Below are 120388 nucleotides of genomic sequence, written 5' to 3'. Positions count from 1 at the left end.
ACACCCTTCTCCCTTCTCAGAGCTCTACTTGATAGCAAGAAGTGGAACAATCTTGTTAATGAAAAATAAACAAATGATACATTTACAATCTACTGTTTGTCCCTGCTCACCTTTATACTGCATAACGATCACTCGAGGAGTCCTTGCACAAGAGCTGGGGTCTCCAAACTCAAGCTGCTGACCACTGGGATCAGGTTAAGAAGATGGAAGCCCCATTACAGCACAGTTCATTCGGCAGCTCATTGTGCATGCACTCAGCCCCAGACTCTGCTCTCTGTGAGGGAGGCAGCCTACCAGCACACAGGCAGATGCGAGCCTTGCCCTTGAGATGTGTCTAGGGTGGCCAAGCAGAACTGGGGAAGAAGGGGCAGACCAGCTGGGATCTTGAGGAAAAGGCAGAGAGTAAAGAACCCTTGGAGGAGGAAGAGAGGTAAGCAGAGGAGAAAGAGTCTCCTGGACACCGAGAATCCCACTCGGTTCCAGCCTAAGGTCTTCAACTTGTTTACTTTGAAAGTCTGGGTCAACAGCTCTACACTTCTTGTGAAGGGTCTGGGGATATGATGAATTGAATTAGGAGAGTCAGCTGGCAAAGGTGTTCCTCAGTGAATCCTGAATTATCTAAACTCAGCCTTTCTCTCCCCCGACCTCACTCTCAGTCTCCGAGTTGAGTGCCTTTGCCCTGGTGTGTTGTCATGGCCCCTAGGTTTTGGTTTCTGTCCCATTGCTGTGGTAAAAACACCATGACCAAAAGCAACTCAGGGAGACAAGGACTTTTTAGCTTCCAGTTTATGTCCACCATGACGGGAAGTCTGGACAGGAACCTGGAGGCAGGAACTGAAGCAGATGCCAAAGAGGAAGTCTGCTTACTGGCCGGCTCTTTTTATAGCTTGCTCAGCCTGGTTTATTTTTTTTCATTTGTTTTTGGATTTTATTCGTTTTTGGTTTTTTTGAGACAGGGTTTCTCTGCAAAGCCCTAGTTGTCCTGGAACCCACTCTGTAGACCAGGCTGTCCTCGAACTTAGAGATCCGCCTGCCTCTGCCTCCTGAGTGCTGGGATTAAAGGTGCGCGCCACCACCCAACTCTCAGCCTACTTTCTCACACAACCTAGGATCACCCGCCCAGGGGTGACACTGCCCCCAGTGGCCTGGGCCCCCACACATCAATCATTCATCAAGAAAATGTCTCACAGACTTGTCTTTAGGACAGACTATTGGAGGCATTTTCTCAGTTGAGGTTACCTCTTCCCAGAAGATCCTAGTTTGTGACAAGTTGACAAAACAATTAAAGCAACAACAAACACACAAGCAAAAACAACCGCCACCAACAACAACAAAAGAAAAAAAACATAACCAGCAGTTTCACTGTCTGGTACGTCTGGACACACCCTTGGATACTCTCCAAGGGGGCCCTGGAGTGCAGTCCCCGGAGATGGTGGGCTGTGTGCTGCTTGCTGGCATGTGTCATTCCCTCGCTTCACAGTTGAGGGACCTGAGGCTATGGGAGGAAAAAGGCTCAAGGAGATGGTTGTGATCCCCTGGAGTTGGCTAACGAAAGAGCTGCTTCCCTAAGCTGGGGGAACACAAGCCATGAGCTGGGCCTCCCGGGCCGGACCGCAGAGCACACCGCAGCTGTGAGGGCAGTGTCTGGTGGGGAAGGCCTGGGTGGCAGAGCCTGAGAGACGACTTCTGTCTTCACAGACATGCCTGCAGCCTGCCATCCCCAGCTCTCCGGGAAACCAGCACGGTGATTATCCGTGGGAGCCGTGGGAAATGACAGTCTTTATGGCGGAACAGTGCCTATTAGAACTTAAAGGGCTGAAATGATCCATTAGCCACCAAGTCCAGCCCTGGAATAGTGGAACAGGATGGGTACCACACAGTCCTACACGCTCACTGTCCAGAAAGTGGGACCTCCCATCCCACATGACCACTGTGGGTCTAGTCTAGGAGGGAACTCTTGAGTTGATGTCACAGATGAGAGGGGACCTTGGCAAGCAGACAGGCTGGTCTTGGAAAACACCCTTCAGACTGCAGGCCAGACAATGGATCCCTTTCAGGATTTATCTGACTCAGGGTGACTGACTGTGGGGTGGATGTTTAGGCTCTCTGAGCCCCGTATTTCTCTTGTGTGGATTGAGGATAGGAACATCCTCCTCATAGGATTCTTATGAGGATCAGGTGACTGACTCTGAGCAAGAGCTTCTCAAAGGGTCTTCAAAGCTCAGGATTGGACAGGGCCTTACAGGGGAGCAGCACCCCCCCCCCCCGTTTCCTAATTCACCTCCCCAGTCAGTCTGCCCTAGGCTCCCCGCATCTATGCTGTTCTCCAAGGACCAAGACCATCACCCCCAGTCCCGTAGGAGAGCGATTCCACAGAAGCATCCTTGGCCCTGTCCCTCGGGGCTACTCTACCCCCGTGGTACTCAGTCGCTGATGTGAGATGCTGTCCCTTCCTGTCACCCTGCGCCTACTCTGTTTTCATAGGATCAGCCTAAAATGTCTTTGCAAACCGAGGCATGTGCACATGGAACACAGCCAGCCAGGGGTCCTGGGGGGAGGGAAGCCAAGTACCCCTCTCACCACAGCCATCGTGGATGCACTGGTAAGCAGACTTCCCAGGATACAGGAGAGTCCTGAGTGGATCCTCAGAGACACAAGGAGACCACACGGAAATCAACAAGGATTTTCATCTGGAACACCTTAGGGGCAAGGGCAGTCCAAGTGAACAGCTTAGCTTTCCTAAGTACTCAAGAAGCTCAGAGGGAGGACTGGGCTTCCAGGAGGGGAGACTCCTCAGGCACAGGAGAGGGAACAGCATCTCAGGACAGGGAACAGCACATGCCAGTGCATGGAAGCTTGAGGAGCACGCTGTGTCCAGGAGTCGGAAAGAGGGCTGGGTGATGAGGCGGACGTATACTCGGTGACGTCAGAGAGGCAAAGGTAAGTTGGAAGGATGGGGAAGACACCAAGATGGCCCCTCAGAACAGCGTCAGCAATGCTTCCTGTGTTACGGGCTTCCGAAAGAAACTGACTATGGACCAAGGCAGGCAAGTGAATAATACAGCTCACCATGTTGTATGTTCTCCATTGATTGGCCCCACATATGCTTCTTGAGAGTAAACTAGTTAGCCCAGGGATCTGAGCCCTGGGTTCCAGCTGCCTTGGCCACCATGTGACCTTGGTTTTTCTGTCCACCACCAAGAGGCCCTTCCTAGCATCCCCAGGACCTAGGCCAGGCTGACTGGGCACAAGGATCCAGTCACAGGGATGCAGGCCAGAAGAGACAAACACTGGGAGGCAGCCCTGTGACTGGTCCTAGATCGTTCTGTGGCTCACTGAGGAAGCTCTCTGAGCCTCCGCTTCCACGTCTGTGAGTTGGAAACAATAGCAGGAACATCTTGAAATATACTACATGCCAGACATGTTCCTAGATTTCTTTCCCATTCACTTACTCGTTTTAATTTTCTAACCACTAACCCCTCCGAGTCTTTCTTTAAAAACAAACCCAGGTAGAGCCAGTGAAGGTTAGTGAGTGAAGGCCAATGGGATGGATCAATGCTACCAAGTCTGGAAAAGACCAGTTTCATTCCCAGAACACACGTGGTGGAGGAAAAGAGCCACTTCCTGAGAGTGGGTCTCTGACCTGCACACTTATACCGTGGCATGTGCATGCACATGCGCCCGCGCTCGTGTGCATGCGTGCGCGCACACACATACAGTGAATAAATAAATAAACAAGTAAATAAAGTGTGAAAAAAGACAAAACCATCCAGGCAACAAGTCAGTTAGCAGAGCCCAGACCTCAGCTGCTCCAGAAGAGCAAGCAAGGAAGCCGAAGGGACAGGCGGATCCAGGCTGCAACTCCTACAAGCTTCATGCTTGACACGCTCAGATTTGAAGGGTTCGCCACTATTTAGTTCAGTTCATTTGCCGCTCTTGATAACACTGTGAAGTGAAGTGAGCCCTGTGGAGTCCCATTTCTCCAGTGAGCCAACAAGACACTGAATGTGTCCCTTGTTTCAGGTCACAGGTAACAGCGCCCACAGGTGAAGCCCTGAGACCCAGGGTCCTGCACATCTCCCTGGTTTACTTTTACCTTGAGACAGGGTTTCCCTAGGTAGCCTTCCTTGTTCTGGAGCTTGGTATATAGTCCAGGCAGGTCTCAAACTCACAGAGATCTGCCTGTTTCTGCCTCCCGAGTGCTGGGATTAAAGTGCACCACCATGCCCAGTTTAGGCACTTTGTATAATTTAACTGGTTAAGCCTCACTGCAGAGGGATTTATGGAACAGCGGGGTAGGAGTTCACCCACACCACATGGCAAATAGGGGGAGCAGCTAGGCCTCGTGACCCCATTAGCCCTTGCTCAGACTTGAAGACTTTCTCTTGGCGCAGGGCTCTGTGCAGACTGTAGGGTTCCAAGTGTTGCCCTGTCTCTCCCAGACCCACTCAGAGGCTGAGGAACGGATCTGACCCCCAAGCTTCCAGGGGAGCCTTAACAAACGTCCCTGGTACCTTGTCAAAATCAAGGCTATTTCCATGTACTCAGGGTGCCCTGGGCTACCTGGTTCCCATGCAGGCCACCGGAATACCTGGGCCTACCAGGGCCATCTGTATCCTTTCCTCGGTCTGTGATGCTCGTGGGCCTCCCCCCTAGAAAACAACCCTAACTCCTAGTGCCTCCAGGGGCTGCAGAACCTAAGGTAGGGCCTCCATCTTCTCAGCACACTCCCCACTCCACCCTAGACCATGACTCAGTGGCTCACTGTGCCCGTGGCCACAGCTTCCCAGAGTGCATTTAGCAAAAGCCCTGAGTGTGGCTGCTGGCAGCCCTGGAGGTGTCCCGCTGGCTCAACACTGGGACACACAAGCAGTTTACCCCTGAGTCTTTATAGCCACCATGTTCTGCAGGTAAGGATTTTAAGACTTAGAAGGCTAATGAAGACCACCCGTTTGATCTTACAGTAGAAGGAAGGAGGGAGCAGGGACTAAGTTCACATCTAATATGGGGAGGCTCTTTTCATGAAACCCAGGGGGTCTCCGCAGTGCGATCTCCCACACACTGAAGGCCACTTCAGTAATACTTGCTCATGCCTGAGGTGCGCCAAGCCCCGAACCCAGTGGATAGTCAGCAGGCAGTCACATATATAAGTCTTGGGGAGACGTACCCATAACAGTGACACAAAGCAAATTAGCACTGTGACCAGAAAGGAGGCCTCCTAACGCCTCTGAGGAGAGGGAGGATCCCCCAAGAAGAGGGGATGCCTATGCAGGGTCCTGAGAGAAAATGCTGGGCAGGAGAAAGGGAGAGGGTGAGAAAGGAAGGGGTATCTTAGCTAGGCTGTGTTAGAGACTGGAAACCAGAACGTTCTGGAACTCTAGGTTTGCTGGTGGTTCAGTATATGGTAGGAGGTACCAGAGGCACTGTTGCCAGAAAGGCTCATGGGGCAGGGAGATTTCCCTAAGAGACCTGGGGTGGTTATGCCAGCCCCTGATCTCCATGTGATGCCCCCTGAGGCATAGGGACCCCCAAGTCATGAATCGTGCACCCAGACTTACAGTGGAAGCCCCCGAAAGTAGTCTGGTTGCCTGGAGGCATTGGACTCATACCCAGGTCACCTGACTGCCAGAGTCACCCTGTCCTTGAGGCAATCTCACTGCCCTTTCTCCCTGTTGGGGGGTGAGTGTGCACCTGAGCACTGTGGGGGGTGATCAGGGCCCCCCAGTCCTTGGAATTCCCCTGGCAACTCTGTTGACTAGGCTCCACCCACCTCACCTGGCCCAGGGAGTTTCCCTGCCTATGAAGTCAAACACAAACAAACCCCAAACAGAAACTGGGCCACCCTTGAGCTTCAGGTAAGCACAGCCCAAGCCTGTGGGGCCTATGTACCTTTCCGTTGGCCTCCAGGACGCAGAAGGGGGCTGTTAGAATAAAACCCTCTCTTCCTGGCAAGCAGGTAAGGCCTGAAAGTTTGCAGCTGTGGAAACCCTCCCCAGGCGTCCTTCCCTTTGGTTCTCTCACAAGCCTGGAGAAGGGAGGGGGCCGCTGAGGCTGGAGCAGTGACGTCATGGGCTCGAGGTTACACAGCAGGAGTTTATGGATTTAGGGTCAGAATATGAGGCCTCAGGAGGGAGCAGGCACTGCCAGTGCATTGGTTAGATGGCTCCGTCTGACCGGTGTCATGGCCAAAGCTGACGAGACACAAGTCTCAGTGGCTTGAAGAAGGCACCAGAGGATGGCCTCTCGGACAGACAGCAGACACAGGCAGGCAGGGGTGCAGTGTAAACAGAGACCTGGAAGCAGCGAGGCAGGTGGACAGTTGGGGACAAGGAGAGCTTTACTGGGGCTGTAGCCAGGACGTCTTCAACTTCGCTCCATCTCCCAGCAGCCTCTGCTTCATTGTCAGCGTTCAGCTCTGTCTAAACACCCCCCCCCCCCCCGGGAACCACAGAAAGGGAAGGGCCAGGTGCAATTCACTTTCATGTCCTTGGGCCCCAGCACAGCGCTGGGAGACAGCACAGGAGGGAACGGAGCCGGGGAGATGGCTCAGCCGGCAACGCGTTTGCCACATAAGCTGAGTCTGATCCCCTAGAACCCATCTTAAAAAGCCGACTAGGGCGATGTGTTCCTGTAATCCCCATGCTCTGACGGCAGAGACAGGATGATCCCTGGGATTTGCTGGACAACTAATCGAGCTGAATCAGTGAGCTCTGGGTTCATCAGGAGACCTCGTCTGGAAAAATGCAGCGGAGGAAGATTGAGGAAGACACCCAGTGTCAACCTCTCCACATGCGCACGCACACGCATGTACATGCCTGCGCATACATGAAGGTGAATGTGTGCATGAGGATGCAGCGCCAGGGAGATACACAGAACAGCAGTTCAAGATTCATCGGGGTGCTCAGACGTCAGTGGCGGAGAGGGAGTTCTGAGTTAAACGTGTCCTCCCCTGCATGCCCCTCACTGCCCAAGTCTCTCCAGTATTCTCCTGCCCCTCTGAAGTGATGGGGACAGGAGAAGCTATCTTTAGGGAGCAGACACAGCAAGGCTTGCCCTTGTCATACAGCCAGGAGAGAGGGAGCTGGAACCAGGATGAGGGTTCAGCGAATTCAAAAGCACACTCCAGCACCAGTGGAGGGAGCTTAGAGCTGCTGGGTGCCTGTGTGATGACTTGGGGTTCCCTATCCAGAACCAACCTTCTTCTTTAGCTCGGCTGCGGAGCGGTAGGGACCCTGGGCAGGAGGCCCACTGGGTGGCAGGTGTCCAGATCAGCCTTGTAGTCCTAAATAGATGTATGGATGTGTGCCTCTCTACTGGTGTTCACAAGCATGGCCAGATAGTGTGGGGCAGGGCATAGATGTCAGGGTTGAGTGTTTGTTAGGATGTGTTTGTATGTGTTCATGTGTCCAGTGCTAGTCTCAATGCACCCTTCTGCAGGTCTGGCCTGTTTCTGTCTAGGAAAGTCCATCTCCCAAATACCTCATTTGAGGCCCTCCATGGGAGTTCAGAGAGAAAGAGAGATTGCACAAATGTGTGTGCATCATAGTTATATGTAGGGTTTTCCTGTGCTTGTGTGTGTGCTGCCGCATGCATGCATGCATGTGCGCACTATTGCGCGTGCGTGTATGTGGGGTGTGTATGTGTATGTGTGTATACTTGCTTTTTTTTTCTAGATGAGGCTGAGCTCAATCTCCCTCTGGCCCCTCTGGCCCTGCCCAGCATGCTGTCGGGGTACCTAGAGTCTGGGAGGAAGGAGCGCGGGTCTGAGAGAGGAAGGGCAAGCATGTCCTTGACTGTGTTCCTATGCCCCTGAGCCAGCCCCTGAGCCAGTGCCTGAGCCAGCTGGGGGGTCAAGCTCTGACGACTGAGCAGCTAGCTCCAATCCTACCTGGCAGAGGCCTGGGTTAGGGGTGGACACAGCGCCACCTTGTGGGCCACAGGGAGAGGTAAACAGCACCACCGGAAAGCAGCCCGCTGCCCTCTGGAGAAGGGATGGGAGGATGTCCTAGGGAACCCACCCGGAAGCCAACCTTGCTAGTCCAGGTGTCATGTGTCACTCCTGCTGTCTTTGCTGTTGGCTCCTTTCCCTCCATCCCCACTTAATCAGCCTTCCTCAGCCTCGCCCCCTTCAGTCGCTCTTCTGAGTTCTTCTAGGCTGGGCAACAGTAGCGCTGTGGAGAGAGCCAGGGGCCCAGTGACGGGAGAAGCAACAAGGACTTCCCAGGGAGGATGGTTCCTAAGTATAACTTTAAACTAAGGACTTCCCAGGGAGGACAGTCCTTAAGCATAACTTTAAACTAAGGACTTCCCAGAGAGGACGGTCCTTAAGCATAACTTTAAACTAAGGACTTCCCAGGAAGGACGGTCCTTAAGCATAACTTTAAACTAAGGACTTCCCAGGGAGGACGGTCCTAAGCATAACTTTAAAGGCTGAAACATGAGCTTGGACAAGTGGGAAATGCCCTAGATAGAGGCAACAGCATGTTCAAAGGTCCGGAAGCATTAGAGATGATTGACAGGTATGTTGAGCCGGCAGTACTTGAGACTGTGTGGAGTGAAGACCGCATGGAGAGCAGCAAGGGTGAGCCTGAGACCTGGCGGGGCTCAGCCACAGAAGGCCTGCAGTGCAGGTTCGTGGAGCTGGATCCAATGCAGCCATCACAGGGAACTGGGACGGAATGGCCAAGATCACAGTAGCTGGTTGGGTTGAAACTCACATGACATATAATTTTATTTGTTATTTATTTACAATCTATTCTATTTATTTAGTATTGAGGCAGAGTTTTGTTATGTAACCCAGGATAGCCTCGAACTCCAGATCCTCCTGCCTCGGTCTCTCAAGTGCTGGGACTGCTGGTGTGTGACACCATCCCCTCTAACTGTTTTACAGTGCTCAGTTCAGTGGCATTGAGCACATTTAGTACACTGTGTTCCAAGCAACATCTCTGTCTAGTTACACAGCACCTAGATCATATTATATCATATCATCTCCTCATATCATATCATATCCTCATATATCACATTATAGTACATCATTTCATATCTTATCATATCATATCCTCATATATCACACCACATCATATATCATATCATATCATATTCCCATATCATATCATCATATCATATCATATCTTATCCTCATATCATATCACATCATATCAAAACCCTTTGCTCATTAGGCAGTCTCTCCCCACTCTCTTGGAACTATCAATTTGCATTCCGTCTCTATGGTTTTATGAATTCTGGGTATTTTACATAATTAGAACTATACAATATGCAGCCTTTTGTGCCTGGCATATTTTGAGGAAATGTGTTTGAGGTTCATGAACATTGTAGTATTATCATTACTTTATTCCAGACAGAAGAGGACTTCTGTCTAGAGTTTACAGGTAATTGTGAGCCACCCAACATGGGTGCCTGGGAACCGAACTCAGGTCTAGTGCAAGAACAGTAGATTGCAAATTGTTCATCCATTCATTTAGGCTGCACAGGTTCATTCTTTATCCCTCCTGAGTCCCTGTAGCAGTATTTCATGTTATGGAGGCAAGAGCCTCTGTCAAGGGGTGTGGTAGGTGATGGAGGGGCTGGAAGCTGGGACAAGAGAGAAGCTCTGAGCCATGCTGGGGATCTGGGACCTAGGTGAACTGATGGGCGCTAATCCAGAGGCTGGAGGCAGAGAGATAGAGGGGGTGCCACCTGCTACCCCAGTGGTACCAACCTACTGTCCCAGGCAATTCTCAGAGGGTGGCTCAGGGATCGCAATTAAATCTGACTTCCTCTCCTGAATCCCCAACGTAAGTCTGGAACAGACTAGGAAGCGTGGCTCGAAATGTTAGTCAGATACCCAGAATGGCACAGCAGTGGGGTGGTTTGAGAGCGTTACAGAAGAACTGAGAGAGAGAGAGAGAAAGAGAGAGAGAGAGAGAGAGAGAGAGAGAGAGAGAGAGAGAGAGAGAAGATGGCTTTGAGCAGCTGGACCATGATGGGAGGCCCAGGTATGGCTGAGTGGTTTTGCCTGAGTTCTCTCTCCTCTCAGGCATTTATTTGAGCAGCCAGTTTCTTGGAGGCTGTAATCTCCCCACCGCCCTACATAGGTCCAGCCTCCTATTTACTGCTGTGACCCAGAGCCTGGGGGTTTGTAGAGGGAAAGCTCCCCCCTCAGGAAGTGCGGACGAGAAGAACCCCTCCCCAAGCCCATGTTACGTGCCTCTGGGAAGTAGGTAGGTGGAGAAGGATGACTCGAAGCTTCCAGCTGCTCTGCCAGAGCTGTTAGGATTCCAAAATAATTTTCCTTCCCCCTCCTAAGCTGAGGCTTTTTTTTTCATAAGCCCCAGATGCACCAGATGGGAGGGAGCAGACAAGTGAGAGAAGCCGAGAGACACTGGAGAATGTGAGATCTAGGGCTGGCCCTGCATCCAGACAGCTCAAAGGATAGTCTGGGAGACACGAGAGAAGCCTTGATCCCACCTGGTCTTGGACTCAAACCCAAGAATGCATGAGACCAGACCTCTCTCTTCTCGGGCTCTGCTGAGCACAGAATGCTGGGCTTGTCCTCAGAGCGTCTGACTTTCTGGGTCTCTTTTCCAAAGATCCCCTTTTCTGTAAGCACCGAGTAATCTTGTCTTTGGTGACTGAATATCCTTTGCTCTCAAAGAGAGAGTGCACAGGACTCTCTGCCCCCCTCCACTGAGATAATGCTTCAAGGCTCAGGTGGGAAAGCCAGCGTGTAAGGAACTTCCGATAGCCAGGTGGACTCCCTGCTTGCCAGGAGAGGAAAGCTGCCAGAAGTGGCACCGTCTAAGGTCACATGGTCAATGCGAAGGTAAGAGTTTGGGCAGATCCCAAGCAATCTCTGTACTGCTCTCTCTTCCTCAGCCCATAGAGATACTTCCAGCGTCTTATCTTTCAGGTGACATGACGCTTTTTGTTTGTGGGCCAGAGGCTGGGAGTCCCTGCTGGGTCCCTCAGGGTGTGCCATTTCCCTGCAAAGTTCTCTGACAGCTTCCGTGTGCCAACCCTGCCTTTCCCTGAAGGCTTCCTATGGCTCTCAGAACCCTGTGCACATAGGAAAAATAGTGGGGAGCTAACATCCATCCTCCTGCAGTAGACCCTAGGCAATGAATAGTGGCTGCATGGCCCAGCTTCTTCTCCCCCTGACAGGGACAGCTTTGAGGCGTGTCCTGTGCTGTGACCCAGAATTCCTCTGTGAGGCTGAGGCCAACTGGTGACAGCAGAAACTTCCTGGAGAGGTAGCCCTTGTGACCTCTGTGAAGACTCTTGTAGTCACCTTTCCCATAAGCCACTGGTTTCAGCCTCACACCACATCGTGGTGATTGCCGACAATGGTGGCTGTGTTCACCAAGCACCTACTGCCTGCCGGGCATTGTGTTCATATGACCCCCAGTGGGCATCATCACCCCACATTACTGTCACATCGGATGCCCCGATTCAGAGAGGAAAGGCAGCCTGAGAGAGCGCTCACTGATAAGTGTTTGGTCCACAGCGGGTAGGACTTCAGAGTCAAGGAACCCAGTCCAGCTTCCTGTGGCTCCTCCACAGTCCAGCCTGGGGAAGAGGCGGTTTGGGATCCCAGGATGTGTCGGTGGTTTTCCTCTGACTGGCGGAGCTGATGGAGGCAGCCACATGGCACCACCCACCAGTCCTGTTGACTGAGAATCTGGTGAGAATGACTTAAGATGCCTGCAACTGCAGGGCTGTGAAGAGAGACTCCCCTGGAGACTCTCAGGAGACCTCTGACAAGGAAAAGTTCCTACTTGGGGCAACAGCAGGATTCCATTTTGTAATTACAGACAGCTGAAGCTGTGACTTCGCATTCGGGCTGTGCCAGAGCCTCGCTAAAGTGTCTGTGTTACAGAACGTGGTCTTTGTCGGTGGAAGGCAGGGTTTTACTTTCAACTTCAGCCTCAAAGCATGGTCCGAGGCAAACATTCTCACCACAAAAAGAAGCCTATGTTGGTAATAATGAAGTCATAACTCATGGGCTGTACAGCAAATGCCTTTGATGGCACAAAGGCCCACATTAGACGCCTGACTGGCCTTGCTTTCCGGGCAGAGGTTCCAGAACTGCCTCCCCTGCTTGACCTCGGTTTCCTCATGTGTGACAAGGAGGGTGGTCTGAACATAGAATCACAGCCCTGTGGCCCTGTGCTCTCTGGGGGTTCCAGTTTGACAGGACCTGTGGCTCCCCCTTGGGCCCACTTGGCAAATCCAGACAGGTCCCTGGCCCAGATTACAGATCTGTAATTGAGCCTGCAGGGCTGTGGTGATAGGCTCAGCTGTAAATCCCAGTTGAAATACATTATTCTGCAGAAGGCTCTTCCTGAGATTGGGGACAGCCTGTCTGGGGGTTCGTGTGGAGAGCAAGGGGAGCTGACAAAGGTATCCCCTGGGGTTGAGACGCTCAGTGGAGGGCAGAAGTGGCAGTGCTTCGCGAGACAGAGACTGCATCAGTTCAGCTTGTAGGGCCCAGTGCAGATGCTGACACGGACCACGGGATACAAGTCATGCCTATTGCGTTCCAGGCTCCAGCTAAGTGTCCTCCATGTCAGTGATTCCTTCTTCTAGAAAGTGCTCTCTGGAAAAGGCTGAGAAAGTATCTCTGCAGACATGTGAAGAAAGAAGATGGCGGAGCTGTGCATGGTGGCATGCCTGTAATCCCAGCACTTGAGAGGCATAGACAGAAGGGTCCAAGTTTGAGCTCGGTCTGGGCTACATAAAGGATTTCAGGTTAGCCTGCACTTTTTTTTTCTTTTTCTTTTAGGCTGGTGTGTGGGAGGGACAGAAGGGACAGATGGGAGGTGAGAATGAGGCCAGATGCTTTACTAAGGACTGTGTGATTTACTCTGGGCATTAAAATTAAAGTGACACAACCAGGCTTTGCTACTAATCATGGGCCCTGCTCACCTCACTCAAAGGCCCTGGAACCTGTTGAGTCAGGCAATTTCCCTCCACACAGACACCATGACCCCGGGAGGCCTGGGTGGAGGAGGGGGCAAAGGGAAAGAGCCACAGAGCTACTGCCCCCCCTTCTTTTTGAGACAGGGTTTCTCTGTGTAACAGCCCTAGCCACCCTGGAACTCACTTTGTAGAGCAAGCAGGCTGGCCTCGAACTCACAGAGATCCTGAGTGCTGGAATTAAAGGCGCGTGCCACCAGCATCTGGCTTCAGAGCTCTGTCTTCCTGCTGGACTGCGTCACCTTGTTCACCCCAGGCTTCTGTGGCTAGCCATAGAAATAAAGAAGCCAGAAGACACATGGACTTTAGAGGGTGGGGGCAGTGTCCATATCTCAGCACTGTGGAGCCTCAGGTAAACAACTTCCTGTCTGATTTCTGGATTTGTATGTAATACAGCCTACCTCAAAAGACTTTGAAAGGATTAAATGAGATACTGTAACTCCGATTGTGCAGGCTATGCAAGAGATCCTTACTGGTGTCCAGGGAGGAGACACAAGAGTGCAAAGGAGAATGGGAGGGAGGGACTATTTTTGGTAGTCTTTAAGAAGTTTATAGGATATTCTTTATTCAGAGAAGTTAGTCAAATGCCAGAAACCAAGATACTGTGTAACAAGTGCTTAGCACAACTTAACCAGGGCGTAAATTTAGTCTTTTTACTATACATTGTTGCAAACCAATTCTTCCAGACATGTTTCTTTGCCAGAGAGACAGCTCTTCAGAAAGACTGACGGCTCCTCTTCCGAGCTGGAGAGAACACAGAACTAGCCCTACTTGGTTCCAACTGACTAGGTCGAGCAGCTAGCACCTCGCTGGCTTTGTGGGAGATGGAAACTGGTCCCTTAAGTGTATGAAGGGCCCTCCAGTCAGTCCCACAGTCACCTTTGAACCCTTCTCTGCGGCCTCCTGCTGTGCTACCTTGGTCAAGTCGCTCTGTTCTGAGCCATCAACTTTCCTTTTCTCAAAGGACGATAATGCCGCTTAATTGCTGGACTTTGACCTGGTATGGGACAGCTGGCTAGAGGGTTCGCACAGCCATTCTGGAGGTCAAAGTGGAGAAGAACCCTTCTCACCCTACCCTGTGCTGTCTCTGCAGCTGTATCTAAACTGAGAACTGGACTAGCCAGCCACCGGAGGAGGGCTGTGGATTGTGGGATTGTGGCAAGAACAAAATCCGAGTGTAACTAAGGGAGTTTTGCCTTATCCACTTGCCCCAGGGTGCTTATGCTAATCCCATTCCCACCAAAGCCACTCAGACTAATGAAGCTTCTTCCACTCGGGCTCCACACCATCTGTCAGTAGATCCGCTGGGTCCTCCAGGACAGGCTGTGTCTGTGTCTGGAACCTCGTGAGCCACCTGGAGGCAGTCTGAGCCACCAGTGTTTCATCTAGACTTCATTTGGTGCAGCGGGGTCTGCTCAGCCACACCGAGGCTATCACTGGTGATCTGGGGAAGAGAGATGCTCAAGGTCTCTTGTCACACACACACACACACACACACACACACACACACACACACACACACACACATGCCCATCCATAAGGAAGAATAAATAAGTTACTCTGGGGAGTTCAAATGGTTTTCCGTTCCAGGACAGATAATGAAGCCTGGACTGAAGAAGGGTGTGGACTGAGCCCTGACTGGCTTCCTAATCCACGGCAGGTGTGTGGCACTCCTGCCCTGTTCCAGATTCTACTGTAGTATGCAAGTAAATTAGCCCCTGCCTGGAGAGCTTCACACTCAGGGGCAGGGCAGGTAAATGCTGAGGTATTACAAGTGTCTTGTTTTTGTCATCAGCCCATGGTCTGTTACTAAGAGTTTCCTAATATCTATCCATCTAGTTATCTACCCATCTCTCCATCCATCCATCATCCATCCATCTATCTTCTATCTATCATCTGTTAGTCTCTGGATGCGTGCATGTGCCATGGTATGTGTATAGAAGTCAAAGAAAAACTTTGTGGAGTTGGTTTTCACTTTCCATCTTTCTGTGGGCTCTAGACATTGAACTCAGGTCAACAGGCCTCTGTGGTAAACACCTGTGCAGTGGAGCAATGGTCTGTGCCCTGTCACTTGTATTTTAAATACACACTGATTGGCCACTAGCCAGGCAGGAAGAATAGACGGGACAATGAGAATTCTGGGAAAAGGGAAGTTTCAGTCTGCAGTGTAAGCCAGACACAGAGCAAGCAAGATGTGACTGCCTTGCCGAAAAAGGTACCAAGCCACATGACTCACACAGTCAAGAATAATGGGTTAATGTAAGATGTAAGAATTAATTAATAAGAAGCCTGAGCTACTAGACTAATCAGTTGATGATTAATGTAGGCCTCCGTGTGTTTCTTTGGGACTGAATGGCTGCAGGACCTGGTGGGACAGAAACCTCAGTCAGCACGCCTGTACCCACTGAGCCATCTTGTCAGACCAAATGTCATAATTTTTTAGATTTGTTTCATTTTTGTATGTATGAGTGTTTTGCCTCACACACACACACACACACACACACACGTGCACATACACACCCCATATATGTGCCAGGTGTCTACAGAGGTCAGAAGATATCAGATCTCTTGGAACTGAAGCTACAGATGTTTGTGAGCCACCAGCGGGTGCTAGAAACTGAGTGCTCAGCAGTTAAGGCCTTTGCTGTCCAGACCGACCAAGCCCTTCACTTAGCGAAGCCACCCCTCCACCCAGCACCCAACCCTCTTGTCATCTTTAGTGCCCTCAGACTGTGTGTTGCAATGACTTGGGTCCCCATCTGGTTCATCTCTGAGGGCTGTGGCTGTCATACGGATGATGTAGAGGAAGGAGTTGTCCCATGAACACTGTCACTTGTGAGAGGATGTATTTATCTCAGCAGGGTTGCTATGGTGCACTGTTGGCTGTTTTTTTATTTTAATTTTGTTTTTATTTTTGTGTGTGATATATATGTACATACGCATTCATGTATGGGTGTGGGACTGCGGTGGGCATGTGTGTGAACTTAGTGGCATATATGTACATATGCATTCATGTATGGGTTTGGGGCTGGGATGGGCGTGTGTGTGAACGTGAGTGGTAGAGGTCATTGATTGTCTTCCTCTATAACTGTTTTTCCAGACAGGCTTTCTCTGTGTAGCCCTGGCTGTCCTGGAACTCTCTGCATAGACCAGGCTGGCCTCGGATTCACAGAGATCTGCCAGTTCTGCCTCTCTAGTGCTGGAATTAAAGGCCTGAACTAATCACCCCCCCCTCAATTAATTCTCTTATATTTTTAGATAAGACTCTCACTGAACCTTGAGTTCATTGACTCAGCTATACTGGCTGGCTAGTGAGCTCCTGTGATCCCCCTGTCTCTGCTTCCCCGTCACTGAGATTAGGACAGGACCTTTCCTATTTTTTTTTAAGATGTGGGTGCCAGGAACTAATGTCCTTGTGTTTGTGTGGCAAACACTTGACTAGTGACTGAACCATCTCTCCAGCCCCCACACTGTTGACTTAAATGAAAGAAATAATTTCCCTGGAGACTGATTCCAAGGTCAGGGTATTGAGCTGGGACGTGGTGGCACACACCTTTAATCAGGAGGCAGAGGCAGTGGATCTCTGAGTTCAAGGCCAACGTGGTCTACCAAGCAAGTTCCAGGACGGACAACCAGGAATACACAGAGAAACCCTGTCTCAAAAATCCCTCCCTGCTCCAAAAGCTCAGGGTGTTGGCAGGTCCTTCTCAGGCCTCTCTCTGCACTGCACACAGCCATGCCTTGCTATTTCCACGGGGGTCTCTGTGTAGTCCGTGTCCCCGAGGCCTCTCCTGCTAACACCATCATCGTATAGGAGTAGGGCGTTTGCATAAGACCTCAGCCTGCCTTAGTGATCGATCCTTTCCCTGGCCTTAATTCTGAAGTACAGAAGGGTGAGGCAGAGGATGGGATCTCAGTGCGTGAATTCAGGAGGACACAATCAGTTTATAGAGGTGTGGTAAGATAAACAGCAAAAGGTCCGACGTGGACACTGGGTAGGGCAGCAGGCACTTGGCCAACAAGGGTCTTGATTTCTGGGCCTGGGGTTAGAGTCTAGCCACTGGAGAAAAAGGTGAGGAAGAGGAGGAGAACTAAATCCTACTTGGAGAGGGTGGAAGAACAGGGAAGGAATACCAGCTGGGGCTGTGGGATGGGGAATAAACGTAAAGCATAGGATGTTCTCAGGGGCTAGTAGCACTGGGTCATTCTCTAGCATAAGTAAGGAAGATAGCCATTGAAGACATAAGGCCTCTTACAGGCAATGAAATGCCCAGATGTAAGGAGCCGTCCGGATATCGCCATCACAAGATGGCGCTGACAGTCCTGCAGCTTGGAGGTAAACAAAGTCCTTCTTTGGTATTGCTGAGCGCCCTTTGCTTGTACATGCGCAATTGAGCCTTGTCCCTGGCCAATCCCGAGGCTTCGAACATCAGCAGACTGGTATTCACCAATCAGGGCAGTACCCGAGTCCCTTTAACCTATATAAGCAGATGCCGCTTGGCCTTCGCTCTCTCTCGCTTCCCGCTCTCCCTTCAACCAAGAGGCTCCAATGAAGTGTGATTTGAGAAGAATCCTCGACTTCATGGTAGTTCTTCCTTGCTGGTCAAGGGGCGCGCCACACCCAGACATTTAGAAACATGCAAATACCAGCCCTTCTTTTCCTCTAGAACATTTCATGAAATGACCTCTGCAGTTGGGGGCCGGTGGCCTGAGAGTGGAAATAGCTTCTGTGGGGTTGCTGGGTGAGGAGTAGTGAACCCGTGAGCAGCCTTCTCAAAGGGAGTTCCAGGGAGCTGGGAAAAGGCCTGCCCAGAGCTTGGCCTACATGGTCACTGAAGAATACATGCTACACAAGCTAGCGAGCTTAGCCTCGCCATGAAGAACAAGTAGACGGAGTACAGTCCGATGTACAAAATAAATAACCACGAGCCCATGTTGATGGAAACAGACAAGTGGGGGAAGGGACAGGTCTTCCTCAGAGGAGATTCAGACAAACAGGCAGATGCTGAGCGCTCCAGGAGGTGAGGTTCGGGATGGCAGTGTGGCTTTAGTGAATTGCCTCTAAGTCAGAGAGGAAAACAGTCACCCAGGGGGACCACTCTTCAGGCAGGGAGGCTCCTACCCCCAGGGATGTCGCATGCTACTGCATGCCCCTCATGAGCTATGACCAAAGGGAACTTCGTCATGGTGGCATTCTGACTCCCAATAATCCCAACCTAGAGAGGAACTAATCCTCACACAAATCCAAACCGAGGAGCCGTCTGCGAAGAGCCCAGCTCATGCTGCTCAAGCCTATGAAGGAGGCTGCAGAGACACCAGGACTGCGTACAGGACATGGTCCAAATCCTGGATTAGGGAAGAAACATGAACAGCAAAGCGACGACTTCAGTTAATAGTGATGTACCAACGGTGGACTTTTCTTCTTGACAAATGCCCCACATGTAGGATGCAGACCAGGAGATGCTCATGGGTAAAGAGGCTCGCCATCAAACCCAGTGACCTGAGCTGTCCCTGGGATCCACATGGTGGATGGAGAGAACTGGCTACTAAAAGTTGCACTCTGACCTAAATACACAGACACACACACACTGTAATTTTGCTCCTATCTATTTATCTATCTATCTATCTATCTATCTATCTATCTATCCATCCATCTATCATCTATCTATCCATCCATCCATCCATCCATCCATCCACCCACCCATCCACCCACCCACCCACCGACCCATCTATCTATCTATCTATCTATCTATCTATCTATCTATCTATCTATCTATCTATCTATCTATCTATCTATCTATCCATTCATCCATCTATCTATCTACCCATCTATCTACCCATCTATCTATCTATCTATCTATCTATCTATCTATCTATCATCTATCTATCTATCTATCCATCCATCATCTATCTATCTACCCATCTATCTATCTATCTACCTACCTACCTACCTATCGTGTGCATTGCTGTTTTGCCTGCATGTATGTCTGTGTGAGGGTGCCAGGTCCCCTGGGACTGGAGTTACAGACAGTTGTGAGTGGCCATGTGGGTACTGGGAATTGAATCCGTTCTGTAGACCAGGCCGGCCTCGAACTCACAGAGATCCACTTGCCTCTGCCTCCTGAGTGTCACCACCACCCAGCTAAATTCTTTATAGTGACTTATTTTACACACAGGGAGAAATAGTTCCTAGAGCAGGGGTTGGCAGAGTAAAGCCATCTCCCAAATGCAGCCCAGCCTTTGTTTCTGTAAATAAAGTTGTTGGATGCCGCTGTATACACCCATTCACGTGTTCTCTATGGCTGCCTTGGTGCCTCAGCAGCAGAGGACAGTAGGCGTGACAGGGTGTAAAAGATTTACTACTTGTCTCTTAACAAAGGCTTGCTGAGCCCTTCTCTAGAGCTGTCACTAGGTTCAGTTCTCGGGAGAGTAACCTCAGACAGAGAACAGCATGCAGGAAGTTCTGGGGGGTTGCTCTCAGGAAGGGCTGCTGTGGGATGGCAACACAGTAAAGAGGCCTCAGTCGGTCCTGTGGGCCCTGAAGCTGCAGGGTCCTTCTAAGGCATCCTGAGAGGGGCAGTGGGGCAGGCTGCTGCAAGTCTGAGTGACCTGTCTTGGAAAATGGGTGTGTTCTCGGGTGAGATAGCTCCCTGCACAGAGGACATACCCAGGACAGACTGGCTGAGGGGGCGCCCATGAGGCCTTGCTGGGCTGTGATAGTTGCAGCTACAGCCTGAGGGGTTCTCTTCTGCTCTTTGCATTGTATGGGTTGAACCAGGGCCTGTGTGTATCACAGAGCTACAGCCCAGGCCCCCACCATTGTCTGGTTTCGTTTCTCTTGGGCCTCTTCCTGGGGGAGGAGTATCACGAATTCTAATTGATCTTCATAAATAAAACCTGGAGTCAGATATTAGTGGGTGAAAGCTGAAAGGTCAGAGAAGCAGAGCAGCCAGCCGTTAGAGACCTTTTTCCTCTACCACTGTTCAGACTGAAGGGGTGATCTTGTCCTCAGACTGCAAGGGTCTCCACCAAACCTCAGACTGCCCCAGCGCCTGCCTCCTCCTGCCTTATAGTCCTCTCTCCGCCCAGCTATATCCTTTCCTGTCTCCAACTCCCCTAGTGCTGGGATTAAAGGCATGGGACTCCCAAGTACTGGAATTAAAGGTGTGACCACTAACTCTGGTGACTTAGTTCTGCACTCTGATCTTCAGACAAGCTTTATTTGTTAAAACACGAACGAAACACCACTACAGAGAGGTACCAGCGAGAGGGTCGGACCACAGCCTCCATCCTTGTGGCCACCCTTGAGGTCACAGCAGGCATTCATCATTACCCTGTTTTAGCTATTCCCCCTTGCTAACCCTTCTTTGGGCCTCCAGGGAGGTGTGGCCTAGAGACTCTCAGTCCTGGGGTAATCAGAGCCTGGATCACCAACTACATCCTGTTCAGGTCATGCGTCTTAACTTGTCTATTAGGATTTATTTTTATTTTTAATTTATTTGTGTGTGTGTCTGTATGTCTGTGTGAGTATATGCTGTGTGTGTCTGTGTATCTGTGTGAATGTGTGCTATGTGTCTGTATCTCTGTGTGTGTATATCTGTATGAATGTATGTTGTGTGTGTGTCTGCGTCTGTGTAATGTATGCTGTGTATGACTGTGTGTCTATATGTCTGTGTGAATGTATGCTGTGTGACTGTGTGTGTGGCTGTGTGTCTATGTGTTTGTATGCTATATGTGTGTGTGTGTCTGTGTGAATGTGTGCCGTGTGTGTGTTGTGCTCACGGAGACCAGAAGAGGATATTGGCTCCCCTGGAGCTGGAGTTACAGGTGGTTGTGAGTCGCCTAATGTGTGTGCTGGGAACCAAGCACAGGTACTTTGGAAGAGCAGTAAACACTCTGACAGCTGAGCCATCCTTCCAGCTCTTGTCTACTTATTAAACTGCAGAAGGTGTACCAAGAGGCCGCCAAGTAGACCAACTGGGCACCAAAGATGAAGTTTCCTGCTGCCAGAGTTTCCATCAGGGATAAGCATGGCTGGCAGCTTTGGCATACAGTAAACCTGATGGTCCACGGTCCGATGCTGTCTCCTCCAGAATCCTTGAGCAGTCAGAAGCTGTTTTTGTTTTGTTTTGTTTTGTTTTTGAGACAGAGTCTCTCTACATAACATTGATTGTCCTAGAACAACTATGTAGACCAGGCTGGACTCTAACTCACAGACATCCTTAAGCCTCTGACTCCAGAGTGCTGGGATTAAAGTTGTGTGCCACCACACCCATAATCCTTGGCTGAACATGGAGTGATCCTTCTCTGCATCCCCAGGGACTACATTGTGACTTTCCTGTGGGGCTTCACTATATTCTCTGTAGATCATTTTTTTCTCACCCCACCAGATACCTCAGACAACATGGGTTCCACCAGCTCATACGACCTGCTCAGCCTGGCTGCTCGCAGTTTGGTCTGTACCGGCTTCTAAGCTCTTTCCTCTTCTGGGCCCCTATGACAGCTGGTGGCTCTGTGTCAGCCCAACCTGACAGGCTACTGGTCTGGGGTTGCTTTTCTAATACTAGACGTGACTGGTGGCTGAGTCGGACCCCTGAACCATCAGAGTTCCTGTTCCCTGCAATGCATGCTTCCAATGTACTTGTGTCTTGCTCACCTGGCTCAGTGTGCTGACGTCTGTTTACTGGGTCACCATGTTGTCGAGGTGGAACCATTCACTGCAAACTATATGAGAAGGCTAGAGCTAGTCACCCTGGGGCAAGCCAGTAAATGTATCCTCTTAACTGTTGAAAGGGATGTGAACCATTTCTGTTTGTCCTTTCCAATAGAGAAGGAAGGGAAAACACAGCTCACGGCTGCATACCTGGTACCCGAGAACGTGCTGATGTGCACATCTGGCCCAGGCGCAGATGCAGACGGAACCACTTCTCTGTGGGTTTGGCTGTTGTCATCTGGTTTGGGCAAGGGCTAGAGCTGTGGATTAAGTAGCCATGTGGTGACCTCCAGTCTTTTGGCCTCTAAGAATGGCGTCCACCATTGTCATCCTAACCGAGGGCAAGGCTGAGCGTCTTCTAAAGCTTTTGTTGCCTGGACCATGTGAGATGGTTCGACAGGTAGAGGTGCCTGCTGCCAGGCCTGACAAGCCGAGTTCAGTCTCCAGAGTAGATAGGAGAGAACCAACTCCCCTAGGTTGTCCCCTGACTTCCACACGTGCGCACACCCACCCGATAAATAAATATAGGAAATATTTTTGTTGGCTATGATACTGCCTTTTCTTTGAATTCCCATACACCACAGTCATTTCCCCTGAAAGAAGTGGTCTGTTTAGGGCCACTGAAATGGCTCAGAGTACAGTAAGGACAGTTGTCGCCAAGCTCGATGACCTGTTTCATCACTGGTACCTATACAGTAGGAGAGAACCGACTCAGGTTGTCCTCTGGCTTCCACACACAGACCACAGCAAGCACAGCTACACCCACCTGCATCCACCTACACTCCACCTACACCCCACCTGCATCCACCTACACTCCACCTACACCCCACCTGCATCCACCTACAGCCACCTATACCCACCTACATCCAACTATACCCCCACCTACATCCACCTACATCTACCTACACCTCACCTACATCCACCTACATCTAACTATACCCCCACCTACACCTACCTACACCTCACCTACACCCCATCTACATCCCAAATCAGTGTGATTTAAACATCCTTTAAAAGAAGGTCTGCTTGCCTGACAGTGGTGGTAAACACCTTTAAACCAAGCATTGGGGAGGCAGAGGCAGGCGGATCTCTGTGAGTTCGAGGCCAGCCTGGTCTACAAGAGCTAGTTCCAGGACAGGCTCCAAAACTACAGAGAAACCCTGTCTTGAAAAACCAAAATAAACAAATAAAAAAATAAAAAGGTCTGCTTATCATCTATCTACTCCATCAGAGACCGAGCTTGAGACTAGAGACTGTCGTATTTATCCCATGACCTCTGCACCTGGAATGTAAGAACTCAGCAGCCATGCATCAAATGAGTGATTTTTGACAAGATGGGAAGACATCATTGCTTGGACATCATGGTCTTCTTGGATCTGGAAATCAATCTACCCAGTCCAACCCTAACAGCAACTACATCGTCTGGGGGAATTTATAAGGAAACACCATGTCATCCAATCAAACTAGTTCTCCTCTGAAACCAAGGCTGTGTCCCCCCGCCCCAGTGGAAGCTCCTCAGCCTTGTTCTCCTGGATGGACTGATGTTTTCTGATGGCAATAACGAGCAGCAACAGACTGAGCCCTCGTCCCACGTGGCTGCAGTAAACGCATCAGAAACACATTGCCCATCTCAGAGTGAAGCTTGGAGGCCCGAGGCAGCCACAGAAGAAAACCGAGGTTGACAGCTCCCAGTTAAAGAGCCTGATATTCTATAAATGAAAAAAGGCCAGCTGCCTGTCCCGTCACCACTGAACTCGGTAAATGAGTTATCCTGGCCTTCTGTTATTTTTCAGACTGGGAACTCCTAATGATATCTGTTTGGGCAACTCTAAACTTCATTTGTCAAAAAAAAAAAAAAATCTCCAATTTACTGTATCTGAAGTTTTTTTCCTCTCTAGGTCTTAAATTGTTGAGTGTTTTACAAAGCTCGTTTCCCTTTTTCTGTTTCCATAAGAGCCATTTTATCTTGACTAACTCCTTAAAACCACTCAAGTCCCCCACACCTGAGGCCACAGAGGTGTTTTGCCTAGTTTTCCATGAATCTGATGTGGCCCAAGCCTTCGACTCTGCCTGCACTGAAACCAGCCGCTCTCTTCACGCTGCCTGATGGGCTTTCACACTCTGCCAAGACTCCTGCTTGTGCTTCCAGCCTTGCTGCGGAGATGAACTCTTCCGGGACAACTTCCTCCTCTGAGTAGCTAATCTCTCCCTTTCCCACCTCCTCAACATTTCAAACAAATGTCTATAGTAAACACCCGCGATGCCACATTGTAACTATTGACTTATGTGTCCTCACTGGACTAAGAGCCCCTCAAGTGGAAATTACATTTCATTCAAAGCTGTATCCCTGGTGCCACTCTAGTCCTTGGCTTATAGAGGACACACATTTGTTTGTTGACTGAAGAATGAAAATAAGGAGACTTGGTCCCTACCCAAAGGACCAGGACTTAAAACTTTGATTTAACCGCTGGGAAAGGATCAATATGCCTCTGGAGCACGTGTATTTAGACAGAGAGCACCTGGCTCACAGGTAACTCAGGGCTAGGAACTCCCCGTCCATCCCAGGAACAACCCTTTCGTTTTTTAACCATTTGGAGTCCCACAAGTGCTTCTCAGCAGGCGGGAGAGCCACAGGCTCATCGTAGCAGCTCCATTAGCGTCCATGAAAATTCTGCTCATGCCTCAAGGAGAGAACAACACAGCTGCTTCTCCAATCTCTGAGGTACATCTCTAAAATCATCTTACTCTCTGGCTATCACCGCTGAAGCCTTTCAGGCAGAAGGCAGTATGTTCTCAACTCACTCTGGCTCCGAAGTTAGCAGAACTCTTGGTTGTTTATAAATGAGGCCTCCAGCTTCCTTCCATTCTCTCCTTCCCCACTTCTCCGTTGAGCCAGTTACCGCCATGACCGATTCAAATGCTTTAGCCGGCCCTTGCCTCCTTCTCCCTAGCATGTAGTCTCCAGGTTAGTCAGATATCTGCCACTCACCAGTCGCTTCTACGTCTGGGGCTTTCCACACTTGGCTTTCTCTGCAGGGTATGCACCTCAATTACCCAGTGAATGACTCTGTCCTTTAGAGTCCTGTGCAGGTATTCCTTCTTCCAGGAAGCTTTCCCTGATTTGATCAGACGCTGCTCCTGTATGGCCAGAATCAGTCATTCAACTATACAGCCGACAGCTATGGGCGCCTGGCTTGCAGCAGGCTCTGTTCCGGGTGCTGGAGACTCAGCAGGGAAGAAAACACAAACACTACTTCCAGGAACCAGAAGTTCTCCCAGTGGGGGAAAACAATAAACAAACAAAATATCTGAAGGAAAGAGGAACTGTACTTACGGGCACCAGTGAAGGCATTTCCTAAAGGGACTTGGAGACCTGAGTCCCTTGAGGGTAGGAACAAAGATGGTTAGAACTGTAAGTGCAAAGGCCCTGAGGCAGAGACAGACCTGGGATATGTGTGGAAAGTGGGAATGGGGACATGGGAATGGGGACACAATAAGCGCTTGTTTCTCATTCAGGACAATGAAGCCTGAGAAAGGGAATGTGGGAAAGGAGGTCAAAGAGTCATCCAGGAGCAAGGCCCTGCAAGACACGGAAGGGGGTTCGAATTTTACAGCAAACAAAATGGAAGCCACTGGGTTTCAGCACAGAAAGGAGATGCTTTGCTTCATTCCACCCCAGCTCCCGGGGATAACAGACTGTAGGGGACCAGAAAGGGCAGACATCTGACCATACATCTAGCCCACCAATACTGACTGGCCAGACTGTGGACGAGTCTTATTCCAGGCACTGAAGACACCCGGTAAAACAGGATTTCTAGCGGCAAGGAAGACTCAGTACAGGGGCAGACAAAATCATAAGCTCAATCACAGAACCCATGCCTAGTCTAGAACAGAACACGGGATAGGGGCCAGACAAGGAGCCAGGCGGAGGAGCATTCCAGAAGGGCAAAGAGCCTGTGAGGACCTCTGTTGCTTCAAGAAACCTGGCAGGGAGAAGACGAGCAGTCTCCAGCCTGACGTGGGAGGATGGAGCAGAGGAGCTCAAGAGAGGACCAAAGCCAGCCCTGCCAACAGCACAGAGATGCTTTATTCTGTAGGTGACAGTGATCCTGATGGGCGTCACTGGGGAGCAGATGCTGGGATTCCTAACTTTGATATATGAGTTTATTTACTGTAGAGAGGCAAATCTGGAGAGGGCAAGACAGGAGGCTATATAGTCATCCGGGCAAAAAGAGGCCAAAGCCCCGAGGAACGAGCTACGGAGACAGAAGAGTCTAAATATGTTCAGCAGCAAAACTGTCAGGACCGCGAGAAGGAACTGTGCAGCAGACTGGTCCCCAGGTTTGTAGCTGGGGTGGGTGGCTTGCCACGATGCCAACAGAGAGAAGGCATGTTATACCATACGTGTTCAGGGGGGCATGGAGGAGGTATCTGAAACCTGGGGAACAGTTCATGGAGAGCCTGGTCTACACAGCAAGTGGCTGAAGATACGATCTTGGAATGCCACCAGCAGAGAGGTGATGCTTGAAACTGACTCGGTACAATCAAGACACACGCAGGCCATCAGGTGTGGCTTCTGACTCAGACCAGTCATCGCTACCTGTGACCCTGAGGAAGTCAGTGCACCTCTCTGAGATTTGCTTTCCTCACCTTTGGTTGGGGATTTTCTCTTTGTAAAATGTCGCCAGACCTCTGGTATGTGCTCGGGGATCAACTCGAATCAGCAGCCACTGGCAATGGGGAAATGGAACAAGACGCTCCCGCTGTGTGAGTGAGCCCAGGTCTCATCTGTAGCCAGTGCTGGGTATCTACTGGTAGTGACTTAGCGCTTAGTAAACGGGTATCAAATGTGACTAAATCTGGACCACTAAGAAAACAAGAGAAATCACAGGACAGAAGAACTAACTACAAGACCCCATCAATCCTCTCAGACCGAGTAATGCTTGTGAGGCAGATGCCATCAGCCCCTGCCTTCCATCCACCCCACCACCCTTTCCTCTGAGCATTCACGTTCCCTTCCTCCGCTCCTTTCCTTCATCCTGAAAATGTGCTTCCGCACAGTTTAGTTTACAGCCTCTCTTGGGTCCGGCTACCTCCCACTGAGTCTGTGTATGTGTATGTGTGTATATATACATGTTTGTGTGTGCTTGGAGACAGGGTCTCACTATGTAGCCCCGGCTGCCCTGGAACTTACTCAGTAGACTGGCCTGAGCTCACAGAAACACACCTGCCTCTGCTACCAAAGTGCTGGGATAAAAGGCGTGTGCCGCCACACCCCGCCTGTCCCACCACTTACTACCCTCTCCCAGCCAGAATGGCCTTTGCTTTGCCTACCCAAGCTCCTCTTTCTTCCTCTTCCAGTTTTTATTTTGTTTTCGAGACAGTCTTGCTAAGTAGCTCTGGCTGGCTTGGTACTCTGGCCTCAAACTCATGGCGATCCCTCTGCCTCGGGCTCCTGAATGCTGGGATTACAAGCAGAGCCACCATACTCAGCTCTGAAGTGCTCTTCAATAAGAAACTACACTTGTTTTAGTGTATCCGTTTATTATCACCTTTTAAAGAGCAAGTACGCTTTCCATAACTACCCAAGCAGGCTTGTAGAGACATATTTCATTGAAAATCTTCACGTGTGCATCTTTTCCTACCGCAGTAAGTCACTGCAAGAGAAATTTCATTATGCATTTTCTGCAGAGCCTGTATTCAAATAAACCCCGAGGTGCGGGGAAGCTTCAGGCCAGCTCCTCATTAGAAGCCTCAGCATGGGGGCTCAGGAGCCCATCCCCTAAGGTCTTCCAGGGAGAGCTGAAAGGCTCAGATAAGTGCGTGCTGGCAAGCGGGGCTGGTCTCAGGCTCCAGTGGGCTCACCCCTGGGGTTGAGCAAAGAGAAGAGACAGGGGAGTTCTGAGAGGCATCGGAGCTGTCTAAACTCAGGGGGATGGAACTGAGGGAGCAGCAGCGGTAATTGAGTTTCAGTTACCTGCAGGGTGGCGAAATAAAGTGGTAACTTCATCTGCCTGACATGGGGGAGTTTAGAGGTGTCCTTGGCAAGCTCACAGTGAAACCTGTCACCCTTCCATTGTGTTGGGTGATGGCAACTGGATGGCTGCTTCCTAGTGACAGCCGTGTGCATCCAGTCAGGCAGGCCGGCGAAAGGCAGCTAATGAAGCCGCTCCCACAGGCCCGTCTCCCAGGGCTCCCCACATTCTGTCTGAAGGAATGGCACCATGGGAATATCCGGCACAGCCGACACCCGCATCACCCAAACTCAAAGAGTCTTTGAGTGGCGGAGCGAGGCCCAGCGCTGGGCCCGTCGTCGGGTCACTTTTTGTGGGTCTGTACAAACGTGCCGACCGGCAGCACCCCGCTCTTCACCTGCTCCCGGATCTCAGCTCGGTGCTTTAATGTGAAGACCAGAGCTCGCACCGTCCTCCGGTACGGCCCGTTAATGAGCCGGGAGCAGAGATGAAACGTTTCCCGCTCAATATTTTCAACCAGTAGGTGATCCATCTGAAAAACAGCAAAATTATCAAATTAGGGCCTTGCGTTGCATAAGGATTAGAAGCAAGAGAGGCTGGCCGCGCTCTGTTCAGGGGCCTCCATTAATCAACTGAAATTCAAGGACATCTACTTCCTGTCACAAGAGAAACAGGAAGAGCAAATTAATTCCACCCTGGCAATTAAGGAACAAGGCCATGTGCTTTGTGACAGGGACCTCATTCACAACCCCTGCCGGGTGGTAATATTTGCCATTATAACAGGAAACCGGTCTGAACTAAGCAACCGGCACCAGGCCCTGTGCTTTACCAACCAGGAAGCCGGGTCCAAGGATAATAAATCAGAGAAACGGTGCACACTTCCTTATTTCAAAAATGCCTTCTGCCTTTGTATGACAGTCTAGAAACGCTGGTCTGGACGCTGAGATGCATACAATGTAGTTTATAAGTCACAGTCACATTTAATATTCATAACTGACGATCACATTTTATATCTAAGGAGGAGCTTCCGAGGTAAAGGGGTCAAGGTCTGACAAATGAAGGGGCAGGGCTGGACTCAGACCTGATCCCAGAGTTCCTGAGCCTTCCCTTCAGGTCAGAGATACTCTCAGGCGGCTGAGTCTGAAAGCCGGACAGTGATCTGCCTCAGGCCCAGGCCAGCCTGAGGTCCCATAGTCAAAGCAGGACGGGACCTATGTTCTGTGTGGATCCAGGACAGGCTGGGTGACTGTTTTTCCCTAGGAATTGTACTGTGCTGGCTGGTTTATGTGAACTTGACACAAGCTAGTCACCTGAGAAGAGGGAACCTCTACTGAGAAAAATGTCTCCATAAAATCAGGTTGCAGGCAGACCTGTAGGGCGTTTGCTTTCTTGCTTTCTTTCCTTTTTTTTCTTTTCTTTTCTAAAACAGGGTTTCTCTGTGAAGCCCTAGGTGGCCTCAAACTTAGAAATCCACCTACTTCTGCCTCTTGAGTGCTGGGATTAAAGGTGTGTGCACCTGGCTGCAGGGCATTTTCTCATTTTGTGATTAATATGGGAGAGCCCAGTCCACTATGGGTGGTGCCATCCTGGGCTGGTGGTCCTGGGTTCTATAAGCAGGCAGGCTGAGTAAGCATGAAGAGCAAGCCAGGAAGCAGCCTCTCTCTATAGTCTGCACCAGCTCCTGCCTCCAGGTTCCTGCCCTGCTTGAGTCCCTGCCTTGGCTTCCCCTGGTGGACTGGGATTCAGGATACGTAAGACAAATAAACCCTTCCCTCCCCGAGTTGCTTTTGGTCACAGTGTTTCCTCACAGTAACAGTACCCTGACTAAGACACACCACTATGCTGGTATGTCAAGCTTAAGCACCCCCAAACCCAGCCCCCACCCCAGAGAGAAAACCTTAGTACAAAGGACTGAGAGTTCTTCAGGTTACAACAATGTCCTCAGTGTCCCTTGATTACTGTCATAATATATTACAGTTCCCTTAGTAATAAGTTCTTCAAAATAGGAATACTATTTATTTATTTATTTATTTAATTTATCTAGGGTTTGTGTGTGTGTGCATGTGTGTGTGTGTGTGTGTGTGTGTGTGTGTGAGAGAGAGAAACTGAACTTGGGACCTTGCACTTATGCCCCAGCACCAAGCAACGGTCACTACCTAGAACACGTTTCTATTTCTCACTTCTCTGTTCAGTCCTTCGCAGGCACTCGGTGTGGGCCGCTGCGCCTGGATTGGCTAGGGTTTCTATCAGGCACTCGGTGTGGGCCACTGCGCCTGGATTGGCTAGGGTTTCTATCAGGCACTCGGTGTGGGCCACTGCGCCTGGATTGGCTAGGGTTTCTATCAGGCACTCGGTGTGGGCCACTGCGCCTGGATTGGCTAGGGTTTCTATCAGGCACTCGGTGTGGGCCACTGCGCCTGGATTGGCTAGGGTTTCTATCAGGCACTTGGTGTGGGCCACTGCGCCTGAATTGGCTAGTATTTCCACTGCTGTAATAAACACCATGACCAAAGCAACTGGAGGGGAGGAAAGGGTTTTTTGGGTTACACTTCCACATCATTGTTGATCATGGAAGGAGTCAGGGACCTGGTGGGGGAAGCTGATGCAGAGACCGTGGAGGAGTGTCGTTTACTGGCCTGTTCAACTTTCTTTTATTACCCAGGATCACAAGCCCAGGGCCGACACCACCTATGGCGGACTGGACTCTCCCATATCAATCACTAATTAAGAAAATGTCCTACATGCTTGTTCATAGGCCGATCCGTTGGGAACATTTTAGCCAGCAAAGGTAGGTACCGTACTATGCAAAACCCAAAGATCAAGCAGGGAACAGGGTTCAGGTCTCTAACCTCAGCACTCAGGAGGTAGAGGCAGAAAGGCAGTACTTCAAGGAGGTGGGGCTGGGAAGACTGCAAGTCTGAATTCAGCTCAGGTAGCACGGAACCTACCTGTCTAAACCCAAAATCAACCAACCAATAAAAACAAAAATAAACAAGGCCAGGCATGGTGGTATACACCTTTGGTCCCAGTACTTGGGAGGCAGAAGCAGGTAGATCTCTGTGAGTTTGAGGCTAATCTGGTCTACATAACAAATTCTCAACTAGCCAGGTTCACATAGAAGCATCCTGTCTCAAAAATAAAATACAGATAAGAATAAATAAATAAATGAAAGCACACTATGGGGCCGGAAAGATAGCTCAACAGCTAAGAACACCTGCTGCTCTTGCAGAGCACCTGGGTTTGGTTCCCAACACCCACATGGTACCCGTGACCTCGGTTCCAGGGAATCCAATGCCCTCTTCTAGTCACAGTAGGTACCTAAATGCACATGGCACACATGGGTGCACTCAGGCACACACATATACACACAAACAAATAGATCTTTAAAAAAGAAAGAAAAAGCATACCGAAAATGTAAAAGGGGTCCCCTGATGTTTAATAGAATGGCCAACATAGGAGAGGCATGCAGGCCCAAACCGAAGAAAATGAAAACAGAAACTTCCTTAAGGACCCTGAGAAGGAGCAGGATAGGCAGACAGAGGAGGAGGAGGAGCTGAGAGCAGGCACCTGTGCGGGCTTGCCTACAGACGCTCAGGAAACTGTCACTGGCTTCGCGCCTCCTGGGCCAGGCTGGAGTGTGCGCACTGTGTGCCCAGTTCTTTGGAAGCCAACTTCCTCAGGGCTTCCTGGGAAGCACCAAACGTGTCCTGAGGAAGCCCTGGGTCCGAACCACTTAACCAGGCTGTAACGGCAGCCCCTTCCTGGCCCTGCCAGAGAGGTTCTTATCCTGGGTGAGGTAGGTTACTCACCAAATGCTTTGATTTATTTAGCCTAATGTGCAAAGAGTCTTTTTTTTTTCCTTATAAAGGAGGGGTTATCAAAGGAAGAGGGTTTCTCTGTGTTTATTAAGCAAGTCATAGCCATTCCATGGGAATGAAGTTAGAAACACTAGGAAAAATCCTACAAGAACCTTGACATTCACGTAGCTGGATACTCACAATACACACCATTCAGCAGTCACTAATTAGGCCTGACTCTGCCCCTCTGGAAATTCACAGCCTAGAAAGAGATGGCTTGTTGGTGGTGGTGCACACCTTTAACCCCAGCACTTGGGAGGCAGAGGCAGGCGGATCCCCGAGTTCGAGGCTAGCCTGGCCTACAGAGTGAGTTCTAGGACAGCCAGGGATACACAGAGAAACCTTGTCTCAAAACACCAGAGAGAGAGAGAGAGAGAGAGGGAGAGAGAGAGAGAGAGAGAGAGAGAGAGAGAGAACAAGAGAGCGAGCGAGAGCAAGCATATAATACATGGGGCAATAACAGCCAGGCACGGTGGTCTATACCCTAACATTTAGGAGGCTGAGGCAGGAGGAGCTCAAGTTCAAGTCTAGCCTGAGCTTCACGGAAAGTTCATGTCAAAATACAAGCATACAACCAAACAAATCCCAGACAAGGGGCAACATGACTGGTGCTCTGCCAGGGGTGTGATGGAAGGCAGGGAGCAGCTTGTAGTTCTCATGCCTCTTGCTGAAGTCAGGCTAGTCAGGGTAAAGAAATAAAGAAAAACATCCCTGCCGTCTGTAAAGCGCATCACACTGCCCTGTGCGGTGTCACTGCACGAAATGAAGGGTGCTCGTGACTGACCCAGACCCGCTCGACGCCAACCCCAGGCCGGTGGGTCCTAACTTGGGGCCTTAGGTGAAAGATGGGTGCTCCTAGGCGAATGATCCAGAGTCTCTAGACTCTGAGAAAAAAGAGATTTTGTTGTGAGGTGCATATGTTGAATGGAACAGGAAGGAGAGCCCCCCTAAAGTGAGACAGTCACTGTGTGTAGTCACTAGCTTTTGTCTTTGTCTCGTTCACAGTCTCTGTGCGAGCTGGGTTTTTGTCAACTTGACACAGGCTAGAGTCCAGGAGGAGGGAACCTCAGCTGAGAGACCATCTTCATCAAACTGGCCTATAGGCAGGCCGGGGGGAGCATCTTCTTGATTAATGAGTGATGTGGGAGGGCCGGGCCCCATCCTGCTGTGGGTGGTGCCACTCTTGGGCAGGCAGTCCTGGGTTGTTTAAGAAAGCAGGCAGAGCAAGCCAATAAGCAGGGTTCCTCCTAGGTCTCTGCTTCCGTTCCTGCCTCCGGATTCCTGCCCTACTTCCCTTGGGACTGCGCGTGGAATGTGTAAGTCAAATAAACCCTTTCCTTGGCAAGCAGCTTTTCACCACGGTGTTTATCACAGCAACGGAGGGCCAACTAAGAGTCTCTTTCCTGGAGATTCTGTCCCTCCCTGCAGCATGACCAGTACCAACTCTCACTGCTCGGTTCTCTTTCAACTCTACACGTCTCTCTCCAAGCACAACTTGTGCTTCTTTGAACAACCTAATCACAGTCTGGGAAGCAGAAGGCACTTAGCACAGATAACCAAGGGGTGATACGGTCAGGGGTGGTGCTCACCCCCATAACCACCCCTTCTGTTTAACACCTGTGCTGTCTTCTTGGTATTCCTAAGCGCCTATTTCTCAGGGATAGAGACTGATCTGCTGCCCCTATTTGTGACCATGGGTGGAGTGTGTATCATTCAATTATTCAACATCTAGAGTTGTTCAGTTCTGGGTGAACCGACTGTAGCTGGGGTAAGATATAAAACAGCCAAGCAGTGCTCTCAGAGGAATGGGCTTGGTCAGAAAAGGCACCATAATCAGGTGCCGTGTCTGTAAACTCTTTAATTTAGTCTTGTTCCTGAGTTCACCCTCAGTGCAAAGCCTCCACACGTACTGTAACTGTGTGTCTGTTTTCCCCAGCAGACTGTGAGTACCTCTAGGGCTGACCTCATACAAGGATTACTTTCCCAATTTTCTGTGCGCAGCTCAGATGTAGGCCCGCAGTAAGTGCTCAACAAATACCTGCTGAGCGGCTCCTTTCTCCCCACACATAGCACCCTCCTCTCCTGCTCTTTCAATAGGATCATTCCCATAGCAGTCAAAATGTGAATGAGAGTTCCGTGGCTTTTTGTTTTGTTTGTTTGGTTGGTTTTTTGAGACAGGGTTTCTCTGTGCAACAGGTGTAACAGCCCTGGCTGTCCTGGAACTCACGCTGTAGAGCAGGCTGGCCTCGAACTCACAGAGATCCGCCTGCCTCTGCTTCCCAAGTGCTGGGACTAAAGGCGTGCGCCACCACTGCCCAGCTTAGAGCTCCACTTTGTGTTTTCTAGTTCATAAAATTGTACCTCGCTTAAGCAGTGCTCCTGCCATTTCTACCATGAGACCTCGAATTCCCCGGTCATACTGTTGTGTGTGTGTGCAACTGTTCCCAAGGATCACGATCGCTGTCTGCCTTAGAGTTCTGTTAGTCAGTCACATGCACTCTGCTGGTGGGGGGGGGTGAGCTTTTTAGGTCAGGGAGGCAGTTCTTTGTGTTCTCCCTGGCACCTAGCAGATCCTATATTTGCTGAACTGAATATTCACTGGAGAAAAACCATGCGAGGGTTTTCCATAATACAAATGGATTTGTACGCAATTCCCCACACTTCTTTTTGACCATTGGATATGTGTGAGGGAGAGCTGGTCAAAGTCAGGGGTATAGTCTGAATCCATTAAACAAAGAAGAAGAAAAAAACGCCAAAACCCTAACGGTCCCGTGTGAGAACATACCCCTGAGCCGGACCTCATTAGCAACGTCTGACAACCAACTGGGCCACCAGCCAGTGTCCCAACTCTTAATGATACGGGCTTACTTTAGAATCAGGTTCATTTTTTTTAATGACATAATAGGGAAATGATCACAGGCCGTGAGGTAGGAAGGAGAGGTGGATAATGAGGAAGGGGAAGGGAGAGAGTGACACTATGGGGGATGCTCACGAGGGAAGATCTAAGGGACAGAAGAACAAAGACCTGGAAGGGAGAAAGGGAAGGGAATGGGGCCTGGGCTTCGACAGCAGTCATTTGATTCATCTGCTCCATTATTCCAGGAACAAGGAAGCAATCCATGAACATGGAAAGCAAACTCTGCAGCGTGATAAAGAGTGACCCTTTAGTGGCGTGCATCCGTCACACATGACTTTACTGTGAAAGCATGCACTGAGACAGAAATACGGGAGAGCTGGAATTTGCAAAAGCACATGCTAGGATAAATGGAAAAAGTTTCAGTCTTCAGGCCGGGAACTTAGGTTTACTACTGCGTGACAAAGCACACTGATGGAGTCCTGATGTCAGATGCGGATGCAACCAACACTAGTTACTTTCAAAGATTAGGATTAGGTGGGCCATGGATTTACCGCAATAAAGAAATGACAGGCGTAAGGGTTTGCCTATGTAATTATGTAAAAGGATTTGTATCAATTTACAGAAATGCCATCAAAGGCTGTTCACGCAAAGCAGACAGGGTGTTTATCTTTCTTTTTGGTGCAAAGAAGACAGTAAGATACATATTTTAAATTTTTAAAATTTACTCTTTGGGAACAAAACCATTCAGCTATATTGAATCTGATATTTTTTTCCAATTACGTTGGAAAGCACTAACGAATGTATCACTTTTTAAAACTTCGCTTTGTAACACTTGAGTGCTTACCACTTGATGTGCCATTTAAAGGATAATTAATGGATAAACTAAAAGGATAATTATTATGGAGTTTAATATAGCAGGCAAACTGCTCATTAATCCTTACAAGCATGGCTTCGTTATTATCATTTACTTAAAAAGATACCACAGGGAACTGGTATTTACCACCACATTAACTACGTATTACAGACCACACTGTACGTTTCAGCACTAATCCTGGTTTATTTCAAAAATAAGCTTTATTTAAAATAGCAAATCTGTTGGCTAATCGATACTCGGGAAAATTACTCACAACTTTCACACGTGTTCTCTTCATTATTCATACAGAAGCTTCCTTTAGGAAGAGCTAAGGTATCTTACAGCAGAGTGAGTCCGCACTACCAGACAGACATGAAAAATAAAGATGGATAGAATGGGACAGACAAGATGACACTAATTGAGATTGAGCAAGGTTCAAGAGACAACACAAATGTAAATAATTATGTCAATTTTCTGGGGTGTTATTTAAATAATCAATAAAAATATCTTATGGGACATCTGGAAAATAATTTGCCCTTAATAAATTCTGGATAACCACAGCTTGTCTGACATTTTCTGGAAACTATGGTAATGCACCATAAAAGGAAATGCGCCAGAACGCTAACGATATTGAGTCAGGTGACATGTTCAATGGTGACTTTTTTCTTCTATACCTTTTTCATTTACATCTTAAAAAAATCCAAGCCTTGCTGGGTGGTGGTGCACACCTTTAATCCCAGTACTTGGGAGACAGAGGCAGGTGGATCTCTGTGAGTTAGAGTCCAGCCTGGTCTACAGATTGATTTTTTAGGACAGCCAGGACTATTACACAGAGAAACCCCATCTCCAAAAACCAAACAATAACAACAAAACCAAGCCTTTTATCTTTTAAAGGTGTAAATAACACAGCGTAAGTCCATTTATGCTCTTTCATGGCTAAAAAATTAAGACAGAAAAGAAATGCCATACAGGTCTAGCACTTAAGTCTGACTTCTCAATTCCTTCCTTTAATGGTTTCTTGCTGTCATTTGCCTGCATGGAGGGGATGTTCATGATGTATGGATACACATGGCAAGGCATGTATGATGCGGTCAGGGGACAGATTTATGGAGTCAATTCTCTCCTTCCATATTTCAAGGATCCAGTTCTTGGTGTCAGGCTGTGTCATCAGCGCCTTCACCCAAGGAACCGTCTTGTCAGCACCAAACTCCTACGTTTGTTACTTTAATCTTTAAGGATATTTCAAATTACAATAGGAAAAGTATGGATGCTATATATCTGGGTTGTTTTTTTTAAAAAAAAAATAACATTAGGTTATTTTTTTATTTTTTCAAGACAGAGTCTCTCTATGTAGCCTAGGTTGACCTTAAATCTACACATCTGCCTGCTTCTACCTCTCCAGTGCTGGGCTTAAAATCATGCTAGCTTTTTGTTTGTTTGTTTGAGACAGGGTTTCTCTGTTTAGCCTTGGCTGTCTTAGAACCCCCTCTGTAGACATACTGGCCTTGAACTCACTGAGATCCGCCTGCTTCTGCCTCCCAAGTGCTGGGATTAAAGGTGCGTGCCACCTTTATCCTCTGTGTGTTTCTTTGGGACTGAACGGTTGCAGGACTGGGCGGGACAAAAACCTCTGTCAACATATTAAGGTTTCCCCAAATGCTCACAAATCCAGAATCCTTGAAGCATAAGCTATCAGTTTAATTTAATTTATTTAATATCTAAAAATTTTTATGTATGTGTATGTATCTGCATGTATGTATGTGCCTTGCATTATAGTACCTAAAAAGTCAGAAGTGGGAGTCAGATTCCCTGGAGCTATAATTACACAGGTGGTTGTGAGCCACCCAATGGGATGCTAGGAACCAAACTTGAGTCTTCTGTAAGAGCATCAAGTGGTCCTCTTAGCTGCTGACCATCCCCAACTCCAAGAATAACTGCAAAATAGGTCTGCACAAAGATGGGGAGAGCTCATTGTGGGAATACAGGCTCCTTTAGTTAGGAAACCCCATAATCACACTTAAAACCTTACCTCCAATTTCAGATTCCCTAGAGTTGCATTTACCGGTGACAGTAGGCTGCCTTGCATGGGTGCTGGGACCAGAACTCTGTAGCTCTGATGGAGTAGCAAATGCTCTTACTGCCCAGTCATCTCTTCAGATCTCTCTGTTTATTCTAAGAATTCTATAGTTTGACTCTTAAAATCAAGTGCTTGGTCAATCTCAATTTGCCGTTTGTATGCACTGTGAATAAGGGTTCAATTTCATCATTTTGTAAGAGTATATCCAGTAGTACTGGTACCTGGTTGAAAATCAATTGATCCTAGATGTATGATTTTTTGTCTGGACTCTAAATTCTAAGTCATTAACCTCTATGTTTATCTTAATGCCAATTCTGCTTGACTACTGCAGAGGAAAATTTGAAATTTGGAAATATGAACCCTCTAACTTTACTTTTATATTTTACTACTAGTCTATTAAAATTTCACATTTAAAAAAAAACCCAAAAAACAAACAAACAAACAAAAAAAACGTTACCTCCAATTCCAAGGCGTTTGAGAGTAATTTCTGGGCATTTTTTCTAAATGACTCGGTTTTCGGATCACTTCGGACTTCAATAGACGGTCTATCCAAATGTTCTTCAAAGAAAGTTCTCCACTCTGTGTGGACTTCCTTGGCGAGACTCGCCACCTCTGGGTCTGAGTGCTTGCGCATCTTGTTGACAATGTGACCTAGAGCGAGAGAACCAGAAGAAGTACAGCTCTGTCTCTGGGAAGCACCGAGGGGCACCCACTCAAGGATACAAAGACCACTTCTGCGCAAGCATCTGTCCGTCCGCATGAAATGGACGGATGCGGGTGAAACGAGACAATCTCTGCGGGGAGCTGAACTGAACTGGCCAAGGCAGCAGGTCAGAACGAGAACGCCAAGGGTAGTAGAGCACACCTCTACAGTTCCAAAGTTATAATAAAAGAGAATGAATTAAGTGTTTATCTTTTTTGGAATCTTACTATATTTTAAGTAAAAAATTAGTTGAATTTATTAAAAGAATATTCTTGATTGGGTGTGGGTGTTGCACGCATGTGTGTGTAGGTGCTCAATTGTATGGGCATGCATGGAGGCTAGAAGCTGACAGCGGCTGGATGTCAGGGTGTCGTTCTCAACTGCTTCTCATCATCAATTTATTTACATTGTGTGTATGAGTGTTCTGCCTGGACGTGTGTATATGTGTACCATGTGTGTATCTGGTGCCAGTGAAGGTCAGGACGAGTCAGAGCCTTTGGAACTGGAGTTACAGATGGCTGCTAGCTGCCATGTGGGTACTGGGACCAAACGTGGTTTCCTGCAAGAGTAACAAGTGCTCTTAGCCGCCGAGTCAACTCTCCAGGCCCTCTCCATCTTCTTTTTTGAGACAGGCTCTGTTACTGACCCTCAAGCTGACTGCTTCCGCTAGACTTCCCAGGAGGCCTCGGTCTCTGCGGATCCTTCTGTCTCCGCCCTCCAGCTGCCACACCTGGGCTTTGTGGGCTCTAGGGACTCAAGCATAGGTCTTCAGACTTGCACAGCAAACCCTTGGCCCACAGACCATCTCCCCTGACCCTAAGAGAATGCTTTTTATTCAGCTAATATGAAAAGATTGACAGAAAACATTTTGTGGGCCCTGATAAGCGCTGCAGTGCAAAGACAACTACCAGTGGGTGAGCTCTGCAGGACAGCTAACGGGACTTTGTGAGGGTGCGGGATGAACTGCTATGGTCTGCGTCCCGACCCTTGGGTGAGCTCTGCAGGACAGCTAACGGGACTTTGTGAGGGTGCGGGATGAACTGCCATGGTCTGCATCCCGACCCTTGGGTGAGCTCTGCAGGACAGCTAACGGGACTTTGTGAGGGTGCGGGATGAACTGCCACGGTCTGCGTCCCGACCCTTGGGTGAGCTCTGCAGGACAGCTAATGGGACTTTGTGAGGGTGCGGGATGAACTGCTATGGTCTGCGTCCCGACCCTTGGGTGAGCTCTGCAGGACAGCTAACGGGACTTTGTGAGGGTGCGGGATGAACTGCTACGGTCTGCGTCCCGACCCTTGGGTGAGCTCTGCAGGACAGCTAACGGGACTTTGTGAGGGTGCAGGATGAACTGCCACGGTCTGCGTCCCGACCCTTGGGTGAGCTCTGCAGGACAGCTAACGGGACTTTGTGAGGGTGCGGGATGAACTGCTACGGTCTGCGTCCCGACCCTTGGGTGAGCTCTGCAGGACAGCTAACGGGACTTTGTGAGGGTGCGGGATGAACTGCTACGGTCTGCGTCCCGACCCTTGGGTGAGCTCTGCAGGACAGCTAACGGGACTTTGTGAGGGTGCGGGATGAACTGCTATGGTCTGCGTCCCGACCCTTGGGTGAGCTCTGCAGGACAGCTAACGGGACTTTGTGAGGGTGCGGGATGAACTGCCATGGTCTGCATCCTGACCCCTGTGAGTGAGGATATGAGACAAAGTACCTCATGGCTCTGCCTATGACTGTTTCTACACATCTCCCTCAAAGGAAAAGACGAACCACAATCCAACTGGCCATCCAAAGCTAACTCCTAGTCTCTAGACACCTGTGACATAAGGAATACGTTACAATAAGAAGCAAACACATTCAGAACATGGGATGTCCCTCAGGATAACAGATGGGTTTTTTCAAGCCAATGGCACTGTTTACAAAGGTTGGTTTCAGATTCTGAGTCCTGATTATCAACTGGATGTGTGACCTAAATCCTGGCCAGAAACGTAGAAAGGATATTGTGGAATAAACAAGAAATATGGATAAGCACTAAATATTAAATTATACTAGGGGTTATTGTTAATTTGGTTAAGCACGAAAACCATGTTTTGATGACGTACAAAGCTATCTAGAGGTTGCAGAGATGCTCACTAAGTACGGAGCCATGGTGTCTGCTGGGCTCAGGAGCCCTTCCTGCCATCCATCGCAGTAGCTGGAGAGGTTCTGTCTCCCTTAGTATTTCCTTTGTGAGACCAACACACCACCCACTAGGCCAAGTCTCTCTATTTCGTCTTTTTAAATTTTTGAAATTTATTTATTTATTATTTATTGTTTAGTGTATCTATTTAGTGTGTGTGTGTGTGTGTGTGTGTGTGTGTGTGCATTTGTGTGCCATGCTGCACATGTGGAGGTCAGAGGACAATCTATGGGAGTTGGTCTTCTCCTTCCACCATGTGGGTCCCTAGACCAAACTCAGATTGTCAGGCTTGGTGACAAGGACCTTTAATTGCTGAGTCATCGCTCTATCCTGTATTTTCTCTTTTAAATAACTTCCCCCAACACAAATTTGATTATTTCACTCTTCTACTTAAACCCTTAAATCCTACAGCCAAGCTCTTTCACATGGGTCCCTTCCCAACCTGCCACCTTCCCCTACTTCCTAGCTTCATTGCCAGCTGCTTCCGGTCATCCTACACCAGCTGGTTGTAGCTCCTAAAATGCTGGAATATTTTTTTCTTGTTTCTTTACATATATATCCCTATAAGCATTCTGTCCACCTGAAATACTCTCCTTGCTCTTCAGTTGGCTTAGCCCCCAGGAAGCCTTCCAGAGCTACTGCAGATTTGCTGGCACCCTGCCCTGCACCTGTGCTCACCACAAGGCTCCCTAGTGCACACTGTACCTATCTGCCAGTCACCTCTTGCTCACAAGGGAGCTTCTTGAGGTGTATATTCTTCTTTGGGTCTCCATCAGCAAGCACAGGCTGGCTGAGACCCACAGGCACAGCCGTATGTATTTGACTTAAGCACTTAACAGAACACATGAATGAAGGGGACTGTATCACATGAGGCAGTGGAAAGGGCCACACAGAAACACCAGCAGAGACACTGACTTGTAAACTGAGCGTGGCAGCACAAGCTTGTGATATTAACACTCAGGATCGGTGGCAGGACACTGAAGTTTAAGGTATCCTTGGTTACATCTCAGGTTTGAGACCAGCCTGTGCTATGGGAGACATTATCAACAACAACAACAACAAACAAATAAACACAAGCCCCCAAAACCCAAAAGAAAAGCCTATAGATTTAACAGGATCTCAATTAAAAAAATAAATCTCAGTAAGTATTTTTTTATTAGAACACAACCAACTATTTCTAGACTTAACTTTGCAACTATGCTGCACAAGAGTATAAAAGACTATTTTGGAGCAGAGGGGTTAACCTGCTACAGATAGCCTTCTGAGGTATCAGAACACATTATAAAGCAACATTACTTAACATTACACAGATCAGCTCTAAAATGAATGGATAAATTTATGAAATAAAAATAAGGCTCAGAAACACATATTTAAGAATCTAACATAAAGTTGGGTGCAGAGGCACATACATGCCTGTAGTACTAGCTACCCAGGAGGCTGAGGCAGGAGGATGGTCACTTAAGCCCCTGAGTTTAGGGTCAGCTTAGGTAACACAGTCAGATCCCATCTGAAAGAGAGAGAGGGAAGGATGGACTTAATATGTAGTAAAAGAGTTATCACTGAACAATGGGAAACAGATTTAAATTAGGGAAGCCGTCTAACAATTATGCCAAAAGCACAGCCCGACACTGCTTGATTCACCATTCTCTGCCGTAGGTCATGTGTACAAGGTTCTATGCCAGGCACTAGTCATGCTGGGCTCGAAAGAAACTATCCTCACTTCTAAAAAGTTCTGTGAGTAGAATCCTGGAGATGAAAACCAAGTGAGGCCGAAGAGGAGATAATGGTGACGTAACAGTGGTTGTAACTTCCCGCTCTACCCAGTCAGTTATGAAGGGGCCTTCTCATCTGTCTTCCCGCTGACCAGGGAGGAGAGAGCAGACACGTCATACCAGGAGAAGAAACAGCTCTCACTAGCCATGCCTGAAGGAGTTTTCCAGCTAACAAATGCTCAGGAAAGCGCTTCTGAAACCCAATCACTAAAGGCAGAGCTCACTCCCGGACTCTCCTTCTAAAGGTAGGTTCTCGTGTCCTTGAGATTAGCCTCCCAGCAGACAGCTCTTCACACAGTTGGTCGGTGCTGTGGATGCTAAGGACACAAAGATGACGGCTAAGGGTTTGACTAAGTGGGGGTGCATGTGTTTGGAATATTCCAGGCTGTAGCTGTAATTTCCAGCACCAAAATGAGAAATACATAAAAATACAAAGAGAAAGGAGACATTGTGTGACCCAGGCGTCTTAACCGAAGGCGCTGTGACAGCTACAGCGCCTTTTCCAGCCCTGGGGACAGCTGAGCAGGTGACACTCCTCATGGTCAGCCTACACTCACCCTGTCAAAGTGAATGCACCTTGGTACTGTTTGAAGTCGGGAACAGCTAGGAACAACTTATGAGCTCATCATCAAGGGTCCACTTAGGAAAAATTACAGCACGTTCCCACAGTAACAAGCGTACAGTCGCTACAAGCTAGAATAAGTGAACTGTGCACACCGGTACCACCTGCAACCCAGCACTCAGGAGGTAGAGGCAGGCCTGGGCTACACAGTCGAACCCTGTCTCAGAAAAAAAAAATCCACACTACAAAATCCCTAAAGAAAGAAACACAGAAAGCAAACACGTAGAAAGTTCTACACATAGAGTCATTAAGATGCCAGTCAAGTAAAATCAGAAGAAGGGCATGTTCAGTGTGAGCCAATATTTATTTTTAAAACTACATATGTAGATACATACAAACACCATATTTGTTTACATGCAGACAAAAAAGTCTTAAAGAATTTACAATAAAATTATTAACAGAAGTTCTTCTGAGTGGCATCAAGAGGCGGCACACAGCGCCCCTAACGGCAGCAGCGTGTGGAGACGGGGCCTTCCCACCACCTGGTCCTCACCACATTTTCTGCTCTCCTAACAGAGGTGCCACTCTCCAGCTACGAGAGATGATGCCGTCTGGTGTCAAATCCAGGGCCGTCTCAGTCTCTCTGCGGCACCTGAGCCGGGGACCTCCTTCCTTCTGAACTGTCTTCTACCAATCCTTGGACACCATCTGTCTTGTACAGGGAATGTGCTCACTGCAGACGCTGAGTAACCCTTACTAACTTGAGGACCCCAGCTGGGCACTGTCCACGGCTTCCTTTTCTACCTGCTTGCCCCAGATAATCTCATCTGCTCCTGTGGTCTGACCTCCACCCGCAGCAGATGTCTCTCAAGTGTGTGTCTCTAGCCAAAGGCCCCTGGGTATGGGACCGTGAAGGGTCTTACTAGAAGCCTCATTCCAAAGTACCCCATACTCAACACTACGGCTCACACAATAGTAACACATGCTCCCTGTTCTCTCACTCCAAGACACAGGTTCACTGCTTTAACACTTCCTGCACCCCTTCCTCTTCTTCTGCCCCCTCCACTCCTATTGCCCTGACTCACACTCTCATCGCCTCTCCCTGGGCCTACTGCAAGAGTTAAATTAACATATTTGCACTTTAGAGGAGAAAGTAGGTATTTAAATATTCTAGGCAGGGCTGGTGATGCAGCTCAGTGGTAGAGCATTTGCTCAGCATGGGTAAGAACTGGGCAACTGCTGTCTCAGATCTGGTCCTCTGCAATTCATCTTCTACCCTGAGGCCATAAGACTGGCTCAAGGTAGTTTGATGGGGATAGGGTGGAGCTCAGGGGTCAGACACTTGCTTAGTCAGGGGGAGAGAAAGACATAGAGAAAAGGGGGGAGAGGGGAAGAAAGAAGTGAAGGAGAATATGAATCACAAAATGCCCTCAAGTTAGCTTCTAACTATAGCACTAAGGCTCTGGCTATCCTGGGACCACGCTGGCCTTACTTCTCTGTCACCCTCCTCTACTTCCATCTCCAGCTCTTCCACAGAAACTAAAACTGCTGTCTGCTTTGGGGTCACATTGTTTGACCCGAGTTTTAGCTCACATGGCTCCTGCCTCGAATAGTCCTTCTTCTTCTTCTTCTTTTTTTTTTTTAAAACTTTTCCTTTTTTTGGGGGGGGGGCGGGTTTCAAGACAGGGTTTCTCTGTAACTTTAGAGGTTGTCCTGGAACTAGCTCTTGTAGACCAGGCTGGTCTCCAACTCACAGAGATCCACCTACCTCTGCCTCTCAAGTGCTGGGATTAAAGGCGTGCGCCACCACCGCCCGGCTAGTTATTCTTTTAATTTATTCTTCTTATTGTTGTTATTATTATTTGGGAGTGCTCGATATCAAATTCAGGTCCTTACACTTGCTGAACAAACATTCTACCACAGACCTACATCCCCAGTCCTGCCCAGAATAATTAAGCATTGACTTTCTCTCTAAATTGTAAACATCTTGAGGGCAGAACCTACACCTTACTCTAGAAATATCCCAGTCCTCAGCACAGGGTTATCACAGAAGAGACAGCAAGTATTTGCTGAATTGAATCAAACTATAACCAGTTTTGTTTGTTAGGTGTTTGCTGTCTGAGACAAGGTCTCTCTCTCTCTTTTTTTCTCCCACCTTCCCTCCCTCCTTCCCTTCCTCCCTTCTTTCCTCCCTTCCTTTCTGTAGTTCCGGCTGTCCCGGAACTTACTATGTAGACCAAGCCTCCCTCAAACTCACACTCTGCCTGCTGCCTCTGCTTTCCGAGTGCTAGGATTAACCGTGTGTGCCACCATGCTTGGCTCAAACAGTTACATTTGGCTTCCAAATTAGTTTTGTACCAACATTTAGACACAGATGCAATTGATTAAGAAAAGCACACGACTGCAGATAAAAGCTCTGCTGTAACAAAGTGAATTCAAAGGTGTTAAGAAGATGAAGCTTTTGATTCAGCTCTTGCCCCTGTTCAGAATTTCTTCTGCCCATCACCCCAGGCTTAATGCGGATTAGTCCATTTACTTAACAATAAATCAAACCTCTCTACTATATCCCTTTGTAAGCTGTAAGCCGAAGCTCAGTAGAATAATTTGTCAAGCTCTCCCAGCTAGGAAGTCCTGAGGCCAGGATTTGAACTGTGTTACTCTGGGACCACTTACCAAACCTCTAACATCTTGTAGGCGCCATCATTAGGGCCTGACAGTGTTCACCAAAGTTCTACCTAGATAATGCAATGTGCCTTCTTAGTATTCTCCAACCAGAAGAGGACAGACCCTGAGATATAACTAAAGGGCAGAAGCTTGGTACTCATGCCAGGGTAATGAAGTCACTGCCTTTAGCCTTCAGGGTCAGTCTATCCCACAGAGCTCCCACAGTGGGCATGCTCCAAGTGGCAGGGAATCTTCAGGCATCAAGGAGAACACCTGAGGAGTGTAGGGCTAAGAGGGAGGTTAGGGGGAAGGGTACAACCCGGCTGGGAAGAGGCAAGAACCTCATGCTAAGAGCGAGATGGAGAAGGGACAGGAAGGAGAGAGCTCGGGCGACTCCTGGAAGAACAGAGGCAGAACCACACTTGTTAAAACACACAGGGAGTTTCAGTACCCGCAGAACAACACATGTTAAAACACACAGGGAGTTTCAGGTACCCGCAGAATCACACATGTTAAAACACACAGGGAGTTTCAGGTACCCGCAGAACCACACATGTTAAAACACACAGGGAGTTTCAGGTACCCGCAGAACCACACATGTTAAAACACACAGGGAGTTTCAAGTACCCGCAGAACCACACATGTTAAAACACACAGGGAGTTTCAGGTACCCGCAGAACCACACATGTTAAAACACACAGGGAGTTTCAGGTACCCGCAGAACCACACATGTTAAAACACACAGGGAGTTTCAGGTACCCGCAGAACCACACATGTTAAAACACACAGGGAGTTTCAGGTACCCGCAGAACCACACATGTTAAAACACACAGGGAGGTTCAGGTACCCGCAGAACCACACATGTTAAAACACACAGGGAGGTTCAGGTACCCGCAGAACCACACATGTTAAAACACACAGGGAGTTTCAGGTACCCGCAGAACCACACATGTTAAAACACACAGGGAGGTTCAGGTACCCGCAGAACCACACATGTTAAAACACACAGGGAGTTTCAGGTACCCGCAGAACCACACATGTTAAAACGCACAGGGAGGTTCAGGTACCCGCAGAACCACACATGTTAAAACACACAGGGAGGTTCAGGTACCTGCAGAACCACACATGTTAAAACACACAGGGAGGTTCAGGTACCCGCAGAACCACACATGTTAAAACACACAGGGAGGTTCAGGTACCCGCAGAACCACACATGTTAAAACACACAGGGAGGTTCAGGTACCACTTCCGAGCTAGTTTCTTAGCACTGTGCAGTCTGTTGTGGTGAAGCCAGATGTTCCCGAAGGTTCGAGTATTGAAGGCCGGGTGCTCGGCTGGTGGCACTTCTGGGAAATGGTGGAAATTTGGAAGGTGGGGCTAATTGGAAGATCACTGGTGATGCACCTCAGAAGGGGATTTGCTCCTCCTTGTCTCTCTGCTTTCCCACCACAGGAGGTGAGCTGCTTTGCTTCCCCATGATGCTCTGCTCTGCCTGACCATGCACCATGGCTTGGAAACAATGGGGCCAAGGGAACATGGCTGAGACTGACCGTGGTCAGCACTGGTCTTTCCCCCTTTGAATTGACAATCTTAGGTATTGCCATGGCAACGGAGAGCTGCCCAACAGTATCCGACTTAACTCCTGCAAGCCCCGGAACCTTAGTAGATGCTGTGACAATTCCCTATCTCTCAGGTGAAGAGCGTGAGGTCCTGAGGGCTAAATCTTAGGAAGCAAGGTGAAAAGCAGGGCTGGTCGTCAAGACCATACCTAAGCTGCCCGGCTTTTGCCCTAGTCTATCACCTCTGGTGATCAAACAGTCCTACCTTCTCTCATTTCAACGGAAAAAAAGAGGTTCCATGACCTTTCCCCAAGGTTACAAGTTGGTCAGTAGCTATATCAAGGAAGTTAATGATCTGCAAAAAGTCATTATTTGCTCCACGGAGTTTATGTTTTAAAGTAAGCAGTGTTACTGCTGGTCTTATGACCTAGGTCAGGTCCCCTGGGTTTAAGGTTAAGGGTTTCTGCATCCTAACACATTGTTAAAACAAATTCCCCACAGGAAGCTGCCATTTGGTCATTTAGCAAACATTACCAAATATGAGGTGTATCCCAGGCCCAGGCTGGGCACTGGCCAGAACACTGAACAAGGCACACATGTGCACTAAGGACCTCCAGGCAGGGCTAACACACCAAACACACTGATGCGTGAACTATCACAGGCCCTAGGACATCACTGCAAAGGGTCCCTAAGAGTCCTGAAGAACAACTGAGTCAATTCAGCCAACCAGAGAACAGGAAACAGGCCGTCTTCCCTGAGTCTCTATGACCACATATAAGACAGGAGCGAGAACACGGAGGCTTGGAACAGTATGGTGTGCAAGTCAGGACAATGGCAAACCAACGATGTCCCAAGAGATGCTCACCTCACCCTTGTGCCGTTTCTTCACACGGCAAGCGGAACTTTACAGTTATGGTTGAGTTAAGGACCCTGAGATGAGATTAGCCTTGATTTTCCAGAGTGGGTTCATTGTGATCACATGAGTCCCTTGAACTGGGACAGGGAGGGGTGTGTGAAAGGCAGAAGGACGGGTCAGAGAGATGGGTTGTGAGGAGAACTCTACGCATATCACTAATTTTGAGGATGGAGAAAGGGGACTAAAAGCTAAGGAATGCAGGTAGTTATGGGTTTTTTGTTTTTGTTTTTGTTTTGTTTTGTTTTTTTAAGATAGAGTTTCTCTGTAGCTTTGGAGCCTGTCCAGGAATTAGTTCTTGTAAGACCAGAATGGCCTCGAACTCACAAAGATTTGCCTCCCAAGTGCTGGGATTAAAGGCACGTGCCACCGCTCCCTGGCTCTGGTGGCTTTTTTTTGTTTGTTTATTTTTGTTTTTTTTGAGACAGGGTTTCCCTGTGTCACACGCCTAGCTGTCTGGAACTAGCTCGTGTAGACCAGGCTGGCCTCAAACTCACAGGGATTCGCCTGCCTCTGCCTCTGCTGGATTAAAGGCCACCGCCTCACCCTCTGGTGGCTTTAAAAAAGGAACTGAACTGTCCCTTTGAGCCTTCAGGAGGAATGTGACCCTGCCAACATCTTCGCCTTAGCGTTGCAGGAGTACATGAGTCAGGAAGTGGCGGGACACGGTGTATGAACACCTTAGAACTGTGGCTCATCACTTGGCTGCCTGACTTGGAGCAAGTTACTTTAAACTCACGAAGCTTCAATTTTCCCATTTTCAAAATTGAGAAAATAATTATGACTTTACAGGACTTTGACATGGGTCAGCTGGGTCATGGATGTGACAGCACTACATAAATACGAGGAGCTATTTATTGTAGTCACCGGCCATGAGTTAAAGCCGCTAGGATTCTCGGAAACAGATCAGCACAACTGACAGAACCCTTACCCCAGACTCCCAGATGCAGAATCACGGGGGGGGGGGGTGCCTGCTGGCCAACCTTCATCACTGCTTCATCTTCTGTTTGCCTGATGCCCTTTGCCCACTGATTTATGACAAAGGCAGCCACTCACAGAGGTCCAATAACCACAAGGTTCCCTTGCATGGCTGGTCCTCAGCTTCCCTGAGCACTTGAGAATCTTGGGACCACTCATTTTCAATGCCTCTGGAGACACTTGTCCCTGGCCCACGCGCCACTACTGTCCTGCCTTTCCCCTGCTCCCTACCTTCCCTTAGCCTCTCCACAGCTGCTATGCCCCTCTCTTCCCACTCCCTTACCATGAATTTTCTTCCAGGTTCAATCCTTTGTCCTTTTTGGGATCCTTTAACTCAGAGAATCCATTCACTTTTGTGATTCTAAACAGATATTTCCAGAAAATTACTTCCAAATATGTATTTCTAGTCTAAGAATCTCACTTGAGCTGAACATTTTCATTAAAAGAGCTTATGTAAGAATTCAACATGCAAGACTGGATGTGGGGCCGCATGGCTTTAATCCCAGCACTTGGGAGGCAGAGGCAGCCGGATCTCTGTGAGTCTGAGGCCAGTCTGGTTCCAGAACAGCCACGGTTGTTACAGAGAAATCTTGTCTTGAAAACCAAACAAACAAAAACCAAACAAACAAAAATCAAAACGCCAGTGAAACTGACTGAATAGAAATACCAGCAGGAAGCTCCCACATGAGGCACAAAAGAAAACACTACATTCTGTTTCAGAAGTGGCTAAGTTTGAAAAGATGGCAGCACCCACAGGGAAGGGTCATGGGGCCAGTGGCCAGGGCATGGTGCATCACGCTAGCCAGGAAGAAGGTTGGTTTCTCCGTTATCTTTCTAAGGTTAACTCACTCTCTGACCTTGGATAAGTCATTCAGCTCTGTGGGTTTCCTTGTTTATAAACTGAAGCCGCTAAATGGATTTCATGAGAATCAGGAAGAAAAATCCAGGCTAGCAAGATAGCGTAGTAGTTAAAGTGAGGTGCTTGTCACTGAGCCAGCCGACCTGCATTGGCTCTCTAGGTTCCCTACAATGGAAAGAGAGAACAGACTTCCAAAAGTATACCCTGTGGAATGTGTGTAGCCCCACAGATTAACACACACATCATTAATAAAGAAATACACACTTTAAAAGAAAAATGATACTCTTACCAGTAAATGGACAAAACCCACAAATTCCAGCCACCCCCCAAAAAAAAAGAAAGGAAAAAGGACAGGTGGCTGATAAACCTATTACACTTATTCTACTCGGTAAATGAAAATAAGAATCTATTTCTCTGACCTATTTTTTTTTATTTTTTTGGTCTGCTGGATTAGTGATATTTTAAGGAAAATCTAGGCATGCAAATGAGGAAAACTTTCCTAGAGTCTAAGATTCCCAAACAGATCAAGAAAGGAGGTGAACAGGACAGTCGAGATGAAGGCCGGGGTAAGCTGGAGCCATGAGCACTGGCTAAGTGCGCTGGAACGGCAGCTAGAGGTTGAGCTGCCCTTTCTAGAGAAGCATCCTTGCTTGGTGGAGAAAGACAGACCGAACAAGAAAGAGATGGAAGGCGAGCGGAGTCACGGAGAGCCCCTGCCCGATCCTGTCCTTTCCCGCTCGTGCACAAGACTGTTCTGCACTGCGGTTCTGGAGCAGTAAGGCTCGAGACTCACTGGTACAGACTACAGCATGGTCCTGCTGGCAGGGAGTTACTGCCTAGCAAATAGAAAATAAAGAAGTAAATAATTAAATAAGTAATTACAAACTGAGATAAGAGCCTGGAGGGAAACCGTTTAAAAATACAGAAGTGGCAGCCAGTTCGGTGTCATGTACGCCAAGAGAAAGGAAAATATCAGTGGTTTCAAATCACAAGTCTGGGAAGATGAGAACCGAGACAAGACTGTTGGATCTGAGCAGAACAAAACCACTGTGTCCTGAGAGGAGAGTGACTGTGGGAGAAGCCCGCTGGGAAAGCGAGAAGGCCAGAGAAGGGCACTGTGAGTGGTGATCGCTTTGAAGGAAATCTGACTATAAAGGGAGAAAGAGCAACAACACGTATGGGAAAGACGGCAAAGACAGCTAGCGGACGATTTGTGCCTGTGTGCAGCAGGAGAGCCAGTAAGGAGATAGCCCTGGCAACAAAGGAGAGGCGATGGGATATCACACCTCCCCACTTCCACAACTGGCCCTTGTGGAGTCCAGCTACTGGCTCTCCGAGGAGCTGTTTCTCTGCTCCGTTCGCTCAGCCCTGCATGCTTTCATCATGTCTCACCCCAGCGACCAGGGCCACACTCTGTTCCCATGGCCCACTCCCTCACATCTTTTATGTGTTTGTTCAGATGTCACTCGCGATGCGCTCCTGTCTGCACCAACACATTCATTGCCAGGGCCTCTGCATCTGCCCTACTTTTCCATGAACTATCATCATCTACCACTGCACAGATGATTTCTGTCTCTTCTCTGGTGCGCTGCTTCCTTTTGCTATTAACTATTATATTGAGACAAGGTCTCTGTAACTAGGAACTCACTATGTAGTCCAGGATAGCCTCACCCCTATTGCAATCCTTCTGCATTAGTCTCCTGAGCACGGTATGATCCACCAAGCCCAGCTAGGGCAGAGATCTTCATCGGTGTCGATCACAGGCATCTAGTACAGAGTCACGCACAAGGTAGGTGTTCTAGTTTGATTTGTTGATGTAATAAAATACTGTGGCAAAAGGTAATTTAGGGAAGAAGGGTCTACAAGGTTGACAGTCCCAGGTTAGCCCATTACTGCCAGGAAGTCAAGGCCGAACCAGACCTGCACTTGTTGCTCTGGCTGTGCATTTACATCCTCTGTTTGTTGTTTGTTTTTCGAGACAGGGTTGCTCTGTAACTTTGGAGCCTGCCCTGGCACTCGCTCTGTAGACCAGGCTGGTCTCGAACTCAGATCCGCCTGCCTCTGCCTCCCAAGTGCTGGGATTAAAGGCGCGCGCCATCACCCGGTGCATCCGCATGGTAATGTGCCGTTTCAGGCCTTTAGGCTTTCCTTTCCGTCCTCATGCCTCTGCCTGCAACAAACAGGAGCCCGTTCCTATGACAACACTTTCCAATTCAGAGAAGCGAGTGCCGCTGCACCTTCACGGACTAGTATGTGCCCTGATGATCATATTTTCAAAAGTCAACCACAGCTATACACTTACACGCTTACTTTCTAAGCAAGAACTATGAGGATCTTACAAACACAGACTAGGCATTATTCTCTGGCACTCAACATAAGCCACGGTATATCAAGGTCCTTGATATGTGTCAAGTGATGAATTATTCCAGACTGGAAATAAAATACAGATCAAATGATGTAAGGCTCTTGCTGATCTTCACATTGCTCATTAGTTTAACATGGAGAACTCGTCCTGTAAGCTTTCCCGACGCTGACTCCTCTCCTCTCCTGGATCCTTCTCATTCGCGGTCAGCGTGTTGGCACTCTCTATCCTAAAGTCCTGACCTATTCAGTCTACCTCCTTCCCCTTCCCCATCCTGTCACCTCTCTCTTTACTACCAAACGTCTCGAAAGCTTTTCTCTTTTCAGGGTCATTTCCACACCCCACTTTGCTCCTCTAGCTCCTGTCCCCAACCTTGCCTCTGAGATTGTCCTAAAATTATTAATGACTTTATTTTATAAATGAGTGCCATTTTTAGACTAAGCTTATTGGGTCCAGTGAGAACCACGGAGGCTGACCACGCCTCCCTCCAAACCCTGACTCTTTCATTTAAATGACAGCATTCTCTTCTGTCCCTCTGGCCAGCTTTCTCAGTATGGTCCTAAAACCCCTTAAATATTCATGTGCTTCAGGACTGGGGCTTGACTTTGTGCAACGGCTTCTCTGTTTCTGTCGCCACAATTTCTCGCTCTATGCTGATGATGAGTCATTCCCATTGAAATGGTTACAATCTTTCTTTAGATTCAGTTTTATGCACCCAATATATTGGTTTGTTTTTGTTTTTAATTTGGTTCTTTGTTTTCAACACAGGGTTTCTCTGTGTATTCCTGGCTGTCCTGGAACTCGCTCTGTAGACCAGGTTTGCCTCGAATTCAGATCCGCCTGCCTCTGCCTCCCGAATGCTGGGATTAAAGGCTGTATCTAATATTTTTTTAGACATTTCTTTTGAGACGCTCTATGATTCTAGAGAAAATAAGAAACACGAAAAATAAAAACAGTTTTGAAATGAAGAACTCATGAATGAGGTAAGAGTCAGCAGAAGAGAGAATTTGTAGTTTGGAAGACACATATCTGGAGATGATCGAGACTGCTGAGAGAGCCGAGGGGATAAGGGGTACGGCAGATAAAAACATGAAGAAGAGATTTAGCATAGTTTTACCTGTAGAATCTCAGGAGGGGACAGAGAAAATAAAGGCACATTTGAAGAGAGAATGGTTATAAATTTTCAACAAACAAACATGAGCTTGCGGTAGCCAGCACACATGACAACCCTTAGTGAGTCTCATATCCTGGTAACCACACCTTGGGTAGTTGCCATTCAAAACATGCAGCCACTGGCAGAATCCAATGAAAATGGTACTTGTGAGATTAAGCTATAAAAGAAACGATGGAAACCAGGCACAGTGGCTCCTGCCTGTAATCCCATCACTTGAGAGCCTGAGGCAAGATAATTACAAATTAGAGGCTTGGGTGCACAATGAGTTTCAGGCCAACCTGGGCTACACAACAAAACTGTTTCAAAAAAAAAAAAAAAAAACCAACCAAAGAAACAAACAGCAAATTGTGGCGTCTGTATTGACTGTTGTTTCAGTTCTTGACCTTTTTGGGATCATGGGCTCTGGGGAAGTCAGCTGCTATGAGGATCAGCCATGAGGACAGGCTGTGTGATGAGGGACTAAGGGTCTTCTCCAAGTAGTCCTCTAACATGTGCTATCTTAGAAGCCCACCAGAAGACTGCCACTCTAACCAACAGCCAACGCCAAGCTCGTAAAAAGAGGGGACCAGCAGGAGGAGAGGTGTATATCTCCAATCACAGTATTTAGGCAACAGAGATAAGAGAATCCGGAGCTTAAGGTCAATCTAAACTACACGGCCAGCCTGGTTTTAAGAGTCCCTGTCAAACCAAACCAAACTAAACCAAAATAAACCTACCCTGAGCCAGAGCCATTCAGATAAACTGGCTCCTGGTTTGCTGATCCTCAGAGAAACTATGTGAAATAATAATTTCTTAAGCAACTAAATTTTAGGGCAATTTCATACAGTAATAGATAACTAATATATTGCCAAAACCAAACAGTTCTGAATTGCTTACAAAAAGCCTCCTCCATCTGGTCCAGACTGTCTCTCAGTCTCGTTCCTTGCCATACTCTCTCTGGCATATTACATTTTAAATACACCTAACAACTTGGAGCTTTTGGAACACGACCACGTTCTCTCTCCCACCTCCACCCTCTATGCAGCTTCCACGACGCACCCTCTGCCTGACACATTCTTCAACACCTTCTCTTCTACTTCCATCCACTTGGCTAACTTCTCCCTGTGACAGAGCACAGTACTACACCACAGGAAAGATCTTCTCAAACTGCCTGTCTTTCCATCAGATTCAAAGCTCAAAAAGAAGGAGCAACTCCTTTCTCCTTTATACCCCACAGTTCCCAGCACACAGAAGATATTTGTTTCTTACACCCCATAAGGTAGGGCCAGGCAGGAAGGCTAAAAGTTGCAGTATAAACATTTTCAGGAAATGATCCAAGTGAGATTTTCACCTGATATAACTATAAAGGAACCCAGAACTCCCTGCATTCCATGCAATTTCAAGTTTAGGGAAGGCTGGAGTAAGGTCAGGATTCCAAAGTTGGATGGATTCCAGTTCCTGCTAAGTCAAATCTCCTGGTAGATCTATTATAGCCCTTGAGCTGTAACCTCTGAGCATCTGACACACGCATTCTGGAAAGCACTTACAAATGTATTCAAAGGTCAAATAGAAACAGGTTTTAAAATGATCACCTGTTCTGCCTTTTAGGACAATCCTAGCTTATTATGCTGAGATTTAAGATCTGATCACATATAGTATCTGTGATATGTGTCTAAACAGGATCATGCACATACATAAACAAACAGGTCATAAAGTATTAAACACTAGTACCCTCTACTGGTGGAAAGGCCTTACAGGCTCATGTGAATGGTCTTATTGCCCTCTAGTGACCACAACCTAAAAAGACAGCAAATCCTGCCGCAGATGGGAACAGCTCCTTGACTATAATGATAGGGTTTTATGTTCTTTAAGCATCTAATTTCCTCAGACGCTGGTTTATATTACAGGGGTGCAACTCTAAGATTCCTGGGGGCTCCCTGGGGAATCTGCACAGCCCTTCCCAGCTGTTAGCGACAGTGTGACGCTGCTCTCTCCTGCTTCTCAGGAAGAGGAGGTCAAGGGGAGGCAGAGGAGGCGATGGCTGCACCAGGGAGGGCAGAGGCAGCAGCTGTGAAAGACGATCCTGGACTCTCGGGGGAACCGAGAGCAGCTTGAGGAACACATGTTGTTCCTCCCTTGCAGATTAGCCACAGTTGTGGGCTGCCCTTAAACGGTAGCTCAGTGTGGTCCCTCACTTACCTCTGAAGCATCTCCAAAGCTGTGATAAACAGCACGGCGGCAAATGTCGCTACCCGCTTTGTTTTATAAACCAGGCTTTGCCAGTGATTGTTGCCGCTGAGGACAGATTAAGCTGAGTTTCCTTCAAGATTTAACTGAAATGCTACCTCCTCTATGAGATCTCTCCGAAGTCCCCAGATTACAGCAACCGCCTTATCTCTGATGGCACAGTCTCTCCAGGTCGGGAGAGCGGACAGGACAGTGGCAGGTCGCATGTGCCTATTTATAGCACAGCAGGGCACCGCTCCTGTCTGTCTACACCATCCCCTCTCGACAGAACCCTTAGCTCCTCGAGGTCACAACCAAGTCTCAAACACTTTGCACAGTCAGCATCGGGCACACTCAAAGTGTGACCTATATGTCACTGTCACCAGTCTCTAGGGTAAGTACAGAAAGTGAACACAAGCTTTTAAAACCTTATCTAATAGGTGAACAGAGTAGTTCTGCTCATTCTAATCAAAAGGTGGGGGAGGTGCGGCTCAGGGGGTAAAGGTGCTTGCCACCCAACCTTGCCACATGTTAGAGGGAGAGAGCCAATGTCTACTGAGCTGTCCCCTGACCTCCAAATGTGCACTGTGGCAAACACACACCCGACCCCCCTCCCAACATACAGTAAATTGAAAAAAAAAATTCAAAGATTGAGGACTGTGTTTTGTGTATTTTCCCTTCATTTTTTTTCTTGAATTTTTACTATATATTACAGAAGTATTAGCCTGAGGCTAGTAAAATGCTCTAAACAACGGTCCCCTCCAGTGAGTGTGCGAAACCCGGGTGGGTCAGACAAGGCATAGTGTACAGGAAGGAGGGGAGACATGCTGAAGAACTTCCCACAGAGCTCAGAGCATACCTATCCTCGTCGACTTCAACACCTCCCTGGAGGGGATTTTCTTCTTTAATTCTTGTAAGGCTACAACTAGGTTTTCCTTGGTTTGATCGGGAAGCTCCAACGTAGCTTTCCATCTTTTTATGTCTTCCACAACCACAACTCGCTGTGAAAAAGAAAAGTCATTTGGAAAATGGAACATTTTCATTAGAAAGACATCTGCCTTCACCTGAGCTAATGGCTCTCCTATTGACATATGAATTATTGATTATGACCTGAACCAAAGCACAGTGTGTCTGATGGCCCCAAATGATGGGTAATTGCTTAAAAGCAGGTCCTGCTTACTGCAGATCAGGAGGAGAGTTGCATCTATTAAGAAAAGTGCAACTTTTAATCTCACTATGCCAGACACCACTGGGCACTTAGCAGCGAGAGGTACTAAGGAAGAAAGGGGAAGGAAGACGATGCTAAGGTGAATCAACCTCAGAGCTCGCTTAAGTGTCTTAATTTGTATGCATGGAGCAGAGACGTCATAAAACCATGTTTACTTCAGCAATAAAAATCACACAAACAGTTCCCCACTTCCCAGGAGAAAACCCAAATTTTCTTTCTGGAAGACCTTTAAGAAAAAAAAAAAAACTTCAAACACACAGGAAGGTATAGGGAGCAACCCTCTACTTTAAAAGTTTGTCATTCCCCATAAAGTAGAGCATTATAAAATTTAAGTCCATTTACACCCTTCACCAAACTCATTTCCTGTCTTCCTTCCAGAAGAAGCTAGCACCTTACGGCTGAGTTGCAGGCTTCCATTAAGCACAAAACACTAGAGATTAGGAATAAGAGGGAAGGAACTGGGGAAGCTTTTGGACTGTCATGTAGTTTTTCTGTAGTTTTGGAATCATTTAAACTAAGAGCTTTTTAGTAAGCAAAAGTGGCAGACAAAAAGTAGCTTTTATAATTGAAAATTAAATATCTTATCTTGGATCACTACTACCCTGGGCAGGTGGGCAGTTAGGGGTCAAGAACAGCCTTAGGAGGTTTCGGGGTTCTGGTAATGCTAAAGATAAACATGTTCACATCATAAAAGTTCCTCATAATACTTAGCATGTTTGCACTTTTCTAGGTGAAATTTCAAAATAGTTATGATCTATCTATCTATCTATCTATCTATCTATCTATCTATCTATCTATCCTCCTTCTCTTGGAGGGAGAACATGGAGTCTGCTTCCAGTCCAGAAGTCAAGGGTGAAAGGAAGGTACATCCATCTCCCAATTTCCCAGCACCCTCTTTGATTTTTGATTTTGCCTTCTAAGTTCAAAGTTAGGAGAGCAAGGAAAAGATTTGACACTGATCAGGTTTTGGTGTTGTCTGAACCAGCAGGCATTTAAAGATGAATTCTCTGACAGGATGACTTCTGCAGTTCTTTGAAGATTTCCCTACCTGAAGCACCTACTATATTGGTAATGATTCTTACAGCTCTCTCTCTCTCCCTGCCCCCCGTCTCTGTCTCTGTCTCTCTGTCTCTGTCTCTCTCTCTCACACACACACACACACACAGAGAGGACTGAGAGGAGGAGCTCTAAAGGGAGGGGAAGCAGAGAGAATGCTGGGATATATGTAACATGAAAGCAGAGGGGACTGTTTGTGGGGGAAGGCAGTGGGAAGAGAGTAAGAACATATAATGAAGCATGCATGAAAACGCTATAACGAGAGCTGGTAAGACAGCTCAGGAGGCACCGTCAGACCTGAAGTCCTGAGTTCAATCCCCAGAACCTACATGGCAGAACTGCAACTTGTCCTCTGACTGCCACACACCCCAATAAACAAATGTAAAAAGAAAAAGAAGCCATAATGAAACCCGTTATTTTGTACGCTTTCTCTGTAGGTGCCCCAGAGTCTTTCTAAGGCGTCTGCGAACCCAGCCACTCTATTTAAACCCAGGTTATGCAGCATTCTCTCCTATGACCGCCCACATCTTTGCCCTAAAAAACTCCCAAAGATAACAGGCTGGCAAGGGATCCGCTTCTCCCTCTGCCATCAGCCAGCAACTGTCTCTGGACTTTCCCAAGCACAGATCTGGTCTGGGCATTGACCAACTCCAGGAACAGAGTTGATTCTCCAACAGAAACTGCCACAAAGGCGCCCTCACTTTCTACAGAGGATCGCATTCCCCTCTCCCGCTCTGACCCGGACCTTCTCTATGGCCTATGGTAGATGGGGGGTGAGGGGTTCAGGATTCTGAAATGGTCTTCACGCACTGCCTGCATAAGTTCCAGAGAGATTATCTGGAAGGAGTATTTATATCTACTCCTTGTTCTCAGCCCCCAAGAGACTCAATCAAAACTGAGAGGGAAAGGCTTTCCTATGCGCGGTTGCAGTGTACAGTAGTATTAGTGGTCAACAGAACCTAAGCCACACAGGAGATATTTCCTATTGAAAGGAATAAATGTCAAGTTTTTCTTATCCGGTGTATTTTCTTGAGTTATTCAGGTTAACACACACAGTCAGAGCTGAGCCACGCTAGCAGCAGTGAACAGTAACCCTATTATTCTACCCACATCTTAGAAGAGGTTTCCTTCCCACGTTTTCACTGTTACACATACTGCTTCCCTGAACTCTGACTTTTTGTGTACTATCTCCCACCTGTTCACTTTCTCTGTATCTTCATGCTCTGAGTAGTGCGTACTGCTGGTTCCTTCTCCCACCTCTTTGCTTGCCTGGTGTAATGTAAGGATCCACCTTTCCAATACCCTCTTTGTCCATCTGTATTGGTTACTCACTAGAAATATGTTTTCTTTACTTTTTGTCTCTCTTTTTTATTTTTTACTTTTTTTAAAGATTTATTTATTATGTGTAATGTTCTGCCTGCATATGTGCCTACAAGCCAGAAGAGGGCACCATACCTCATTAAGGATGGTTGAGAGCCACCATGTGGTTGCAGGAAATTGAACTCAAGACCTCTGGAAGAGCAGAAAGTGCTCCTGACCTCTGAGCCATCTCTCCAGTCCTTGTCTCCTTTCTTATCTTCTGCTAAACAGACGGAATTTTTTGCTTTGTTTTGAGACAGGTTCTACATACCCTAGGCTGGCCTCAAGTTCCCCATCCTCCTATATTTAAGAGTCATCACCCTTGGCTCTGAGTTTTAACCTTGTATTTTCCTCACAGTTTAAGAATAATTGTTTCTTTCATTTAAATGCTGCCGTTTTAGGACACATGTTCAAAGAGATATTTGTGCCAATCTTCGTACAAGTCTCTTTCAAAAACTCCTATTATGTTTTTAAAATATTCTTTTATTTCTGAGTGATATATTCTAAATTATTTCCTTATTATCAAGCTTCCAATTCACGATTTTTCTCTTAAGCTACATCATGTCTACTTTTAACCTGTTCAATATGTTTCTACTTCAACAAACATGTCGTTTTCACCGGACGAGCTGATTCTTTTTTCATTCTTATTTCTACTCCTTTCCTTTTTAAAATCTTTGTGAACATTCAAAACATATCTAAGATTTCAGATTGTTCTATTATCCCCATTTCTTGGGGTAGATAATTCATCATATCTACCTGTTCACTTACCCGCCTCGTAGTTTACTTTCTCGTGGGGTTTGTCTGAACTATGATTTCTCTAGAGGATTGCTTTCCTTGGGAGTCTGTGTGTTCTAGGATGTGGAGGGCTGAATAGGAAACTCACACGTGCCTCTTCAAGGTTTTGGAGTTTCCTGGTTTTATCCTAGACTTCATGCTAACTTTACAGTTTGTATGCATAGTAATAGGCGTGTGGTTCTAATGTATTAATGTCAACTCTTTTTTATCTAACACCCCAACAACAGGGCAATCTTCATACTCTGTTCTTCAACTGGTAGGCGGAATTTTTCTAGCTCACTTTCCACAAACATGGTAGATCTATTCTAGTTTCAAATTCCACTGGGGGCATGGGTACCAGCTCCAGCTACCAACAGATGAGGCTCGGAGGCCTGTCCCATGCTGACCTTAAGTTCTAGCGTCGAAGCATTACAGCTGCTTTCAATACCTCCAAACAATTCAGCTTCATCTTCTACTGAAGCTCCGGGATTCCATTTCCTGCCTCTTCTTGGTACCTTAGGATTTTCCTTCTGGTAGACCAGGCTGGCCTGGAACCCACTTTATACACCAGGCTGACCTTGAACTCACAGAGATCTACCCACCTCTGACTTCTCAGTGCTGGGATTAAAGGTGTGAGCCACCATGCCTGGCCTATTAAAGATTTTTGATCTAGCCATCTATACATGGTTGGAAATAGGTTAGAAATCCCAAATCAGATCATTTTGACTTATGGAACAAACAAATCCAAACTATTTTGTTGTTGTTGTTGCTTTTTGGAGGCAGGGTTTCTCTGTGTAGTCCTGGCTGTGCTGGAACTCGCTCTGTAGACCAGGCAGGCCTTGAACTCAGAGATGCAACTGCCGCTGCCTCCCCGAGTGCTGGGACCAAAGCTTTGTGCCAATACTGCCTGGCTTAAGTCCAAACTCTTAAGCTTGATATAAAAGCTCTTCCATGACCTGAGATCCTTTAGTGTCATGATATGCTCTTAGATACTATCAGCAGCTGCTAAAACAAGGTTTCATACCCACTTCCTTTGCCTGAAAACCATTTGTCTTTTAAAGACTCTGGAGTATCAGAAGCCTCCCTTCTACTGCCTTTGCCCACATTCCTGTTTGTACACCACTTCCCGGATCCATGCTTCTGCACGCACTCGTTACCATCCTTCCCACCAGACTATAGCCTGAGGATCAGAACTGTTCCTCCTTAATTTATCTCCCCATCCTCAATGTACAGGAGGTGGAATGAAACAAAGTTACATACAATAGTTTCAGGTCTGAAGAGTAAGAGCAGACAGGGAATTCTACAGATATCAAAGAAATATTTGATTGTAACTATTTTCACTTCTTGTTTTGTTTTTTCAAGACAAAGTTTCTCTGTGTAACAGCTCTGGATGTACTAGAATTTGCTTCATAGACCAAATTGGTCTTGAACTCACAGAGATTCTCCTGCCTCTGCCTCCGTTGTACTAGGATTAAAGGTGTGTGCCAGGGCTGGAGAGATGGCTCAGAGGTTAAGAGCACTGGCTCCTCTTCTAGAGGATCCGGGTTCAAATTCCAGCATCCACATGGCAGCTCACAACTGTCTGTTAACTCTAGTCCCAGGGGATCTGATACCTTCACACCAATGCACATGAAATAAAGTTAAATAAATTATTTACCAAAAAAAAAAACACCAAAAAACAAAACAAAAAAACAAACCAGGTGTGTGCCACCATCACCGAGTTTATTTTTACTTTTTTAAAGGGCAGAGTATGGTCGTAGGCAGCCCGGGCTCCTAGCCTTGAACTCGCTAGGTAGCTGAGGATGACCTTCAACTTCCACCGTCTGAGTGTTGGAATTATAGAACTGCAAGCATACACCGCCATCCCTTACGGGCATTACTTGGAACGCAGACACAAGAGAAACGGCTGTGGAGTATAACAGGGAAAGTTAATCTGAATACTGGACGGTTATCACTGGGAATGTGGTCCTTCTGTCTCGTCTTAGAGCTGGGGACAGCTGCCCAGCAGGTTGACAAGAGTGCCTAGGGAAGGCGGCCACTCATATGCAGCAATGTGTGCACCAGTCCACTGGCTGGGGCAAGCACAATACACTGGCTGGTGAGTCCCGCAAAGGAAAGGTTCATAAAGCTTTTCGAAGCGCTAAACCTGAAAGAACTGGCATAGTCTACATCTTTTAATAATAATAATAGTTTTAAAAAAATGTTCTTAGAACTAATCACTTCGTAAAGGAGTAAGATGAGATTAGCCAAATTAACCTTTACCATTTAAATTTGCACTACAAGAGTTCCACTGAGTATCCCTTTTATTGCATGAGATAAGACCATGGTGAAATTACTTGTAATATGCTGATAACAGAAGTAGAATGGTCTTAAGATTGTTATACCTCCCAGCTTGGCATTCAGAAACTTCTACTTCTGTTTAGTTTTAGTGGGCAGACTATAGAGACTCAGATTGCCTGGTTCAAACCCCTGCTCTGCGACTCCATGCTGCACTGGCCTTAGGCAGGCCACCTCACCTCTCTATTCATTGGTTCCTTTCCTTTTTTATGTAATGGGTTTTTGCCTACATGCATGTCTGTTGACAAAGTATATGCCTGACACTTTCACAGGCCAGAAGAGGCATCAAATATCTTGGAACTGGAGTTATAGAGAGTTGTGAGCTGTCATGAATGTTGGGAATAGAATTCAGGTCCTCTGGAAGTGTCTTTTGTTTTGTTTTGTTTTGTTTTATTTTGTTTTGTTAGTTTTTTGAGACAGAGTTTCTCTGTAGCTTTGGGGCCTGTCCTGGAACTAGCTCTTATAGACCAGGCTGGCCTCGAACTCACAGAGATCCGTCTGCCTCTGCCTCCCGAGTGCTGAGATTAAAGACATGCGCCACCACCACCCGGCTTTGGAAGTGCTCCTAACCAGTAAGCCATGTCTCTGGATTCTTCATCTGTGAATGATAAAACCACACCTTTCATAGCTGTTACTAAGACTTAAGAGTCAATATCTGTAAAGCATTAGTTTAATGTCCAACCTATAAAAACAGGCTCGCTGGACAGTGGTGGTACACGCCTTTAATCCCAGCACTCAGGAGGCAGAGGCAGGTGGATCTCTGTTACTTCAAGGCCAGCCTGGTCTACAAGAGCTAGTTCCAGAACAGGCTCCAAAGCTACAGAGAAACCCTGTCTCAAAAAATCAAACAGAACAAAATAAAATAAAACAGACAGACAAACAAACAAACAAAAAACCAGGCTCAACAAATGCCATCATTATTATCACCACAATAACCTTCTCTGGAGCTTTATTCTTACTATACAAGCCTTTACATTTTTATTTTTACATTTTTATTCATTTGTGCATACATAGGTCATAGGGCATATGTGTTGGTCAGAAGACAGCATGTAAGTTGGTTCTCTCCTTCCACCATTTAGGTCCTGGGTCACTAAACCCAGGCCCTTAGTTAGGCTTGCTTTACCCACTGACTTGCACAGGAGAAAAAAAGCTATGGATCTTTACTGCATGCCAGGCATAAATGTCAGTCGGCCCTCTCACCAAGCATTTATTCCTAAATTCTGTGACAACTCTGCAGGTTGAGCTATCCTGATACTGACAAGGAAAACAAGGCTTCAGCCTTCAGCACATTCTTGCACTAAACCAGAAGGCATGTCAGCCACAGTGGCACATGCTGTTGTGGAATAACCTTTTTGTACATTCTGAAGAAGTGTCACTTAGATTGGTTTAGTAAAAAGCTGAACAACCAATATCTAGGCAGGATTCACAGAGAGAATGCTGGGAAGAAGAAAGGGAGAAGCCAACCAGATGCGGAATGAGCTTGACACACAAAACATAGGTTAGTACAAATATGGGTTAATTTAAGTTATAAGAGCTAGTTAGAAACAAGTCTAAGTTACTGGCTGAGCTTTTATAATTAATAGTAAGTCTCCATGTCATGACTTAGGAGCTGATTGGCGGGACAGAAAAATCCATCTACAAATAGCATCCAACATGGGGGCACATATTTCCACATAAGACCTGAGAAAGCTTTAAAAAATTAAAAAAAAAAAAAAGGTTCCAAAAAATGGAGTCAAACGGAGCTTTCTAGTTCCACAGTCTGCCAGGGGCCTGGGGGCAGCGTGCCATGAGTTAAGCTGCATCACGGTAAGGTTTTGCTCATGCAGACAGAAAAGATTACAGATGCACAGTAAAGCAGGTTCAGACAGAATAAACCTCTAAACAGGCTATAGTGTGCTTAACAATGTGTGTTGGCTTAAAAAGAAAAAGATATAAACAGCCATAAAAAACAATAGTTTAAAAACAAAATAAAATTTCTAAAGAGAGAAGTAAAGTAACTAAAAAAAAAGCCACATGGAGATGGGAAATACACAGGGAGTCTGGATCCTGTATGGGGGTGTATTGACTTTAAATATTTTGATTGCTGATGATTAAACAATAGCTGCTAAGAGACACTTGACTATAAAAACTACTAAATTAAACCAAATTATATATTTTTAAAATGTCTTAACTTTGAAGACAAAAATATGTTACATTGGGGAAGAGGTTACACTTTTGTTTCCACAGAAAACCAAAGGCTGTGTTGATAGAGATCAGGTTTGATCAGGGGACACCTCCTGAAAATACTAGCTACAGACATAAAGAAATAAACCTAAAAAAAAAAAAAGACCTACAAGACAGGTGACATATATTTTACCTGCTCAAACATAAAACAAAAAAAATCATCTTTAAATGACTTGTGTACACTGCACATTCCATACTTGTGTTAATGCAGATAACGCAAGTTACCTTTGAAAGTTTGTGTGTTTTCAGAAGGGAAGCAGGCACCAATGAAAACAGGTAGCCCAGGTGATTCACCCTCTCCAAGTGCCTCTGTTGTAGTTTCCTCTGAGTTGTGCATTCAGAACAGCTTCAAAGCTGCTGGCTGAGATGGTCCAGCCTCACAGACTACTCCAGCCAGGACTTTAGATAAGCCTTACATTCTCCCATCATACTGAGACTGGACAACAGCTAGCTCCCTCAGGACTTGACCATTATCTTAATTTTTTCAGGGTCCCTTAAAGATGCCAGAGCCCCCAGACAACAGGAAACAGTTTAGAGAACATAACACCCACATTCCCAAGAGATGGGATGGGTGGTTTTTGATCATTTGATGGATTTTGAATGTTTGTCATTGTTTGGGAGGGATTACAAACTGTTATTGGTCATGGTCAGAAAAAAAAACTGAACAAAGATTAGATTCAGGAATCTTTTTCTTTTCTTTTTTTTTAATTTTTAAAAATGATTTATTTAACTTTATTTTATGTGCATTGGTATGAAGGTGTCAGTTCTCGTGGAACTGCATTTTCAGACAGTTGTGAGCTGCCATGTGGGTGCTGGGAATTAAACCCGGGTCCTCTGGAAGAGCAGTCAGTGCTCTTAACCTCTGAGCCATTTCTCCAGCCCCAGGAATCTTTTTCTGAAGAGAAAAAGCAGGATATAATATAGAAATTATGAGATAAAAGTATGAATTTTTGGGTCTACTTTTGGACAACCACTAGTTGAAAACATATTAGGCATGTTTTCAGGGTTAAACAGATAATATTTTAGATTGATAGATGGTCTTCAAACACTTCAAAGACTTACAGAATATGGTATGTAAAATGTTTTGTTAATATAGAGTTTTTCATGACAGCAAGACATATCTGCTCCTGGCAGTACCAATCTACTCATAAAAGGATGCTGGGCACTGAAGAACCTCCATATGGAGTTTGCTTTCAATGTGGCAAGGCTAGCTATTTGGGCAAGAAATTGCCCTTGCCTTGACTGCTGACAGTATGTTGTACAAACTGGACAAGCAGGACACAACGGAAAAATACTGCTAAACTTTGAGAAAACAAGGCAGGACAGTTCTTCAAAATTCCTGCTTTATAGAAGTCTTCCAGATATTCTCAGCCTGTAGGCTGGAGATGAACACCCCAACATTACAGCAGAAACTTGGGTGAATGCCCAGGCAGCCAGATGTCTCTGTCATTTCTAGAGTTTTGGAAGTGGTTTGCACTGCACTTCCTGTTGACTCAGGTAACAGTATCTCTTCCGGGGTCTTTGATGGAGTTGAGATGAGATAGTTACAGTTACAGTTTTCCTTAGTTATGATAGAAAATAAAAAAGGTACAGCACTTTGGACTCATCAAGACAGACTAAATAATGGAGAATTCTCCTCAAATATGCCAAATACAAATGGACTGAACATGGTAAGTGTAGTTCTTACTTCATAATTGTTCTTATATATAGTTTTACTTTGTTATAGTTACAATCTTTCCTTTTTATTTAGACAAAAGGAGGATATGTTGTGGAATAATCTTTTTGTATATTGTGAAGAAGTGTCACTCTGATTGGTTTAATAAAAAGCTAAAAGGCCAATAGCTAGGCAGGATTTTTGGGGCAGACAGAATGCTGGGAAGAAGGGGGAGAAGCTAGCCAGACATGGAATGAGTTGGACACACAAAGTGGGATAGCAGTAAAAGTCACATGACAGATATAGATTAATGAAAATATGGGTTAATTTATTAAATTAGAACTAGTTAGAACCAGGCAGCGGTGGCACATGCTTTAATCCCAGCATTTGGGAGACAGAGGCCGGTGGATCTCTATGAGTTCAAGGCCAGCCTAGTCTACAAGAGCTAGTTCCAGGACAGGTCCCAAAGCTACAGAGAAACACTGACTTGAAAAAACAAAAACAAAAACAAAACAAAAACAAAAAAAGAGCTAGTTAGAAACAAGCCTAAATTATCGGCCGAGCTTTTATAATTAATATTAAGTCTCCATGCTTTGATTTGGGAGCTGGCTGGCAGAACAGAGAAAGACTAGCTACAACATGCCTCTAATCCCAACACAGGGTGGCCAGGCAGGAAGATCACAAGGCTACACTGTGATGCTGTTTCAAGACAAGTGAAAACTAAAGCTAAGCCATGATGGTGATACGTGGGAATAAGTGACTTGGCAGAGAAATTCTATAAATCATACACAGTTTAACAAGCATGATTTCATAGTTATTATGCTCCCACATCCTTACTGGGAGTCTCATGAGGGCTTACATTTTGATCTCCCAGCAGCGTTCTGGGCATAACGTTTCTTTTTCCTATCAAATCCTTCTAAGTGGGGCTGGAGAGACAGCTCAGCAGTTCCAAGCACTGCTGTTCTTCTTTAGGTTTGTCTCTAGAGCAGATGGAATCCTACTTGAAACTTTAAGCCTCCTTAAAGACTTTGGGGCTGGAGAGATGATGGCTCGGGGGTGGTTGAGAGCATACACTGCTCTTGCAGAGGACCCTAGCTCAGTTTCCAGCAACCACCTCAGGTAACTCACATCACTGTTACTCTAGCGCCAAAGAGCTCCAAAGCTCTAGTGACCATACCCACACACAGACACTGGTATACATCGTAAGAATACATCTAACCCAGGCGTGGTGGTGCAATATAGGGGAGGCAGCCGCAGGCAGATAGATCTCTGACTTTGGGGCTAGCCTGGTCTACAGGGCTAGTTCAAGGACAGCCAGGGCTACACGAAGAAAACAAACAACCTTTTAATCAAGGGGGGCGGTGATCCTATTGGCCAGCAACCATACCCGAAAGCCAGAGTAATTGAATTAATACAGGGTAGCAGAGGTACAGGAATTGATAAAGGTGTGTACAGCGTACGTGAGAAAGGGGAAAAAATGGTCCCTGAAATGGTCCCCACCGTAGAACCCTTTGGCATTGTCTCATTATCACAGTCCTTTGCACGTTTTCTGTGGCCCCAGGTCCCTTCTCACCTTCAAAGATTCGATCGTGGCTTGCTTGTAAACCTTTTCTCCGAGCTGCTTCTTCTGCGGGCTATTCTGGATCCTGGGCGTTCGGATGACAAATTTATCCATTGTTGGGGGCTCCGACTACCTTCAGCTGATGGAGGTGTATTCTGATCAAGAAACAGGGCAAAACTTCATTAAGACTGAGATGTGTCTTCCCAGAAGTGACACGAATGGTTTTTCTAAAACCACTTCTGGATTATGGGGGCTCTTGGGTGGTATCTACAGGAAGTAAGATTTCCTCCCCAGAGAGAAACTCACTTTTCAAAAATTGAAACCATACAATAAGTTTACTTCCTGGGTTAGGTTTCTTGCTTCCAGAAGGGCACGCTAAAGAAGGGAAGAGGATACAACCGCTCCACGGTAGCCCCAATCCCAAGAGTTACTTTAAGACCAACAACCCTCTCCAGACCTCGGCATAATACAGCAGCAGCTCCAGAAACCACGGCTCGGTGGTCAGAGGACCCCAACCAGATCCATGAGCAAGAACCCCATCCTTCCCTTGCCCCCAACACTCGGAAGCTTGGAAAGGGGTTATCGAATCACAGCCCGACGTGAGACCCACCGGAAACCTCAGCCTGCCTACAGCTTAGTCTCTTGATCTCTGCGACCCTCCCAGTCCAGCAACGCTTCGGAATTAATTGGTACACTTCTTGCCGGGCCCTTTTCCTCGGTGGTGACTCCCAAGAACTACACTTCCCAGAACGCACTGCGAGGCGCGCGGCGGCAGTGGCTGCAGGAGGCGAATTACACGCCCCAGTCGGCCTCGCGGAGAAGGAGGCGGGCGCCTCGCCGTGCCCACAACCGAGAGGGTTGGCCGGGTCCTCATGCCCGCCCAGTCCCAGAGGCGGGCCAGGAGGCAGCAGCCTGGGCGGGCCTGGGCGGAGCCGAGGAGCTCGCAGAGTCGGAAGCTCTGGCCGGAGGGGCGGGGAAAGGGGCTGGCCCGGAAGAAGGAGAAACCCTGAAAAGAAAACAGCAACAAGCCGAGCGGCTGTGACAGAGGCGGACAAGATGGCGTCGCCGAAGGGGAAGCTTTGGGTCCAGGCCCAGCTGGGGCTGCCGCCGCTGCTGCTGCTGACCATGGCGCTGGCCGGAGGCTCGGGGACTGCAGCGGCCGAGGCGTTTGACTCGGTCCTGGGGGACACGGCGTCCTGTCACCGGGCCTGTCAGCTGACGTACCCCTTGCACACCTACCCTAAGGTAGGTAGGGCCCATCGATACCGGACTTCCCTCGTCCCCCGCTGCCCTTCTCTCGGATTCTCACAGCAGTGGCAGCTCGGGGACCCTGCGGGGGAACCCGCGCTTCAGCGACTCCCCCAGCCCTCGGTGTAGCTGCAGTTTTCCTCCCGGATCCTGCTTGCACCCAGCTCCTGCTGTAATTGCCGGAAGTTTGTGCTGCAGGACTCGGCGACAGGCTGTGGGGGGGGGGGCACAAAGATGAGAAAAGGGCGAGCCCTTGGGAGCCCACGGGGCCGCCAGGGAGTGCATCGCTTGCCGGGGTAGAATGGAGATGAAGGCGAGGTCCTGACCTACTAGCAGCGCGGGGGTGGGGAGGAAGGCGCGAGTGCACGCGAGCACAAGATGTTGACTTCCCGTCTTGATCGCGCGCCTTTCTGGGTCGGGAGCGCTTTGTGTTCGGGAGTCGGACAGGCTGACAGTCGTCTGCGGTCTGAAGTGTGAAGTCAGCCTCGGGAGTTGTGAGCCGCACTGGGAGGATTTCCTTCCTGTCTGTGTTGAGTGACTGTGTGAGACGCTGACGCAGGGGACTGGATGTCTTCGTGCGACTGCAGTTAGTTATATTTCTGCCTTCAAAAGAAATACAAAGTAAAATCAACCTCGTCACTCGGTGCAGGCAATAAGGAATGCGTGGAAATGGATCGAGAAATGCGACCGTCCTGGGGAAGACTTATGCTGTGTAGCTAGAGGAGGGGCCGATTCCTACCCCTGGCCCCTCCCCGCAGCCGCTGCCTAGCCTTTAATTCTGCCTCCGTGTTTTTCAGCTCCTTCTGAATTCTGTTTACTCAACATTCTAAATTGCTTGGTGACTCTCACCACCCCTTTCCCATATATAATTAGGGCATATACCCCTCCCCACCTTGCTTTGTACACGCTTTTGCTGATGCTGGTGTTTTGGTTTTTTTTTTTTAAATCCTCATTTTTCCTTCGTCTTCTATGTGCTCTTTGCTTAACCATTGTGGCTATCCCTCTTTGCCTCCTTTAGCTACAAAGTGGCCAGGATGACAGATCCAGTGACTTAATGTTCCATATTGACAAGTTCTTTCGGGTCTTTGATATGGAAAATTGTAAATTCTGTACCTTCCAGCATTTTGTTTACCTTTCATATCTAAGGGTCATCTGTTACAATCTAAACAAAAAAAACTCCACAAAATTGTAGGAGATAGTATTAGCCTTAAATTTGCTGTCAGAAATTAATAAATACTTGAGAGAGCCAAAGAGCTAGGCATGGTAAAAAAAAAAAACACCTGTAATTGCAGACTACAGGGAACTGAGACCAGAGGATCATGAGTTCAAGGCCTGCCATGGTCCAACCTTGGGGCGTAGAAGGATTTTGACTTTCAGTAAACCTCATATCATTAAAAGGCTTTACAAGAAAGTTCATCAGTGCTGGTCGGCCTAGAATTAGGCTGATATTTATTCTATACTGTGTTAGTGTTTGGTTCCCTCTATTAAGATGTTTTCCTAGCAAAATTGTAGTGTATGTCAGGATGCTGGGAGCATAAATATGTATTTGAAAGACATGTATACCAGGAACCTCTGAATCTTTCTTGGTTGTGTTTGTTGTTGTTGTTATTTGTTTTGAGACAGGATTTCCCTTTGTGGTCCAGGTTGGTCGTTTAGTCTCAATCTTCCTGACTAAGGTTCCCCGGTGCTGCTGGGATTATAGACGTGCATCACCACGTCAGATGCCTTAGATGTTGTTATAGCATTACACTAGTTTCTAATAGTTGATGTGATATCAGTAAGTCATGTTCACTTATTAATGCTGGGATTTTTGTTTTTGTTTTGAGACAGGGGTTCTCTATGTAACAACCCTGGCAGTCTTGGAACTCGCTCTGTAGACCAGGCTGGCCTTGAACTCAGAGATCCACCTGCCTCTGCCTCCTGAGCACTGGGATTAAAGGTGTCTGCCACCACGCCAGGCTATTAATGCTGTTCTTGACCAGAATTCCAAATCATTGGCCCCTGTCTGTCCTGGACTTAAATTTACTTTGTTTTTGAGACAGGATCTCCTGGAACTCATAACAGTCCTCCTGTCTTACTCTCCGAGTTCTCGGATTGTACACATATTTTGGAGTGTTTGTTTGAGACAGTGTCTTGACATATAGCCCAGGATGGCCTCCAGCTAACTCCTTGTTCTCTTACCTCCATCTCCTAAATGCCCAAACTGAAATCATAGGCTTGCCCACTGCACCCACCTCAAAACTGGTTCTCTCGCTGGTCAAGGAGGCACACACCTTTAATCCCAGCACTTGGGAGGTGGAGACAAGTAAATCTCTTAGTTCAAGGCTAGCCTGGTGAGTTCGGCTACCAGAAACCCTGTCTTGAAAAAAACAAGACAAAACAAACAAACAAAAAGGGAAATAAAAAGTTAAGCTTCTTACCCCGGGTCCTATAACTAAGAAGTAGCAGAGTAGAAATTAAGTCTTCAAGCTGTCTACTGTATGCTGCTGCCAGTTAATAATGTAGCCGAATTACAAATACTTCTGAGTTATTGTGCATTGCAGTACAGGGAAAAAGCTGGGTGTGTTATAAAAAGGAAATGAATCCAAAATCTCTATTGCCTCTCTTGATCTGATACCGTAACTGGCAGATAGAAATCTCATTTTAATGACTTTATAATTATTTATTGTAAGGATATAGAGTTTGTAAGTATATTTTAAATTAGTACGTTTTGCCCTTTGTTCTCAAAGATTCAGTTGTATGATGTCTGGGCTCAAATGTAAGGAACATAAGACATGTTGATAACAAAACTAATTGAGTCAGTGTGGTCAGTTCTTTACAGGGTATGGGCTTCAGAACTATGCAAAACTGTAGTCCTTTCCTGGCTCCCTGTTAACTGTGTTTCCACTGATCGTTTGATTTCTTAGAACTGTAGGAAAACCACATGTGTGCAGAGCCAGTGTGAAGACTGAAGCTAATCTGATGTGTTTAGAACAAGGCCTGCCTAGCACAGCCAGTGGTAGCTGTTTCCTCCTTGTTGTGCAGTGAGGTTTGCACACATTTGTGCTTGTCGCACTGAGTAGGAGAATACTTCAGACCAGGTGTGTAGCTCATGCCGGTAAGCCAGCGCTTGGGAGGCTGAGATAGGAGGATTGCTGTGAGGTAGGCGAGCCTGACTTCCAGGGCGCGACCAGTCGCAAACAGAGTAAGCCCAAATCAAGGGAGAATAGGTAGCTTGACTTAGCTAAGTTTACTAAGGGTAAGAAAATGTACATGAACGCTATTCAGGTAGCACTGTTGTTAATGGCCTAAAATCACTGAGCTGATAGTCATTATGATGGGAAGCACTCTTTCCTTATGCTTTATATTAGAAGATTACATTTTCTATAAGCTTGCTAGTCACTTGGGATACATAGAGCATGAAATATTTACTATATTTAGATTTATATTCTGTAGAATACAAAATACTTTAAATAAAATTATGACTCTTTGCTTTTTTTGTTTGTTTGGTTTTGGTTTTTGGTTTTTCGAGACAGGGTTTCTTTGTGTAGCTTTAGAGCCTGTCCTGGAACTAGCTCTTGTAGACCAGGCTGGCCTCGAACTCACAGAGATCCACCTGCCTCTGCTTCCTGAGTGCTGGGATTAAAGCTGTGTGCCACCACCGCCCGGCTGACTCTTTTCTTTTTAAAAAAGATTATTTTTATTTTATATGTTCAGGTGTTTAGCCTGCATGGCTGTCTATATATCATGTGAACACAGTGCTGGTGAATCAGAAGAGGGTATGGATCCCCTGGGGTTAAAGTTACAGGCAATTGTGAGCTGCCATGTGAGTGTTAGAAGCTGAGCCTGGATCCTTGAAGAGCACCCAATGCTCCTCACCACTGAGCCATCTACCCAGCCTACTCATTATGTGTGTTAACACATTGTGTTAACATAGCTCTTGGTACATTATGGGTGTTTATTGACTATTATTAATGTTATATCTATCAGTGCAAGGTAATACGAATATATAACCCCTCCTAGTGTGCAAGATTAATGTGAGAGTATCCTCATTCTTAACTGAGAGGACCCTGAGAAATCACAGAGGTTAGTAATGTCCCCAAGGTTGTACAGGGTAGGTGGTAAGGCTGAGCTTTCAGGGTTGATTCCAGACCCACTAGACTTCAGCATGCCATATGGTTTTCTGATGTTGGTTCCGGGTGACTTTTGGAGTTGGTTTAACAAAAGAAAGACTGTCTGAGCTGGGCATTTAGTCACATGTGAGCAATCTCAATTCACAAGAGCTGAGTGAGACAGGGGATTAAGAGTTCCAGACCAGTTTATAAAATGTCATCTGGTACAGTTCATGGTAAGAGCTCTGTTTTCTTCCTGCTTCCTGTGTGCAGTAGAAGGAAATATGTGGTGCTCCAGAAACAGAATTCATTTGCTGTTTACAAAGTCTGTAAACTGTACATTCTGATCATATCTGAGGTGTAGTTTTTAACTTAGCAATAAATGCTGCTAGAACCAAGGTCACAAAATGTGCCACCTCCAATGCTGTGTAATAAAACTGACTTTGTGTTGGGCTTGCAGCCATCTCTTCATGTGGGTTATTGCTGCTACATTAGCTTACTAAGTCTTCTGCCAGAAAGAAATGCATGCTGCTGTATTCCATGGTTGCTAACTGAGATGAGCATGTTTCCTCATTAGGTGCCGGCCAGTTGGTACACAGTGGTTCACACAGAAAGTTGCAAGGGCTCCCTCATATACATAGTTTGTTTAAAATACTGTATTCATCAAAGGAAAGAAAAGCTTGTTGGTCTCATTGCTTATAGTCTCATTATGCAATTACTATTTTCTAAGCATAAAAAAACCATCCTAAGTGGGGGCATCCTATTTTGATTTTTTCACACATACTTCTCAATGCTTGTAATTGTTATTTTCTACTTTTAAAAGATATTATTATAAAAATAGAAAACATTATGTTAATGTTACTAATATTTATTAAGACCCTCGTGTCTCACACTCTTTGGTAAGATTAGCAGTCTCCCAGAATTATATTTGGAGATAATAGTGTTGTCTTATTTCTTGTTGAGAAAACTTGAGATTTCAACAGGTAAAGTAACTTGCATTGGTTTTTGTTGTTGTTTGTTTTTTAACCAAAGAAAAATTTGATTCTGGCCTAGCTGATTGCAGTAACTGTTTCTGTATGTCACCCTCTTGTTCTTGTTTGGATTCTCAGTTAAAGGCAGCCAATTAAAAAATAAGATAAAAATCTTTGGAACTGAAGGATGGCTCAGCTGTTAAGAGCACTTTACTGCTCTTGCGAATGACCCACCTTCTGTTCCCTGTAAGTATGTGGCAGCTCACAAACTCCTGTTAACCCTGCGCACACATGGCACACATATACTGACATGGGCGTGCTTGTGTATGCACACACACACACACATACACACAAAATTTTTTTTTTAAAATCTTTTTTCTGTCGTTGTTTTGCCATTCTGCCTTTGTTTTGGCATTTGCTGTATGAAGCTGGTCCTGATACTTTGCTAATAAGCTGATGATTGTGCATTTAGATGTAGCTGACCATGCCAAGAGTGACCCTTGGGTAATTGCTAACTCTTTTCTACCTTGTTCAGAATTCTGATTGTTTGTCATTGCTATTGCTAGTTCTAATTTTCCTAAGTTTTCTAAGTTGTGGCCACGGAACATGCAAAAAGGGTGGTATTTTCAGCTGTTTGACCTTTCTCATAGTATCACTTTAAAAATAAGGAGATAAGGACCGAGTTGTTAGAGTGCTTGCCTAGCATGTACAGAATCTGTGTTCTCCGTCTCTAGCATCACACACACCAGGTATGGTGGCACATGAAATCCCAGCATCAGAAAGGTAGAGACAGGAGTGTTAAAAATACAAGAGCAGGATCTGGAGCGATGACTTAGCAACTCAGAACACTAGCTGCTTTTCCAGAGGACTTGGGTTCCGTTCCCAGCATCCACCTGGCAGCTCACAACTGTGTATAACTCTGGTTCCAGGGAAATCTAATGCCCTCTTGTGGCCTCCCTGGATACCGCATGTAGGTGGTACATACATTCCCATACATGCAATCAAATACTAAAACCAAAAGTACAAGGTCATCATTCATTGTGTAGGGAGTTAGAAACTAGCCTAGTGTATATGAGAGACCCTGTTTATAACCAAATAATTCAAATTAGGAACTAAAACCATCTTTCTCTCATCCCCTTCAGTACAAAACTTAATGTATACTTTAAAACAAGCACTAGCTTTGCTTTCTTCTTGATCTTTTTTTTTTCCAGCAGAAAGAAAAATTTTATTTTTTGGTAATCATCTTTGTTTTTGAACTTCCCAGGAAGAGGAGCTATATGCATGTCAGAGAGGTTGCAGGCTGTTTTCAATTTGCCAATTTGTGGATGATGGAATTGATTTAAATCGGACCAAATTGGAATGTGAATCTGGTAAGATACTATGCTAATGACATCATCTGTGCATAACATTGGGGCTCTCTTTGAGTTATGCCTTTTATGTATTTTTCCTAGAAAATGACAGACATCCTGTTTAAACTAGTCATCTACCATATTGTAATTATAAAATTAAAGTTTTAATAGATGATGCTAAAAATGTCATGGGCTTTAAATCCATCTGTGTTGAGACAGTGTTTATTTTGTGCTATGGATAGGACTCCTTTGTTTAGCCAAGCATTCTGTTTAGACAAATGCAGAGGTAATTATCCAACTCAGAATTCACCACTACCTTTTCATGGTGGTATCATTTACCTAAACCTGTCAGTCAGTTGACACAACTCCAGGGTTCCTACTGAATCAGGCCTTTGACTCTGAAGTGTTTAATAGAGTATTCTTTATCAGTCATGCCAGTAAAAATAACCAGAAACTCTGTCACCAGTTAACCACTATTTTTACCTTTTGGTGAAAGAGATGTGTTTGATAAAAGAAACCTACAATCAGGATACAGTGAATGTTTAACTTTGTAAAGAACTGTAATAGAATCTTGTCCATTTTTTTGCAGTGTGTTCTGTGTAGTGGGACACAGCTCTCCCCTGACATGACTCTCACACTGTATTCTGCGATCCTGTGACCCTATTTTTATGGCTCGTTCTCCTCACTGGCCATCTCTTTGTATCCGTACTGCCACAGTCATGTGATGAGTCTTTTTCTGCTCTGCCAGCCAACTCCCAAATAGACTTCTCATTAATTCTGAAAACTCAGTCTATAGCTTAGACTTGTCCCTAACTAGATCTTATAACTTAAATTACTTAAATTAGCCCATTTATATTAATCTATGTGCTATCACCTCTCTTCCATCTTGCACCTCCTGTTTCCTCTCCATGTCTCCTGGCGTCTCCCACGTACCTAGATTCTGTCTTTTTCTTTCTCTTCCCAGAATTTCCATGTATCTCTTCTGCTTAGCTAGTAGCTGTTAAACTTTTTATTACACCAATCATAGCAATACACTTTCACACAGTGTACAAATATCCCACAACATGTTCATTTTATTTAGAACCCCTGAGAAGTGTTTTACAGGTACATATGAGAGTTGAGAAGAAAAATAAAATTGCTGCAGTAGTGAAATACTAAATCACAAGAAAGAAAGGACCAATGGGGTAAAGGAAGTACGTGTATCTGGTAGAGCCCATTTCAGCTTTTTCCTGCCTTTTAAGCATTGAGGATCGAACCCAGGACCTAGGATATGCCAGGCCACTGTTGTGCCACTGAGCTAAAGCCCAACTCTATTTTTATATTTACAATTCCCTATTGTAGAACATTTTCTAGTTCCATTTTCTTAGAATTTAGAGTTATAGGCTAACTGCTTTCTTTCCCCACCCCATCCCTTGTCATGTTGATATCTTTGTTTCTCAACTGAGTGCTCCTAAATATTTATACAAATAACTAACATACCTTATTGTTCCTCTCTTATATTAGGTAGTGTTTTTTTTTTTCCATTTCAGACTTATAGAAATCCAGCTGGGCCTAGTGGCACAGTTTGTAATCCCAATTATTTGGGGAGGCTGAGGCAAGAAGGGTCAAGACTTGTCTGAACTATAGAGTAAGTTCAGAGCCAATCTGGGCAACTTGGGAAGACCTTGTCTCACTGAGAAATATAAGGGAACTAGAGATAAATAGCTTTGTGGTTGAATACTTACCTCGCCCACACAAGGCCCAGAAAAATCAGTAGTCGAGGTTAGGCCCTCAGCCTGGGTTGAGGGCTACAGCCAACAAATGATTTTAAACTTTCAGTAGCAACTTCAGGACACCAGACCAGTACTTCCCACTCCACAAGCTTCAGCTGTGAGAATCCCTTATGTGAACATGTTGTATAGCCAGAGCCCAGGAATGACATTAATAGACTTGTACATGAGACATTGGGCTTGTAGGAGAGAGATAAAGAAGTTTATTAAAATATTTCCTGTTATTGCCAAATTTGGTAGCTCAAAGATGAAATATTTAAGTATGTCTTTATATCTTTATACCCTTATAATTTGCCAGATCCCTTTTGCAGCCTTTGTCTTTTCCACCCTTCTCCTCTTTCTAAGAATTTGCCTTTTTTCTCTTTCAGCATGCACGGAAGCATATTCCCAACCTGATGAACAATATGCTTGCCATCTTGGCTGCCAGGATCAGTTGCCATTTGCTGAATTGAGACAAGAACAAGTAAGAGACAATACTGCCTTTCCAAACTGCCTTCTTGTGTGCTTTGACTTTTGTTACGTGACATGATTGTTGCCATAGTGGTCTTATTTTATTGTTAGATTTTATATTTAATTTTTGTCCATCAAAATTATGTTTGCAGATGGAAAAGTTAATGGGAATACCTCCTTTTTAAAAAATACTTATTTACTTTTAAATTATGTGTGTATGTGTGTCAGAGGATATGTACATGGGTGTAGTATTTAAACAGGTCAGAGGCAACAGATTCCCTGAAGCTGTTGAGGGCTCAACAGGTGACTTGAGCCCTCTGACGTGGGTGCTAGGAATCTAACTCAGGTCCTGGAAGAGCAGTGCATCCCCTTAACCACTGAGCTATATCTTCAACCCCCTGGAATACTATCTTAAAATGCTTTTCTGCTGAAAATTATGTTTGCACCCATAATCTCATTTTTTCTCACAGTCGTTGGCAAAGAGAAATTGATATTTAAGCTCCTTTTCTATCTCCTTTGCTGCTGCCTTGAGTCAGACCAGCATCATTTGTCATGTGTATTGCTCAGCTAACTTCCAGACTGTTTTTCTATTTTAACCCTTTCTAGTTTGTAGGCAGAGTGTGCTCATTCATTCCCAGACGCTCAGACCCAAAATAATCACACGGAAACTGTATTAATTAAAACATTGCTTGGCCAATCACTTAGACTTATTGCTAGCTAGCTCTTATATCTTAAATTAACCCATTTCCATTATTTTATATTTTACTACAAGGCTCATGGTTTATTGGTAAGGTTTCTGGATATCTGTTTCTGTAGCTACATGGTATCTCCCTGACTCTGCCTACTCTCTCTATATATATCAGATTTCCCACCTGGCTATATTGTGCCCTGCTATAGGCCCAAAGCAACTTCTTTATTAACCAATGGTAATAAAACATATTCACAGCATACAGAGAGAAATCCCACATCACTAGTTCTTTCCTTATCCTGGGCCTAAATATCTTTCTTTCTAAACAGAAATCTTGTCATCCTTCTATCATGTAATTTAGTAGTTCCAAATTACATATAGGGTTAAGTACAAATGGCCTATCTTAGTTTAGCTCCCAAAAATCTTTATAATGGAGACTGGAGAGATGGCTCAGTGGTTAAGAGCATTGCCTGCTCTTCCAAAGGTCCTGAGTTCAATTCCCGGCAACCACATGGTGGCTCACAACCATCTGTAATGAGGTCTGGTGCCCTCTTCTGGCCTGCAGACATACATGTAGATAGAATATTGTATACATAATAAATAAATAAACAGATATTTTTAAAAAAAAATCTTTATAATGTCATCTCTGAAAGTTCCTTACTCCTCATGAACTATATACAAGGAAAAATGTTTCAATTTTTATAAAAATGTTTTTAACTAATTAATTTTTGGACAATTATTTTTCAGTATAACCTGTTGAGTAAGAGGTTCAGGAGACAGTCTGTACATTCCTGAGAGTGTGACTCTGTTTTTGTACTCACCATCTGCGAGAATGCGCCTCTGTGACTGTTGGCTTTGCTCCACTGTGCAGCCAGGGTTACTCATGCTGAAGAATTTTATACATATGCAAGGATATGTCAATGAATTTTTGTTAATATAAGCAAGTAAAGAGCTTCACTTCTTTCACCATATGACATTTCAAATGGATGTACCATGATATCATTAGTCCCTTGTTTTGGGGTTGACTTTGGTAGGCAAGATCTCATGTAGCCCAGGTTGACCTTGAACTTGGTATATACCTGAGGCAGACTTGAAGCTCCTGATCCCCCTCAATTTTAGGATTACAGCTTGAGTTATCACATCCAACCAAAGCAGCCCCTTGTTTGTGAACATCAAGGTTCTTTCTAATATTTTCTGTTATAAGTATTACATATTTTATATATTTGTGAGTATATCTATAAATAAGAACATAAAACTAGAATTGCTGAAGTTTGTGAGGTTTTAATTTTGAGAAATAGAGCAAAATTGCCCTCCATGGAATTTGTACAATTTTTTTTTTAAATCTGGCATGATACTTTGTGTTTCTGCTCCTGTTCCCATGTGCCTAGTGAATCTCTGACTCTGGGGAAGTGTTAGCTTCTTGTAAAATCCTAACTATCCTCACTCCTGTTTACAGTAGCCTCCTTCTTTACATACACACGCTGCCCTATGGTAATCATTTTCCTATATAAATTGTTCTGATTAAACACAGGGGTACATTGATGATTACAAAAGATATATGTAGACATGACATGCTTGTAACCTCAGCTTTCAGGATGCTATTCCTGGAGGATTGCAAGTGTGAGGTTAGCCTAGGCTACATAGCAATTTCCCATCTCGAAATAAAAACAAAACCAGCTAGTCCTCCGATTTCTTTAAATTTGTGGCCTCAATAAATACTTGCTGAGTTAATTTGTGATAGGCTTCATAGCTATTACATGGAAAACTGGGTCCTGGATACAGATCCCATTCTAAAAGCTGGTTTTTGCATTGCAATAGCTCTTGATGATATCTCTCCTGATGTAAGATGAACCAAAGTTATCTCCAGAGCACAACAGTCCATATCCTGAACTTGTGCTCTGGGGTCAATGTTGCTTAATAAGTTAAGTAAGTAGTCACAATTGGAGGTAGATTGAGATACCAGTTAGTGTTAAAATCTTGTCAATCGCACCTGTTACATGTATTAATATCATGAAATACCCCCTCAGCATTCACTGTAAGCAAGTCCCATATTTTCTGCATATATTTTTTTCCTTTGATGTTTATTAAGACATGATTTCTCCTTCTATGGAACTATTAAGGATAAGAATGATGTGATTTGTCCTTTCCATTCAAGTCTGTCATTTAGTGATCCTTATTTAATGAGATCTTAAGAGTCTCAATGTTTGGGGGCTTGGCTCAATGCCTGTTATCCTGATAGATGGAGGTCATGGGTTGTGTATAAAGGTATTTGGTGAATTTAAGTAGCCCGTGATGTTAAGCTTTACTATAGTTAACTTGCAGCAGCGTTTAGTCTAGTGCAGATGACTGTAACTGTTCATGTAATCATCTATAATCTTTCCCAGTAAAATTTGAGTCATATCCAATATGTTGTTCTCTTTCATATGCATATTATAAATTACTTATTTATTACTTAAATGTTTTTGTCTTTTTGTTTGATTAGCTCATGTCCCTAATGCCAAGAATGCATCTCCTTTTCCCTCTAACTCTGGTGAGGTCATTCTGGAGTGACGTGATGGACTCTGCACAGAGCTTCATCACCTCTTCATGGACTTTTTATCTTCAAGCTGATGATGGAAAAATCGTTATATTCCAGGTGACAACTGTATCTCACAAATTGACCTAAATACAGCAATAGTAAAGGAACATGTCTTACATGAGTGTGTCAGCATAGAACTGTGTAATTGGTCACTTAAATACTTTTGTCAAATAGTGCTGCTTAATTGGCCTTCATGGAAACATTGAGCAGCGGGACACAATGTAATTACCTTTCCTTCTGTCTCTTGAAAGCCTGACCTCAAGCACAGTGGTTCTTATTTGGTCTTCTTGGTTTTAGAGTGACTAAATTTATTAAATGAAAAATCTAGATAGGAAGATAATCATATACTTTGAACATAAATAGTGGCATATAAAACAAAGACACTAAAAAGGCATTATGACAAGATAACATTTCTAGAGAGGTAATTTTTCTCTTGTCTAATAATTTCCTGTGTGATGAGATGTTGACAGGTGCTGACCTAGAAAGTTATGTTCAGTTGTCTTAGAGTACCTATTGTTCCAGGATTCTAAGGATACCAATATTTGGGGATGCTTAATTCCCTGATATAAAATTATATTGCATTTGCATATAACCTCCAAGCTCCCTCCCTGTGTAGTTATGGGTTATTTAACAGTAAGTTTTCTTGAACTGAAATGGCTACAGTATTGCTAGGTGATAATATTATTAGTGTTACTGTTGAATATCCGGTCAGTTAGCTGAAAAGCCGTGTACCATATGACTGCATGTTAATTCATCCGAGTTGCTTATGATACCTAACACAGTGTGAAATCTACACAAATAATTGTTATGCTGCCTTTAATAACAGGGAATACATCTATGCATATTTAGTACAGATTTCCCCCTATGATTGGTTTAATCACAGATATGAAATGCAGTGATATAGAGAGCTGACTGTATTATCTGAAATCTTTAAGTAGTTTCACGAAGTTATATTATCCCTGCTTATTGATGAAGAAGCTGAGCATCCAGCTTCCTTAAAGTCATACTGTCAATTACTAATATAAATAGTATTCAGCTCAAACTTGGGGCACTTCAGCTTCTCTACCCATATTGTGGTTAATGTGTTTTATTCTTTTTTTGTGCTATACTTCTGTTACTTTTTTTCTGTTTAAATGTTGATACTATAGATGATGTGTTCTAGAACTTGTTACTGAAAACAGCTTCTGAGGTACAAATGACTTAATTGCTTTCATTATCATTTTAGTCTAAACCAGAAATTCAGTATGCACCTCAGTTGGAGCAGGAACCTACAAACTTGAGAGAATCATCTTTAAGTAAAATGTCCTGTAAGTTTTATTCTAAATAGATGGATAAACCTCAGTTGTCAGATCTGTTGTAATTGCCCCCTCCGACTTTTCTAATGCACTGAATCTGGGAATCCATCTGGGGGTTTGCAGTTCTAACAAGTTTCATATTCTGGTGATGCTGCTCACCTGGGGACCACCTGGAGAAGTGTTCTAAACACTGTTTCAAAGCATGCCTTGAATATGAACTAGCCAAACAGTTTTTTTTCCTAAAAAATAACTGAATAGTGACACTAACTTTAAAATATGAGTTCCCTATTCTCTTTTTATTTCTATGCTAGATGTGACTTTTAAATCATAGGAACATCAAGCATCAGACTAAAACAGAGTTTATCTTTGAAAATGTACTACCTTATTTTACATATTGATATAATTAACTTACTGATTTTATTATTGAGTGGGATGAGTAGATAATGCTAACATAGACTGTTATAATTAGAATAAAACAGATTCTGTTACTCAAGTCCACATGTAATTAAACAGAATACACCAGTATCAAAAACATTTGAGCCTGGAATGGTGATGCATACATTTAATTCCAGCATTCAGAAGGCAGAGGCAGACAGATGGCTGTGAGTCCAAGACCACTGTGGGCTACACAACAAACAACATTTGAAAGTAAGGCAGGAGATTCATAATATGACAAAATACCCATTTGGTTTTTGGGGTGCCAGAGGAATTTTAACATGTAGATGTGTCAGATTATACTCACAAAAATTACCTATAGGTTGTACATATCTAGAAAGAAGTCAGTGCAACTAACATTAGGATATACATTTCATTATACATGTACTTATTATTTCAGATCTGCAAATGAGAAATTCGCAAGCACACAGAAGCTACCTTGAAGATGAAGAAAGTGATGGCTTTTTAAGATGCCTATCTCTGTATGTGTTTCTTACTATATACAAAAGATAAAGCCTGGTTTATGTCAGTCATCCTGTTTTTGTTATTTAAAAAATTTAATTAGATTTAAAAACAAATACAAATTTTATATATATATATATGTATGTATGTATATAGAAATTAATTCTAATTTTTAAATTAGAAGTATAGTAGTTAAATAGAATTTTTTTCAACTTCCCTTCTAAACTTGTATTTTTGAGTAACGAGTCTGATTAGAAGGTATTGTGTGTACTATTTTTAAAATTGACACATATTGCTGGTCAGTGGTGGCACATGCCTTTAATCCCAGCACTTGGAAGGCAGGGGCAGATGAATCTATGTGAGTTCAAGGCCAGCCTGGTCTACAAAGTGAATTCCAGGACAGCCAGGACTGTTTCACAGAGAAACCCTGTCTCAAAAAACAACAGCAACAACAACAAAAAGTGGGCCAGTGAAAGGCTCAGTGGTGAAAGGTATGTGGTGTCAAACCAAAAACCTAAGTTTGATTCCTGGGACCTACATGGTGGAAGGAGAGAACCAACTCCACAAGTTGTCTTCAGATTTCCACACTTATACCAACGCATGCATAAGTTTGTTCCCCACAATTTAAAATATGATAAATTTAAAATATGGTAAAAAATTTAATATTTAAAATATGACAAAATATGCGTGAATAAACATTGCATGATATGTTTGCTCCCCACAATTTAAAATATGATAAAAATTTTAAAAATTGACACATACAAATATATGGAGTATGAAGTGCTATTTTGATGCATGTATGCATCATGTAATGATCAGACAGGATAATTAGCATGTGCATCACCTTAGACATTGGAAATCCTGTCGCAGTCATTTTGAAACAGTACATTACTGTTACCTGCAGTCACGCTGTTGTTGGGTAAGACAGAAGTCACTGTCCTCGCTGTAGCTTTATCTATAGGCCAGCCTCTTCTCTTAACCTCCTCTTCTTGCTACTTAGTAAAACCCAAACAGAACAAATAGTTTTTCACCATACAAGGGCTTTCTTGATTTGTGTTAAGAAATGTCTTTTCTAGAGAGTTAAATTAAGCTGCTCTAGGGCCTGGAGATGACTTCATGGTAACACCAAGCATGACAACCTAAATTCAATCCTGGGACCCACATGATGGAACAAGAGAATCATCACCTACAAGGTGTCCTCTCACCCCCACACACTATGTAAAAAATAAATAAAGTTCAACTTTAAAGTATGTCTGAGTCATTAGGAATTGGATTTTTATCCACATGGACAGATAAGCAGTTAGAAGAGATTGATTGATAAGGACTATAGACTAAGAAGAGCTAGGGCATGTCGACTCTGTGCCAGAACTCCTAGGGGGAACAGGAAGAAAACAGGGAGGTGGGAGTGATGGCTACCTTATGCCCTCCCTCCAAGGAAGGACTGTCAGGCACTCTGAGGATTGGAGAGGATTTTATCAAAGTGTGCCTGCTTCTGCTCGTAGGAGTGCCGACTGAGCCCTCCTCTCCTTACCCCACAAAAGGAAAGGAATCAAAGAAAGGCCATGCATTTTATTTTCTACTATATTGTGTACCAAACATTTTGATTAAGTTGCAAGCCATTCTGTTGCACAGTGCATTGTTCTAGGGGATCATTTTGGTTGAGTATGACAGTACAGTGAAATTTTAAAATTATACACACACACACACACACACACATATTGTGTGTCAGAAAGTAAGGGGGTATTTATAGCATGTGGTAATTGGTTCCTTCTTTCCACTGTGTGGGTTCCAGGGATCAAACTCAACTCATCAGAGCTTGGCAGCAATTATCAACTGAGCCATCACTGGCCCTAACCTAAAAATTTAAAAATAATCTTTTGAATGTCTTAGAAAAAAAAGCAACTTTTAACTAGAAGTTTATTCTCTACAAGTCTCTGTGTATAAACATGAATTATTATATGTCCTACATTTGAATAAAAGAGTATCTGGAAGACTCCTGAATCCCGATAGATAGGGACGAGGCTGGGGAGCTTGAACAGCAAATTATGAGGCTGGATGTAGGCAGTGGGCAGGGAGATCAGGAAGTCATGGAGATGGCTAAGCATCTACAGGATCTACTTTGCTTTGCTGTGGAGGCTGAGAAAAAAGATGCACTTTGAGATGAGCCCCAGCTTTCTGTCTCTGCTAGTTGCTGCAGTCCAGATATCCAATGTGTCCTCACCCAGAGCAGTGAGTTCTAGTCCTCGGACAGGACTGGACCCTGCGAAGGAGAGTGAATTATTTAAAACAGCATCAAAGGGGAATTACATGCTTTCAGAAAATCTGCTTCTTTTAAAGTAAACTTAAAACTGCTTTATTTATTTGGGTATGAGTGTGTATGGCACAGCACATGTGTGGAGATCAGAAAACAGTTCTCTTTCCACCAGGTAGATTCCTGGGATCAAGCTCAGCTCAGTCTCTTACAGCTCACGTTCTTTTGTTGGGAGACAGTGACTAGCATGCCACTCCTTAAGGTGTTGCGAAAAGTGGATGCATCAGTGGTGATCCATAATATGGGACCTTTGGCCATGAATAGACAAGTGAGAATTAGGAGCTGTTGCAGATCTTGAGACCCCTAAATGCCCTCCTACCTTAAGATTTTTTTAATCATAAGGAAAATATAATGGTCACAAAATGCTTTATAATCCATTTACTCTACATGTTTGAAATGTTATAGGAAAACTGATTTTTGGAATTTTGTTGTGAATTCTTTCATAAAACAAATGTTAATTTTATAATTTTCCTTAACTTTTAAGTGTGCTTTCTTAAATGAATATCATTGCAATAACCTGCAAATTAAGAACCATTATGTTCAATTTTTAGGACACGTGCTTGCTTTGTCTAATTTAGTAACTAGAATGTTTTCTTCAAGTTTGTGGTCCAAACTTGTAATTCTAGCGGGGTTAGGAAGGTGGGAGTCCCAGGTTAGCCTTGTCACACACCGAGCTTGAGGCCTGGGCTACATGAAACCCATCTCAAAAGAAAATAAAAATGTCCAGGCATTGGTGGCGCATGCCTTTAATCCCAGCACTCGGGAAGGAGAAGTAGGTGGATCTCTGTGAGTTTGAGGCCACTTGGGTCTACAGAGCAAGTTTCCGGGAAGCGAGAGCTGTTACATAGAGAAATCTTATCTCAACCCCACCCAGAAGTAAATAAAAACGCTCTTTACAGTAATTTGAGGGGGTTACTTTTGATTTTGTTTATGTTTTTTTAATAGGGTCTTACTATACTATAGGATATAGACTGTACTCTAGTTTGATTGTACTAGATCTAACTATGTATCCCTGGCTGACCTGGAACTCAGAGATCCGTCTTCTTCTGTCTCTGGAGTGCTGTGATCAAAGGTGTGTGCTACCACGCCCAGCAATTTGAAATAATTTTTGTATATGTAGTAGGAAGTCTATTTGTCTGATTTCATCATTATTAATTATTGTAAGATTTATATAGCAAGGCTATAGAAGTTTTAGAAATAGAGGAAAGAACATCAAATCATCCTAATTAACTAGCTGTAATATTTCCTTGCACGAATATGTTTTGTTAATAATTGCAGAGCCAGTGCACAGAGTTTTGTGTTCCAAGTGTGCGAGTGTGTGACTAGCTGTTGCTGTTGTTTTCGCAGTAACTCTGGGTGGATTTTAACCACGACTCTGGTCCTCTCGGTGATGGTGCTGCTCTGGATCTGTTGTGCAGCTGTTGCTACAGCTGTGGAGCAGTATGTTCCCCCTGAGGTAAGTCTAATTTTAACCCTTGGGTACTTGAAGACAGCCACATGAATAACCATTTTAAGTGCCTTGTTTAGCTAGAAAAACAAGACCCTGCTAATAGAGTGAGAGGTTCTATGACTTTACCCAGGTGAGGTTGGCACACCTGAAAACCAAAAGTTAGTACGCCAGGCATAGTGTTCCCACTCTGCATTGACATTCCTGTTGATTGCCTGAGCACAGTGCCCCTCTGCTTCTCTGAAACTGAAGAGAACGCTGGCAGTACTCGTTAAGCTGGGATGTAAGAGAAGACTTGCGGAGCCACTTAAAGTTAGAAATTGATTGCCATGATGTTTTAGAAGCTATGAAACCAGTGTTTGTTTGATTCTGAATTCCTGTGTTCTGGTAACTCCCCTCAAAGAGATTATGACTTGCTTCCTTTTGGTAATTAAAATTTAACTGGCGCAAGAAACAATTGTTAAGGTAAAGGATGTTTGTTTGGGGGAAAAGCTGTAATTTGCTGATTCAATTTAGTTTCCAAGAATAGCAAGCTATTTATGTAATTAAATGTGGGATAATGTCTATTGACAGCAAATTCAACTGAAGCAAGTACGAGATCTGTGTCTAAAATACCATAGGGAAAAAGCACTGAGGGAAATGAAAATAGACTCTGTAGTAAGTCATTGGCATGATATAGCAAGTAAAGGTTCCTGGAACCTAGGACAGGGTGCCAACTAGTGCCAGCTTCATTCTTTTAAGATTTGCAGAATATTGGGGGCTGGAGAGATGGCTCAGTGGTTAAGAGCACTGACTGCTCTTCTAGAGGACCCAGGTTCAATTCCCAGCACCCACGTGGCAGCTCACAACTGTCTGAAGATACAGTTGCAGGGGATCTGACACCTTCACACCAATGCACATAAAAAAAAATAATGTTAAATAAGCCATAAAAATATTTAAAAAAAAAGATTTGCAGAATATTATTTTTGAATGTCAACCCAATGTCCAGCAATATCTATTACACGATTTTCCCCCTTGTTTGCTTTTCGAGTCAAGATCCAAGACTGGGATTACAAGCCAGCACTACCATCCCTAACTTTTGTTTTTAATTTTAGGTATGTGGATGTTTTGTCTGTATGTATGTATATGCATACCTTGTGTGTATAGTGCACACAGAGGCCAGAAAGAGTTTTGACCCCGTGGAATTGGAATAGACAGTTGAGCCACCATGTGGATGCTGGTAATCCAACCCAGGTCCTCTGGAAAAGCAGCCAGTGCCTGTAACCACTGTGCCATCTCTCCAGCCCCTGTGCCTTATTCACACAGCGGGTCTTATTTCATTTTATGTATGAGCAAGTAACCTTAGAAAGTCTAGGTAATGTTTCTGTGATTGTTTAGCTATGAAGGTATTGAGGCTGGAGTGAAGTTCACGTTCAGTGAACTTTCTGGTTTTGCCTTCAGCTTTTTGAGACAGGGCTGTCTTGAAACTCACCACATAGACCACGTGGGCCTGGAGCTCACAGGGATCCACCTGCCTCTGCCTTTCGAATGCTGGGGTTAAAGGTGTGGCCACAGCACCTGGCATTTGCTTTTACTAAGTCAGCACACAACAGAAGGTTTCATCATGACACCTGCATATGTCTATCATTAGCTTTTGTTCTCATCTGTCCTCTCGGTATTTGAGGTAAGATCTTACTTGGTAGTCTTTCCTGGCTAGGGTTTACTTTGTAGTCCAGGTTGCCCTTGCTCCTATAGCAAATCTCTGAGTGCTGGAATTATACCTGGTTTGGTAAAGTGAATAAGAGGAGCAGATAGTAATTGCATAAAATATAATGGAAAGCAGACACTGTGTGCTGGGATTGTCAAATAAAGCTTTTAAATACAAGGGGCAGGGAAGGTATCGTGACCTGAACTTTGAAGAATAGGTAGTCAGATGTAGATTAGCAGAATGAAAGGTAGACAGTTTTACCCATGCATAAAAAAATAAATTCACTAGTGGAAGATTACTCAAGAGTTGATAAATCTCAGTAGAACCTACCAATTTTTAAAATTTTTTCCTCCATTTATAGATGTATGTATGTATGTAGTGTGTGTGCGTGTGTGCGTGTGTGTGTGTGTGTGTGTGTGTGTGTGTGTGTGTGTACGCTAAAGTGTGTAGAGATCAGAAGACAATTTGTGGGAATTATTTTTCTCCTTCTATCAGGTAGGCCCTGGGATTCATGCTCAGGTAGTTAGGCTTAACAGACAGCCTGAACCCATCTATTTATGAGTATACTGATTTTTTAAAAATATTTATTTATTTATTATGTATACAGTGTTCAACCTTTATGCCTTCAGGCCAGAAGAGGGCACCAGATCTCATTACAGATGGTTGTGAGCCACCATGTGGTTGCTGGGAATTGAACTCAGGACCTCCAGAAGAGCAGTCAGTGCTCTTAACCTCTGAGCCATCTCTCCAGCCCCGAGTATACTGATTTCTTACTTGGTTCCCAGATGTGTATGTTTAAATACTTATTTAATATTTGTATTTGGCAGTTTAGGAATCAAATTCAGGGCTTTGCATATTCTAGTCAAATGCTCTATTGCTGAATTATATTCCCAGACACTTAGGTTTTAGCTATTTTATTTTTCCTGGTAAAATTGGAATTCAGTATTTTGCATAGGGTTGCCATTGCCCACTACTCCCTTTGAGCCTCTTCGTGTACTCAAAATACTCATGGTAAGAAATCAGTAACCTATAATAAAAAATCCTTATTGACTTCACTCCTGTGACATCCTAGACCCTTCCTTCTTAATTCATTGAAGGCAGTTTCTGTGTCCTGGCAGCTACTCCCAAATAACCACACAGAGACTTAATATTAATTATAAATGCTCAGCCAGTTGCTTAGGTTAGTCTCCAGCCAGCTCTCACAATTTAGATTAGCCCATTTCTATTATCTGTGTGGTTATTAGCCTGAGCTGCCCAAGGCTCGTTCACCTCATCTATGAACTCCCCATTTTGCTCACTCTGCATTTCATGGTGTCTCCTCCTGACTCCCAAGACTCTGCCCCTTCTTCCCAGTGTTCTTAGTCTGGTTCTCCTGCCTAACCATATCCTACCTAACTATAGGCCATTCAGCATCTTTATTAAATCAATCGCAGTGACATATTCACAAGTGTAAAGGAACATTCCACCTTTTGTATTTGTTCTTCTTACCCTGTAAAATGAAGATACACATGGACTTTGGTCTGCCTATTGCCGAGACTAAATTGCAGTGTTTGAGTGGAATTTGCCTTGATAAATACAACACAGCGTATACCCTGCTCACCAAACTTAATTGCAACTCTTGAGCCCTTTCTTCTAGGTATTGTTCGAAGTGTTTTCCATGTGTTTGCTCCTTAAATCCTCACTGCAACCTTGTGAGGCAGCTGCTGTTGGTCATCCCTGCTTTCCCCATAGGAAATGTGCAACAAATTTTGAAACTGTTTCTTTTACCAGTAAATGGTAGAACCACAAAGGGCACTCTGCCTAACTCCAAAGCCATTGATCTTTTGTCTGGCCTGGGGTCATAATTCAGGCATCAGGAGCTGCTGTCCTCATTGACCTCTTTGACACTGGAAAAGCAGACATCTCTTGGACCAGCGCTTCATGTTTTGCCCTCCCATCCCCTCAACTGATTGGAAAGTACTTGTTGCAGTGGTCTCACACAATTCCTCCCTTTCAGATAACTCTTTTAAAGATGTATTTTGTGTATGTGTATGCCTGTGTGTGTACGCGCATTCATGCACACCTGTGTGAGTTTGTGTACACCATGTATAAAGAGCCCGTAAAGGCCAGAAGAGGCCATTGGATCCCCTATAATTGGAGTACTGGTGGTTGTGTGTGAGTGCGTGGCTCCTGGGAACCGAACCCAGGTCCTATGGGGTAGTATCTCTGAACTGTTGAGTCATCTCTCCAGCCTCTCACATGACTTGATCCTTTCTCATGAAAGGATGTTAGTGCTATGATGGCTTTTTTTTTTTTTTTTTTTTGGATTGTGTAATTCTGTGAGACAATTTCTCCATTTTTTTCTTAGTTCTTTGGGGGGAACACCCCACTTTTCTGCTTTCATTTTTTTGTTTTAGTAGCTTAATTTTAAAAACTTTTACTTACATGTATGTGTATGCCTGCTTGTCTGTATATGCACCATGTATATGGAGTGCCTAAAGTGACCAGAAGAGAGTATCATATCTCCTGGTGGAGTTATGAGCTGCCTAGTCTGGGTGCTGAGATTGAACCCAAGTCTTCTGTAAGAGCTGCAATGGCTCTTAACCACTGAACCATCTCTCCAGACCCTGCTTTATTATATTTTATTAAAAGTAACACTCTAAGGGGTTGTATATATTTATGAAGACCGTTTTACTAGTGTTAGAACGTATCATTTATAGTCTGTGCTCTTAGAGACATTTAAAGCAGAACGTGTCATTTTTTTGCTTGACAAGTTAGACGGCTGCAGCGAATCATTTCCCTGCTGAATAGGAGACTTTAGGACATAGAGGACGTGGTCACTTGAGACAGCCATCAAAACTCTAGAATGAAAGCTCTTGATATAACCATGTTAACTCCATTTAAACCAAAGCATGTTTGCTTGGTACTTAATCATTACACCTCTAAGGATTTAAGTTAGGATGTGTGGGAAAACTTCCTTGGGTTGTCTACAGGGGACCTAGTCTCATCCATAAAACATGCTCCCTTCTTGCCAGGTGGTGGTGGTACACACCCTTAATCCCAGCACTCAAGAGGCAGGTGGATCTCTGAGTTCATATCTAGCCTGGTCTACAGAGCTGGGATAGCCAGGGCTACACAGAGAAATCCTGTCTCAAAAAACAAAACAAAACAGCCGGAACACGTGCTCCATTCTAGAAGATACAGAAAAATTTTTCTTTTTTTTTTTTTTTTTTAACTTTTTTTTTTTTAATATTTATTTATGTATTATGTATACAATATTCTGTCTGTGTGTATGCCTGCAGGCCAGAAGAGGGCACCAGACCCCATCACAGATGGTTGTGAGCCACCATGTGGTTGCTGGGAATTGAACTCAGGACCCTTGGAAGAGCAGACAATGCTCTCAACCTCCGAGCCATCCCTCCAGCCCCCAGAAAAATTTTTCAAACCAAGTATCCGTAGACGAATTGTGCATGTTGCTTTTGTTTGTTTTGTTTTCTGTGTTTTAAGACTATATCTTCCTGTATGGCCTGGCTGGCCTGAAACTTGTAAGAAGTCTCCTTCTTCTACTTCCCAAAGCACTGGGAGTGTGCACCACCATGAGCTCTAGGGGTGGGATTGTTATTTGGAAATTTAGTTGAAAAGATTCCGGAGCATCCAAATTAATGATGTGTGTTGATTTTTCTTTTGCAGAAACTGAGTATCTACGGTGACTTGGAATTTATGAATGAACAAAAGCTAAGCAGATACCCAGCTTCTTCTCTTGTGATTGTTAGGTCTCAACCTGAAGATCACGAGGAAGCAGGGCCTCTGCCCACCAAGGTGAATCTTGCTCATTCAGAAATCTAAGCTTTTTTTAAAGAAAGTGTCATCGACACATAAACTTCCATTCCTCATAGAGCTTTTTAAAATGGTTTCATTGGATATAGGCCTTAAGAAATCACTATGAAATGCAAATAAAGTCACCCAACTCTGTGAAGACTTTATTTGCTGTAACTTTACCTGTATTTTTCCAGTCGTTTAAGACAAGGACATTGGGTTGTATTTTTATTTTACTAATATCTGTAGCTATTTTGTTAGTTGCATTGGTTTTTGGTTTTCTCCTGTCTTAGCCGAATTCTATGAGCTGATCATTGTCCTCCCCAACTCCTGCCATGACACTGCAGTCATCTTACTTATAAGCTGAATCTTAGGATGTGTTGCGTCCGCCTGGAAATGGCCTCCAGACCTGTACTCTGAAATTAGCAGAAAATGTTATTTAATGACACTACATTTTCAGTTGTATTGAATTGAAATCATTAAAATTTATTTGAATAATTATGTATTGAAGCATGAGTATTGCATTGACTTTTTTGTTCTTCCCTCTTACCCTTTCCCAGCCCAGAGACCTCTGTGTATCTGCTGCTCTATGGCAGGTTGATGGCTGGGGTTGAAGCAAAAATGACCTTCTCAGAAGTGGCATCTGATGTGGTTTTTAAAGTGGAGGATGGGAGGGGCCATTTGCATGCCACAGCTTGTGTCTGGAGGTCAGGACGGCGTCCAGGAGTCAGTTCCTTCCCTGGTCAGGTTGAAGCGGGTCCTGTCCTTGTATATTTCCTGTTGTACTGTGCACCCCAGGCGGGCTGGCGTGAGAGCTTCCAGCTTATTCAGCTTTTTCATATGAACGCTAGGAACTCAAATGACAAACGCAAGTTGTCGGGCCTACGAACTAGTGCTTTGGTCCCTCAGTAACCTCTCCTGAGGTCCCATTTCATGTGGGTTTTGCACATGTTGGAGTTGAAAGAATTTTTCCAAAGGAGTTTTTGTCTTCTTTAAAGTAGCATCAAGATATTTTTAGAGAAAATGACATTTTAATAGTATAAATATTCTCTTGTGATACAAGTTAAGTATAGATTTGACTTGGTATAATCTAGCATTATTACTCTTCCTTTCCCAACAGTGATAGAGATTTACTATTTTTTTAGGTATTTATTTTATGTCTGTAGGTGTTTTGCCTGTATATATGTACACACTTGTGTGCCTGCTGCCCACAGAAGTGAGAAGAGAATATCAGATCCCTCAAGACTGGATTTGCAGACAGTTGTGAGCTGTCATGTGGGTGCTAGTACTCAAACTCCAGTCCTCTTGAAGAACAGCCAGTGTTCCTAACTGCTGAGCCAGTTCACCACTCCCTGGTTATAGAGATTTAAAACAAGGACAATATCAGATACTGTCATACACAAAATCTTAGTGTGGTTCTGTGTCATCACACTGGGAAGTGTTAAGTCCCTTTGCTAACCACCATCCTTGATCTCAGAGCCGGGGCGGAGGCTGCAGTGATGCCGTCTTTCACTAGAGTGCTCACGCTCACTCTGGCTGCTGAATTGTCTGTCAGATTTCTATAAGTCAAAAGAAAATGCAGTTGACAGCTAAGCAGGTAAGACTTTGTATTTTTAAGATAGTCTATCTAGATTTGGAAGACAGAAGGCCATGGGCCAGGTCCTAACACATGAGCCTTTTGTGGGAACATTTCATATCTGAGCTTGGAGAACCGTGAGAGCACGTGGAAGAATCAGTGGTCCTGGGAGGAAGTGGGGAAGTCAGGAAAGATACAGAGAGCAGTGCTCCCAGCAGTGGGTACGATATGCTTCAGCTGGGAGACGAGAAGTCAGGGACTGCAGGTTGTTCATGCGTGCCATAGCTAGGAGTAATAGGAAGACCTCCTTAAGCCTTCCTCCCGGGCATGGTGGAGAGTCTTTGCAAAGGAACTAAACCTCAGGGTCGCAGTGTTCACAGAATGACTCGTAGACAGCTGTGTGGAGTAACCTGGGGAATGAGAGCAAATGCGGAGGCAGCCGTATCTTAGCTCCATTGTTGGTTTGTACTGTAGACCAAACCCAAGGCCTTACTCATATTAGGTATCAGTTCTACCACGGAGCTCCAGGCTAGCCCTTGGTTTTCTGAAGACGTCTCACTGTGTAGCTCAGTCTAGTTTTGAACCAAATCTTCCTGCCTAAGTGGCCTACAATCCAGTTCTCTTTACTTAGCCATTCTTCCCCTGAGTGGTGTTCGAAATCTAGGACCCTACACCATGGTCACAATCTAAGTCAGTGATTCTTTTTTTTTTTTTTTTACTTTTTTTTTTAATTTTTTTATTTTTTTTATTTATTTTTATTTTTTTACTTTTTTTAAATTTTTTTATTTTTTTACTTTTGCAGTAAAGCTTTAATGCGTCTTGAGAGTAAGTCAGTGATTCTTAACCTGTGGGTCAAGACCCCCTTGGGAGTCAAATATCAGATATTTACATTACGACTCTTAATAGTAGCAAAATTACAGTTAGAAAGTAGCAATGCAATAATGTTACGGTTGGGTCACCACAGCTAGAGGCACTGTATTGAAGGGTCACGGTATTAGGAAGGGTGAGAACCACTGCTCTAGGTGGTACCAGACAAACAAAAGACTGAAGCACAGATCCCAACCATGGAACTGTTTGCTGTTGAGCTGAGTTTTCAAGCCGCATTTCCAGTCTGCTTTACCACTGTCTTTTCAGTTCCACAGCCACAGGGCAGCTTGCCCTCAGCTGCTGAGTCCGTCTCCCAGGGTTCCCGTTGCTAAGTGTCCTGTTGTCCTATTTGAGTACCATCAGCTCCAATTACCTTTTTAATCTTTCCTTGACTATTTGTTCTACGTTAGTCTGGAGTTGAGGTGTGACCTGCGATAAAGGCCGAGACACTGGGAACTAACTGTGTTGTCTTCTGTGGAAACCTGACTTGTACAGTTAGTATGGCTTTGGACATTGTATAATAGTGACTTCTGAGGCACGGTTCCTACCTTACTTGAAATTCCTAATTATCAAAGCTATTTCCATGTGTTTCTCTGCTAAGTGCCCTGTCTGTCCTCTTAGTGACTGACTCATTTAGAACAGGGAATTTTTTTTTTTTTTTTGCAAATGCATGCATGTGTGTACTTCCCGGTGTAATCCATGTGTGGGAGGCAGACGTCAACATCAGTGTCCTCTATTGCATTCCATATAAGATTTACACAGAGTCTCACTGGAACTGGAGCACAGCAAGGTGTCTAAGCTGGCCGGCTGAACCCCGAAGTCCTCCCGCTTCTTTGCTGCCTCCCTGCACTGGAACTGCAGGCCTATGGTAGGCACCACGCCCTACTTTTTATGTAGGTGCCGGAGATCCAAACTCAGGTCCTCGTCTGCTCAGTTCTCTAGAGCAGGAATTCATAACCTTTTTCTGTTCCACAGACATTTTTGCAGATCTTAGGAAGACTATGGAAACCCTTCTCAGAATTATGTTTTCAAATGCATAAAACTAAATATGAAGGATTGCAAGGAAACTTAAAATTAAATGTTTATCAAAATATTTTCAAGACTTTGATGTAGTATTGTGTATGCTTTTGTTCACACAAAACATCGAAAGCATTTTTTTTAAGTCATGTTTAAAACATCTACAGCAACGCGGGCTCTGCTGGTGATGATGTCACAGGCCTGCTAGTCTTCAGTTAAAATCCAGTGACCATTGAGTTAACTTTTTCCCTAGCCACATTCACCTAACCTCTGGTTGTCTGAGTTTTCTTTGACATGTTAAGATAAGTTGTTTCTGTTTGCTTGCTCAGTCCAGGTTGGTGGATCGACTTCTTGCTTCTGTGTGTGCTCTCTGGACCCGGACTGTTTGCAGGGTTAGCAGGAATGGAGGACTTGAGTAGAAAGGAAGATTTGAGCAGCAGCTCATGGCGATGCTCCCTGTAGGTGCACCGTGTCACGCTCCCTGCAACGCCATGTCACTTGAGTTCATAATGCTCAGGCGGGTGGACTTTAACGTCTGAATTAAGCAAATATCTAATTAGGTAATCCACTGGAGGGTTTGTTTGTTGACACCATCGTAACAGTCTTCTATGTACCTACAGAACCATAACGCTCTCCCAGCTGAGCTCTTTGGCTGAGGAATCCTGACATCCCTGTAAGGAAAGCAGATAGATGGCCCTCTCCGTCTTGGTGCAGTCTCGGGGGAGATGAACTGCTGCAGTCCCAAGGTGTGGAAAGCAGCATCCTGGGGAGCGATGAATGCTGAACTAGGGATTGGGCCACTTTTCTAGACAGCTAGATACAGCTCTCCCCGGCTTCTGGCCCCTGTAATTGGGCTGCCCATTTAGTTTAGATGCTTCAATTCTATGCCCCAACTCTCAAGAATGTCTCTGTGACTGGAAGCAGATGGAGACACTCAGAACCCAGAGGGTGGACTTACTCATTTGCCCACAACTCTTGTTCTTACCCCATTCTCCCGATGCAACAACTGAGGCTTGGGGAGATTACTATATGTCTCCTTAGCACCTTGTTAGTCAGAAGGAAAACCAGGTCTGTCTGATGCAGGCCAGGCATCCCATGTCCAGTGGGTCTCTCCTGCCTTCAGCAAGCTGTGGACAGAAGCTAAGGAATGCCAGGAAAAGTAAGACCAGAAGGAGGAGTGCTACAAAGGTTTCAGGAAGGGAGACAGATTTAAAAAGATAGAGGGAACCTGCAGAATCCCTCAAGCAAGTGACCAGGCATAGGCTAGCAGAGGGGTTTACAGCCCATATGACAGGCTGCTCAGATCAGGGTTGGTGGCTCATGTCTGTTACTTCACCATAAGGGAGCTGAGGCAGGTGAATTTACTATAAATTCAAGGTGAGTCCCCCGCCTCTTAAAAAAGGAACCGTCATCTTGCCTTTGTAGGTACCAGGCACACACATGGTACACAGGCAAACATACATGCAGACAGAACACTCATACACACAAATAACTTTTTTTAAAGAAAGAACAAAGGGGCTGGAGAGATGGTCTCTGGTTAAGAGTACTTGCTGCTCTTGCAGAGGACGTTCAGTTCCCACTACCCATGTCGGGCATCTCATGGCAACCTATAACTCCAGGGGATGGCAGCTCTTTCTGGACTCTGCACAAGTGTGGCACACACACACACACACACACACACAAAAAAAAAGGGAGGGGGGTGATGGGCGGAATCCACAGCCAAAGCAGTAGCTGTCCAGTTGCCATAGGACTCGCAGATTCACAGAGGTTCTGAGAATATCACTTTACAGAGCTTCAAAATCATCTGTCTGCTAGCTCTACGCTGGCCTCTACCCTACCTCTGCAGCACCATGGACATCCACGTTTCTGACCTCCCCAGAGTCCAATAGCAACAGCCTGGAGGTCTTCAGCAAGCATTTCTGTGAGGTCTGTGATCTGGCCCTAGGGTCCAACCTTCACTGGTTTCACAGATAATTGAGATAAGCTGCTTGCCCCGGGATAAGGCGGGGCTTCCTATTCTGAACTCAACCTGCTTGAGTCACATTCCAGGCTGGCCACCCACCCATCCCAACAGCCTGCACCTCAACTATGGGAAGAAGGGATCCACCTGGAACAAGACTGCACTCCACTGCCTCAGAGCCCCAGCTGTGTCAGAGACTGCCTTTTGTATCCTGAGTAATTGTGCCGTTGTCAAGTGATGCTGTGATTATGTGTGGTGGAGCCCTAATAAAAATATGTTCACACAAAACAGAAAGACCTATAAATCAATAAGGAAAAAAAGCACTTATTAAAAGTGAGCAGCCTGCATGAACAAGCTACCCACCAGAGAAGAAAATCTTCATGTATGTTTAACAGGACCAGCAGTGAATGGTAGGGCTACCAGGATCATGTCTGGGCTGAAGTGACACGGGCCTGAATAGACCTCAGTTTCCTCATCTGAAAAATGGAGATGGATAGCCTGTCTCATAATGAAGAAGACGAGATGGGTTAACTTACAGAAAGCATGCCGCACAGTGGGTGATGAAGTAAGTGCTCAGAAAACTGTAACATTGGAGTAGTGGGTGGATTAGTAACAAAACCATCCCCACATGACCAGACCAGCAGCTGCTGGAAGATCCGGGAATGTCAAGGACTGAGGAATGGGTTTGCCTAGTCCAAGATGTCCCAGCTGCCTACAGTGGGACTCTAGTATATATGTGAACATGCATATATACTGGAATGGTGTGTAGGACCCCTGCTGCCCTTCCTTCAGGGGTTCCTGGTCACAGCAGAGCCCTAGAGAGACAACCTGACATGGCTACACCTGCACTGAAGGAGTCCAAGGGAGGACGCATTGAACAACATGAGGAGTGTTCTAATAAAGGAACACCAACACTAGTGTGATAGCCTGTCATTGCAGTCCTTGGGAGGCTGAGGCAGGAGGATTACCATGAATCTGAAACCATCCTGGACTATATACTTAAAAAAAAAAAGATTAACAGAAATAAATAAACTAAAAAAACAAGAGTAACAGAAATAAATAAACTAAATAACAGAATAACAGCAATAAATAAATACAAAGGACACTGAAAAATTGAAAGTCGATGGAAATCAAAGACTAAAAGGCATGTATTGGTCCAGGAATGTGCTCTACTCTCTACTCTGACATCCATGGCAGACATTATTAATCAAGCAGACCCTGACCACAGCATCTTCTGAAATTATGTTCCACATAGCCTCTACTAGTAGACTATAGTTGGCAGAAAAAAGAATCTAGGTAGTATCTTTAGTTTATGTCGAGGTGTGCTAAGTGTGCTAAGGCCCGGCTCAATTCCTCCACTCACAGTGCGACTAAGGCACCAAGCCCTCTCTCCCTTTCGGAAACACCAACTTGCCATCTGTGTGATGGGGTGAGAATTCCAACCTCAGGGTATCACTGTCCAACCACAACCCCGGGAAAGGCTTGGTAGAAGAGGGTACCCCTGCCCTTTCCTTCCCCACCGGGGCGGTAGCCTGGGAGGGGAGTGTCATAGGGGAGGGAAAAGCCTTGGCAAAGCCTTTTCTTGTCCCTCCCTCCTCCCCCCAGCTGCCCTTGGTGACCAGGCAGAGGACCTACACTGAGCTTTCTTTACCCCAGTTCCTGGACATGAGTGTTGGAGCCTCAAACAAGATCTTCCCCCAGGTAAAAGCTACCGGAGCCTGAACTAGGGGTCAGCCTTGGGGTGAAAAGGGCTCTGGGAAGGGGGTACCATTCACCTGCCACATTCATCTGCCCTGGAGATTCACTGCAAGTGAGAATCAAGAGTGCTAATAGGCAGACAGAAGCCCAGGGGTTTCTGGCATTGTCCGTAGGAGGAACTGCCTGAGTCAATAGAAGAACAAAGGAGGAGCAGGTACTGGGTAGAAGTCGCCCACCGCTCAGGTGAAAAGTGTGGAAACATGAAGCAGGCAGAATGAGTCTGGGCTGTGGAGACCCGCGGTTTGCCCAGTCTGCTTCTGGTCTCTTGGGCAGGGGGATGCCGAGATCAACTCTGCTGCTGGAGGGAAAGGCCGCCCTGGAGGAGAAGGTAAGAACAGAGGTGGAAGTCAGGCTGCGTGCTGCAGGTCCGCCCCAGGAACGGCACCCTGTCCCAGTGTAGATGGTGATGTTGTCTGCCCCCAACCTGCCCAGTCATACAGACAGCCACTTGCTGGATAGAACTGTTCATTCTCTCCAGCTACCAGCATTTTCTGAGTGGGTACTATGTGCTTTTTTCCTTCTAGGCCACCACACTGAGTCTGTAACACCAAGGACCTCCATATCAATTTGATCTGGGTGGCTCTGTTGATCTTAGGATAGAGTAGATTAGCACCACACATTTTTACCTATTATGGTTCCCCTATTCCTGTGTGGCCAGGACCTTCATGAGATAAGGAAGGGGTACAAACATACGGAATGTCTCACTGGGCCCCATTTTGGCCCTCCATTAAGCAAGGAGGAAAAGGGTAGATGCCAAGAATGACTCTGAAGAAGCTGCCTTGGTTGCCTGGAATCGCAGACCTTGGTTTCAGGACAGCCCTGGTGAGTCAGGTGCTAGAGGCAGCTGAAGCTAACAGAGATTGGGTAATTGGGTCAAGCTAATATAGCTTTGAAAAGGAGGTGGCTAAGCCTCAGGACTTTCTGTGCTCCATGCTGGTGGCTATTTCCAAGTTGTCATTCGGTGCGGCTGGCAGTAGTTGTGACTTTTCTTCCTTTATTCGAGTGGGTAGCAGCTAAGGAATTTCTGGCTTTAAAGTGGGCATCTCTGCCTGCCGTTCCAGTCCTGCCTGCAACCCCACCTTGCACACAATGTATACTGCACAAATATTTGAGGAGCAGCCACTTGGCTGGACAGAAGCCTCTCCTGCCCAGTTTAAACACAATCTCCCTGGCGACCCAAGTTTACCCTGTGCTTGTTGACCACAAACTAGGGCTGTAGGATTATAGGTTCTGATGTCCGGTGTGCTTCCTGTCGGCCTGCTGCTGTCTCCTCTACCAGCCCACACCCTCCTGCCTTCATCTTCACTAGCCACCCACCAGCCTCTCCTCCCACCCCCTCTGCCTGGAAAGCCTGCTCTCTCTGGGAGGTCTCTGCCCTGCCCCACCTTATAAGTCAGCTGCTTCTCCCGAGGCCCCTGCATCACCCAAAGCTCCTCAGAGCCTGGTCCACACTTCCCTAGCCAGCCTGGCATGTGACACTGCAAGCTCGGGTGACTGGAAACTTGAGTGCCGTGAATTAAATGACTCAAATCAGAATCTTTCCCTTGTCTTCTGTATCTCTGGTTTGCACACACACGGGACCAGGGAGAGCTATGGACCGGCTCCATCCTCGTTCTACGATGTCTGACTCTCCAAGTGTAGCCGTGAAGGCAAGGAAAGCTACTCTCATGCCTTCTGCAGAACAAGGCGTCCAGGAGGTCCCTGATAAAGCTGCTTTGCTTCGTTTGCACAAACAAGCAAGAATTAGGGGAGTTAAGCCAGTCATAGTGTTTGACGCCATTAATTCCAACACTTGGGAGGTGAAGGCAGACAGATATCTCTGAGTTTGAGGCCAGCCTGGTTTACATAGTGAGTTCCAGGATAGCCAGAGATATATAGTGAGACTCTGTCTTACAAAACAAAACAAAAAGGTATTAGGGGAACCAAGCGCAGTTCTAGAGTGTGGGGACATCTGCCAGCTACTCCCATTACTGCTGTTTCTACAGTGCCCTGACAAGAGCTTGGCACATGGCAGGTGCACAATAGCATCTGCTGTTTTAGGGTAAGCATTCAACAAACCAGCAAACTACAGAAACCATCATGGTACCACTGAGGCACAAGGAAGTGAGGCGTCTCACTGTGTGGCCCAGCTAGAAACTGATGGAGCTCGAACTGGACTCCGGGTAACATTCTGGACAGCACTAGGACAGATTTTAGGTTGGAATTGTGCATAAGGTCTGGGCTTGGGCATCAGACAGGTATCATGCCTTAGTCCAGCACAGGGTGGCTGGGGCCTTTGTTTCTTTGAGCCCCTGTTTGTCATCCACAGAAATAAAGAAATAACGGCTGGGATGAAGCTGTGGTCATTTCTCTCATGGTACAGACTGGGCTCATAGATGTCTACTGTCCTATCCCCCCGGTCATGAGGATAGACTGGGAAGGATGGGAAGGGGAGACAGCCTCTGTGGAGCAGAGGCTAGCCAGTGATGGCACTTGGTGAAGGTGGAGGGCAGGCAGGACCAGAGTGTCACGGAGGGCTTAGGAGTGCTTTCTCTAGCCCTAATGCTTTCTGACGAGGGAGGGCTGCCTGCAGTGCTGGGTGGGGTTCTGGGGGTCCGGTCCTGAGGGGACCGCTGTGCCTCTTCACTGTCTTTCCCTCCACAGACTGTGGCCCCTTCTGCTGCTCACGCCGTGGGGCCTGCCTCTCGGCCTCCCTGCTGCTACTAATGGCCATGCTTGCTGCCTTGCTTGTCGTGGCCACCATCCTCGGACGTCCACCCCACGGACCAGGTCAGGGTGGCAAGAGGGAGACATGGAGGCTGGGGAAGCTGGGAGCCCTAGTCCAGCCTGGCTTCTCCCTGAAGGTGCGAACAGATCCTGTGCATGTGTGGACACCAGGCTGAGAGGCCTTTCACACATCCTTGGCGTGCGTCATTTCAAGATTTTCCATTTCTGCCAGGCAGTGGTGGCGCACACCTTTAATCCCAGCACTCGGGAGGCAGAGACAGGCGGATCTCAGTAAGTTCGAGGCCAGCCTGGTCTACAAACTTAGTTCCAGGGCAGGCTCCAAAAGCTACAGAGAAACCCTGTCTCGCAACTCCCCACAAAAAAAAAATCCATTTATTTATTGTTTTTCAAGACAAGGTCTCTCTGTATAATGGCCCTGGCTGTCCTGGAACTCACTCTGTAGACCAGGCTTGCCTCAAACTTACAGGCCTCTAACTCACAGAGATCTGTCTGCCTCTGCCTCCCGAGTTCTGGGATTAAAGGTGCACCCCACTACTGCTGGCTTTTACTATTAATTTCCAAAATTTATTTTTATGTATATGGGTGTTCTGCCTGCATGTATGTCTGTACACCACATGTGTGCCTGGTGCCCAGGAAGGACAGAAGATGATGTCAGGCCTCCTAGAACTGTAGTTAACAGATGGTTGTGAGCCTCCAGGTGGGTGCTGGGAATTGAACCTAGGTCCTCTGGAAGAGCAACAAGTGCTTTTAAGCACTGAGCCATCTCTCCAGCCGCCCACATGCACTACTGAGTGATCCTGACTCTCTCTGACCCCTCAGCTGGCCCAGGAGTTTCGTCAGCCCCCACAGCCGGTGCACTTCCTATTCCCCTCGACTGACCACCCTGGGTGGTGCTCTCAGCCACAGACCAGGTTGTGTTCAGAACTTTCCTGCAGTCTGGCTGCAGTAGTGAACCACCCAATGCAACCCCCACCCTCAGCGAGCAGTTTAGGGAGCCATATGGGCTTGATCCAATAAACGCTCAAACGCAGGCCTACTGAGGGATCAGGAGTCTGGAACCAAGGTTCTCATCCAATCAGCGTGGTGAGACTTAGGGTGGGAAGCACCGTGAGGAGTGAAGAGACCTGAGGTGGGAAGGGAAATGGAGCTTGTTTAGAAGAGGGTGTCAGGAACAGCATCCCAGGCCTAGGGAACAGCATGTATGGAGGCCCTGGGGTGGGAAGCTAAGGAGAAGGAAAGACAAGAGGACAGTGGACATGAGTGGATGGGGTCAGGTACCCAGGACCTTAAAATCTGCACTTGGGAGGGTGGCCATGTTCCAGGAACCAAGGGGTGGGACTGTCCCATCCTTCTTCCTTGCTTTCTGAGATATGGCTCCATAGCCAGGCAGGTTCACTGTAAGGATGACAAGGAAGGGTAAAATCACAGCATTCCACCTGACAATGCAGAAGGGGGGGAGCTGCAGTCATGGGCCTGTGTGAGCAAGCGTGTGTGCATGTGTGCAAGCTTATGTGCATCGGTGCCTGTGTGCATGCAGATGCCTGACTGTGTATGTGTGTGTGTGAGTGCCCATGGGCAGGCAGATGTGTGTGCAGGTGCCTGCCTGCTTGTGCACACGTGTGTGTGAGTGTCCGTGGGAAGGCAGATGTTTGTCTGCTTGTGTTCATGTATGTGTGTGTAAATGCCCATATGTTGTTGGGTGGTTTGTTTGTTTGTTTGTTTTGACTCTTTACTCTTTGGGTACCCACCATCCAGCTCCCAATTAAATACACGGAGACTTATTCTTTTTCTTTTTTAGGTGATTTTTTTCTTTCTTTTTATTTATCTATTTATTTTAAAGAAGAGAACACACTCTCTTTTTTTCATTATACATACCCAATCCCAGTTACCACTCCCATTCCCTCCCCTTATCACCCCACCCCACCCCCCATCCACTCCTCAGAGATGGTAAGGCACATTGCTTTGGGGAAGGTTCAAGGCCCTCCCTACTATATCTAGGCTGAACCATCCAAAGAGAATAGGTTCCCAAAAAGCCAGTACAAGCAGTAGGGATAAATCCTGGTGCCAATTCCAGTGATCCCTCAGTCTGCCCCAGCCATGCAACTGTCACCCACATTCAGAGGGACTAGTTTGGTCCTATGCAAGGGATTGTGACATTTTTTTTAAAGATTTATTTATTTATTGTATACACACTGTTCAGCCTCCTTGCATGCCTGCAGACCAGAAGAGGGCACCGGATCTCATTACAGATGGTTGTGAGCCACCATGTGGTTGCTGGGAATTGAACTCAGGATCTCCGGAAAATCAGCCAGTGCTCTTAACCTCTGAGCCATCTCTCCAGCCCCGGGATTGTGACATTTTGTCCCCAATCACCACAGACATACAATTTGCAACAAGCTAAACTGGTTCCAGGAGATCCACCATTAAGGCCACGTGAATGAAGGCACACTGCCCTCAATGCTTCTTGCGTGACCACACCAGTGAGTGAACTGCTCTGCACACTGTGCGATCCACGGTGTCTAGAACTCTCGTGATGTCTCTGACATTCCACATACTCCTGGGGCTAGGCTCTGACACTGATTTTGTAGGCAAAGGACCCAGGGGGGTCAAGTCACCTGTTCCTGCCATGATGTGGCAGTGGCAGAGTAGCAGCCTCAACCCTAGAGATGCCATGGAGTTGAGGGCCTCCCCGCTCCCTGACCAGGCCCTCCCGGAACTCAAAAGGGCTCACTGGGGGACCCTGTGCAGGGTCCACCTTGCCCCACTCAAGGCTGCCTTTATGAGCATCACCTTTACTCCAGGGCCTCTCTTGCCCCTACAGAGACCCAGTCCTGTGTGACACTGACCAACAGGACGGGCTTCTTATGCCATGACCGAAGGCACTGCATCCCGGCCCACGGGGTGTGTGACGGCGTTCGCACCTGTCCCCACGGTGAGGATGAGGATGAAAGCTTGTGCCGTGAGTACCCTTCGGTTCCGTTCCCTGTTCATCCCCACAGCCGCTTTTCTCTGCTCACAGCCCCGTCAAGCGTTCTCAGGCCCCACCTCTGCGTCCCAGTTCCCAGGCCTCGACAAGACCTCCTGCTGTACACTGAGGGATCCTTCACCGTCCTCTCCCTCCTCAGCATCTGCGGCCATCCTTCAAGGCAGAGTTCACAAGCTGCCTCTTCCCGGGAGCCTTCCCTGAGTCCTGCTGGTGGAGTCAGCAGCTCTTCTTTTGGCTCCTACCGACCCTCGCCTCCCTGTCTTGACCCTAGTCACACCAGCATCCCGTCGACCACCTCCATCAGGTTATGACTGCCTCTGTGGCTGTCTGTTCCAGTATATGGAACGAGAGTATTCAGAATGACTTGCCGTGAATTCTGCAAGTGAATGAATGAATCAGAAGGCCCCATGCCTTAATGCGCCTGCTTTTAGGAGCGAGGAGCCTGGCTGCGTGGAATAAACATGAAAACATGAATGAGCGAGGAGACCCACAGCAGGGAGAAAGCTGTGAGCTGGAGGCAGGCGTTGGGACTCTAAGGAATTGTTTAGCTCAAATCCAAGAGTGCTGGTACACACTGTAAGCTCACCACTTGGGAGGATGCAGGAGGATCAGGAGTTCAGGTCCTCCTTGGTTACACTACAACCTGGGCTATGTGAGACTTTTCTCAGCAACAAAAAGGTCACCTGGTCCACACTGCAGCTCCCATCCCGAGTGCCGCTCCAGCAAGCCCAACAGGGTCTACCCGGCCCCTGCTTAAATGCTCCTAGGCCGGGGCATTCGCTACATGAGGCTATCCCAGGTCTGTGAGAATTTCGGTCTCTCTGTGCACTATCACCTCACGTAGAAGCCACTTGGGAACTCTGGGGCCCAGTGTAAGGAATCTGGGTTCTGCGTGTTACATCCTGATGAGACAAGGCTTCCTGGCGGAAAGGAACTTGACCCTGGGTTGAAGGTGGAGGACTAACAAGGATGGCAAGGGGGACTTCTGCAGTGGTGGCACATGCGATGCTGAGGGTGGGGACATACGGAAGCCTGAGGGTGAGGATTTAAGGGCTAGGCAGGGAATGAAGATGCTCTCCGGGCCTCTTGCCACCCGGCAGAAGGTACACAGAGCAGGAACATTCTACTCCTTGGGCCCGACCTCCTTCCTGGAAGACCTCCTGCGCCCTTTCCAGAATGGATGGGGAGACCCTGGCTGCACTGCCTGCCTGGGTGGATAGAGCGATCCTGCTGCAGATGGCCGATGGCTGAGGTACTGTGGTCAGAAGTGAACTGTGTCTTGCCCCTCTCGCCCCTCTCCAGGAGATGTGCCCCAGAGCCTCCCCAGCTTCCTCCTGGCCCACTGTGGAGACTCAGCCTCCTGGATCTACTCGGACCAGAGATGTGATGGCATTAACAACTGTGGGGACTGCTCAGACGAACTGAGCCCAGGTGGGGGTCTGGGCACGGGTGGCCGGGGCAGAGGGACTTGCCTCCAGGATGCTGGCTGGACACTAGGGCACAGAGGGGGACTGAGCAGACACTGCCCTTGTTGGATTCCAGCCTTCTGTCCTGGGCCCCTCCCAGCAACCCTGTGAGAAGGGCAGGGCAGGACTCGTGGCCCCAATTCATAGTTGGGCAATCCCAAGCCTCAAGAAGGGAGCAGTACCCATAGGAAGCGGATGTGGAGTGGAGTCCGGAGCCTGCTTTAGCCCTCCTTAGACAGGGCAGGGAGGTGCCCTAGCCCTCCTTCGAGCCTTTCCCCAGGACAGGGAGGTGCCCTAGCCCTCCTTCGAGCCTTTCCCCAGGACAGGGAGGTGCCCTAGCCCTCCTTCGAGCCTTCCCCAGGACAGGGAGGTGCCCTAGCCCTCCTGAGAGCCTTCCTCAGGACAGGGAGGTGCCCTAGCCCTCCTTAGAGCCTTTCCCCAGGACAGGGAGGTGCCCTAGCCCTCCTGAGAGCCTTCCCCAGGACAGGGAGGTGCCCTAGCCCTCCTGAGAGCCTTCCTCAGGACAGGGAGGTGCCCTAGCCCTCCTTAGAGCCCTTCCCCAGGACAGGGAGGTGCCCTAGCTCTCCTGAGAGCCTTCCTCAGGACAGGGAGGTGCCCTAGCCCTCCTTAGAGCCTTTCCCCAGGTCAGGGAGGTGCCCTAGCCCTCCTGAGAGCCTTCCTCAGGACAGGGAGGTGCCCTAGCCCTCCTTAGAGCCTTTCCCCAGGACAGGGAGGTGCTCTGCAAAGTGCTTGCTGCACAGCACTAGGGACCAAATTCTATCCCTAGGACTCACGTTCTGGAAAGGGAGCACTGACCATGAGTCAGGTACACGTGTACACCCAACAAATACATGGAATTAAGAAGTCTTAAGGTAGGGCGCTGAAGACACAGCTCAGTTGATAGATTGCCTGGTCAGTGTGCATGAAGACCGGGGCTGATGTCCAGCACCACATAAGTGAGGCACGGTGGTCCATTTCTGTAATGCCAGTACTCTGAGAGCAGAGGCAGGAGGATCAGAACTGCAAGGTCGTCTTTGGCTGTAGAGTTGAGGAGTTGAAGGCCAGTTTGAGACCCTGTCTCAAAAGACAAAAGGTGAAGAGCAATCAAGGAAGACACTGTAGACCATATATAAACACATATGTAAGTACATGCATCCATCCATGTGTGATATGTCTGTGTGTACACACAGGTACACACATTCTATCCACAGTGTTAAATCAACAGACATGTTCTGATCACTGTTGAGGGAGGCCTGTGCCAGGGCCCTGGAGGAATCCACGGACTTCTAAGAAAAGGCTTCCCAAGAGGAGCCATTGAGAACAGGGCCAATAGTCAGGGATGGTGTGTGCAGAGGAATGCTGGAGCCACTGGCACAGGGTAGAAGACAGAAGAGTGAGGGACCCCAGGGCATCCAAGGCAGGAATCAGGGTGAAGCCGGAAGCTGAGCTGGGGGAAGTGGGATCTACGTGTTCATTAATGTCTGAGCTCTGCCTTGTTTCTTTTACTCAACAACTGAGCAGATGGAAGGAAACTGAGGCTCAGACAGGGCGAGCAGGTCTCACAGCCTATGAGTGGTGCCGCTCAAATCTCTGCTGCAGAGAGATCGGGCACACAGTCGCCCCGCACTAGATGGCCTACGGCTGCATGAGCTATGGCATGTTGCGGAGCAAGAGTGCCCTAGTGTATGCAGAGCCCAGGACCAGCAGCTGCTTCTTCCTTTGGCTCTTGTCTCCCCAGTAACCGCGTGCCCGCCGTGTGGCCCCGGCTGGTGGCGCTGCACTCCGATCGTCTTCAAGTACTGCAGCTGTATCCCCAGGGTTCTGTGCCGGGACCATGTGCAGCACTGCTCTGATTGGTCAGACGAGTACGCCTGTTCCGGACCCTGAGAGAGCCTCCCTCCGCATCGCAGCGTGGAAGCTGGCACCAGGAACCTTTCACCAGAGCATCAAACCCTAGACCACAAGGGCAGGAAGGAGCCTTTGACGTCATCCAGTGACATCTCCCCATTGTCTCTAAACAGGAATTAGCTTTCTCATTTCTAGTGTCTCAGCCTCTACTTGAGCACCTCCGCTAACAAGGAGCTCTCTGCCGTGTTAGACAGCTTCTAGCAATGAGGTGAGTCTGCCGCCATCATTTTATGCTCCTTGGCTCCAGGGCGGGCCTGAAGGTCCCAGTCTTATCACCGTTTGGCGAGACAGACAAATAAATGTGTGACTTAAATGTCAAGCAGAGGCATTTAGCTCCCATGGATAGAAAAGGAAGCACACACATTTACCATCCATTTGGTGCCTGAGACAGAACTGCTGAGCTCCAAGGCCACTGTAGCATGTTGTTCAACTCACCAGCAGCCCCCAGCTGACCACGTGGGACTGTACATGGTATTCCTCTAGCTCCCCAGTCTCCTGGAGGCTTGTGACTGTAGAATGGGGGGCCTGGAGAGAAGATCCGTGCCTTCAACCTTGGCCCCGCTGCACCCCACACTCACCTGCGGGTTTATATTTTGGTCCTGAAGCCAGAGTGAGCCATCCCCCTGCATTCCTTCTAGCTTCATAGTGCCTAGGCAGGCAAGGATGGATGTACTCATTAGACAGATAAGGAAATTGAGGCCCAGGGAATGACTTGCCCAGGATTGACGCTGGAACTGGGACTTAAAGTCAGTCTGTGGAACTCTAACCTTAGCGCCTTTCTCACACATTGGCGGGGGGTGGGGGGCCTGTGTAGAGGGGATGGGTATTAAAGAGGTAGCTTGACTGGGCGGTAGTGGTGCGTGCTTTTAATCCCAGTACTCGGAGGAACAGGCAGGTAGGTAGATCTCTATGAGTACAAGGAGCCAGTCTGGTCTACAGAGTGAGATTCAGGACAGCCAGAGCTATTACACAGAGAGACGCTGTCTCAAAAAAAAAAAAAAAAAAAAAGGTAGCTTGAGGGATCAAAAGTAACTTTTCCTAATCCTGAAAGAGAGATTTGGGGTCTGGCTATGGAAGGGCCCCATTGAAAGACACAGAGGTAGCCCACTAGAAGCTAATAAAACTGATTTTCTATGTTAGGGTCTTACAAGGTTTGAAAATGGCACCCAAGGAGTCGGTGAGCTCTGGCCATTCATTCATTCTTCCACTAATTTGTGCATTCATTCAGCCATTTCTGAACAAAGTTGGGAGTTGAGCCCCCAGAAAAGAGGCCTGGGTCCCAGCCCGTGAGCAGTGTGAGGCCTTGTGGGAAGCCCACGTTGCACCATGCAGGGATGAGTGAGACAGCAGGGAATGCTGGGCCCCAGTGATCCTGCTTGAGGGATGGTTAGCCTCAGCTTGACCCTTCAGTTGGGTTTCTCGGCAGAAGGTAGGGGCTGTCTTTAGGAGGAAGGGCATTCCATGCTTAGCACAGGTGAGCCTGTGACGGTTCTCCTCAACCATGGACAGTCCAACAGGCTGGGGTGGCCAAAGCACGGGCATATATGGAAAGAAAAGATCGTCACTTCATAAGAATTCCAGAAACTCAGAAGAGCAAAAGAAAATCAATTTAGTTTATAATCTTGTAAGGCATCAACCCAACCCAGAATGGCAGGTTTGCCCCGTGCGTACAGAGAGTGTCTATAAACCCTAATGCATGACCCTCCCTCCCTTTTGTGACTAATCGGGAGGGCACAGTTCCTCAGCCATCGAGGTCCCACCTGCCCCTCTCGCCTTTGCATATGTCTTTTTCTCAACAAAAACCTTGCACGTGTTCATCTGTTTTATATCCTGTTTATTTTAAGGCTTATCAGATGTGTTCAGGTAAGCTTGGCTATGAGTAATTTTCTATTCTAAACTTGTAGTATGGATGTGGGCGTAGCTTAGCAGAGTTTGGGTAAGGGTATGAAGAGTAGCAGGCATCAGCAGAGGGCCAGCATCTTCTGTTCAGTTTATGCTGGGCCTCAGTTGGCTCAAGTCACCTTCGAAAATGAATCATTAGATTTTCATATGGGGGGTGGGGGGCAGACACAGTAGCGGGCAGAGGGTTGGATCAATACACCCAGTGTCTCAGTTCATCCCGCAGGCCGGGGGATGACACAGGGGAGATTAAGTCAGGAATGTGGGCTGCTTTAAGAGTGGCAGACAGTGGTGGCACATGCCTCCAATAACAACACTCAGGAGGCAGAGATAGGCGAATCTCCGAGTTTAAAGCCAGTCTGGTCTGGGACAGCCATGGCTACACAGAGAAACCCTGTCTCGAAAAACAAAATAAAATAAAATAAAATAAAATAAAATAAAATAAAATAAAATCTGTCTTTTGGTGTCTCAGGAGGTAGTGAGTTAAGGGCTTCCTGTGGAAGTAGGATGTCCTGGGCTTGGTTTTCGGCAGTCACATGCAGGGCAGGTGTTGGGTGGCAGATGTGTGCAGAGACAGGCAGGCCCTGGGGACTGACTGGCCGTCAGTCGACCTGATGAACTCTGGCTCAGTGGGAGACCCTTTCTCAGGGAAGGTAGAGTTATGGTGAGATGGCTCAGCAGGAAAAGGCTCCTGCTGCCAAGCCCGATAATGCGGGTTTGATTCCTAGGCCCCACAAGGAGGGAACAAACAAAGAGAGACAGAAGGGACTGGTCCTCTGCTGACATGTGCGTCCACACAGCCCCCCCCAAAAAAATAAAATAAGTGGAAATATAAATAAGGTGGAGAATGATTAATGAAGACACCCCATGTCAACTTCTGGCCTCCATATGTGCATGCACGGATGGACACACACATACAAATACACACACATACACTCATGCACACATGCACCACACACAATAAATTAATTAAAACCTGTCAGAAAGAAGCATGCAGCTTGCTGAACACCGTGGCATGGAGGACAAAGCAGATGGGGTAGCGTGACATTTGTGGACCCCCGTCACTGTTGTGCCATCTCAGGAGATCTGTGGAGGCTGACCAATCCAAATGGGGGCCCCAGCAGGGCCTTGGAGAGGACGCAGCCCGGTAGGAGGCAGGGAAAGGTGGACGGGTGGGTGTTGGCAGGAGCAGGGCATGGGCAGGGCCGTCTGTAACTGGCTTCTGGAGGAGCATGGTAGGCTTAGTGCCTGGAATGTGCAGAGCAGCCTAGGGGCTGGCTTTGGAGAAGAGTCATGGCTTCAGGCCACAGCTTGTTTTCAGAGGAAGATTACATTGGATTTCTTCATGTGAAGAGGACTTTAAAGCAGCCTGGGGAATAAGGATCAGCCCTGGCTACTGTGCAGGCTCACTGAGAGGAGGTACATTTGTACAGGTTCATGCAGAAGACTGGGGTGCCCAGATGGACCTGTGGCTCTCCTGAGCATCAGTGGTGGGGGTCTGTGAGCATCTCACCCTGTCACTGCCGCTCCTGAAAGCCCCTATCAGCCTATCTCAACATTCTCACTCTATCTCCACCTGACCGAGACTCCTGGATTCACACTGCCCAGTTGTTCACACTGCCCAGAGGCACAGAGAGATGGAGTTGCTTGCCTAAAACCACACAGCTTTCAAGAGCCAGGGGTTCCAGGTTCTCAGGCCCTAGTCCAGAGGCTGCTGTAACCCTCCTGAAACCTTGCTCTCTCAGCCAGGTGGGAAACTGGAACCTGGCAGGCACCACAGAACATGTGCCGGAGGTGGCTGCTTCCTTTCTTGTTTATTGGTCCTTCCCTTCATAAAGGAGAAGGTGCCATAGCCACCACCCAAACAATCCTCTGTAAGATATTCCAGGAAGATACAGGCCTGGGGCCTGGGCCAAGCTGACCCGCCCCTGGCGCCAGGCCGCAGAACAGCCAGAAGAGACAGCTCAGCAGCCAATGCCAATATTTGCCCTGGCCCCGCCTCCCTGGCCCCAGCCCCAAGATCAAGGCTCTAAAGACAACAGGTTCTTTGCTGTGCAAACACGAAGGGCTAGATGAATGGAACTTAAAGTGGCTCCAGCTGGGCCCCAGGGCTTGGGTTGAAATCTGCTCTGGGTTAGCTGTTCGCCATCTCTGTTTGCCGGGGCTCTGCTTTCATCCTTGAGCTCACAGAACCACATTGGCTAGAGCCAGCAAGAGGCTCAGGCAGGCTTTGGACAACAGAGGACACTGCCTCCCAGAGAGGACAGGGATTGGCTGCATTGTCTGGTGACCGGCATGGGGTTCTGACGCCACACTAATTCCAGAACTCACTTTGTATTCAAGTCTGGCATGTGTCTTTACACCACACGCGCGCGCACACACACACACACACACACACACCACACACACACACACACACACACACACACACACACACACACACACACACACGGGGTGGGGGGACAGGACAGGAGATCCTGCCTCAAAAACTTGAACAATGATTAGTTATAGCTTCAAAACTTTTGCATTTGGGAACTCTCTCTCTCTCTCTCTCTCTCTCTCTCTCTCTCTCTCTTCCTCTCTCTCCCTCTCTCCCCGTCTTTCCCCCTTTCCCTCTCTCTCTCCCTTCTGAAACACAATCTTGCCGTGTTGCTTTGTCTGGCCTTGAGCTCACAGCCTTCCTGACTCAGCCCAAATACAGGGAATACAGGCATGTTCCACCAAGCCCGCGGGGCACTGTTCAGGAGGATAGTACTTATTGAACATGAGCACTACAATTCCTCAATGATGAACCTGAGGTTGGTTAGGTGGCTCAGTGAGATAAACGTACTTGTTCCCAAGTCTGAAGATCTGAGTTCCATCCCTCGATCTCATATGGTAGAAGGAGAGAACTGATTCAAACTAAATGTCCTCTGCTCTCCAGAGTTTGAGAGCATGAGCCTGTACACATGCATGCAGTAGCCTGTGCGTGTACGTGTGTATACACGTGCACCCAAATAAGTAAATAAGACACTAAAGAACTGTCAGTTTATAATAAAATGTATTTGTAGCTGGGCAGTGGTGACACATATCTTTAATTTCAACACTCAGGAGGCAGAAGCAGGCAGATCTCTGATCGTTGTGAGTTCAAGGCCAGCCTGGTCTATAGAGTGAGTTCTAGGACAGCCAGGGCTACACAGTAAAACTTTGTCTCGAAAACAAACAAACAAAAAAAGTATTTGTAACAGTTAAAACAGAAAACCCTTTATGAAGTGCTATAAGAATATGCAATATTCCATAGGGTTAGTGTAGATTTCTTTCAAAGCATGAAAAGTGTTCAAGTATGTGTGAAAAAAGCTTTATAAGAAAAGTTTTTAATTTTAGTGTTTAAACTTTTTAAAATTTTAATGTACATAGAGTTTTTCCTGTAGAAGTCTCTCACCTCCTTGATTAGGTATATTCCTTGGTATCTTTTTGAAGTTATTGTAAATGAGGTGGGGTTTGTCCCCTGATTTTTTTTTTCTTGGCAAGTTTGACATTGGCATACAGAAAAGCTATGGGCTTTGCTTCTTTGCTGAGATGTTTTAGGGCAGGCGTTACTCTTAAATATAGGACCATGTCACCTGGGATAGGGCTACTTTTACTTCCTCCTCCTCCCCTGGTGGGAACCTTTTGTTCCTTTCTCTAGTCTTACCCATCTAGCTAAAGACTTTGAACTCCGCATTAGATAGGAGTGAAGGAACGAGTGCTCTAGTTTGGCTCCAGATCTGGGGAGAACAAACTTCTCAACTTTTTTTCACCATTGAGAACAATACACAGTTTTCCTCAGACTGAGACATAGTCCTCCTTTTCCTTTATCCTGAAGGGATGGTGAAACTTTGCTGAAGGACTTTTCTGCATCAACTGAGACAATCATGTGACTTTTCTTTACATTTCTTTATTTTGTATGTGTGAGTACACTTAAGTGTAACAGCCATGCATGTGCGCGAACACATATGTGAAGGTCAAAAAACTTCAAGGAATCGAACTCAGGTCATCAAGGCTTAGCGGCAAGTGCCTTCATCCGCTTAGCCATCCTGCTGGCCCTGGTCGTATGGTTTCTGTCCTTACATCTATTTATGTGCTGAATTGCACTTATACTGACTTGTGAGTGTTGAATCAAACTTGAATCCTTATAATGAAACCAATTTGGTCACGCTGTATAATCTTAATGTGGCCTTGAATTTGGTTTGCAAAGATTTTATTGAGAATTCATTGTCGATGTTCTTCAGGGACATTAGTCTATAGGTTTTGTTATATCCATATTTGGCTTTGGTGCCAGAGCAATACTGGCTTTGCAGAACTGGGGTTCCAGATGGTTGTGAGCTGCCGTGTAGGTGCCGGAGCTGAAGCCAGGTCCTCTGCTGAGCCATCTCTCAGCCTCTGTTAGAAGACTTACTACTATCTCAGTCTCACTGAGTGCCGTTGTCCTTTTACATACCTGTCCTTACTTACGAAGCTTTAGGGGCTCCTCTGTGTCTAGGAATTTATCCATTTCTATAAGATTTCCCAGGTTTTTAAAAATAAAGTTATATAAACATTCTCTAATCATATCTCTGTCTCACTGAATCTGAAGTAATCTTTCCTTTTTACCTCTGTTTTTATTAGTTTAGATCTGCTCTGTCTTTGATTTGTTTGGGTTTGTCCATCTGATTTATTTTCCTATTTAACTTTTATTACATTTATTTAGTGTGGTGCATGTATGTGTTCTTTCCTTCTATTACAAGGGTCCTGGGGACTGAACTCAGGATGTCAGGCTTGGTGACAAGTGCTTCTGCCCCTTGAGCCATCTCTGTGGTTCTCCCATTTCTTTTCTTACCCTGGCCTTTATTATTTCTTGCTATGCACTGTTCTTGAGTTGAGCTTGTTCTTGCTTTTGTAGGACCTTGGGTTGCACTGAAATTAACTTGAGATCGTTCTGGTGTTTATAAGATCTTTCTGATTCTCTAGCTAGAAGCTTTCCTGTGAGGACTGCCTTGGTTATATCCCAAAGGTTTTGTACTCTTATTTTCACTGGAGTCTAAGAGTTTTTAAATGTTTCCCTGATTTCCTCATTGACTCTTGTTATTCGAGAGTGTTTTTGTCCAGCTTTAATGTATCTGTGTAATTTCTCTAGCTCTTCTCTGTTGTGTAATATTGTTTTAGCTATGTAAAGATGTGTTACATTTGTTTATGCTGCATTTGTTTAACGGTGTAAGGATGTGTGTTTAATTATGTAAAGAGGTGTTGCATCTGTTTCACCTTGCCTGCCTCAGGCATCTGATTGGTCTAATAAAACTGAGTAGCCAATAGCTAGGCAGGAGCAGGATAGGTGGGGCTGCCAGGCAGAGAGAATAATTAGGAGGAGAACTCTAGGCACAAAAGAGGAAGAAAGAGAGAGACTCCTGGGGCCAGAAGCCAGGCAGCCACCAGACAGACAGACATAGAGAAGTAGTGAAAGTAAGATATATAGAATTAAGAAAGGTAATAAGCCCCAAGGCAAAAGGTAGATAAAGAGAAACAGGTTAAGTTAACAGAGCTAGCCAGAAATGAGCCTAAACTAGGTCAAGCATTCAAAACTAACAGTAAGTCTCCCTGTCATGATTTGGGAACTAGCTGGTGACCCAAAAGAAAAAGCTTGTGTATACATTGCTCAATCGATTCCTAATTTTACTACAATATGATTTTATACTACGCAGGAGATTATCTCCATTCTTTCCATTAGTAAAGGTTGGTCGACTTGGGAGGTGATCTATTGTAGAGCTGGTCACAAGACTGCTGAGAATACGTATTCTGTATCCTTTGGATGTAATATTCTGTAGACGTATGTAAAATACATTCGACTGATGGAGTTTCTTTGATTTTTAACTTGAATCAGCTATTTAGAGATGAAAGCTGGGTATTGAAATCACCCTCTTTCCAGCATCTTTGGAGGACTGTTGTCATCCTCAGCCCACCACCACCACCACCACCAGCAGCAGCAGCAGCAGCAGCAGCAGCAGTTTCTCAGAGCGGGTCCTGAGATCTACTCCATCCTTTTTGGTGCAGCTAGAAGAAAGGATGGAGGGATTTTGTGTTCTTCATTTTTAAAAATAGACTCCCAACGTGACCTTTGGGAGTTTGGGACCTGTGGTGATACCTTGTTTGTACTCTAACAAATAAAGCTTGCCTGAAAATCAGAGGGCGGAGCTAGCCACTAGTTAACCATAGCGGTCTGGAGGTCTGTCCAGACAGACAGGAAGAGATATGAATGGGCGGAGAGAGGAATATAAAGCGGGCGGAGACAGGAGCAGTTAGCAAGGTAAGAGTTGGCTGTGACTTGCTGCCTTGTGTCTTTGGTCTTTCAGCATTTATCCTGATAAACCCTCTGGCTCTGGGTTTTTATTATTAAGACCAATTAGAATTTGTGCTACAGGGACCACTAACCCAATGATTTCCTTGCTGTTTTGTTAGGATGCACTAACCTATTCTATGCTAAATGGAATGTGCGTTTGTAGCATGATGTCTTCTTTAAAAAGATGTATCTAGCTGGGCAGTGGTGGTGCATGCCTTTAATCCCAGCACTCAAGAGGCAGAGACAGGCAGATCTCTGAATTCAAGGTCAATATCATCTACAGAACAGTTTCAGGACAGAGAAACCTTGTCTCAAAAATAAAAATGGAATTTAAAATGTATATAAATATGTATATAAGTAGTATATTTATAGTATAAATGTATATAAATAGACATACAGAAGCCTGGCATGGTGCTGCCACCTTTAATCCCAGCACTAGGGAGGCAGAGGCAGGCAGATGTCTGAGTTTGAGGCCAGCCTGGTCTACAAAAGGAATTTCAGGGCAGCCAGGGCTACAAAGAGAAACCTTGTCTCAAAAAAAAAAACCCCAAAATAAATAAGTAAGCAAAAAATAAATACATCCATATATAGGCATGTAGACACACTCACTTTTGTGATGCTGGGGATCAAATGCCGTAAAATAATCTTTTCAATCTTTTATAAAACCTTTCAAGATGACCAGAGAAACCTGGTGTGAGGCTACCAAGCTTGGAGGGAGTCTGAAGATCACCAAATACCACCCCTAGCTGAGGACTGAATTGCCTGTGTACCAGCCCTGCCAAAGAGCCACCCAGCCTTTGGCACTTCTAAAGACAAGGAGCTGACTCCCTCTGACAGCTGTAACTCTGGGACAAAGATTCTACTCGGTGTTCAGTGATTAGGTCTAGATCCAGAAAACGCATCTGCTCCCTCTGTTCCAGGACAGCGTTCCTCTGCAAACTGGGACTGTCTCCCCAGAGGCATTTCAAGCTGCCTGGTCCCAAAGCCTTTGGCTGTTAATTATGTGGGCAGTTTTTAGTCACCTAAACGAGCCTGGGAGCAGAGCTGGACACGATGCCCTTCATTCATCTTGGCTTCCTCTCATTCCTGAGGAGCTATTGTCAAGCGGGCATGGCCACTGCTATCCTGAAAGATAAGGACAAACGTGACTGGGGCTCTCTGAAGAGTAGAGACTGCTTCTTCTAGGGCTTGTTCCCTATAGCATACCCACATGGGTCACGGCTCAGCCTTTCTGACACTAAAACAGCCCCTACGCTCTCTCAGGTTCTCTTCTGACCATCTTCTCGACTTCCGGTCAAATTGTTTGTGTCCGTCTCCCATGCCCTTTCTGCGAAGAAGCCATAGCTGAGCCCTACCGCCATCGCGAACATTCGTTCCTTCTGTCTCTATAATGGTGCGCTGTGCTGTTTTCCTATTTGAGCATTTCTTCTCCCTCCTTATCCTCTGCTTCCCTGTAAATACTGCCTCCCCTAGAGCCCCGCCCTTAGCCATCTGCGAGTCACCATTTCTTTGAGGGCTTCCTTTCCTGCCTTTGGAATATGATGACCGCAGGTCTTCTGTCCGGACTGTGGAGAAAAACTCACCTCCAAACCAACAATGTCCGACGTACAACTCCAGGCTTGTCCTACCTGATTTTATTCTCACGTCTGGCTTCTGCTCAATCTCTCTTCCGGGCTCGTCGCTCTTAATTAAGGGATCCCTGTCTGGTGCTACATCCTCTCAGCTCCCGCGCTGCACTCCGCAGCTGTGGTGTCTGCCTATTCTGCCCCTCACCACCGAGTAGAGAGTCATCCTGGCGGCAGGTGCCTCACCAATACACACCAAGTGAATGAACACGTCCTCTCGTGCATCCCCCTGCCTCAGCTCACTTCAGCTTCAGAGACGTCCTTCTGAAACACAGATCCCTGTTCATAGGCTAAAGTCTTCAGTGTTCGGTGATCTCCAAGCCCTTTCCCGAAAGCGGTCCTTGCTGACCGCCCTGGCTTTCTCGGGCCACTTTTCTCCACTCCCATCAGCTCAGCCCACCCATAGCTCCCTTGGGCTATTCCTTGTGGGAATGCTGTCACTAGTTTCCACACTCCATACAGCTCCGAAGGCCTGGCTCCTCTCCTTCGTGACTTGCTAGCTCATATCCATCCCTCAAACCCACTTGGGCATCGTTATCATTTGGGAGACATTCTCGCCTCACAGCCCTTGATGACCCATTTTAACATCTTGCTGAGGACTAACGGTTCCCAAAGCAGAAATCACAGCACTGGCTACATCCAGCTGAATGTGGAAAGTCACTTCTGTTTCTCACTTGGGGGCAGGAATTATCTGGGCTCTGCCTACTCAGGCCACTCTAGGCGCCCAATAATTGTAAAGGGTGACTGTACTAGTCAGGTTTCTCCAGAGAAGCAGACGGGTATCTCTGTGTGTATTTCTCTGTCTGTCTGTCTGTCTACATTTTCTACCTCTACATACATATCTGAGAGACTTCCTTTAACAAATTGGCCTGTGCAGACACGGGGGCTGGCAAGTCTGAAGTCTTTAGGGCAGGCCAGTAGGCTGCAAGTCTCCCCTCTTTCAGGGACCTCGGTCTTAACTTTCAAAGCTGGTTAGCATGGCATACATAGTTTGAAGGGTAATCTGTTTTAGTCAAATTTACTAATTTCAATGTTAAGCTCCTATTTTTAAAAAGGGCTGATATGGGCTGGAGAGATGGCTTAGAGGTTAAGAGCATTGCCTGCTCTTTCAAAGGTCCTAAGTTCAATTCCCAGCACCCATATGGTGGCCCACAACCATCTGTAATGATGTCTGGTGCCCTCTTCTGGCTTTCAGGCATACACACAGACAGAACATTGTATACATAATAAATAAATATAAAAAAATAAAATAAAAAGGGCTGGTATTTAGGAAAATATATACATAAATATATATAAAATGTATTTAAAATATATAACAGGAGGGCTGGAGAGATGGCTTAGTGTTTAAGAGCCCTGGTGCTCTTCCAGAAGTTCTGAGTTCAATTCCCAGCACACACATGGTGGCTCACAACCATCTGTAATGAGATCTGGTGCCCTCTTCTGACCTGCAGGTGTACATGCAGTGCACTTGTACATAAAATATAAATAACTTTAAGAAAATATATAACAACAATTTTAAAAAGACCCACTGTTGACAACTTATGTTGGGGAGGTTGTGGGGAAAAGGGAACATTTCTGCATTGCTGGTGGGAATGCAAGCTGGTACAGCCCCTTTGGATGTCAGTGTGGCGATTTCTCAGAAAATTAGGAAACAACCTTCCTCAAGACCCAGTAATACCACTTTTGGGTATATAGCCAAAGGATGTTCAATCTTGCCACAAGGACATGTGCTCAACTATGTTCATAGCAGCTTTGTTTGTCACAGCCAGAACCTGGAAACAACCTAAATGTCTCTCGATCGAAGAATGGATTAAAAAAAAATGTGGTACATTTACACAGTGCAGTACTACACAGCAGAAAAAAAATAACGACAGCTTGAATTTTGCAGGACAATGGATAGAGCTAGAAAACATCATTTTGAGTGAGGTAACCCAGACACAGAAAGACAATTATCACATGTACTCACTCATAGGTGGTTTTTAAACATAAAGCAAAAAAAAAAAAAACCAGCCTACAAATCACAATCCCAGAGAACTTAGACAACAATGAGGACACTAAGAGAGACTTACATAGATCTAATCTACATGGGAAGTAGAAAGTAGAAAAAGACAAGATCTCCTGAGTAAATTGGAAGCATGGGGACCTTGGGGGAGGGTTGAAGAGGGGAGGGGAGAGGCAGGAAGTGGAGAAGAGAAAAATGTAGAGCTCAATAAATATCAATAAAATAAAATAAAATAAAAAGAGAGGCCATAACTTTGAAAGAGAATAA

General features: G+C 46.2%; 3 protein-coding genes across 7 annotated transcripts; 2 read left to right on the top strand and 1 right to left on the bottom strand.

Moving 5' to 3' along the window:
• Positions 1-27212: 27212 nt before the first annotated feature.
• Tceanc2 (transcription elongation factor A N-terminal and central domain containing 2) lies at positions 27213-68211 on the bottom strand. 4 transcript variants are annotated; one of them, XM_048453275.3, is made up of 6 exons: positions 68034-68207; positions 67436-67578; positions 56091-56232; positions 37765-37958; positions 28061-28195; positions 27213-27345 (listed from the first exon to the last, which is right to left on the bottom strand). In XM_048453275.3, the coding sequence occupies exons 2-6, from the start codon at positions 67535-67537 to the stop codon at positions 27343-27345; spliced, it is 576 nt and encodes a 191-aa protein (XP_048309232.2). In that variant the 5' UTR covers positions 67538-67578; positions 68034-68207; the 3' UTR covers positions 27213-27342. The 4 variants fall into 4 exon arrangements, with proteins under 4 accessions (XP_048309232.2, XP_085542489.2, XP_048309230.2 ...); XM_085686363.2 differs by having other exon boundaries at positions 27213-28195; positions 67436-67562; positions 68034-68211; XM_048453273.3 differs by having other exon boundaries at positions 27213-28195; positions 68034-68206.
• A 220-nt stretch (positions 68212-68431) lies between these two features.
• On the top strand, positions 68432-92509 carry Tmem59 (transmembrane protein 59). The gene is made up of 8 exons (XM_048453272.3): positions 68432-68668; positions 74998-75103; positions 77220-77314; positions 80472-80624; positions 81793-81874; positions 82698-82779; positions 86418-86526; positions 91874-92509. The coding sequence occupies exons 1-8, from the start codon at positions 68480-68482 to the stop codon at positions 92027-92029; spliced, it is 972 nt and encodes a 323-aa protein (XP_048309229.1). The 5' UTR covers positions 68432-68479; the 3' UTR covers positions 92030-92509.
• A 143-nt stretch (positions 92510-92652) lies between these two features.
• Ldlrad1 (low density lipoprotein receptor class A domain containing 1) lies at positions 92653-108392 on the top strand. Of its 2 annotated transcripts, XM_085686361.2 has the most exons (7): positions 92653-96205; positions 99025-99120; positions 99451-99505; positions 101821-101946; positions 104726-104863; positions 106193-106321; positions 108095-108392. In XM_085686361.2, the coding sequence occupies exons 1-7, from the start codon at positions 96185-96187 to the stop codon at positions 108241-108243; spliced, it is 714 nt and encodes a 237-aa protein (XP_085542487.2). In that variant the 5' UTR covers positions 92653-96184; the 3' UTR covers positions 108244-108392. The 2 variants fall into 2 exon arrangements, with proteins under 2 accessions (XP_085542487.2, XP_085542488.2); XM_085686362.2 differs by lacking the exon at positions 101821-101946.
• The last annotated feature ends 11996 nt before the right edge of the window (positions 108393-120388 follow it).

This window comes from Myodes glareolus, chromosome 3 (assembly GCF_982192425.1).
Source record: "Myodes glareolus chromosome 3, mMyoGla1.1, whole genome shotgun sequence".
Taxonomy (NCBI): Eukaryota; Metazoa; Chordata; class Mammalia; order Rodentia; family Cricetidae; genus Myodes; species Myodes glareolus.
This window is presented reverse-complemented; position numbering and strand designations above follow the sequence as displayed.

Excerpts from the sequence above, each read along its gene's own strand:
- Tmem59 (XM_048453272.3), top strand. The coding sequence starts at position 68,480 with ATGGCGTCGCCGAAGGGGAAGCTTTGGGTCCAGGCCCAGCTGGGGCTG. Across the intron at positions 75,104-77,219 it reads CAAATTGGAATGTGAATCTG|CATGCACGGAAGCATATTCC; the intron begins GTAAGATACTAT and ends TTTCTCTTTCAG. Across the intron at positions 82,780-86,417 it reads TTTTTAAGATGCCTATCTCT|TAACTCTGGGTGGATTTTAA; the intron begins GTATGTGTTTCT and ends TTGTTTTCGCAG.
- Tceanc2 (XM_085686363.2), bottom strand. The coding sequence starts at position 67,537 with ATGGATAAATTTGTCATCCGAACGCCCAGGATCCAGAATAGCCCGCAG. Across the intron at positions 56,233-67,435 it reads CCACGATCGAATCTTTGAAG|CGAGTTGTGGTTGTGGAAGA; the intron begins GTGAGAAGGGAC and ends TCTTTTTCACAG. Across the intron at positions 28,196-37,764 it reads CAAACGCCTTGGAATTGGAG|ATGGATCACCTACTGGTTGA; the intron begins GTAACGTTTTTT and ends GCTGTTTTTCAG.
- Ldlrad1 (XM_085686361.2), top strand. The coding sequence starts at position 96,185 with ATGAACTGCTGCAGTCCCAAG. Across the intron at positions 99,506-101,820 it reads AGGCCGCCCTGGAGGAGAAG|ACTGTGGCCCCTTCTGCTGC; the intron begins GTAAGAACAGAG and ends TTCCCTCCACAG. Across the intron at positions 104,864-106,192 it reads TGAGGATGAAAGCTTGTGCC|GAGATGTGCCCCAGAGCCTC; the intron begins GTGAGTACCCTT and ends GCCCCTCTCCAG.